General features: G+C 36.9%; 7 protein-coding genes across 14 annotated transcripts; 6 read left to right on the forward strand and 1 right to left on the reverse strand.

Annotated features, from left to right (window-relative positions):
• The first annotated feature begins 667 nt into the window (after positions 1 to 667).
• Positions 668 to 5,660, forward strand: fbxo4 (F-box protein 4). The gene is made up of 7 exons (XM_084086746.1): positions 668 to 986; positions 1,885 to 2,117; positions 2,251 to 2,474; positions 2,577 to 2,652; positions 3,308 to 3,477; positions 3,627 to 3,814; positions 3,912 to 5,660. Exons 1-7 carry the CDS (start codon positions 846 to 848, stop codon positions 3,993 to 3,995), a joined length of 1,116 nt encoding a protein of 371 aa, XP_083942872.1. The 5' UTR covers positions 668 to 845; the 3' UTR covers positions 3,996 to 5,660.
• Positions 5,661 to 11,631: 5,971 nt separating this feature from the next.
• ghra (growth hormone receptor a) lies at positions 11,632 to 45,082 on the forward strand. The gene is made up of 9 exons (XM_084138824.1): positions 11,632 to 11,936; positions 25,060 to 25,169; positions 36,620 to 36,761; positions 37,307 to 37,476; positions 37,563 to 37,741; positions 39,980 to 40,136; positions 40,262 to 40,352; positions 41,708 to 41,777; positions 42,586 to 45,082. The coding sequence occupies exons 2-9, from the start codon at positions 25,076 to 25,078 to the stop codon at positions 43,507 to 43,509; spliced, it is 1,827 nt and encodes a 608-aa protein (XP_083994950.1). The 5' UTR covers positions 11,632 to 11,936; positions 25,060 to 25,075; the 3' UTR covers positions 43,510 to 45,082.
• A 7,305-nt stretch (positions 45,083 to 52,387) lies between these two features.
• Positions 52,388 to 57,876, reverse strand: selenop (selenoprotein P). Its single transcript, XM_084087313.1, has 5 exons — positions 57,500 to 57,876; positions 56,178 to 56,405; positions 55,788 to 55,997; positions 55,577 to 55,694; positions 52,388 to 53,953 (listed from the first exon to the last, which is right to left on the reverse strand). Exons 2-5 carry the CDS (start codon positions 56,378 to 56,380, stop codon positions 53,630 to 53,632), a joined length of 855 nt encoding a protein of 284 aa, XP_083943439.1. The 5' UTR covers positions 56,381 to 56,405; positions 57,500 to 57,876; the 3' UTR covers positions 52,388 to 53,629.
• A 6,706-nt stretch (positions 57,877 to 64,582) lies between these two features.
• Positions 64,583 to 69,847, forward strand: znf131 (zinc finger protein 131). Of its 7 annotated transcripts, none has more exons than XM_084087314.1 (7): positions 64,583 to 64,700; positions 65,369 to 65,522; positions 65,645 to 65,746; positions 67,239 to 67,383; positions 67,478 to 68,166; positions 68,260 to 68,390; positions 68,981 to 69,847. In XM_084087314.1, the coding sequence occupies exons 2-7, from the start codon at positions 65,399 to 65,401 to the stop codon at positions 69,491 to 69,493; spliced, it is 1,704 nt and encodes a 567-aa protein (XP_083943440.1). In that variant the 5' UTR covers positions 64,583 to 64,700; positions 65,369 to 65,398; the 3' UTR covers positions 69,494 to 69,847. The 7 variants fall into 7 exon arrangements, with proteins under 7 accessions (XP_083943440.1, XP_083943443.1, XP_083943445.1 ...); XM_084087317.1 differs by having other exon boundaries at positions 67,481 to 68,166; XM_084087319.1 differs by having other exon boundaries at positions 64,595 to 64,700; positions 67,029 to 67,383.
• Positions 69,848 to 70,691: 844 nt separating this feature from the next.
• Positions 70,692 to 83,846, forward strand: nim1ka (NIM1 serine/threonine protein kinase a). Of its 2 annotated transcripts, XM_084086348.1 has the most exons (6): positions 70,709 to 70,805; positions 72,021 to 72,057; positions 77,559 to 78,131; positions 78,649 to 79,000; positions 81,528 to 81,796; positions 82,874 to 83,846. In XM_084086348.1, exons 4-6 carry the CDS (start codon positions 78,709 to 78,711, stop codon positions 83,627 to 83,629), a joined length of 1,317 nt encoding a protein of 438 aa, XP_083942474.1. In that variant the 5' UTR covers positions 70,709 to 70,805; positions 72,021 to 72,057; positions 77,559 to 78,131; positions 78,649 to 78,708; the 3' UTR covers positions 83,630 to 83,846. The 2 variants fall into 2 exon arrangements, with proteins under 2 accessions (XP_083942473.1, XP_083942474.1); XM_084086347.1 differs by lacking the exon at positions 72,021 to 72,057 and having other exon boundaries at positions 70,692 to 70,805.
• A 990-nt stretch (positions 83,847 to 84,836) lies between these two features.
• On the forward strand, positions 84,837 to 90,469 carry creb3l3l (cAMP responsive element binding protein 3-like 3 like). The gene is made up of 10 exons (XM_084086349.1): positions 84,837 to 84,976; positions 85,634 to 85,765; positions 86,109 to 86,439; positions 86,546 to 86,643; positions 87,049 to 87,141; positions 87,246 to 87,352; positions 87,812 to 87,880; positions 87,994 to 88,078; positions 88,251 to 88,341; positions 89,243 to 90,469. The coding sequence occupies exons 1-10, from the start codon at positions 84,851 to 84,853 to the stop codon at positions 89,629 to 89,631; spliced, it is 1,521 nt and encodes a 506-aa protein (XP_083942475.1). The 5' UTR covers positions 84,837 to 84,850; the 3' UTR covers positions 89,632 to 90,469.
• Positions 90,470 to 93,057: 2,588 nt separating this feature from the next.
• On the forward strand, positions 93,058 to 94,601 carry gadd45ga (growth arrest and DNA-damage-inducible, gamma a). The gene is made up of 4 exons (XM_084086421.1): positions 93,058 to 93,213; positions 93,314 to 93,415; positions 93,567 to 93,777; positions 93,881 to 94,601. The coding sequence occupies exons 1-4, from the start codon at positions 93,161 to 93,163 to the stop codon at positions 93,992 to 93,994; spliced, it is 480 nt and encodes a 159-aa protein (XP_083942547.1). The 5' UTR covers positions 93,058 to 93,160; the 3' UTR covers positions 93,995 to 94,601.
• Positions 94,602 to 144,179: the final 49,578 nt, after the last annotated feature.

Genomic DNA, 144,179 nt, shown 5'->3' on the forward strand with positions numbered 1-144,179 from the left:
TCCAAAGCCTTGGAGCTGCAACAGAAAAGGCCCGATCACCATTACATTTTAAGCGAGATTGAGGAACCATAAAATGCAATTGTTCATTTGAACGCAAAGACATATTAGAAGCAGACTGATTCAATCAGAACATACTCTGGTGCTAAACCATGCAATGCTTTGAAAGCATTCTGCATCGTACAGGAAGACAATGTAGCTTGATATGCACAGGAGTAATGTCCTCTTGTGATCTACAACAAAATCTGCAACATTGTGACTCTAATTGCAATCTTTGGGTAACTGGGGCACAAGATGGACAATATTTAAATAGCTTGGAGTGACACTTAAAAATAAAATGAAGGGACACTACAATAGAAAAAAAAATGAGTACTAGGAGTTACACTTAAAAATAAAATAAGTTATCAATTTAATAATTCAAACATTAAAATGGAAATAAATAAATTCATTTTAAATAGACAAATTAATAGACATTTGAATCTAAATTGTAGATAAAAAAAATCTAATTTGTTCATTTAAATTTGTTCCATTTTTATGTTTGAATTATTACATTGATAACTTATTCATTTATTTTATTTTTAAGTGTAACTCCTAGTATTTGTTTTTTTTTCTATTGTAGTGTCCTGTTTTCAAAACTACAATTCCCACAATGGACTATGTACGTGACGTTGCATACACGCCTAGAAAACATGAGAGACGTGTAACTTTGACAGTTCCGGGAAAAGCCAAAGGAATATTTCAGATTGCACAGCTGAAATTGAAATATCATGTACTAATAAATAAAGCAAATTACTCTATTAAAAAGGTTGTATAGAAATCCGTCTTAGAAATTGCTGACAAATGTCAGTATGCTAAGCCGATCTATAGTCGTACAAAGTCTTAGGAGTATTAGAGATAGGTTTTTTGATACAAGACGACAAAAAGATGAGCAAAGTGATGTTCAGGGGACAAGTGATGACGTCACGGGCCCCTCTCTGGATAATCTGTCGGTAAGGCACAATTCTTTGAATTTCATAAGTATTTATTTACCTGACGCTTTATTACAAGTAGGCTACATACTACGGCTATCTATGTTCGAAATGTAATACTAGCTTACTACGTACTGATTACTGACAGTATACACTGTATGCATGTCAATATACATTACCACATCACCTCATCACTTTGCTTATTTAATTCAACAAATGGGGTCCTGTTATCTATTTATTTTGAAGTTTACCTCAATATAAAAAAATTTGGTAGTCTGATCAAATAATGCGACGAAAAAGAGATCACAGCTGATATTACTTCTAGTTAATTTATCACACTTGAGATGGATGGTCAAGTCAAGTGCATTTTCTGAAGCATGTCTATGCATGTAGAGAATATGCATACTGTGCATAACATGCATATATATACTGCAGTAAAAGTAAGAGCAGTATTGTAGTATGTATACTGTATGTAGACTAAACTGCAGACCGGAACATGTCTCTAAATAATCAGCGTTATTATTAGTGTTATTTAAACTACCGTTCAACAGATTGGGAGAAATGAATATTTCAGCAAGATTTCCTTAATTCTTGAGCACCAAATCAGCATATTAGAATGATTTCTGAAGGGTCATGAGACACTGAGTCATGATGCTAATACAATTCTGTTTTACAATTACCAGAATAAATTACATTTTAAAATATATTCAAATAGAAATCAGTTATTTTAAATTGAAATAATATTTCACAATATAACTGTTTTTACTGTATTTTTTTAATCAAAAAAATGCAGCCTTGGTCCAGTCTTCTTTCAAAAACATTAAAAAAATCTTACCAACTCAAAACTTCTGACCGGTCAAATTCTTCAATATTCCAAAACACTTCTTCTTTTTTTTTCCTTCCTCATTTAAACACACAGGTTGACATGCAGTTTCTCATTATGACCTTCCTGTCTCCGCAAGACCTCTGCAGACTGGGAGGCACCAGTACCTACTGGCGGTCAATGGTTCGAGACCCTGTCCTGTGGAAGTACTTCCTGTTGCGTGATATGCCGCTCTGGCAGTCAGTCGACCATTTATCAGTGCCTCATGTCAAGCTCACTGGCTCAACTGTGCTGGATGACTCTCAGATGCAGTTTGATTATATGGCAGAGTAAGTGCTTAACATTGAGGCAGATTGTTGATATCAGAAATAATTCGCTCTGGGAGCAACTATAAAATTGTTAGCCTGTATTCAAAAACCTGTAATGTTTACTTATATATTCTCTTTGGCACGGCACCCACAGGTATCTACGCATCTGCCCGGCCTGTCGAAACCAGTGGCGACACCAACCCAAGGCAACGTTTGAGTCTGTGACTTCCTTCTTCCAGTCCCTTGTACCGGTTGCAGAGCCACAGTTCGCCATGTTCGGCCCGGGGCTTGAGCAGTTAGAGATTTCCCTCATGACCACGATCATGAATTCCCCTGATGTACTGCCGATAGCAGGAATACCTCAACGTCAGATTGATGGTACCCTGCAATTACTTATAGTTTATTCAAGTTGGTTATTTAACTGAATAAATGAATGTTGCGTGCTGTGGTTGCTTTTTGATGGGATTTTTTCTTTTTCAGGTATTGGATCAGGAATCAGTTTTATGGACAAAGATCAGCACAGATTCAATATTGCGACTTTATATTCGACTAACAGGTAAGGAAGAGGTTAGTTTATTCTCATTCATAAGTGTTAGAAATATACACTACTGGGGGGGTCGGTAAGATTTCATTTAAATCTTTATTTTTGAAAGAAATCTCTTATGCTCACCAAGACTGCATTTATCTGATCAATAATATAGTAAAAACAGTAATACTGTGAAATATTATTACAATATAAAATAACGGTGCTACTATTTTAATATATTTTAGAATGTAATTTATTCCTAATGGCAAAACTACAATTTTAGTAGCCAGTTTTTAGTGTCACATGACCCTTCAGAAATCATTCTAATATGCTGATTTGGTGCTCAAGAAATATTTCTTATTATTATCAATGTTGAAAACAGTTGAGCCGCTAAATATGTTTGTGCAAACATTTTTTCAGGATTCTTTAATGAATAGGAAAATCTAAAGACCAGCATTTATTTGAGATACAAATCTTTACACTATAAATGTTATACTGTCACATTTGATCTATTTAATGCATCCTTGCTGAATAAAACTTTAAATTATAGTTTATGTTGCTCATGTTTTTATTTGCAGCACGTGCATGACATTTTAAATCATTATCATTCTGATCTGATGTGTAAATGTGTCACATACATAATCCAGTTTGTATGAATGAATCCAGTCTGTGTCTGGTGATTTAGGACGGAGCGAGAAAGAGCTCGCCTGGAGCACCTCAGTCTGCGCAGTAAACTCTTTGTCTATCAGGAGGACAGCGAGTCCAACATGCCCTTAAGCCTCATCCCCATGTTTAATCAAGTTTGCCAAGCCATGAATGGATTCATCTTTGTGGCAAATGCTGAGACAGAAAGAGGTAGGAGTGTTGTGTTTGAGCACACGTTTAATTATAAAGTGTATGCTTCACTGCATTAAATTAGTTATGTTGACGAATATCAATTTTGCCTGAAGCATATGTAGTGATTTTGCAGTTTATACTGTATATCTATTGTTCATGTATTGGAGGAGCGGACAGAGGGTGGGAGGAGGAAAGTGCCCAGATCAGGGTTATGTTAGACCCTGTGATGGGTGCTGTGTCCCGCCCTATCCTGGTGCTCTCCTGTGTGTCTAGAGAGACAGCAGACAGACGCAGGATACCTTGCGTGACCGTTGCCCATCAGCTTCAGCTCAGCTCACTGCCCAACCCCTGGATGGTAAGACATCAAACAGCATCCAGAAAAGAATTTCTGACATGCGTAAGAAATGAATGTTGTGTTCTATAAGGCTTCAATATGTTTTGTGATGCTATAGGTTCAGGACACGACTGCAGAAACACTGACAGGACTGCTGGATGGCATTGATTGGCTGCTGAGGCAGTCTGGAGTCAAGCTGTAACTAACAAGATTGACATGGATGTACTATAGAGGCCTTTCAAACATATTCTGATCCAAAAGATACAACATACAAGTCACACCATTATTGGTGATTGTACTTTTGGTGGTGGCCACAGTCATACCGTGGAAGATTCATTGAACTGATCTGATGTTCATTGCACTTTTTGACAATTGACCTTTTATTGTTTTGTTCTAATGTTGTCTTTTAATTGACTTTTTTTTCAGTGAAATAAAAAAAAATGATTTGTTTTTTAAACGGGAATTAGTAGCTCGGGATTATGATTAAGCAATATTACACAAGCAAGCGTGCAATTGTACTGAATATCAACACGTCTGTGATGGGACTGATGTGGAAGCTGAATCAGAACAACAGGAAGGTTATGATTGTGATATAGATTTTATGAAACATGCAGTTCAGTAAAGAAGAAGTTAATAAGCAACTTACATTTTATACAGAATTTTGCCTGGTACTCAGGCCAAAGCAGAACCAACCGAATCATGAATCAGTGTTTTTAAAAGAATCAGTTATGTGAGCGATTCATTGACTCACTTGTCCCTGTCCCAGTGCTGTATGACTAAATATTCTGATATTTGCTTTCAGAATGCCTCTCGGCCAATCAAAATTGAGTTCTTGAACTAACTGTTGTATAAATATGGTTGTAAAACATAACAGTTTCCTCTCCTTATAAAGCTATCTTAGGTAATTAGTGCATTATAAATAATATGTAACACTGAAATAACAATGTACTTCAGTTCTCATATGTTGTTTTTACTTATTTTGTATGAATGATTTTTCTCATGAATGGTGTTTTCCCTCTTTGTCCACAAAGAGGCAGCAGCCTCAACTTTATTAAGAGATTTGTTGACAACAATGAGAACATTGACCTGGTATAACCTCATCATCCTGCTGGCCAGTTTTATTCAGGGTGGAGGTCATCCATTGGGTAGTGTTCCAGAGATATTTAGGTATTGCTTTGTCTCTGTCTTCTCTTTGTCACCGACTCCCAGCCCTGCTCTCTTCCTCTGTTTAATTAAAGTGAAAGCCAGCCAATGCTTTCGGCATTTTGCAGAGGTAATATGATAAACTGAGTAATTAAGAGACTAAGCCTAAAGTTCAGCCTTGCTAAAGGCCACACTGCCACTAAGCATGCTTAAACTGTCAAACTGAGTCACTTGAAGTAGAGAAAAATGGGACTGAGTAGGAGGATAAAGGTTGCTTTGAAGTTCCTTGAAGAAAAGAGGCAGCAGGCGTTGACTTATTATATTTCCAACGTATTTTAAAGGTTTAGTGTTTGATAGATTCGACATGTAAGTTTTAAATGACAAGTGACTCATTTCTAAGTGCATGTAAAGATTATTTTTTCTCTCTAATCTATTCCGAAAGGAAGAAAAATTATTAAAATATATTTAGTCCTTTTGTATCTCCATAGAGGAAGAACAGAACTGGTTCCCTTGAAATCTCCTCTCTTACTCATAAAATGATTAAGTGTAGCAATAATCATTGTCTTGAAAAAAGTCTGTTTTAAAATAAAATCGTAATTGCTGCAATTTGGATGCATTAAGTCTAACCTGAATGGTAGAGATGGTTGTCTGCTCTGTAATGAAATTTGACTTAATGGAGAAAGTGTTGCCCTTTCCGCATTAAAATGTTCCCTTTCATCTTTCCAGAAGCTCTTGCAAACTGTTTTCCTCAAATAGATAGATAGATAGATAGATAGATAGATAGATAGATAGATAGATAGATAGATAGATAGATAGATAGATAGATAGATAGATAACGTGAAATTTGTATGATGATCCAGTTCAACCATACTATGATAGCCTAAATAAAAAAGACTAGATCACTTTTGTGATACATTTTTTTTATTATTACTGAAGTAAGAGGCTGCATCCAAAATCGCATATTTCTGTACTAGTAAACGAAAAACAATATGTGACCATAGAAGTCCGAATTCACAGTAGCCTACTCATAATGGACACTTTACTATCCCATGAGGCCACACAGGAGAGGATTTATGAATGGCAGTGAAGAGATGCAACTGACGCTGGTAGGTCACATGATAATGACAACATAGCAAATGAAGCACATTCAGATTGCTTTCATACTACACACTCATAGGCTATAGCCTATAGAACTTACTTATTTAGCGGCCGTGAAGTAATTCAAAAAAAGTAGCCTACTCCGTATACTATTTAACCGATGGTTAAGTAGGATACATAAAGTATATAATTAAGATAAAGGGGTTTGAGTGAATAATAATAAACATTTAAGCTGATAAAACTGGCAGATCAACGTGCAACTGCATTTATCTCCGATATAGTAGGAAATTAAATTAAATGTGGAGGATTTTATGACAAGATGAATTACAGGTCAGTTTACGACGTGACAGGATGTGTGTACAACCATTAAAGACGCTATTTTGTATGTCCCAAAGGTTGTCTACTCTTCTGCTACACACTCAAAAGTATGTACTTTTTCTTCACAACGATATATTCACACCATCTAGACTGTAAAAAAATAGATTCACACTGGCAAAACGACTAAAAAACGCTGTATTCTGCTGCCGAGCCGTTAGATGGCGATGAAACACTTTAGATTGAACAGTAGCCTAATGCATGTGCATGACGTCATCGTTTTCAGAAATTTGCGTTGTTGTGGCTAACTCCAGAGAATGTCTAATATGGCAACTCTGTAAATGAACGACCAAATCGCATAATAAGTTTTACGTTTTTAGTTGAAAACGGTGTCGTGTAAACAGCGCTTTAGTGTGAAAGAGCCTTTACATTTAAAATTATTATTATTTTTTTTTACATTTATTGGTAAACTTATTTATTTGGTTATTAAAATTTACACAAGCAAGCCCAGCCCAGGTAAGAAAATGTAACACAAAAGTAACATAACCCATTACTTTTCATAAAAAGTTACTTAGTTACTTTTTTAAGGGAGTAACACAATATTGTAATGCATTATTTTTAAAAGCAATTTTCAGAATACAACTTCCTTTTGTATGTCATTTGAGGCAATTTGTCCTTATTCATGACCAGGTTACAGGCCGGGAGTGTGCTTTAAATTATTTACTTCTGCAAAAAACAGTTTGTTTCAACATTATGTCCTCATGTCTGGATCAGAAATAGACCACCTGAGTTGATTATATTCCATCCAAGTTATGCAGGAAAAATAATCAAATATGTTCAATCAAAACAAAATCTTATTTTGCAAGAAGCAAAGTAATGGCTATGAAAGCCATGTATTTAATATGTTTTGGCAATATCTGTAACATGTTTTTGGGCTTATCACAAAGTGAAATCCAGCACCACATACTGACTGGTGATGTTGACATTATATTTATGGATTGAATTCCATATAGGTCGCTTTAATGTGATTCAGCTCTGCCAAACACTTCAGCTGCATGAATATCTGTGGCATAGACCCGACTCATTTCGGAAACAGAGCTACAGAGATAAAGAGGTGGGTCATGGACAACGTGACTAGCATATCAGTTTGTATGTTAGCATGAGAGTTGTTTACTCAGCTTTTTCCTTAATGATGACACAGTGGGTCAGAAACTACATGTTGTTGTTGTTGTTTTTTTCCGATAACAATCTTTTTTTGATAATGTATAATTTATATGGACTCGTATAATCAAATAGCTATTTTTCTGTAAAAGCATATAATGCTGTTGTTTTCTGTCTGTGAAAATAATTAATCCTATTTCCTCTTTGAATGATACCTGTGAAATTTCCACCAGAGTTGTTACGGTTACCATTCCCCTCACACAAAATAACCAACAGGCTATATTTTTGTATCAAAACTTGTCCACCTTTTAGGCCTTTTTCAGTGTAGTTTTTTTGTTTGTTGGCTAATGGCTATATTTGACACATGGCTCCATGTTACCTTCCTTCCCCTCAAACACACCAATTATTCACTGCCAATTAGATTTAAATGTCTTATTTGTATTCCTCAACGTTAGCCTCCATTAGGACCATCCATGCGCAAGAAAATATGCGGAAAACATTTAATTTGCATACTATATTAAAACAATGACTGGGATGCTGATTGCTTTGTTTTTACTCTCCCACTGAGACTGTCAGTGGGTGGGAAAAATCATCTCTTTTGAGTTCATGGCCTCTTGCTGATAAACATTTGCACTAGTGCTCATTAAATTGTCCTGATTCATTGTTCAGATCTGATCAGATCTGTTATTAAGTTATTAAGTTCTCTGAGAGTTAAGTTCTCTTAATCTTCTCTGAGAACACAGAGTGTTTTGAGTTAATCAGTTTTTTTTTACGAACCGGCTGAGTGAATGATTCAATGACTCGCTCATAAAGTGCCTTGATTCGTTCCTGAACTGTTTAGAGTTTTAAAAAAAATTGGTTGAATGAATTGTGTACTGGTTAGTCGACGTGTATGAAAAATCACTCTTGAAACATATGTTCAGCCAATCACATTCAAGAAATTGATCTAGATTTCAGCATTTTAACTGTTGATTGGCCTGTCCATGCCCAAATCAAATTTCTTAGAAGAGATTTTTACATCTAAAAAAGTGCATTTGTCAGATACCTAAAAAAAAGGGTAACAGCCTGAATGTGGATAGAGGTCGCCTTGTGTCTCTATTCCTGTCCAATAATTCCTTTTCCTTTTGTTGTTATCTCAATGCCGCAGGGAACTTAAAACCAGTGCTGTGTCCAACAGGCTGCTCAACAGCCCTTCTAATCCAATTGAGGTTTAGCTAGTGACACTGAGGTAAATACACATTAGCTTGGTGTCACACAAACAAAGTGAATTACGCTTCATTTGGAGCCTGAAAAGGCCATGTTTTGTGAGAAAAGGAAGACATTTACAAGTAGGCCTATTTCTGTTTTATAACACTTTTCAAGGTCCATCTCAGGGCCATTTTCCTCCCATCTGTTCATTTTGCAACTTTTCACAACCAAAGAGCTTATGCCCCAGAAAAACAAGCTTGCAGCCATCTTTAGAATTGTGTGTTTGAACTTCTGTTTTTGCGGTAGCTCTGTATATTTCTATAGCATCGCTGTCGAAGAGTAATTAGCTGGTGAAGTGGATTTACTTAGAGTTAACGAAAGTTATCATGATGATCACTGAGATGAGCAATAAGGGCAAGGAATGTTTAAAGATTTCTATAAGAGTGAAGTTGGACACTCAGCATCTCGTCCAAGAGCTTTGTTCACATGTCACATTGGTTTAATGTGAAGTTGCTGTTGTTTTTCCACTCTCATTCACTGAGGCACTAGGGAGCTAGGAATGGGCCCCTTTCAATGGACCAAATCTGATCTAAATTCACTACAGGGCTATCACACCTCACATGTTATGGTTTCTTTTTGAAATATTGATAGAAAAACCTTGAATTTCTGATATATTTTTAAGACACCTCTAGGTATGAAAACTGATATATAGCCTCTTATTTATTAAAATCACAACCATATTATCAGACAGACAAGATACAGTTCTTAAATTGTATATAGCATTCCTTTTCATGAGATCATGCATGATGAAACAAAATTAAAGGGTTAGTTCACCCAAAAATGAAAATTCTGTCAGTAATTACTCACCCTCATGTTGTTCCAACCGCGTAAGACCTTCGTTCATCTTCGGAACACAAATTAAGATATTTTTGATGAAATCTGAGTGCTGGATCACTTGTCCATAGGCTGCTAGGTGACCGAAACTTGCTGGCCCAGAAAAGTTATTAAAGAGATCGTTAATATAGTCCAAGTGACTACAGTGGCTCAATCTTAAGTATATCAAGCGACGAAAATACTTTTTGTGCGCAAAAACAAACAAAAATAACGACTTTATTCCACTATTCATTTCCTTCTCTCTGGGCCTCTAGTTGGTTCACGTAGTGTTTTTGCGCTGCGCGTCTGTGTTACACGTCACCACGTAGGCTCACTATTGGCCGACGCTGGTCATGTGTGTGATGCGTGATGACGTATAACACAGACGCGCTGCGCAAAAACACTACGAGGCCCAGAGAGAAGGAAATGAATAGTGGAATAAAGTCGTTATTTTTGTTTGTTTGTGCGCACAAAAAGTATTCTCGTCGCTTGATATACTTAAGATTGAGCCACTGTAGTCACTTGGACTATATTAACGATCTCTTTAATAACTTTTCTGGGCCAGCAAGTTTCGGTCACCTAGCAGCCTATGGACAAGTGATCCAGCACTCAGATTTCATCAAAAATATCTTAATTTATGTTCCGAAGATGAACGAAGGTCTTACGCGGTTGGAACAACATGAGGGTGAGTAATTAGTGACAGAATTTTCATTTTTGGGTGAACTAACCCTTTAAGGTTGATGAGAAACATTACTGATGAGGTCTAATTTGATTCGAGCATGTAAGGTTTCTCAATATCTAAAAGACATGTCCGAGTGGATGTCAAGCTACACCATTAGAGATAATTCCAGTAAATAATTAAAAGGCAGGTACAAAAAATTAACTGTGACCTAATGTAAAGATGAGGTCATTTCATCTGGCAAATATTTATGGTGGTTTGGATTCTGTTCTCTCCACACAACCCCCCATCCCCCAAACTTAGAAAAGATGAATGAAAGTAAAATATTCTCAGCCCTACACAAATATTACACTATATGCTCTTTCCACTGCTCTACAATTACTGTCATTTCTCTCTTGTTGGCAGTTGTATTGTTGTCATCTAGAACAAGACATTTGTCCACACCATTGATTTGCAATTCATTAACACAGGAATAACCTACAAACCGACAAGATTTGTCACATTACTGAAATCTATATGATCAAATAGCCACTAGTAAGTATGGTCAAAGGCATCCACTGTAAAAAATTATTTTCATGATTTGCTGCTATTACAATTTTTTTTCCCTTTGTCAAACCAACTTACATAATTAATGTGGTTCAGATAGCATACTATTTTGGGTTTCTGTTGAATAAACCAATCTCCTTCTTCATTGTACTAAAACAAATATTTAAGGCAACCAGGTAGGCTAACTTGCTTTTTTTAAAAGTTAAACCAACTATATATATTTTTTTATGTGACACACTGTATGGATTCAGTGATTTTAATGTGCTTTCTTCAATAAGGTAGGCTATATGCACTTTTTGGGCCAAAAGTAACAAAGTAACAGAAATGTGTGACCAAAGTTACAGAAAAGTGTGGCCAATGAATGTGCTCTCTCTCCCAAGTTAGTGACCAAATAGAGTGGCCAGTTCTGGCTCTGAAAAAATGTCGAATTGAATGACCAAAAAAGAGCATTAGAGTCCTTTCTCCCTATTAAGTGACCAAAGAGAATGTCCTGAGTTGTCTGAAAAGCGCGCTCTCCCAAATAAGTGACCAAAAGAGGGATTCTCCTTCAAAAACGCTGAATAGAGCTGTCTCTCTCTGGCCAAAATACGTAAACAAAAAGGGTGACCAGTGCTGACTTTCACAAACGACAAAAAGAAACTTAGTTTCCGCGAGTAATCTGTTATTTGTAACTAAACTCACTCGATTCTATGCGGCGCGAGTGTTTTGGATGTTGCGCGCGCTCAGCGCGTGGGAGACCGCTATATTTCGCAGCTCGCGCCAAGACTTGAATATTTGTCGGCAGGGGGCGCGAGCCAGTGACATCGCCAGAGACCAGTTAATGTGAATCTGCAGTGGAGACTTGAAGTACTACGCAGTCAACGTGAGACCCTTCAGGATCCTCGCTGTGCCCCCCACTCCCTCTTAACATATCCCTGTCAACACTTTTCAGCGCGTTTTACCTGAATACCCTGCAACGCATTGCTCCCGAAAATATGTTCGAGTGATTTTTGAGTGTCAACTCCTCACGTTTTTGCATCGGTTTGGAGGGGGAGAATATCGGGAGACCCACAACACTCAAGTCTGTTGATCCGGATGAACGAACTGGTGAAAAAGTAACTCGCAACAGATTTTGCTCGCGGACAACTTCTCTGGGGCTGAGTGAGTTTCGCTCTCTTCTTATCAAGTGCTCTCGCATGATATGCATTTATAAATCTCGGGTTTAAGTGTTTTAGTTGGGCTACACGTTGGTTTAAAGGGGTGTGCAGAGCTCGTGGAGCACAGGGCGGTAAACAGTTTGCGAAATTGAGCTCTGTTTGCGGGCTTCGTGTGCAGTTTAAAAGTCTTTGGATAATAATGTGATTTTTTATGTGATATGCACATATTTAACATCAGACAATATGTGAATAATGTCTGATGTTGTTCTGTCTTCTAAACTTTGCTCAGCGCGAGTGGAAATAAATCCAAAATGTAGTTTACCCACGTCTCGGTATGTTTATAAGGGGCTTCAGATGGGAAAAAAGTGCGAAAAGTGATTGAAAATATTTATTACCCTGGTTAAACCTAACCCAGAGTAACAAGTTAAACAGAGTGGGACACATTTGCTGTTTATCCCTGTTATGAATTTCTGTGACAGCTGGATTTATGCATACTCGGCTGCTGTCATGCAGGTGATTTCCTCAGGTTTAAATCACTTTAGGGCACTTCAGGTGTAGTCAAGTACACTTGGGGTATTAGAATATAAAGCAGCTGGCATTTCTTCACTTTTGAAGAATGTATTGTATGGATAGTTTTGCATAATTATTATCATTATTATTATTTGTGCGTTGTTTATCTAATGTATATTGCAGTGGAGGATTTGGAGCACTTTGATAACACTAGAATATTTTCAAAAATAATTACAGCTCACATTTGTAATGCGCTCATATAGTTAGAAACGCATTTAAATATCTATAAGTTTTACTTTCACGGTATTCATATTATATTCATGTTCATATTTAAATGTGTAAAAAAAAAACAAAACAAGGCACTAAAATTAAATTGTCAAATCCATGTGGTGCCAAAGAAAAAATCCTGCATTGATAACTTGTTTGATCACTTTGAATTTCATAATGAAAATTACGCATGAAAGACTAAAAGCTCAAACAATGGTTGAGAAATCATAGAATTATTCTGAGAACCTAAAGGACTTTTTCCAGATGCCGTTGAAATGAGACCGCAAATCCAATACTCCCTGCATGAAATTACCTGTGCAATTCTACAGGTAAAAGCGCTGCAATCAAAATTTCTTCAAAGATACTTGAACAGAAAGGTCATGAGTTCCTGCTTTAAACGAGTCTGAATGCTTCATTCACGGACTTGTTTCAAGCAGCTTGTAATGAAGAGAGAGGTCGTAAGATGATAGGGCAAGAAGAGTGCAGAAGATTTGTGCATATTCCTAAAACACTTTTTTTTTTTTTATTCACCCAAAAATGAATATTCTGTCATCAATTACTCACTCTCACGTGTTGTTCATAGAAACACAACTGAAGAGATTTTTAATAAATCTAAAAGAGATTTCTGTTCCTCCATTGAAAGTATTCACCCAAAACTCTGCCGTTGCAAAACGTTCATATAGAGATTGTAAAAGAAATCCATATTTTAAACAAAGCCAGTTTTGGGTGAATAGATGAACGGTGAATAGATGTTCCAAAGATGCACAAAAGTCTTAAGGGTTTGGAACAACACGAGGATGAGTGATTGATGACAGAATGATCATTTTTGGGTGAACTAACCCTTTAAATGTATTGAAAGATTTCCCAGTTTTCATAGACCGTTTCTGGCTTGTTTAATTTTGTCAAAAAGGTAACAGGTTGCACAGGTTTCCCGCTCAAGGCATGACATGTACAGACCAGCTTGTGTTAAACTATATTTTTGTTCAGTGCTTTCCTAATGCTGAGGAAATTCAGCAGTAGATTCTCACATGCTAATTGCAAAATGCTAAATGTTATTGATCCTGAAATCTATTATTATTCATTTAAACTCATTAGGCTATACATTATCAAATTGGCACCATCCACCATTAAATTGAATTACTTGTTTCAGCTTAATGTTTGTCTGTAATTAAATGTTTTCTGTGTCGATTGTAATTGCTTTTTGTGTAGCAGGCTTGCAGGAACATTTTGTGTTGACTGAATGGACTGTGCACACAGAAACAAGCTCAAAGTGCTGGTTATCAGAAAAGTGTTAGGTTAGATAGCATTTGTACACTTTTAAGGGTGTGTTTAAGGGTGTCACACTTTGGTTTGGTTTGATTAAAATGAACTCTGGTGTGATTGCTCTGTTAGTGCGGATCATTTGAATAAGTGTGAATGCTTCCATTTGAACCCTGCACACCAAACAAGAGGACCGAGACCCATGAAAAGATGGGTCTCGGTCCGCTTTCTAACAAACTCTGGTGTGGTTCGACTGAAAAATTAACGAAACACGGACCAAAGACATGTAAATGAACCAAAAACAGGACATGATGTTGATGTCACAAGATGTGATCCTAAAAAGGAAAGAATGCTCAAGCATACCGTCATAGTCGCAATTTTGTTGCCCATTACAGTTCGGGACAGGCAGTACAGATGTCTCCTCGCAGCAGATCTTCGTTTGTCTGTGTAACGGAGGGATTTCTGCTGTTGTTTTGACTCCTTTACACATTTAATAAGCTCATCACAAGTTGTCAGCTCCATCATGTACGCACAGGGCCTAAAATTAACTTTTTGCCACACCTGCCAATGGCCGGTGACTACAGCAAAAATGTCCGGCCATAAATATTTGTTACCATCCATGAAACTGTTTTTGCAAAAACAGGCAGTATTGACACCAAAATTGACACCAGTGAAAATTCTCAATTCTATATTACAATACCACAGCTAAAACTACTAGCCTTATATACATTTAGAATATTATTAAAGACAAAAATATCAGTAAAGTCAGCAAAAAGTCAGTAATAAAATAAGAAAAAGCAAAACCACAAATAAATACAATATAACAAAGATACAAATGTAATAAACAGTGCTTTCAGGTTTTTCAGGTCTAACAGATATAGTTTTCACGTACAGAAATGTAATAAAGTAAGCAAATGTAAAATAACACTGCATAGTCTTCACTGTATAAACATCCTTATTAATTCATCCTTATTAGAGTTACAAAAGTTATTCAGTCAAGAGCATTTTTTTCTTTGTCATTTGTTTGATTAACATTAAAAACAGACAGCAACAGGAATATTAGGCTGCTGTCACTTTAAGAATGAATGCACAAATCTAATATACTGATACTGACACATTTGTTTACCACTTTCTCAACTAAGTTTACTTAAGACATAACTGATTATGTTTACTAGGATACTATTTTTTGACATACTTTTGTTGTTTGATTAACATTAAAAACAGACAACAGCAGGAATATTAGGCTGCTGTCACTTTAAGAGTGAATGCACGGATCTAATATAATGATACTGTTACACATTTGTTTAATTTCTCAACAAAGTTTACTTCTCAACTATGTTTACTAGGGTACTGTTTTTGTTATGTTTTTTGGTCCAGAAGAAAAGAACAAAGAGAACCGAACTACATGTGTGAACGCCCTAAGACACTCTTAAAATGTCTGCATGGGTGTAAAATATCAGACAATTGATGCATTTTCTCTGGTACAACTTTTGTAATTACTTTTAACTAACCTCTTCCAAAGTCATATTTTAGTGGAAGTCGACACAGTGTTCAAACAGAATAACCACAGCTGTAATTCAATACATTACCAAAGAACATGCTTATCTGTATTGTTATATTAATAAACTGCTTTGTGTGAATTATTTTTTGAAAAAAGTGTGTTTGTACTACATTTCATCAAAATAAATGCCATTTGGTATTTTGTTAAACACTATCTTTCAAAAGTTTGGGGTCGGTAAGATTTTTAAATTCTTTTTGAAATAAGTCACTTATGCTCATCAAGGGTGCAGTACAGTTGTGATATATTTAAGTAAGGAATAATTGACGATAAACCGTTGAAATTTTCTAATAATTCAACGGCCCGGAGTCAATTATTCCTTATACTACAGTTTCCACACCATTAGTTCGCTTCACGTCGTGACCGCATTACCACCTCGGGTGTGCATTATTTTTCTAATAATTCAACTGCCCGGAGTCAATTATTCCGCTTATACTACAGTTACCACACCTCGAAACATTGTTCAGATGATCTATTTCAAGACGTTTGTCAGGTTTTTGTCATTAAAACGCTCTTGTATGTAGGACTAATTTCTTACGCAGCTAATCCCATGCCTCCGTTGCTAATTCCAAAACGTCATTTTAGAGTTAGTAACGGAGGTTTGAGATATTGATAGCAGATTAATGCTGGGGACACACTTATCGACTAGCTGAAACATTGTAAGACTGACTGTTTCCATCGACTGCAGCAGATTTTAAACACCGACTGTGAACACAGACTGAACGCGCATGATCAGTCATAAGTATCAAATTACATTCATAACCGGCCTTACAGTAAGTGTGTCCCCGGCTTATGCAGTTATTAATGCAGTTATATTAGAGAGAGAGAGAGCATGTGCGTCAATATTATTATTTATTTATTTATTCAATTTGTTTTAATTATTTAATTCGTTCATTCTTTTTTTTCTATTATTGACAGTAGACTAGCCTAATAAATTAAACACAAAGCCCTTTTAACAAGTAGGCCTATCAATAATTATTTATTTGTTATATTATCTGCAATAATTATGAAAACCCGTGCAGCAGGATTATCAATTTATTTATATATTAAGTTTAAAGAAAAGTTTAAGAAAATTGCAGATCAAGCGCATGGGGCTGCATGTTTTTTTTTTTTTTTCTTGTATCCTATTTTCCATTATTACACTCAACTACGCGAAGTGATATGGAACTGTAATGCGGTCAAGACCTGCCTGGAACTACTTTAGCCGTGAGTTTCCCTGAAAATAATTGCACACCTTAGAACGTTCGTCAACCAATCAGATTTAAGCATTCAACCACCCTGTAGTATAATATTATTTAAAATAACTGTTTTTATTTTATTTTATGTAATTTATTCCTGTGATGCAAAACAGAAATCAAGTGTCCAAAATCATTCTAATATTCTGTTTTGGTACTCAAGAAATATTTCTTACTATTATCAATGTTGAAAACAGTTCTTGTGTTTAATATTTTGGTGGAAATCGTGGTACATGTTTTCAGGATACTTTGATAAATAGAAAGTTCAAGTGAAGAGCTTTATGTGAAATAGAAATCTTTTGTAATAAAAGTAATCATTTAAAAAAATCCTACTGACCTCAACCTTTTGAACGGTATTGTATAACGCAAAGACACTCATACATTTTTAAATGTAGCTTAAGTGTCAGTCTCTATGGTCCGGTTTCACAGACAGGGCTTAGACTAAGCCCAAGTCTTAGTTCAGTTAGGACATTTAAGTAGCTTTTATAAATGTGCCCTATATAAAAAAAATAAAAAACATTACTAGTGTGCATCTTAAGTCAAAACAATAGCTCTGACATATTTTAATATTTGTCGGTGCAAGTTGCTTTCAGTTAAAACAGCTCAAACATTAATTTTAACCTAGGACTAGCTTAAGCCTTGTCTGTGAAACCAGGGGTATAACAGAGTAGAGTATGAAGGGGGTCAAGCGTTACAATGCGCCCGCTTTTGGCTTTCAATGAAAAACATCTAGACAATTGAAGACCTTCACAACACAAACAGGTTTGCAAGCACTCCCTGCACAAACTTGATTGACCTCAGTTTACCATGGGTGTTGGAAGCATGATATCTCTGTCTCCTTCTTGTTTAGAGTCAGCATCGTAAAACTCAGTTCACGCCACACACACATACGCGCACACATGCTCCGTTTGGCAGAATCTAGCTCCGTCCCCCTCCAGCAGCCTGCTCTGCTGACCCAAACTTTTCCACTGCCCTTGTGAAATAGGAGCGTCAGAGACGATCGGGCCCCACCAGCCAGAACTGAATACCATCACAAAGCGAAAAGATTCTCATATTCTGTAGCTGGCAGAAGCCCACTTTAATCTCTATTTGAAAAGTCCAATGAAGTGTTAAACCCCTGTCTAACCTAGTTAAAATCCCCTTTCCACCAGCATAACCGCAGCACATGTACTTGCACATGCAAATCCATCTGTAACAGTTTACACAAGGTTTTGTGCTTGTTTCACCATAGCACATTATTTGCTTGCTTGTGCAACTGAGGTTACTTAATGTCACCTTTGAACCTTGCATCTCCTCTTTTGACTAAATCAGTCAGAATAGGAAAGGTTGAATCCTTTCTGAGATCCTCTTTCTGCTGTAGCCAAACGCTCTGTAGACTGAGACCTGTCCTACAGTATTTCACTAATAACATTTAAAGATTATGCTAGAATTAGATTACAACTGTAAATTCAGAGATGCTTATGCGATGTTGCAAGGATACATATGGACTGAATGCTAATGATCTTGCTAAAATAGGGGATAAATTGCTACTTTTAAAAGAAATGTATTACAATATTGCATTACTCAAATAGTAATTCATAATGTTACATTATCAGCTGACTGAGACGTTTGACATTAGAAATGTTATTTTGCATTCATATGTACATTTATTCATTTAGCAGACTCTTATCCAAAGCAACTTGCAAATGAGGAATACAACAAGAGATACTTAAAGAGGCAATAAACAGAAGTTCTAGTAATGCAAAGTTTCAGGCATAAATCAGAATAGTACACGCTAGAACAGGGAGGGATTAAGGAATAGTGAAAGCATAGGCGAAGATTTTTTTTTCCCCCAGCAAGATACAGTTTAGTGCTTGATGAAGAGATGAGTTTTTTTTATTATTTTATGAACAGTGACAGTGTTTATACTCCAAACTTTATTTGCTTGCAAAAATTTGGTTAACCAATGTTATTTGTGGTGAACGGGATTTATTATAAACATCTTAAGACTAGCCAACAACCGATATATATCCACATTTTTGCCATTTTTTTCAACATCAGCTGTAGCTGATAGTATCGGAAGCAGGACTTTTACATTTACACAGGACACTATAGAAGATTGTTTCCGCCACAGAATGAAACACAAACTCGCAATATTATTGACTTTTAAATTATTATTTTTTTTCGCAATTCTATGGAAGTAAAACAATGACAAATGTTTTTGAAACAAAAAAGCTTGTTGAGTTGCACTACTTAAAATATGCATTGCATTAACCGTGCTTGCATTTTAATGCATTGTATTTGTAGGGCTTGCAATATTTACGGGCTGAAATTCAACATGGTTGTAAATTTAAGCTGTGAATATTTCAATTCAAAACATTTCACACACGTTTTCATTATTAAAAATTCAATAATCCATATTCACCTTTCAGATTTCACTTCCAAAATAGGCTAATTCATTCTGTTTAAAAATACAACCTATAATATTCGACAGGCAATTTTCGGTCCCTTTTATTTCGCTTTTACCAATTCGCTTCCACAAATTCAGTGGTTCAAATTCGACAGAAAATTCAACATTTGACCTCCGGGAATGGCAGGAATATCAGTAGATTGCCGAGTGATAATCTCCATAGCTGTTAGTCGACCTCACCAGCAGGGGGTGAAAGCGGCTGTTGATAAAGAAAACTATAGAGCAATGGGTGAGAGAGTCATTCATTCATAAAAACGGATTTACAGAAATGGAGCTAGCAGTAAGTATTTGTGATGATTATCAGGGCCAGTATATGGAAAAGCTGATAAAAACACAAAAGCTGTGTTTACATTTAAGTCTTCACAGTTAGTTTTGTACATGTATGCAGCTTTCTCTACCGTGAACAAGATTATAATGTTATTCCCCGAAGCTGATGTAGGCTACTGATCAAACGTTAAATCTGAGGTAGTCACTTTATATGTGCTGCAGAATTGGGGATTCCCTCAATATGTCCAGGATTCCCCTGTGGTCAGGACACTTTAATGCTTAATGGACTACATTGATATAAAAGACCAAACTCTCAACTTATTGGGGATGTAGGCTATACTAGATATAGGAACAGGCAAGCGGAATCAGAATATGAACGTAACGCGCAAGGTTTCTGTACGTCACCAAATCGAACTTTATATTACCTTAATCACTGTCTTGTTGGCTAAAACATAGCACCATTTTGAAACATATTAGCAACTCCTAGCAACTGTTAGCTAGGCTTAAAATATTTTTTTACACAGCGGGGTTAGTTGTAGCACAGTGTTCAACTAAGCCGCCAAGTGTACAATGATAATGAAATGAAAACAGGGAGCCACACTTTCAGGTTTGAGTATTTATTTCTATATTTATTTTGTCACATTGAATTTTGTTGGACTTTTACAAACAATGTTTGAATTTAAATGTCAAAGTATGATTTTTTTCACATTTGTTTACTATGCATTGATCACTTGTTTATTTATTAAAAAGCCTGTTTTAAATGCAATAAATCCTTTAAAATGTGATTTTGAGCTCGTTTTTATTATTACTGTAATTATTAATAATTATAATTTTGCATGCAGCTGCCACACACAAATATAATTCAATAGCAATTACAATATTTGATTATTTTATTTATTTATTGCAAAACTGTGCAGCCCTTTCATATATCTCTATCCATGATATTGATCCATAATAGAAGGATGAAAGAAGAGGGATGGATGTGTGGATATCTATCTATACAGATGCACAAACAATATCAAACTATACAGATAAAATAGTACTGAATTTTGTGTGTTACACACAAGTGTTACAACTAACCCCTCTGTCTGTTACAATTACCGGTAAGCCTGCATATGGGGTAAGTTGTAACATTTGCACTTCTGTCACTTTCAGTGCAACTGTACGAAAATGGTAGGTCCTAGAAAAAAATGTAAGTGTTAATTTGTAGCAGAGATGTGTATGTTGCTTGTGTAGCATTTGAAGTGGATGACTTGCAGTCATAAAACCAACTGTAAATTGTTTATGTAGGTGCATGTTTATGTATTGTTTATGTGAAAACAAGCTTCCATAAGAAACACATTGGTGGGAATCTCCAAACAAATATGGGAAGGCAGAGTTTTTGTATTTTTATTTGCAACTAAACGAAGTACATAAATGGAAAAGTAATGTGTGCTACTTTTATTTGAAAAAGTAACTTGGATAATATGGTGTATGTATGTAGTATGATTGCGTAAAAACGCTCGTAGTAATGGATTGATATCATCAATCCATTAGTTATAGCACAGTTTGCTAAAGGTGATGTCCACGTGTTTGTTTTACATCATGCTGACAGGTTTGAGCTCATAAGAACTGGAAAAAGGTACAGGTGGTTTTAGTCTCAGTGCACATAGATTAAATCTCTGCTTGATTGTATGTTTGCTGATATAAAGTTGCTAAATAGGTGCCATTAAGAGCAATTTTACGACCGAGCACATCACCACACTCAGATTTAGTATTACTTCCTGTTTGGAGTGTACCATCATAACAAAAAGTATGACTCAGTGACTCTGGACAGTTTATTATGTAGTACAGAGATCAACAGGTTTGAAACGGTAAACTCTACATGGCAGTGCTAATTTTGGATGTTATTAATTCAGTCTTGGATTTTGGCCAAACAGGAATGATACTCTACTCTTGCTTGTTAGCCTGAGCTCTAGACTTGTTAGCTTACACTGTTAAAAAAAAGAAGAAGATTATTTTTTAAATATATAAATAAAACAGTCAGTGTTCAGAAGTTTTGTGTTTGCAAATGTGCCCAGAATTGTAAAGATGTGAAAATTGTGATTTCTGACCTTTCTTCGGCTCAAAAGGTCATCCATTTAAGCAGAAATGCAACCCAGAACCAGATCCGTTTATTAAGGTTGTAGCAGCCAATCATTAAAATTCTGACAGACGGTGAATGTTAAGGACTGGTTGAAACCCACACTGATAGCAAAAAAATCTTATATATATAAGTTTTGTCCTGAATGCTTCAAGCAGCAAATTGTGGGCTGTCATCCACTCAACCGCACATTCCGACTGATGCAAAACAGACCTGTTTATTTGCACAACCTACCGTGCAGCGCTGTCCATACATATATATATATATATATATATATATATATATATATATATACATATATATATATATATTATATAGGCCTATATATAAATATATATAATGAGGAATTTAAAAGAGAAACATTACAGTAACATTTGTTTCAAAGACATGGCCCTCAAATGACAAAAATGTAAATGTTGTCCAAGATGGATCATGTTATCAACAGCAGAGATATTTTGGAGGTTAAATGGTGAGAAGCATTGCCTAATATGCATGCAGTGCTGGAGCAATCTGTGAAGCACTCAAGAAGCGGGAAATTCCTTCAGCCAATCAGATTCAAGGGAGGTTCCACCCTCCACCCTCTCATGGCTATCCAGACAATCAGGCCCTCTGTGCAGACTGCTGTGCCCCTTTAACTCCCTCATGGGGTCGGATCCTACCGGCCCTCCCAGTAAATCCAAACACTCCACATGGCGTAAATGCGAGAGAACAGTGTTTGGATATGTCTCATAGAATTGCCCATATAATATAATATAATATAATATAATATAATATAATATAATATAATATAATATAATAGTTTGGATTCAGTAAGGTTTTTTAAAGAAACTAGTACTGTTAAATTACATTGATCAAAAGTGACAGTAAAGACCTTAATAATGTTACTAAAGATTTCTATTTCAAATAAATGCTGTTTTTTTTTTTTTGTTGTTGTTGTTTTTTAGCTTTCTATTCATCATAGAATCCTGAAAGAAATGTATCACTGTTTCCTCAAAAATACTAAACAACACAACTGTTTTTAACACGGATAATAATAATAAATATGATTTTCTTGAGCATCAAATCAGCATATTAGAATGATTTCTGAAGGATCATGTGACACTGAAGACTGGAGTAATGATGCTGAAAAATTCAGCTTTTCAATCATATGATTATTTTACATGTTATTTAAAATTGTAATGAAATTTCACAATACAGTATGGGTTAGAAACAACATGGAAAATGTATTACTTTTTTGGGCAAACTAATCCCTTAAAGTCACCATTAAATCAAAATTGACAATTCTCATTTTTTATGGAATATTGCAGTGTTTATTATAAATGATTTGTGACCCTGGATCACAAAACCAGTCACAAGTCGCACGGGTATATTTGTGGCAATAGCCAACAATACATTGTATGGGTCAAAATGATTGATTTTTCTTTTATGCCAAAAATCATTAGGATATTAAGTAAAGATCATGTTCCATGAAGATATTTAGTCAATTTTCTACCGTAAATATATAAAACATTTCTTTTTATGAGTGAATGCAGCACAATCGCGAACATAAATGGTCAACTTTAAAGGCGATTTTCTCAATGTTGCGATTTTTTTGCACCCTCGGATTCCAGATTTTCAAATAGTTGTATCTTGGCCAAATATTGTATTAACCTAACAAACCACACATCAATGGAAAGCTTCTTTATGTAGCTTCCATATTATGTATAAATCTCAATTTCAGAAAATTGACCCATGCGACTGGTTTTGTGGTCCAGGGTCACATTTATCAAATTATTTTTTATATTAATTTACTATTTTAACCTATCAATAATTAGACATAATAATAGTTAGCTAAATGTTATAGTCACATAGACCAGCTAATAAGCATTGGACCAGCTGTCAATCTGGGTGTGTAGTTCTTTTTACACCTTTGACTGTATGATAGCAGCGTTCCTGTGAGGAATGGGGCCTCATTACTACCTGACTGAGAAGGGCCATGTCTCTGAGTAGAATAGAGAGGATCAAGTGTTTCTGAGGCGAGTTTGTTGAGTCTGTATGCACCAGACATGTGACCAAAGCACATATACATAATTTTGTATAATATTTGGCTTTAATATATCTTAAGCCTTTTCAATGAGTTTAACTAGCTTTTATTTTACTCAGCTTTGTGAATGAGAATACAAAATACAGAAGTATTTTACAATACAAGTATCAAAATAAAAAGAGACCGGGTTCTGAAACCTGCATGTTGTTATTCTAGCATTGTTAGATGATGAGATGGGGTGAAGCTACAGGTCAAATGCAACAAAGCCAGTTATTTGCTGACTGTGTATTTTTCCACATTTGGAAATTTTAGCCTGGTGCTGTTTTCAACAATCCACTGCCAAGTGCATAATAAAAATAGCTCTGAAGCCAAGTTTTAGGCCAGAACTCATCATTAATCAGATCGGATTCAGAAACATCAGGACGCGGCAAGTCTAAACAACATTTGTTGGCCAATTGTATTTATTAATTGTCTACTTGATTTTATTTAATATAATTCATTTGACACATTTAAACCACATCAGTGTTTTCTCTATTTTTATCTGTTTACATAATGTTTAGTTGGACTTTTAAGATCAGAATCATCAGTCTCAAAGGGCCACTGACCTCTCTATGATTTTTTGTGGTGACCAAACAAATATAGTGTACTTATTTTTAGCCTAACTCTTGGGCTAACTGGATACAACCTGTTCCCCCTATATGCTTGTGACAGTAATTTCTCTCTATGTCACAATATCATCACCATTTCAGACAAACCTTTATCTCTTTTATGGAATGATATTGTAATAAGTGCCAAACGTGGTGAGGGCAAAGGAACATTGATAGAATCAACAAGGTACAAATCATGAAGCGCCCCCACATACATAAATCCCAAAATGAATGATGGCAACTTGTCAACAGTATTTCTGTCACACATCTAGCACTAATATAAGTCGAAGCTGGTTTAAATTCTTTATGTTTCATTCCATATGAGACTGTTTCACCAGGACCTTTAGCGGCGATAGCATGAACGTTTGACTTTTTGAAAGGTTTTCTGTCGCCCTAGCATAATTTTATAATGGAAATTCTAGTTTAACACAGCAAATGTGGAGTATTAGCTTGTGAAAACATCCCCCGCACAGCCTGCATGCTTAAAAGACCCCATGTAACCCACAGATAATGACAAACCCACGTATGGCTGGAAGTGCTGAGTGTTGCAGAGGTTGCGTCTGGTTGTTAATTGTCTGGTTTCCTCATATAGGGTTTCACACAGACCTGCTAAGTATTAATGGCGGTAACAGCTAGTGCGCTTTGGCATGAAGGAGTAGGGAAATGAATTGGAGATGCTGAGGAGATGGCCCCGGGGCTCTCTAGGGGTTTCAGCTAAGCATTTGTCAGAGGGGTGTCATCCGGGAGCACCACTAATAATGATTTTTCTTTTCTTCTTTTACCGCACAGGGAGACAGCAGAAGCTATGGCTTACTCTCTCTCTCTCAGTCTGCTGTACCTGGGCTTGCTGTGTGGAAACGGACTGGTGTCCGCACGAGGATCCGAGCTGTTCGCTCCAGGTACTTCACAACCACGTCAAAAACGTGTTATTTATTTCACTTTAACACAGTAGTCTGATTTGCAATCAAGTTGGTCAGTCTATACAAAGTAGAATGATTCAGTCTACACTATTTTTTAAATATTAGCTTATGTAAATATGCATCAGATGAATGTCTTTGGCTGCTTTTTCAGCTGTGCTTACTGCAGCATTTGCAAAATTGCTTCATGGATTGTTAATTTGCGTTATTTGTTTATTTTATTTATTTTTTGCTTTATTTTGTTGTAAATTAAAAATGTAAGAAATCATTAAATAAAAGTATACAATTAACAGCAAATAATTAAATTAATAATAATAATTAATAAATAAATAATACATTTAATATCATAATTTTATATATATATATATATATATATATATATATATATATATATATATATATATATATATATATATATATATTGTAATAGGGCTTTCATCAGTCAAAGGATTACAGTCCCCATGAAATCAAATTCAAATTATTTTGGCTTTTAGTATGAATATTTTAGCCTTAAGGTTATCTATGAGCTAGTGTGCGCCAAAACAATGACAACATTCTCATTTGGAAGATATAAGCATTCAAAACTTAGACTCTCACTTCCGCAAATATGGATCAACATTTTTGATGACATCACTCTGCACTTCAGATTTTCTGTCCAATAAAATGCTCTCTAGAATCTGAAGCATCCCGCCCCTGCACTATACATAGACGTTGAAGCTGTGGCTGAAATCGGTCAATTGTTCACACTATTACTATTTTTTTACATGGTGAGTGGCACATAGTGCACTATATAGGGGATAGGAAACGATTGGAAACTAGAACACTAGAAACAGCACTGACGAGTGGAAGAGATAACACCGGTGCCATGCATGCACTAACATAAATTTCAAAACCACACATCTACACAAACTACACTTTTCAAACTATACATCCTCAGCTGATTATGATCACTGTTTTGCTTTAGCAACAGTTTCATATTAAATCTAAAGGGGGAATCTATTAGACCCTGGCTGTCATAAGCTGTCAAATGCGGCTTTGCCGAGCTCAACGGCTGTGGCCGAGCTGTGATAGAAGTGAAACGCTATTGGCTATTTTAAAAGGGGGGAGGAGCTGCTCGATATGTCCCGCCCTGCCTTCATGTTTCAGTGGAAATTACGTCACCACATTGAAAAGCGCTGCACATTTCAAGGCACTTCAGTGGGCCTTTAAACTGTAGATGTCTGTGCCAAGTCATTAGAGGAAAACCATTGGGCTTGTGTCAAGATTATTCACCTTTGAGCACACAGAACATTTTACTTTGGTCTAGTCAAACAATCCTTCAATAAATAGGTTTTGTTTGAAAGTAAACACATTGACTGTGGTCATCCAAAGTCCAGGGACAGGATACAGTGGAGCTTATGGGATGATGAACCAATTGGGATGTCAACACTGCACATAGCTTATCATTGAGACAGTGATATGTTATGGTGAATAACATTTGTGTAATAGGCTTTCACAAATGCAGTGAATGACTTGGGTTAATGACCCAGTCACTGCACACAAGTTGGAGCACAGACTTTAGCACTTGGATTAAAGTTTGTTTTTCTTGGTTTTCTGTTTGAAAATATTCTCTTTTAATGTTTATTACGTTATTATTTAACTACTATGGACAAAAATATTGCCTCATCACCTGAGCTTTGGAGCACATTAAAAAGTGTGATGGGGAGTCCAAGTATCGTTCCTTCATTTTTATAACATTTTAAACTAATGAAAGGGTTATTAATGCATTAGCAAGATGTTTTAGCAAAGATGTGCTAGAAATAATTATGACATAGAAGATTTTATTTTCATCTTGACTATGTGCAAATAATCATTTTTTTATTTATTATGTCATGTTGCCTTCTGAAGTCTGGCCTGTCTACTGGTCTCACGACAAAAACAAAAAAACTAAACTTGCTTTCTGTGACTTTGAATTCACAAGGTTTTTAGAAAAAACTAAGCATAAAGGTCCATTCCTAAACCTAATCCTCAGTGGGGGATAAGCAGATTGTATGATTGTATAATATTTCCATAAGAGTGTGTTGTCTAAGCTGATAACTGGAGTTTTTAACACCTTATGAGTTTACTACACATCCTACAGCATTGCACGTTCAGTCAAATGTTTTAGTTATGCTTCTGTTGTCCAGGGTATTTTTCACAAGCAAGTCTGTTCAATGGGTGGTGCCATTGAGTATCTGGGTGTTGATCGTTCAAATGACACAACATTTAAAATATATTTTTGGAACAAATATCTAAAAACCTATTGAATGGACTGCACATCTGCCCACTTCCATGCTGTCTGCCCTGACTAAGGTCTCTTCAGAGGTTTTCTGAGGACAGGCTGCGGTTTGATTGAGAACAGCGGTAATCGTCACGAGTTATGGCTTCGGACAGGGGCCATATTTGTGGACTTTTTTGTGAGGGAGTTCTGGCAAGCATGACTCTTGAGCTTCGGTTGAAAATTCAAAGATGTGAACATGTCTTATGGAGGAGAGAGTGAATTGGCAGCACCCACTGCTGTCAAAGTCATCCGTGTATGCTGATGTGTCTCCAATAAATCAGATGTGCGTGGATCTGCTCTGCACCAAGCGGAGGGGAGTTCATGATAGTACTACTTTCTATATACTGAAATTATATGTACTGCTAATTTCAACTAATAACAACATGCAGATTTGTTGTGCTTGAAATACTAGATGATTGTTGGTAGATTTGATATCCCCAATGAGGGCCGTACCCACCATTGTCCCCGAGGTCTGGACCTCAGTAATTTTTGGTGCTGTAAGGATAATGCACATCGCCATGATAACCGACTGCTAAAACCGCTTGTCAATGTCAAAGTGTTTGAAAAGACCAATCAAATCAAAGTAGGCGGGCTTTATGTTCACAGAAGTTGTGAGTGTGAATTCCAGCACGACGCTTCACACTTCAGTTAACGGTCATAAAGTGCGATAAGATGTAAGTAGCTAAACTAAACAGCTGTTTTACAATAGAAGTTTTAAATGACCAACAGAAATAATCAGTTTGCAAAGACTGTATCAATCAAAGCTCAGCTTTGGGAATGGAAGATATACAGGTCAAGATAAGGAGACTGAGAGAAGAAAGAGAGAAGATGATGGAGATGAGAGAGAAAGAGCAGGTATTGCATACTGTGCCCAGGATGAGATTAACATTATTACAGTGTATTCCTGTTTAACACAGATATATGTTCTTTGCTAATTACAGTGGAAACCTTTAAGCTCAATTTAACAACATTAAAAATATATTGCCATAAAATAATTGTATAATAAAGAGCTTTTTGATGGACAGAGGCCACTGGACAAATTTGGCCAGGATGCCGGGGTTACACCCCTACTCCTTCGAATGGGATTTTTTGTGACCACAGAGAGTCAGGACCTCGGTTTAACGTCTCATCCAAAGGACGGTGCTCTTTTGACAGTATAGTGTCCCCATCACTGTACTGGGGCGTTAGGACCCACACAGACCACAGGGTGAGCACCCTGTCGGCCTCACTAACACCTCTTACATTGATATCTTGGTGTTCATTAAAAATATCTTTATTCATTCTGCATCACGCATCTCGTCTTTATTGGATTTGCTACACAGCCACCCATAAAATTCTGCTATGGCTGCAAATTTGTTTTTTCTTACTTTTATTGCCTTATTGTTAAGTTTAAAGCAGTATGCATTTCTTTCCTATGAATGGTTGTTACCCATTGATGATGCAAACAATACAACACAATAATAAATAAATCACTTTAACATGTACCTCACCATTTATGTTGAAAAACCAATGACCCCATTAGATTTCACAATAAGTGCATGATGATTTACTGCAGTCCCAAGAAACTTGGGTCTTAGCACAAACCAGATGTATAACCATTGTGTCCTTGACCAAGACCAGGTTGTTTTAAGGGGATTGTCCTCTAAATAAATAAATAATTAAACTACCAGAAGTGCCGAAGACTTCAGAGCAATGTGTGCATACACAGGAAACATTCAGAAGCACGAGTAGAATCTTGGAAGTCAATCTATTTTTCCTCCACTAACAATATGTTCACTAAGGAAGCAAGCCAGTCTACCACTGGAGCAGTGTTTTCTGTTGAGCATGCAGTTTTGCGTTTAAAGGCCTAGTGATTATGTTGCCGTGTTGATTCCTTAATTCTCCCTGCGCCGTGCTGTCTGCCATAACCCTCTCACGACACAGGGTCCGCTGTGAGCGCTGAGCAACATGAAAGTCTACTGCTGTGACTCAGGGAGTTTCAGATGCAGGCGGAGCCCTTTTTGGACTGTGGTTTATTTACGCTAGGCAGCGGGGTGAAGTCAGGGAGAGAGCTGGGTTTGCTCGCTTTGAAACATGAGGAGAAAGAAGAACAGCAGAGGATAGCAAAGTTTGCCATTACATAAGGCAGTAGTTGGCTCTTTCTGTGCAGAAAAACCCAGATGGACAGCAGGACCACAGGGCCGTTCACATAAAACATTTTCCACAAGGAGCGTGTGGCCATAAACCAATTCCTCTTCATCTGAAGGCATATTTAAACCTTCTGTGGTAAACTCGCCTGCACATTCAGCATATTGGTTTGCAGAATTATGAGAGAAAAATGTTAAATGTTTGGTTGATAGATTAGATTTTGAGGGACCGATTTTAACAAGAGCTTTAATGAGAGAATCTCCGGTCAAAGTATCTGACAGTGTGACGCTGTACTTTATTTATTCATTTGTTAAAGTGGCAAAAATCCCAATAAAGAAATGATTTGGTAGATTAACTCAAGTAATGTCCTCATTATTACAGTATTAGGGAGGATTACGGTCATTATCGCAGATCCACTTGACATAAATCTGCTGTAATTCAGCTTGCAGGTCTGGATTTGTGTTCACTGATCATCAAAGAGAGGGTCTGCTAATGATGGGCTTACACAGGGCAATTGAAGGCTGCTGTTTGTTTACGTAGCTTTGCACTACATTTGGAATAACGATCATTTGCATGTAAGCAAATGGCGAAATAAACACCATTATCGGACATTGACTCCTTTTCCTGTGGTGGATTTCATCCCCTAAATCCTCCATTATATTCTATATAATGTGGTTTCTACTAGTATTTTCCACTATACATCTAGGCACTGGAGGTTAAGTGAACACTTGCAACGTATTGAGTTTCTCATCCCCCTTTCTGTACTGTGTGTGTGTGTGTGTGTGTGTGTTTGCAGTTATTTTTAACACCAGTTTACATTCTGTTGGAAGTGTCTGCTGCCTTCGACCTTTTTGTTCATCCTCAAGAATGTTTAAATGTGACCACACAACAATAGCTAAATAAATTAACAATTCGATAAATCTATCTATCTATCTATCTATCTATCTATCTATCTATCTATCTATCTATCTATCTATCTATCTATCTATCTATCTAATATTGCTATATATATAATACTGCTTTATCAGAAGTGTGTCTCTAACATAAGATCGTCTCTCTCTCTCTCTCTCTCTCTCTCTCTCTCTCTCTCTCTCTCTCTCTCTCTCTCTCTCTCTCCCTCTCCCTCTCCCTCTCCCTCTCCCTCTCCCTCTCCCTCTCCCTCTCCCTCTCCCTCTCCCTCTCCCTCTCCCTCTCCCTCTCCCTCTCCCTCTCCCTCTCCCTCTCCCTCTCCCTCTCCCTCTCCCTCTCTCTCTCTCTCTCTCTCTCTTTTCTCCACCACCCCTGTCCGTCCTCCTTGCCCCCATTCAGCATAATGTTTTTTTAAAGGACAAAGAGCAGCAGGTGGTGCTCGTGCTGGACTGTCAGTGAGTATTTTTATGTTCTGGTCTGTTAGACCGATGGTAGTCTGACCCAGCCGCTGACACATATTCTTATGCTGAACACAGTGCTGGAAACACCTACTGCACATTTGGCTCGTGAACACAAAAGTGTTTTCAGAATGTCTGACTGTCCCTCTACCTTTTTTCTTGTGTATAGGTGCAATTTGAGGGGTTCCACAGCCAAAATCACTCATATTTGAGGGTATAAACTAATATCTGATTCTCCTTTAAAATTATTCATATATATTTGCCAGAACAAAACAAACTTGAAATATGTGTAAGCTTGTAGTATTACAATCTGTTATAAACAGAAAATTATAGTATTAGGATTTTATTTCTTTTCACCACAGATGAGCTTGATGAATGGATTCTTAAGTACTGTAGGCTGTGTATAACGGTTTATTATGATTTACCTGGGGGAAAAAAACACTGTCTGTGTCTGTAGCTCTTGAGCACTGAAATGGTCAACCCAGATAACCCTTAAGGAATAGATCTTTCTGAGAGACTTTCTTCCCGTGGGACTTCAATCAGGCATAATTTGGAAAGCACTTCCTTTGCATGGTTTCTGAGGAAAAGTCTGGCCCCATCGGATTGTACAGACAGGGAAATCATGACTCCCTTTAACATTTTACAAGACATAAGTACGGACACAAACCCTTTTTTATTCCATTTTCTACATGTGGGGTGGCTTATCATTTTGCATTTTTAATGCTAGCAAATTTGTATAAAGGTTATTTACTTGCTGCTGTACTTCTTGCTCTCTTGAAATTCAATTGATTTATTTTAATTGTGTTCATTTTAAATATTGAGCCACTTCAGATGTGGTTATGCCGTGGGTCACAGGCTTTTCAAATATGTGCTCATTAGTCAGTGTGTGTGTGTGTGTGTGACTGGTAATTAGTTTGAGGGGCAGAGAGAATGAAAATTATGTAATCACTGCTGTCATATTTTGTGCTCATTACTTGGCTTGTTTATTGACCAAGTTGACCCCTTCGTTGCTTAGGTCAGAAAAAGTCAAAAACATATTTTTTAAGTGTTTCTGGTAACAACAGCAAAATGAAAACATTGGCTTGTTTTTACTTCAACTCAAAAATGTAAATTGAATACCTAAAGCAAAAAAAGTTAAGCTTTTAACCTAATTGTGTTTGAAATGATGAGCAATCTGTGTAGCTCTTACCCATTAACAGCCCATTGACGTAATAAATTATACAATCACAACCATTTCATTTAAATTAATCTATTCTAATTCTAATTATGTTGTAAAGCATATTGGTCAGAATGCTTCCAGAAACAATTATGTCGAACAAATAAAAAACAACAAGCTTTCCGTGGATGGTACATGGTAATGAAGCTCATTATGGTTCTGATCTTCTTGTGATAAACATAATGTTCGGTTTTGCCATAATAAAGACTTGGAATCCCTGTCTGTTAACACATTCATATGCTAATGAAACATGTTCTCATGCTGTTTTTCTCACAGAGGCTGGGTTTTTTATTTACCTACTTTGTGATATTTCTACATTGCTTGAGGTGTCCAAGTGACCTCCTCACACTAAACATACACGTAAAAATAACAAACAGCATTTTTAGCGCCTTTGAAGGGCACTCTGGGCAGAGGATGCTACTTGAAGTATCACATATTTTTTACAACGTTACCTGGATTTAAATTCATCACCATACATCCAAGGACTTTCAAGGAAATATTCCTTACATGTTTTCAATTTTTAGTCGCTTCCTCGTATCCATGCGAACTGGAATCATTTTGATAACATTTTTTATTACCAAGCAATGCTTAATTTTGTTCAGTCTGTGGTGTGAAAAGGTCATATTAGCAATTCAAGAAAAACACATAAGCAAAACATGGTCAGGTCAAAGTGTCTGAATCATTTTTGGTCCCAGATTTTTATACATTTTACTGGTAGTCCACTGTATGAAGAAATTGTGGTTATAATATGTCACAGTTTACTTTATTTTGCTATCCTCACTTACATAAATTAACTATCGTGTACTGCACCCACTAGTAAGAAAATATCAAAAATTATATCTGGTGTTTGACTGTATGTGTATATATATATATATATATATATATATATATATATATATATATATATATATATATATATATATATATATATATATATGCAAAATATGTAAATATATATATATATATATATGCAAAATATGTAAATATATATATATGTATGTATGTGTGTATATATATATATATATATATATATATATATGCAAATATGCATATAAATATAAAATATATTCACACATATATTACAAAAAATATAAACTTTTATATTAGATGTGATTAATTGCGTTTAATAGATTTGACACCACTTATGTTTATATATATATATAAATATTTGAAATATATATAAATATTTTATATAAATATTTATATTTGTTGCGCAAGTCCCCCTTTCTGTAGTGTGTGTGTGTGTGTGTGTGTGTGTGTGTGTGTGTGTGTGTGTGTATAAAATGTATATTATATGTTTGTTTATCATCTTATGTTGTAATTTGTGAATTATATAAACGTTTTCTCTATGGTTCTAAGTTTGAAATGTTCATAAAAACACAATCATAAGAAATGGGATTAAAATTGTCCTTCAATCTATAAGGAATTTGTATTTAAGGCAAGACAATCACAGTATAGAAATTCATTAGAATGTTTTTATATAACTAGCCGTTTCTCTAATAAAAGATAAACAATTGAAGGTAAGACATGTTATGAATGTACCATTCGGATTCAGATTAAAGGACAACAAATGTATAGCTTTGTGAAGTACAGTTTGTTAGTACTCACTTCAGGTGCTGTGTCCTTCAGTGTCAGTATAGACACAGTGATGCTCACTGTCAAATGGTTTTCACATGGGTACTGAATGACGCACAGCTGTAACCGCAAACACACAGAAGCTCACAAGACGTTATGTAAGTGCTGTGATAAGTACTCCTGTGTAACAGACGCATGCTATTTTCTTCTGTTGATTAGATTCGCTGAAGTATGCACTTTCTTCTGATTCTGCTATTAAACTGTCGTCTTTGCAGCAAATGGGTTGGAAAAGATGGAGCATCTGCTCAGCAGCTCATAACCCTGAGCCAATCAAGACATTGGCTGGACAGCCAGTGATAAAGGTGCTTTTTCAAGTGATTGCAATCCATCAAGACAGTTTAATTGGCAAATGTGGCCAATTTATTCAGAAGTTTGCAGTTCGCCGAAGTGGAAAACATTTGTCCTGGCTTTCGGTCTGAACCGGTATCCTAGTTACCGATGGTCTCTCTTTGCGGGGAGCTGAGTAAACATCATGTTTTTCATTTGTGGGAAATCTTCACCCACACAAGCTGTAGCTTTATTTACGTTTCCAAGCAGTAGGTGGGTGCATAAGCGACATGTTCATTTATTATTCATAAGTAACATAAAAAGAGCGTGAAAAAAATTGAACACACAAATCGCACAAATTATTTCTTGTCTTTCAAAATCAGTATCAAAGTTCTAACTGGAACAAAAAACGAATTTTATGTAATTTTTATTTAGTTGCTACATTTCATACTGGAACAAGTATTGCATTTCATCAATGATTTGTAATGTCTCTTGTGTAGGACTTATTGGTCAGTCCAAAATATTCACGCCCGCACAACCACATACACAGATTAGTATTCCACAACACTGCCAACACATCAGAATGATAGATGAGTTCTTTTTGCGCAAGTACTTTGGCTCAAAAGCTCTGACTTAGAGATCACGGTCCCAACAGCATATACTCAAATACGGCATAACTCACTGTTTGTATAATTGTCAGAAAAGAGATTGTGGTGAAACGTCCCAGAAAGAGGTTGCGTGCTCTGCTTATTATGAATATGATGGGAGATTGTATTGTAGCAAAGCAAAAGAAAATATAGCCAAAGCACATTTGAAAATTTTTCCTCTTGTACCACATCTGATTTGTCAATTAAAAAGTCTCCCACACTGACATCTAACACAGTTGAAACTGTTCCCAAATCTAAATATTTGGCCTTTTTACAGCTGCTTTTGCAATGTTTTTTAGAGAGCAAATTGTGTGTGCTCTGAGACCACTGGGCTGATTTTTGCCCCCTTTGCAGCACCAAACCAAATATTGACCAGGAACAATTTAGTAGTGATAATGTCCCTATCTGTTCTGTCCCCATCTTTTCCGCAGTGGCCCACAAATCATCTGTTCATCTCAGACCTAATATCTTCCATTGAGCAGGCTTTTTTATTGCACATGCCGGAATTTTGAGGGGGAGGGAGCAGCAATAACAGAGTTTTGGGAGTCAGAAAGGGGGAGAGGGGGAGTTATAGATACTGAGAAGATCCAGACTAAAGCTTTAGTCTTTATTAATGATTATTTATAGCGAGACACTGACACTGTGTTTCATGTTCAACTTGTTAAAGCCGCTTGATTTTAAGCAATTTATTGTATAAAGTGCTATGTAAATAAACATGACGTGACTACTAGAGTGCCGAATTGAAGAGCTTGTGCAAACATATCCGCGTTGCTATTATCAGATTATTATCTTTTCTTATGCTTTATTACAAATGCTTTCTGTTTTCTAATTTTTGTTGTGTGTTTATTTTGTTATTGAGAGGAAAGCGCACAGGACATTTATACATATTCATCTAAATGTCACTCTCAGCAGTGTGGGCGACGTCAGATGTTTATGTTTGATAACAGTATATCGCTGCTCACGTATTTCAAACTTCGTTTTAAGTGAAGAACGAAAAAGAACTTCGCTATGAGTATATCGGGGCCTTAACGGTACAAATATATTGTGCATCCGTTTTTTTGTCCGTTTTGGACAATGTGATTTGAAAAAATAATAGCCAAGTTGTAGTATTCATATTTAGCGTAATAAAGTAGTTTTCAAATATCTCTGTTTTTACTGTAAAATCACAAGAATGTGTTTTTCTTATTTTAGTAATTCAGCAAACCCTCACAAGCAAGGTTTGGGTTTACATTATGTGTGGATGTGGATGTGTGTTCGTGAACTCACTTCAGCCACTGAAAATCCCTTCCCCACACGATCAGTCCTAACCGGCGTCGCTGTGAGGGCTGTTTTGCCGTGCTCAGCAGCTGTGGGGTGGAGGGAAATATATCTTGTTGTCAATAGAAGAGGGCTGGACGAAGGAGAATGGGAAAAATGGTTGTGCTGGGGATCCTCAGTAGAAACGTTTCTTCAGAGTAAATTAGATATTTAACGGCCCTCTCCATTCCCAAAGCCACTATTCATTTAAGCTAGATTTACTCTTACAGGTGCAATTTAGAAATGGATCAAATAAAAACACGGTGTCATAGAAAATCTTGATACCTAGCGGATTTGGTGCCACATGCTAGCTCTGCTGATTTATACTGCAGTTAGAGGGCGAAATAGAGGGCGAAAAATCAATTGCATCCTCCAAGTCTTATTTATGGCTGCGCAAAAGCAGAGGATGGAGAGGACGGCTGGTGAACTTGGCACCAGAGGAGCTCAACTGCAGAGGACAGAGTTCACAATGTGCCAAAACATAACATGCATACAGTACATATATAATAAAAAGAAAATATTAAGATTTAATAAAATAATAATTTATACCTTCGTTTTATCTTCCCTTTCTGCTTCAGATCCCAACGGAGGACCTCATTTTACGGGCTGCCGCTCCAGAGAGCAGGAGACCTTTCGTTGCTGGTGGAGCGCTGGGACCTTCCAGAACCTCACCGAGCCTGGAGCACTCAGGGTCTTCTACCAGACAATGTCCATGAAAGGGTAACTGAAACCAAAAGTGAACGTGACATTAATATAATATAATTTATATATATATATATATATATATATATATATATATATATATATATATATATATATATATATATATATATATATAAAATATTGTGTATGTATGTATATATATCATATATAATATTCAATATTGTCATGCTTAAATTGTGTGTTATTTGGCAGAATGTTTTTATGACTATAAGCTAAAGTGAATATTTTAAGTGCTGTGGCTTCTCACCAAGTTTTTCACCGTTTTAAGTCAACTTTTCAGTACTTTTTTTACTTTACTTGCGGTTTTAACAAATGAATGATTAAAAGTGCAAGTAAAATATGTTTTAATTAATGAGTTTATAAAAGCTGCATGCATAATAATTATAAAATAATCATCAAACACTGTTTTCATGATGTCATTTGTAAGTATTTCAAGTCAACTACCATACATTTACTGATAGATCCATGCAGTGCAATTTACAATTTATGTCTAATATTCGTATACATCTAATGTTATGTTTTCATTATTATTTGATATTTAGTGCCTTCTCTAGTGAGTGGCAGGAGTGTCCAGACTACACACGTACTGTGGAAAACGAATGCTACTTCAACAAGACCTTCACACACATCTGGACCTCGTACTGCGTCCGTCTGCGCTCGGTTCCTCTGAACATAACCTATGATGAGGCCTGCTTTTCAGTGGAGAACATTGGTAAGTTAATATCTGTGAAAGTGCTTCATTAAGGTTTTGACGCATCTATGTTGGAGGCCTGACTTAAATGTTTTGTGACTTCCTAGTTCATCCTGACCCACCAATTGGGCTGAACTGGACTCTACTGAACGTGAGTCGCTCAGGGTTGCACTTTGACATCCTTGTGCGCTGGGCTCCCCCTCCGTCAGCAGATGTGCAGATGGGCTGGATGAGTCTGGAGTACCAGGTTCAGTACCGGGTCAGGAACACCTCCCAATGGGAGAAGGTATGTCTCTAGCACCAGAAACATTAAATATTGCAGTTTGCAATGATTTTTTTTTTTACAAGGAATTATTGAAGTAAGAACATTGTGTGTGGGAGAGACTCGTTTTATTCTCAGCCATACATGCGACTTATAGTCACATACGTCATTTATTTTCAGCCTATACCCGGATGCTGAAATTGCCATGCATTCAATATATATTAAAAGCGATTTATGAAAAAAAGCTTTAAAAAAATTAACATTTTCTTGGCTTCAAAAGTTTGGGGTAAATAAAAATAATAATATTCTTATTCAGAGAGGCTGCATTAAATTGATCAAAAGTGACAGTAAATTATGATGTTTATAATGTTACAAAATATTTCTATTTCAAATAAATGCTGTCCTCTTGAACTTTATTCATCAAATAATCCTAAAAATCATGGTTTCCACAACAATATAGCAGCAAAAACAAGAATCATTACTAATAATTGAGTACAAATAATAAATGATAATAATTTTGCACTAAATCAGCATATTAGAATGATTGATAAAGGATCATGTGACACTGAAGACTGGAGTAATGATGCTGAAAATTCAGCTTTGCCATCACAGGTATAAATGATATTTTAATATATATTCAAATAGAAAATAGTTATTTTATATTGTAATCATTTTTCACAATATTACAGTTTTTACTTTATTTTTGATCAAATAAATTCAGTTTTGGTGAGCATACAAGACTTATTTCAAAACCATTAATAATTATTCCAAACTTTTGACTGGTAATGTATAATTATATTTATACTAGTGCTGTCAAATCAATTCATTGTGATTAATCACATGTAACATAAAGTTTTTATAATATATGTGTGCATGAATGTATGTGTGTGTGTGTGTGTGTGTGTGTGTGTGTGTGTGTGTGTGTGTGTGCGTGTGTGTGTGTAAATCATGACTCCCTTTAACATTTTACAAGACATATGTATGGACACAAACCCTTTTTTTATTACTATTTCTACATGTGGGGTGGCTTATCATTTTGCATTTAATGCTAGCAAATTCGCATAAAGGTTTATTTACTTGCTGCTGTACTTCTTGCTCTCTTGAAATTTAATTGATTTATTTTAAATATTGAACAACTTCAGATGTTGTTATGCCGTGGGTCACAAATATGTGCTCATTAGTCTGTGTGTGTGTGTGTGTGTGTGTATACACACACATGCACAAACAGTACATATTTATATGTATTTATACTACTATGTAGTATCTTAATTAAAATGATTGTTATGGCATGCATAATTGTACAAATGCTGTTTAAATAATATATTTTTCATATTAATATATTAAAATTAACCTTTAACATTTCACATCTGCCAGTCAGAATCAAGCATTCAGCAGTGCTGTGGCATGAAATAATATAATCCTAGAGAATCCATTTAGCAAAGTAAGGCAGAGTTCATCAGACCATCACAGAACATTCTGCTCCAACTGTTTTGATCTTCCTCTCTCTTGGTGGACTCTCAGCCATTGCGGTGGAGAAAAATGGTTGTACCATCCTATTTATTGTATTCTAAGAAATACAATTTTGTGTTGGAGACGCAACATAAGCCAGTATTCGTCTACTCTTTCTAAAAGGGTCACCACTGGTCCAGAGCAGTCCTGTGTGCTCTGTAATTCAGGCGCGAGTAGGGAGATCTTTGTGTCTGGCAGGATCTTTAAGAACCTCTCTTTCGGTTTACACTCCTTGACAGCCACGTTCCCCCGGCCTACCCGATGGTCCTGCCCAGACTGAGCAGAAGCACGAAAAACCACATTCGGCCACATGTTAAATCGCTGCCGTATGCTGCCAGGCCTGAATGCATCAGAGGGGAATAATTCACTGTTATATTTATGTAGGTCACACATACAAGTACTTTAGATTTTAGTTTCCCCAAGGGTGTTTCACAGTTATAAATTTTAGGAGTATTTTTAGTGAGGTTCTTGACTGTTATTCTCTTTGTGGGTTAAAATACGGTGCTAAAATGGCATTTTACAAATCTTGGCTTGGAGAAAACATGGCTGGATAGATAGATAGATGGATGGATGGATGGATGGATGGATGGATGGACGGACGGACGGACGGACAGATATTAAATTGACAGACTTGGAGAAAACATTATTCTCACATATCCGTGTCACATATCTAATTGCTCACAAATGGCAGTTTTTTTTTTTTTACTCAATCCCTTGATTTCTTATTTACTTTTTCATCCTCTTTTATTGCAGCTGGACACACAGCACAGTGGCACACAGCAGTCCATCTACGGTCTACTCACTGACAAAGAGTATGAAGTCCGTGTGCGCTGCAAGATGTCAGCCTTTAAAAACTATGGCGAATTCAGCAACAGCATCATTGTCCATGTGGCACAGATACCAAGCAAAGGTTAGTCAACATCAAGAGCTTAACTTGTTTTTTGCAGAAAGTGAATCCAGCTGTGCAGCCGAACCATCATGAATCATTTAAGCAAAATGCTTCAGGGTAAGGAAAGACCATTTTTCTTTACGCAGAATCAACATTCCCGAAGATGTTGGTGTTGATTTTTGGAGTGATTGGAGTGGTGATTCTTCTTGTCCTCCTCATCTTCTCCCAGCAGCAGAGGTGAGAGATTTTGTTTATAACACCTATATTCTTTGTGTATTTCACAAAGAAATATATAGTCATATAGTCATATTGGTCATATTTCATCCCCAAATCAAAATATATATTTTTTAAATTAAAAATTATATTCAACACAATACAAAGGAAGCCTTTTTTTAAAGGGGGGGTGAAATGCTATTTCATGCATACTGAGTTTTTTACACTGTTAAAGAGTTGGATTCCCATGCTAAACATGGACAAAGTTTCAAAAATTAAATTGTACGTTTGAAGGAGTATTTCTGTGCCAAAAATTGTCCTTCCGGTTTGTCACAAGTTTCGGAACGTTTTTTTCGAGTATGGGTCTGTGTGACGTCAGCTGGGGCGTAATTTCCTTATATGGGTCCTAAGGGCACTTCTCCCGGAAAGGCGCGGGCGCGCGCGCACATCCGTAGACCAGAGAGAGAAGAGAGCCAAAGCAGTTCGCCCATCTCGGCTTTAGGGAAGTCAATGTCACCAAAGAAGTGGGTTTTTGGTTGCCAGGGCAAGACAACCCTGCACAGATTCCCAAAGAACCCAGCGTTAAGGGACCAGTGGATGGAGTTTGTTTTTTCAGAGCATCAACAGAGTTGTGTAAGACTGTTTGTTCCCTGCATTTCGACGATTATTGTTTTATAAACAAAGCCCAGATCGACGGATTTGCAGATCGTCTAATGCTTAAGGATCGAGCAGTCACAATGATAAAGGTTCGCGGTCGTGCGTTGGAACCGGGCGGTGAGTAAAACTGCTTCAAATGTCTGAGTGTTGTTAGCTCGGCGCGTCAGCACAGCTTTAGCTTCGCCCACACGGCACGCCTCCAGCCGCTCGTTTTTTTCCGGAAAGACTCGGTACAGCCTATCTTTCTTTTATAAATATAATAAAACTAAAGACTTTTTGAAGGTTTGAAGGATGCAATACTACTCTATAGGTACTCAAGATTAACATGAGGTTGACTGAAAATTAGTGTTTCACCCCCCCTTTAAACCATTTAGATTTAAAAAGTAAAAATCTGCATAAATAAAATTCAATACAACAAATAGCACTGTGATATACAATTTTTTTTGTTTGTGCAAATGTACTTTAAATGTATTATTTCATATTCTAATATATTTTTATATAATAGTAATAATAATATTAATTCATTATTGTTTTAAATAAAATACATATATATATTATTTGTTTTTCATCAGATTTTTTAGCATTTATTTTGGGGTGAAATATGACCCGAATGTAATTTCTTTCATGTTAAGCTGTAAACAGGGAGTTGCTTTGACTGTACACAATTACAAATTCATAAAATGGTTTGCATTTACAACATTTTGCTAATTTTTTTCCCACAGGTTGATGGTAATCTTTTTACCACCTATTCCTGCACCTAAAATTAAAGGCATCGACCCAGAGCTGCTAAAGGTAATTTTGCATAAAACATAAGACTTCGCATTTCAGTCTTCATGTATGTTCATCATTTTGTTAATCTTTTTCATACCAATTATATTTGTTTTGTTTAATTATAACCATGTGTAATACAGTATGGATAGAATGGAAAATGTAATGCCTGGTGCTTTTCTGTTTATAAATATGATAGGAAGAAAAATTTTAGTTCACCCAAAAATGACAATTCTGTCATAATTTAATCACCCTCAAGTTGTTCCAAATCTGTATGAATTTCTTTATTCTGCTGAACACAAAAGAAGATATTCTTAGTAAATTTTTGTAAATGGCAAAGGCATTAGGCTAAGCCTTGCATGTTGCACATTCTAAAATGCATTACAGCAATTATCATCAAAACAATGAGAGGTGAATACATAAACGCAAAGTCTTTCATTAGAATTGTTCAAATTGCGGCATTGTAAAATTTTGCCTGTTTACGAATCTGGCATGAGTTGCAAATGGCAGGAATCGCTGCAGAGGGAGATTGTTTTGAAAAGGTCATAATTGTTGACATGTTGTGGCCATTCTCCAGTAATTTTCTCCTTCCAGAAAGCACTGGGACTTAGTTTAACAACCCTCATACTCCATTTTTAGAGTCCATTGTAAGCAGTAAACAATTACACCCCAGAACAAACACACGAATGCCCACATGGAAATGCTGTTTTTGATGCATCCAATAATACAAATGATTTTGAAAATGAGTGTATTTGTTTTATTTAATTGTTTGCATACAGGACTGTTGTAGGTCCTGTTTAATAACACTATATATTCTCTCCTTCACAAACAGAATGGAAAGCTGGACCAGCTCAATTCTTTGCTGAGCAGTCAAGATATGTACAAGCCGGACTTCTATCATGAAGACCCATGGGTGGAGTTCATCCAGCTGGACCTTGACGACTCTGCAGAGAAGAACGATGGCTCTGATACGCAACACCTGCTGGGCCTGTCTCGCTCGGGCTCTTCTCACGTCCTTAATTTCAAAAGCGACGACGATTCGGGTCGTGCTAGCTGCTACGACCCAGAAATCCCAGATCCTGAGGACATGGCTTCCCTTCTGCCTGGCCATTCTGGACGGGGAGAGCAGCACCCGCTGGTTTCGAGAAGCAGCTCGTCTATCCCTGACCTCGGTGTGCAGCAGACATCAGAAGTAGTGGAGACGCCTGTTCAAACACAACCTGCTGTGCCCAGCTGGGTTAACATGGACTTTTATGCCCAAGTGAGTGATTTCACACCAGCGGGAGGAGTGGTGCTCTCACCTGGACAGCTCAACAGCTCTCCAGAGAAAAAGAAAGAGGAAGAAAACGAGAAGAAGATGCAATTCCAGCTGCTTTCCGACGGAGCCTACACCTCAGAGAACACGGCTAGGCAGCTTCCCGCCGACGTGCCGCCCAGCCCTGGTCCTGAGCAGGGGTACCAATCATTCCCAACCCTGGCTGTTGAGGGGAACCTCTGGAATGGAGAGTACCTGGTGTCCGCCAGCGATTCCCAAACACCGTACCTGCTTCCCGAAGCTCCTCCAGTCCCCATACTGCCACCAGTGTCAGACTATACTGTAGTGCAGGAAGTGGACGCCCAGCACAGCCTCCTCCTGAATCCTCCTCCCTCGCAGCCCACAGCCTGTTCGCACAGCCCAAACAAACACCTCCCTGCGATGCCAACCATGCCTATGGGGTACCTCACCCCAGACCTTCTGGGAAACCTGACTCCATGAAGAGACCAAGAAGCGCAAAGTCGATGGTCTTGTTGTACAATCTCACTGTTGGAAACCAAAGTTGCAAGAACAACACAGGACGGATATAGCATTTTGTTTGGGAATTCTGCACATGGATTTACTCTGCTGTACGCTACAAAATGGACTACGCTGAAAACGTTTCTTCTCTTTTCTGCTGTTGCAGTTGTGCTACGCTAGCTCGCCGAGAGAGTTATAATGCGTTATCGATTTACAATCAGAAACGTCAGCTGGTTACATGCAAAATCACTACAGAAATGTGCTCGCTTGCTGTGTCAGAGAACCATTTTGAAAATGTGTTTATATTATTACAAAGTTACAGGTGTAGTGGCATTGGGATGAAAAATATCTGATGAGATCAATTCAAACATATCTTTATACAAAATTGTTTACACACAGATAAAAGACGCATCACTTTACCGCAATTCATCAACCCACATTTGCTCGTAAATGGAATATTAAATATATTTCATTGCATCATATCACAGTACCAGAAACATTTCGTTTTGTGGACGAACGAGACTCATTTTTTTTTTTTTGTATCTTTTTAGGAGAAAAATGAATGGGAGCCATTTTGTGCGCTGCATCCATCCTGCACATTTTATCCTTTGCCATAGCCAGATAGATAAACTTAGAAAACGCTAAGAAATGGGGTTGTGTATTTTAGCATCACTATATATGACTGTAACATTTGCGATCATTGCTAGAAAATGTCGAGACAAGTGATTGTAATGATATTAGCCCACAGAACAAGCTGTTACCTTGTCTTGTTCAAAGAGCGAGAAATGAACTTGTCTTTGTTTTGTATTAATGTATCCAGGGGAATAGTCCAAAATTAAGCGTTTGTAGTCTTTGCTGTGCAATGCAAACCGAATGGCAGGTTTTCTTATATTTTACCTTTGTACATGTAGCAGTTTTATATTGACGGAGACACTATAAATGTATGCATTTACAATGGGAGTTAACAGCTGGGAAAGAAGTGCCAATTTTTGGACTTGTTGTATTACACAAAGACTGGCCATCAAATGAAGCTAAATCGTTCTTGCCAGGATAATTTACTCAATGACGGGACAAAGCTGCTTTTAACTAGAGCTATTTTATGAAATAATGCATTATAATATAAGAAATAATAACTGGAGATTTTTTATTTGCGATCATAGACTGTTAAGAGTTCTCAAGCCACATGTCGAAAACCTAGTCGGTGGATTTCTCACAGATGTAATTGTATGCTGTTGAAAAGTTTGTACAGAAAAAGTGTTGCTTGTGAAGTTGTATAGATGAGCTTATTTTGAGCGCTTTGTCACTCTTACCTGTTCTCTGTTTTTAGAGAAACACAGTGGAGGTATATGATGGTGAAGAAGGAGCTTAATTGGTCCTGGGTTTGCCTATGATGCTTGAATACTGGGTCCTAACTTGTTTTAGGTGTCTGTTGTAGTTGCAGTGCCTTCCAAAAGCGTTTGACTTTCTCCAGAGGTATTCAGACAGTCTCACAAACCGTTTCTTTTGTTTTCTTTTACATAATGAATTGCTCTTAATACTTCATATTGCATATGCCAACAAAAACGAAAGAAATAGATGACCCGAAAATGATAATTCTGTCTATATTTAAGCAGTTTTAATGCAGATTTTAGTCTCATCATTTGCAAAGACAGTAGTGACCGAAAACCCCTAAAAAAGTAAGGCCCATAAAAGTGGCCGGTATGACTATGCGCAATATTCCAAGTCACCTGATGTCATTTGATATCTTTGCGTGAAGAACAGACCATATTTGAAGCCATTATTCACTAATACTTTAGTTCTATTCAGACTGGGTCATGAAGTCAGTGAGTTTATCCATTAATGAATTAATTGAAAAGAACAAACTCAAAAGAACAATTCAATCACATTTCCGGTTCGCTGATCCAGCAGTTGAAAGATTTCCATTGAATAGCGGCTTCAGGGAATATAGGGCGGCAGGACACCTATGGATCATTTTTGGGTTTTATTTTCAGAGCTGGTCACTATGAAGTGTCATAGTATAGAAAAAAGCCACGAGGAAGATTCTTCACAGTTCTGTTTTAATGTTCTACAGTAAAAAAATAACAGCATACAGGTTAAGAACGGCGTTACTGTGAACATAAAAATGGCAGAATGTTAATTTTGGGTGAGCTGACCTTCATAAATGACTCTATTTACAGACATCACATAACACAACTGATCTACCCTGTTGATGTTCTGCCAGGTCTGTACAGATGCCATGAACAGAACCTGCTTGTTTACGACAGACTTTTTGGTCAGTTTTTTCTCCTTAGTATGTGAAAGGTCTAAAATCTGCTGTTATTTTCAACCTACACGTAGGTTAACGTGTCCTTAAAGGTGGGGTATGTGATTCTCTTTTTTGTCCATTTTTTTGTTGTCCAAAATCACTTGAAATCCTATTCCTAACCCACTTACAGCCACTGAGTTAGAAGCACTGAAATGAAAATTAAGCAATTTAATAATCTGTGGAATGGGCAGGACTCGAAAAACTCCAGCCAATCATTTCCAAGACCACCTAGAATCATTGGACAGTAAGTTCGTCAATCAAACGGTCGTACCATACCCCCCTCCCCCCATCCCCCTCCCTCCACATGAATGGGTGGAGTCAGGGCCAGCGTTGGAGGGAAGAAGGTAGGACCATTTGAGTTGTGTATTTTCAAAATCTGCCGGCCGTTTTGCAAATCCCATACCCTACCTTTAAGTTGCTGACAGTCCACACGCAAATTATGGAGTTATTTTATCGTCTCAGACCCACAGTTTTTGTTTACTGAGAAAGATTTTAAATTGCTTTTGGAGGGCAATGTATGTGTTTTCATAATAACAGCTCAGGCTAATCAAATCTATTGTTGATTTAATAATTTATTTTGTACAACTCAAGTGTTCTATTGTTCCGCAGTAGAATGAACTCCCGTAATTATGATGCTGAGCCTTTGTTATTGTGCAAACACACAGGTACGCCTGAGACAAATGGAGCCAAAAACTGTTGAACAATGAGCCAGAAGGGAGGACTTGATGCTGAAGCTCATATCAGAGATATATGTAGTGTAGATATTGGTGTAGTGAAAAAAACAAATTGTATGGTACAGGAGAAAGTATTGTTTTTTTTATATTGAACTTGCGTTTGGGGAAAAAACAGTTCAGATATTTACTTTTATATTATGACATGCAGAAATTTACTCGCACATAATAGATATTTTAATAGTAACCCAGCCCACACTTTATGTGCCTCCATACACATAGAGCGGGACATAAGCTAAATCCGTAATAGTAAAGCATAGATAAGGGGTAATGATTTCACTTGTGAAGTCCAGCACATGTTTATTATTTTACATATATATGTATATATATTTTTTACATATATATGTATATATATATATATATATATATATATATATGATTAATAATGGGTCTATACATAATGTAGTCAATTTTTACACTGTGCTAAGCAACGTGCCATTCTTTTATATGTAAAGATATTGCCTTATTGAGAAATATCAAGTATTATACACCTCTGCTGCTGCCATTGCTGTGAAACCAGCATGTTCATGTTTTATTGGAAATGTCTTAAGCTCTCATGATATGTGGTGTACGATATGCATTTTAGCTTTTGCTGCTCCTCTCTCTTTCCTCCTCATGTAGCATTTTCTCATGAATCTCTGTCTTTTGGGTAAATTCTTAAAATGCATAGGTCTGTCTGAACACGCAAGCTGACAAATGCACATGATATATAGACATGCTATAGTACATTTTATCTTCTGTAGGCCTATGTTTAGTCCTGTATGTGGCTGTATATTTTTGGAGCAGTTTTATGCCAATTTTTCTTCAAATGATGTGTTTGCCTCATGGATGCACGCCGCTGAGCATTATTAGAGACGTTATAAAGAACTCGATTCAGGTTTATTATTGAAACATTTGTACGGTTTGCTTTTGGAATTGGTTGAATTCGTCATACCTCAAATGAACGTAATTTGCAGCAGTTGCTTTTGTTCTGTTTTCTTCAATTTAATAAAGATAGCTTCAAACAATTTGATTATCTGTGGCTGTATGCTGTTGGTTGTTTCGTGTTTTATTTAATGACATGGACCGTTAATTTAATCTCGGTGTGCTGTACTGGATGAATGTGTGTACTGTGCGTTTGAGTGTTACTGTGAAAATATACATTTCAGCTATACAAGCATATTTTTCCTCAAGGTGTGAGCAGACAGGTAAAAATGAACTGAAATAGCACATAAGATTGATTGTGAACAACAAACGGAAAACCCTCCAGCATGTTAACAGAATTTAAAAAATTTTTACCAAGCAAAATAAGGAAAAAGTGTTATACTTGCATTATGGGCAGCCAAGAGTCTGCATTTATATAGAAATAAACCTTTAAAAGTGAGTTCTAGTAAACATATTGTCCATATTATATATACACTGTACCGGTCAAAACTTTGGAAACATTAAGGTTTTCTCTAAAGTAGTCTCTTAATCTCACAAAGGCTTAATCTATTTGATCAAAAATACAGTAAAAACAGTCATATGTGAAATATTAAAACAATTTAAATGAGTTCTAGCTGTAAAATTTACTGTAAATTTAAATTAACTGTAAATGTTCCTGTAGCTCCTACATGGGTTCGATTCCCAGGGAAAGCAAGACCTGATAAGAATGTAAATGTGTTCCTTGAAATGCAATGTAAGTCGCTTTGGATAAAAGCGTCTGCCAAATATGTAAATGTAACTGGTTTTTGTTGTAAAATATTTAAAAATGTAATTTATTACTGTGATGCAAAGCTGAATTTACATCAGCCATTACTCCAGTCTTCAGTGTCACATTATCCTTCAGAAATTATTCTAATATGTTGATTTGTTGCTAAAAAAAACATTTCTTATGAGATGTTAAAACAGTTGTGCTGCTTAATATTTTTGAGGACACTGATTTTTTTTTTTTTTTCAGGATTCTTTGATGAATAGAAAGTTCAAAACAACAGCATTTATTATAAATATAACTTTTTTGTAATATTTATTATTTTCACTAATGTCTTTACTGTCATTTTTAAACAAATTAAAGGTGCATTGCGCAACATTTCATGTTAAAAATACCCGTTTTTCTAACCCATACATGCTTAAACAATTGCCTGATGGGCTGAATGAGCCCTTCTCTGATCACTGCGATTGCCTCTATAATCCTGTACAGTAAAATAAATAAGAGGGATTCGGGACGGAATTTGAGACTGGGCGTGACGTCATGCGCGTTCACGCTCACATGGCTATGTCTGGCAGGTTTGTGTATTCGCCGCCATTCTCCGTATCAGCGAAGACAACTCGAGCGACAAAACTTTAGTCAACTTTCGACAAAAGTAGAAGATGGATTCAAAGAGACCGGCTTGTAGTTCATTCCAAACCCCAACGCAAACTCCACGTAAGACAAAGAAAAGAAAACTTTTTTCTAGTGCCACAGGCGTCGGAATAAGACGAGAGTCAACATCGGGAAGGCTTTCAACAAATGGAGAGATCTCCGGTCTGCACACACTAGGAAGCGCCCGCGCCCTCAGATCACTTGGACGTGGCTGTGTACAAAAGGTAAAAACGATATAAATACTGTTCGTTGGAATCTCCGGTCTGCTCTAGGGCTCAAACGGGATCCTCAGTTGGCTTTTTTCTTGATAAAACGGTAAGATATAGCCCAGTCTCTAATGTCGGATACGGCAAATCTATGACAACAAATGATGTAATAATCTAGGAATATTACCTTGAGACATTTGAGTGTACTTTGTTGACCAACTGTGTATGGTATGATTATTATTTTGAGCTTTTACAAAGTAATAACAAAGTAATAATATAATATTGTTCATGAACGTGTTTCCATAATAATACAATCATAAGTGGATACAGTAAACACATAAAACAGTTCAACATGGAGATAACGTAGATGGAAACAAAAACCGAAGTTTTCTACTACCCCCGTTTTCCCCTCACACATAAGTGTGTAATTTACTCAAATGTCTTTCCTTTCACATATTTAAAATGACTTGCAGATTTATAACTTTATTACCTCTGAAGACATTATGACTGTAAACAAAAGATTTGTGCGGCTGATGCTCCTTTGGTTATGAACAGCTCGTGCTCATGCGTGTGTGTGGTCCATGAGGGTGCACACCTCTGGTTGCAGTTTCGCTTGTCGCCAGAGGGGGCATAGTTCTGCAAAAACTCAGAGACTTGCGCATTGCACCTTTAATGTGCCTTTGCTAAATAAAAGTATTAATTTCTTCTTCTTTTTTTTCTTACTTACCCCAAACTTTTGAATGACAGTGTACTATGATTTCCAAAAACAAAAATTAAGCAGCTAAACTGTTTTCAACATTGATAATAATAATAAATGATCTCCAGCGTCTCCAGTGTTCTTTGTTCCAGCCATCCGTCTCAACCACGATTAGTCTCCATACCTGTAAGAAGAACCATTCCACTCATCGCCTGCACACCGCTGTTCAAATGTTTGGGGTCAGCACAACTGTTTTCAACAAAGCTAAGAAATGTTTCTTGAGCACCAAATCAGCGTATTATATCAGAATCATGTGACACTGAAGACTGGAGTAATGATGCTGAAAATTCAGCTTTGCCATCACAGGAATAAATTGCGTTTTGAAATCTATTAAAATTGAAAACCGTTATTTTTCAAATGTAACTTTTGCTGAGTCTTTCAAAAACAGTAGAAAATCGTACCGATCCCAAACTTTTGAACTGTACTGCATAAACAAAAAAATTATAAAAATTCTTGTTCCTATTTCTCGGAAGTATTCAATTTCCAGGTATTTCTTGAATAACCTCTCCCAACAATAAGAATGATAAATACTTCACTATTACTGTGATCCAGGCATGATGTTTATGAAATGAATAAATGAATCATCTCCTTCAGGCATAGGTAAAATCCAGTTTATAACTCAACAGGAAGCTGTCTTCACTCTCATTTCATATGAGTAGTGATGGAAAACGAAAAACAAACCGTAACCTACAGCTCAAGGGGTCCATTAGAATGAGGTTGGTGTGATGTTTATGACTGACTAGCTTAACTACATTATGAGAGCCATGCTGTGGAGAAGGCCTAATGCATTATAAAGGCCACGGTCAACACACCGAAGCCTTAATGTACTGGGAAAGAAGGAAAGAGCAGGCGTCCAGCAAGTACCAGATAGAAGCTCTCCGGTCTCTGCTAAGTGGATACAGAAGCAACGGGACCTCGGCTGATGGGGAAAGCAAATCAGGCAATTTGGCGAGCGGCGCGTACTTGGCAACACTGCGTGAGGCTGATTGAATCTGTGTAGCCCACTCTCACAGTCCGCCTCTCAGGACATTGTAAGTAATTGCCCATGAGTCTCTGCTCCCCAGCACTGGATCTTCAGGACAATTAGGCCTATCAAAGCCACCCACCCTGATCATTTATCACCTCGACACTTGCTTGTTGACCTTTTGCGTTGCAGGTTTGAGATGTGCTTAAAGGAGTTGGCATTTACATGGCCTCGCGAGGGCTGTTGAAACGAGGAAATGTGGATTTTTGATCTTCTGCTACAAATGTTTCGGGGTCAAATGATTGTCCACACAACCCAGACCACCCTCGTTGATTTGAAAACAATGAAATGGATAGGTTGGGTTACTATTCTAAATGAATTGAGGCCATCTATTTAGTGCAAATTTGCTATTTAGCCTACTATAGCAAATAAAACAAAGCTAGTTAGCTGAGGATCCATGAATTTATTTGCTAAGTGATGATGAAAACCTCACTGATAAATATAACAACAGAAGGCATTATACATTTGGATATGCTGCTTTAGATTTATATGTGGGATCCTGCATAGAAACCCATAGTCTGCAACCGAGAGTCTTATATTTTGTCTTGCTATTAATACTGCAAGTTGTTCTTGCAGAAAATCTCTCCTTCATTTTCTCTTTACCTGTTTTCTGCCAGGAGACAGTAAATCACGCACATGGACAGAGACTTCGGTGTGTCTAGAAGGAAACACTGCAGACAGCTCATGAGTCCAGGTCTGGGAAAAAAATGTTGGAGAGGCTCTCAAAGGGAGAGCAACGTCTCCGAAAGATTATTCAAAGCGCGCGCGCCATCTGTAGGTGAATTTCAGAATGACACATTTTATACACGGACTAACAGACTAACTTTGAATTTCAACAGGTTTTGATGTTATATTTTCATATATTTTCGATAGTTTATTTAAATTAATGAATACTTTTAATGAAATAAATTAAATAAAATATTTATTTAAATGATAAAACACTAATAATTGTATATTAAATATCAATTACATTTATAATAACATGTATTTATAGGTTAGAAATCATATACAGATTTCATAAAATGTTAAAATAAATGTAAAATAATTAAATAAATATACATTTAAATGATAAAACAAATAATTCTATATTATAAATTATAACAGTAGCCTATTTATAAGTCATTAATGAAATAAATGTATTAATCATTTAAATTATATATATATATATATATATATATATATATATATATATATATATATATATACTTTATAAAATATCAAATGTTGATTTAAATATTGATTATATAAAAATATTTAAATAATTTTGATAACAATATTACAATATAACAATTAATTTAATAATTCACTGTATAATGTAAATTGATTTCATAATATTGATTTATAACTAATCATACAATTAAAACGAATAAAATAAATTATTTTAATTAAAAAATATATAAATTAATTTATCAAGGTTATCATTCAAAATTTTGAATTTTAAATTTCTGTTAAGACGTTTTGAGGCAGAGTGACTAAACTATATAGCTAAGTAAAAAAATCAAAGTACATTGACCAAGTTAGTGGATAAACAAACACTTTTTTTTCTCTTTTTTTTAAACTTTATTTGAGTTTATCTGAGTAACATGTTTTTTCTCTTACATTTCACTTGCTTTTCACATTCATATGTCATTGGCACCATCACAAACACACAATTTTCATACAATTTCTCGGGTCTTCCAGGTGATACTAGATTTTCCAGAAAACCTTCATTAAGTATGTAAAATGTTTCAAACAGCCCTTCCCAAGATAACAATGACCAAACCTTTTTCCAGTTACTCCCTCCCAAACTCCTCTCTAATAAATGTGTAGTAAAAGTTACGTTTTGTAAATTTCCCTATGATCCATTACCCTTTTTGTAATGCAGAGCATATACATTTTACGACCCGCCTACAACATTTGTGTTAGTAACTAAAATAAAACGGATATAGATCATAAAGTGGTCCATTACCTTTAAATGAAGTATCTCAACAGTGTTTAAAACTCTCATTATCAGAATCTCTCCGCCTACTTTACCACCTCTATCTCCACACAGCTAAACTAAAACATCTTTTTGAATACCAGAATAATGACAAAATAGATTTTAATACCCCAGATTTTCATAGCTTTGATTGGGTATAGCAAAGGTTACAGGATGTTATGTGATCTTTGCCCTCTGCTCTGTATGGCCTAACATCGGACAGGCACCACTAGAGCATAGTTTCCGCACCTGCCTTCATAAATGCCACATAAAGCATATAGAGGTGAAAAGACATAACATGATGAACCTGACACACTCTCAGAAGAAAACAGACACTGGACCCATTAAAGTCAGATGGTTTTGTTTGTTATATAACAGATTTAACCAGAAAAATATCCAAAACTAGGTTATTTAGATTGTATTGTTTAGATTGAATCGTTCAGAATGGGATGCAAAGGTCCAGTGCTGCCACACGCTGAGGTGTAAATACTAGTTGGTAGATAAAACGAGAGCGCTGACCAGCAGTGCCGGGCTCACTGATGTTTCCGTGAAGCTATAACGGCCCTGTTTACTTCTCTTGTCATACTCAACTAGCGTCCCCTGCTGGTCAGGCTCAGGTTGATTGCGACTGCTCTCATTCAGTGGGGTGGGCGGGACGTCACTGTCAGGTCTCCCTGATGTTGTTGTCCTCTGCCTTCAGGCCCTGTCAGTGTCAGGAGGCTGGAAGAGTCTCCTCACAGTGTCAGAGGCCTGCCACGCGCCCACTGCCCTCCCCACCAAAGAGCTGTCGTCAGTGTCAGCATCAGCTGGCCACAGGAGAATCTGCCCCCTGCTGTCAGCTGAACTGGACTTTTCACCTAGCGTGCTTGGCTCAAGGTCGTTTCATCACTGGTTGTTTAACGGCTACCTGACCAAAGTCAATCTGGGCCAGGATCTGCTGACCCACATCAACCTGTTGTTGGCCGTGGTGGTGATGGTGAGGATGGTGATGGTGGGAGCCACCATGCCTTTCCGCACTACCGTCGTGATGACCGTGTTCATGATGATCGTGATGGTGAGGCCGTTCTTCCTCTGCTGGTGTATTCACATCTGTGGATTTCTTGCACTCTTCAAGTTGCAGTGAACTCTAATGACCAGAGGAAAAGGGCATATTGAAAATACTGCTTTTTTTTTTTTTCTCAGCTTTGCCAAGAGCTATTTTGGGTTCCCCAAAGATCCCTTTAGCGAACAATTCTTTAAAGAACCATTTTTCTTAGTGTGATTTTTAATAATCTGAAGAACCTTTTCCACTATGAAGAATTTTTATTTTATTTTTGCAATGGAAAGGTTCCATAGATATTAAAGGTTCTTCATGGAGATGCCATGTAAAGAACCTTGTTTAATGCTTTTATTCATGCTTCTATGAAATTGTATCACTTCCATGAAATTTGCATTTATGTATAAAAAATTTAAATAAGAAACAAACAAACGTTTAAACAAACGTTATTTTTAAAATGATGTTTTTAGTGGTTATTGTGGTAGATTTTTAATAGATCAAATAGTAAACTGTATATTAAACGAACCATGTTTCTAACATCTAACCGTATTTCTCTTTTTAGGCCTAACATGATAACACTTTGAAACACAATGTACTAAAACGTTCTGTCCTGTGTTTTTGAATGCTGTATGTTGTGTTGCCATACCCCTTTGACTTTGGTTGTGTGAGTGTAAAAATAACACATTTGGGAATTGAAACTAGACAGATGACTAAGTTTGAACCTTGTGATTAACAATGACTTAATCATTAAAACAAAGTTTGCTTTACCTGGTAACAGAAGGGTTTGTCTATGAAAACCAATCAAATTGTGGGGAAATTATGTAATGCAGTATGACATTTTTGCCATACCTCCTTATTCTATAAAAACTGTTGTACTCGTGTTAGCTGGTGGGATTCTCAATGGAATTTGTCTGAGATCCTCCGGCCTTGCTTCTTCTTCGGGGAGATTCTCTGAGAACTGATCGAGAGATCCTCCGGCCGTGATTAAAGCATTTAAAGGACATTTGCTAAGGTCTGTTTGTCGATTATTCCTGCGCAGGAAGTAAGCTAGTTACGGGAACAGGTATTAGTACCCAGCCGACGTCGATGTGTAGACGTGCTAGAGTATAAATATTATAGGCCCAGCCATGGGCGTCGGAAGAAAAAAAAAAGTGGGTGGGTCCTCCCCCAGAAAAATGTTACTGGAGTAAATACCATTTCATGTATTCTGGTGCCTTTTAATTAAAACAAGTAAACTAAACTCCACTTCACGTCAGGCGGTTCTTTGCCTCCACGTCGTGCATTAAATGCACAGCTATCCGTGGATTATCCCGCTAATACCATCATTTGCCAGCAATGACAACTTAAAGCTGTTATTGATGTTTGCGACGCAGTATTTGACTGAAGGGTACAACGGGCGGTTACTTTCGTCAGTTGCGGCTCGTTGAGAAATATAATGTAGCGATTCAGCGGAAATGGAGTTTAGGGAATTCCTCAAGTGGAATGGATTTGACTGACGGCGAACAGACAAATGCGAAATAGAGAAATTTGAAATAGAGACGGTAAAAGTAAGTGGGTCCAATATCATTGGTCTTAAAAAGTGGGTGGGTCTTGTCCCACCCATATACAATGGTTCCGACGCCCGTGGGCCCAGCCCAGGTAGGCTTAGGTCAGATGAGATAGGACTTAGTTAGGTTTAGGGAAAAATCTATGACATTATCAAATGGGGGTTACCTCTATGTTGCACTCTCCACAAATACCATCACAATAGGTTTTTCTTATAGCCTCCTCCACATGTGGGTGGCTCAGGATGGTGTATGGAAGAGACAGATGGTAAGTGAGTCGTCCACACCTGGTAGAAAAGGGTATTTAGTGGCATATTGATAAAGTAATATGGTAATCATGTTCATTGGGTGAATTAAGCTTTATAAGTTGTGAGCTAAACCTGTCATAGACCAAAATGTCATCCTTCTCAGCATTCACGGCCTGCCAGACATCCGGCTGGCTGAGGTCTTGGGCGTAAAGGGTGATATTTAACAGTCTTTCTTCGAGCAAGTGGTGCAGTTTTTGGGACCGTTCATCTCGGTTGTTTACCACCATGTAGGTTATATTTACATAACCTTGGTTCTCCAGCTTCAGGAGCAAGTCATTAAGCCTTGAAGAACATTCAACAAGTTGGATTAGATAAATACACCTTGTGTAAACAGTACAGAGAAAACACTATCAAGAATGTGACATGGTTTTGAAAAACAAGGTTTCATCAAACTTGTTCTTTTTCAAACATTGCTATTTAAAAATGTTAGTATAATCACTGCAATAAAAAGTCTGGACTCACTTTGATGCTTGCTCCAAGCAGAACAGTCAGCTGGCCTGTAGGTAAGCCACCACGTTCACGTGTCCATGAGCGTTCTTCATGGGCTCCACCTCCCCAACCTTCCACACAGGAGGAAGTTTACAGCGGGCTCCATCCGTCTCGCTCTCTGCACTGCAGCCCGCCAGGAGGCAGAGAGCTAGGGTAAGGCTGAGCGCCTTCCACATGACTCCAAACAACAAGCCCACTGACCTACACACAAAGATCAACGGTTTATGCCTCACATTCATAAAAAAGAAACAAAAGAAAAATAGTTTTTCTTAAAAGTATAGCAGACATTTCAACTGTAAAATGCAGATACAATTCAAACCTTACAATCAGCAAGAAAAATTTAAGATGCATATTTTATTCTTATATTGTATATTATTATTTTATTGTTATATTTCATTCATTTTTATATTAAAATGTCATATAATAATACTTACATATAATAGACGATAACACATTAGTATATATTTGTATACTTTTATATTTTATTTATTATATTAAAATGTTACATCAATATAAAACAAATATACTGATATATAATATACTGATAAAATACTGATATTTAACTTGGCCTCTTTTGGTCCACACATAATACAATTTCTGCCCACTCAGCAATTCCATATCTGATCGTATCGCTCTTATATTAGCCACAAGATTCATGTACCTGTAATTATGGAACTATTATGGATAGTTCACCCAAATTTTTTTTAATTCTGTCATCATTTAGGCTGCTCACCCTCAAGTTGTTCAAAATCTGTATAAATTTATTTTTTTCTGCTGAACACTAAAGAAGATATTTTGAAGAATATGGGTAACCAAACAGTTGATGTTGACCCATTTTTCATACAATGGAAGTCAATGGGGTCCATCTAATGTCTGGTTACCCATATTCTTCAAAATATCTTCTTCAGTGTTCAGCAGAAAAAAATTAATTTATACAGATTTGGAACAACTTGAGGGTGAGTAAATGATGACAGCATTTTCATTTGAACTACCCCAGATTTTTCTGATTAAAGTCAATGAACGCGAGTTTGGTGCAAAGTCCATAGTCTATCCAGATGCTAAGGACATTGCAAATTAATAACATGTAGTTGTCAGAGTTAAACTAATGTGCACGAACTGGCGCACAAATAATGCATTAATATATAACTAGCCTATTAAAACCTCAAGCATCTATTTTTTAAGCATATCTGAATAGTTTAAAAAAATGCATAAGTAATGCAAATATGTTGTTTTACAAAAGAACTAAAAAGAGCAAAAAGAATAAGATATCTCATAACTGAGGAGTGTACACTTACTTATTTTACTTGAGAGACTTCAGCAGCGATGCTTTCTGAGCTGATTCTAGACAAAAACAACCCGCTCCCAAACAGCCTCTCCTATTTATACTCCTCTTGTTTTTCCTGACTAAAAGCAGGGCAAAGGTCCCTCTGTCTCTGTTTCAAAAACTTTAATAGCTCACGTATTCACCCAGGGTTTACACGCATCAGCAAGAATATATATAACCTCCATAATGTGTTTGAAAGAACTTTAAGTTGAAAAAAAGTCTAAGTGCGTTAGATATTTTGTTATGTCACTGCAATTTTTATGTCACTGCAAAAACTTCATGTCTCTGTTGTTAAAAGAAGAAGAAAAAAACACAAAGTTAACTTTTGTTTTTGCTAAAAATGTCCAGAGAGGAAACAGTTAAAGAACTGCATTCCAGACTTCTGTTTCCCCTAAAACAGAAAGAGGGGGCTGGGTGCAACACTGAAAAGAAAATACAACCAACTGAGTATCAGAGGACTGTGGACAGCGTGATTTTTAAAGCATTCATTTGGAGAGAATCAATGATCAATGTGGATTTATTTGCATGGTTCTCTTAACATCCAGTAATTTTTGTTTGTGCAGCAGTGCACAGCTGGGTTAGTGTCAGCACTTTTCCTGCTGAGATGAAACTTTGAAACTTCCTGTCTCTTTGCTGATCTTTGATAAACATGCAGCATAAATTATGTAAGACAGGAGAAACAATGATAAAACACATTTACTTGGAAAAACTTACACATTCAAAATCGTTTTCAAACATTCGAAGAAAGTCTCATGGTTGATGTTGTCTGTGATCCTTGTGTCTGGACCGGTTTATAATCAATTTCATTTAGTTAATTTTCATTATCAGGTCTCATGATTTGGAGGACAGTTTGACCGTGATGCACTTTAGATGCAGTTAACACAGATTTACTGATTACTGACAGTTAATAGTTAACTTGAAGAAAGTATTATGAAATAATTTAATAAGATGAACTGATTCTCAGACAACAATATAAGTCAATTCTTAATAAAGAATAAACCAAATCAATGGATAGTGCGACAACTGAACATTAAATATAAGGCATCTTCAGAAATTGTCTGATCTATGAAGAGATCATTATGCTCAATGAAGACAGGAGCCAACGTTGAAGTTCAATTAGTTGACAGAGAGTTTACTGAAGACAAAGTTCTCCCCACTTCCAAAGGCCATAGAAAATGAGTAAGAGGATCCAGCCTCAAACTTACTTAAGATACAGAAACAATACTTATAGTCAAATGGACAATCAGTTGATTTCATTTCTACAGGTTTTGATAGGTCAAGATAACTTTAGCAACATCCGAACATGGTATTCTGTTCTTTAAGCAAATTAAGTTATTCCAAGACATTATCTTTTGACAATCTATGTCCTATATATGTAAAAAAAAAAACTTTGGTAAGGGTCACAGGGAAGTCATATCTTTGTTTGGTTCATATTTGAAAGTGGAAATGAAGCCATCAGTCAAGTTAACATTATTTAGTAAATGGATTTCCACTCTAATCATAAATTATATAACAAGCATGATAAACCATTTAAAAGAGAAAAAAACTATGTTTTGTTAAAACGTTTGTAGTGAAGGGGGTGGATTGGAATCCACTGCTGCTTCAATGTATGTAATGAGTGATTATAAGGTATTAATCATTATTTTTCCTTCTAAATATCACATGAGTTGAATGACTTCTATAAGCTTGTGAGATTTTACTTTGTTATAGAAGTTACCAGTGTGATCACTGAAATGTTTTCATGTATTCTCTAATGTCTGTATTTGATATGAATGCAGTAACAGTGCTTGCTCATTTAGCCCGGCTTCCAAAAATGAAAAATGTAAAGATGTTTTGTTTGAGAAAGGTCTTCAACATGTGTCAATAAATACATCTGTTTTTCTAGGGTACTCTGACAACTATGGTCACAGGGGTCAATGAAGTGTATAGTTTAAGGGACCATCTCTTTGTTAAAACCTTACTTTCCAGTTAGACTAAAGTGTAGTTCTCCTTGAGAGAAATAACGCATTATCTTGATGTTTTGAAACGACTCTACTGTTTATAGTTAGAGCCTGGCCAAATCCAACCTTGGAAAAGCTGTGTGTCAGTGTGTGTGTTAGTCTTCTTGGTTGCAGGTTAAGGAACCACTGGCATTATTGGAGATTGACTGAGTTGTTGTTCTGGACATCCTGGCGCCCAGCAACCCAAATCTGCGACCAGGAAGGTCACGGCGTGCCTAACTTCAGGGTCCAAGTGTCAGCTGCATAATCGATGGAGATATGCTTCAGTCTATCGGAATATGTGTGGAAAATTATGTTAATCTATTTCTTAGCCAATCAGAAACTGCAACTTGAAGCAAGGACGTAGCTTAGACCTTGGTGAAGGGTATAACTGCTGTGATCTTTGTAACTGTAAGCGGGGCGGCCTACAAACTCCTGTGTGAGTCTTGAAGCTGACTTCTGCTGATGAAAGTGCAAACAATCTTCAGTAAAACTTTTCTTCAATTTATTATAATTCTGACTCCGGGTCTTCTTTCAAACATCTGGTCCTTGTGTCCTAAACTGTTACCCCCTAACAGTAGCAAGGGTGCTGCCATATTGCAGTACAACCTGTGCTAGAACCTTTTTCTTTTCTTTTAAATGTTTTTTGTTGAAATCAGTTTGCTAAATAATGTTACATTGAATTCATTTCCATAGATATGAATTAAGATTATGCTGTATTTAATTTTACCGTTTTTTTAACTCTAAATCGAGCACTTTTAGAAAATTACAGTCCGGTCTCCCTTCTTCCAGTTATTACAAAAACACTTGTGTTTAACCAAGTCTCTGCCTTTCTCACAGAACAACCTCCTGGACAACAACCAGTCTGGTTTCAAAAGCAGCCACTCAACTGAGACTGCCCTGCTCTCAGTTATTGAAGCTCTGAGACTGGCAAGAGCAGCTTCCAAATCCTCAGTACTCATCCTGCTGGATCTGTCTGCTGCTTTTGACATAGTTAACCACCAATCCTCCTGTCAACCCTCATGACGAAGGGCATCTCAGGAACCGCACTCCAAAGTCTTACCTCTCAGCTAGGTCCTTCAGGGTGTCGTGGAGGGGTGAGGTGTCTAAGTTGCAACATCTAGCTACGGGGGTACCTCAGGGCTCAGTGCTTGGACCACTTCTCTTCTCCATCTCTATGTCATCATTAAGATCTGTCATTCAGAAACATGTTTTTTTCCAATCACTGCTACACTGAAGACATACAACTCATTCCAGCCAGATGATCTGACAGTAGCTGCTCACATCTCAGCCTGCCTGACAGACATTTCTTGCTGGATGAAGGACCACCAACTTCAGCTCAACCTTGCGAAGACAGAACTGCTTGTGGCCTCAGCCAGCCCAACACTTCATCACAACTTCTCCATTCAGCTAGGTTCGTCAACCATAACTCCATCCAGGACAGACAGGATCCTTGGAGTTGATATTGATGATCAGTTAAACTTCACAGATCACATTGCTAGAACTGATCGGTCCTGCAGATTTGCCTTATACAACATTAAGAGGATCAGGCCCTTCCTATCGAAGCATGCTACACAACTCCTCCAACTCCAGACTGGACTAGTGTAATGCTCTCTTGGCAGGCCTTCCAGCATGCACTGCCAAACCTCTGCATCTGATCCAGAATGCTGCAGCGAGAGTGGTCTTTAACAAGCTGAAGAGAGCGCACGTCACACCTCTCCTCAAACTTGCTTTGGTTGCCAATTGAAGCTCGCATCAAATTCAAGGCACTGATGTTTACCTATGCAGAACAACCACTGGCTCTGCACCCCATACCTAAACTCACTACTTTAGACGTATGTGCACTCCAGAAGCTTGAGTTTTGCAAGTGAACAGCGCCTTGTGGTGCATCATTGAGACCCCACGAGGTGAGATCTTGCATGGAGCCCCAGTCCGAGGGAGATTGACAGTCATGTTTAGCTTCTTCCATTTTCTAATGATTGCTCCAACAGTGGACCTTTTTTCACCAAGCTGCTTGGCAATTTCCCCGTAGCCCTTTCCAGCCTTGTGGAGGTGTACAATTTTGTCTCTAGTGTCTTTGGACAGCTCTTTGGTCTTGGCCATGTTAGTAGTTGGATTCTTACTGATTCTTCTTCTTCTTCTTTTTGGGTTTTTAAGGCAGCTGGCATCCTTTGAGTTGCATTACTGCCACCTTTCGGTTTTATTTACCCTTTGTTCTCATTCATACTAAATCCTCCTATCTAATCCAGTCATCCTCAGAAAACCAAATATCACTTTCCTACCCTCCACACTGTCTCTATACTCCAATAAACTTTTTACTGTATTATCTACCCATCTTATTTTTTTTTATTGTGTTACCATTTCTTGTCTTTCCTGAATAAATTTCCTGCATGTTATAAGAATATGTTCTACTGTTTCAGCCTCCTGACATTGTTCACACATTCCTGTAGGATGATTTCCTGTTATAAAAAGTGTGCCATTAAGATTGCTATGCCCAATTCTCAGCCTGCTCATTATCACCTGCTCTTTCCTCTTTGTTCCCCTACTTCTTGATATACCTACTTTGCTTTGGATTTCGTGTAAATGTCTCCCTTTTGTTGCATTATCCCAGCTCTGTTGCCATTGTTGATTTATACTTCTCCACACTATGCCTTTCCCCTCTGATTTTGATCATTTAATGTTGACTTCAACATCTCCTTTTTTAACTGCTTCTTTTGCCACCTTATCCGCCTTCTCATTTCCCTGAATTCCCACATGTGCAGGTACCCACAGATATATTACATTTTTCCCCTGCCTAACTATTCTTGAGTTCGCAAATAACACTTCATACAGCAGATCTTGATGACTTCTAGTTGTACCCGTCTTTATACTTATAAGAGCTGCTACAGAGTCACTACATATTAAGATCTCCTTCTCATTAATATGTTCTGTCCATTCCAACGCCATCAATATGGCAAACAGTTCAACTGCAAACACACTCAGACAATCAGATGTTCTTTTACTAATCTCCACCTGATACCTAGGAACAACAACTGCAGATCCTGTTGCCTCTGTTTGCATGTCCTTTGACCCATCTGTGAAAATCTGAATACCTTCCTTATACTTACATTCTCCATAACTATAATATACACTAGTTAAATCAGCATTCTTATTATTGCGTTTAATTTCAAGTATTTCCAAATCTACACATGGTATTTCTAATTCCCAAACAGGTCTAATAGGCCACACCACATTTATGCCAAACTCTTTATCATATACTCCTGTATCTTTTGCCATTTGATCCCCTGTCCACCCAAAACCTGTTTTTTGTGATGTCTCCTTCTCCCAGCATGTCTGAAGCACCCTTTTTGTTGGATGGTTATCTCCATGTCCTCTTAAATTGACCCAATAATTAGCCCCCAGCTGCTTCCTCCTCAACCACAATGGCATTTCACCTGCTTCAACTTGGAGAGCACATACTGGGGAGGTTTTAACCGCTCCTATACACACTCTTAAAGCCCGAGCTTGTATAACATCCAAGTCTGCTAACACAGATTTGGCTGCAGAACCATACAATACTTCCGTAGTCTAACCTTGATCTTATTAAGGCTATATACATTTCATCGATGTAACCTCCGCTCCCCACCCCAATCCTGCAATACACCTCATGACATTTATAACTTTTTTACACTAATCTACTACATATCTAATATGCTCCCTCCATGTTAATCTCACATCAAAATACACTCCCAAAAAACGAAATTTTTCAACTCTTTCTAAATTATTTCCGTACAATTTCAAATTCCATTCCCTACCTTTCTTTCTTGTAAAGAACATAACTTTTGTTTTTTCCACTGAAAACTTAAATCCCCATTTTGTTCCCCACTTTTCAACTTGATTAATACCATCTTGCATTTTCTTGACTACATATCCCACATTTCTCCCTCTTTTCCATAATGCTCCATCATCTGCAAACAGTGATCTCCCCATATCAGTTGGAATGTTTACAAATATTCTTACTGATTGTATGGGGTGGACAGGTGTCTTTATGCAGCTAACGACCTCAAACAGGTGCATCTAATTTAGGATAATAAATGGAGTGGAGGTGGACATTTTAAAGGCAGACTAACAGGTCTTTGAGGGTCAGAATTCTAGCTGATAGACAGGTGTTCAAATACTTATTTGCAGCTGTATCATACAAATAAATAGTTAAAAAATCATATATTGTGATTTCTGGGGGGTTTTTTTTAGATTATGTCTCTCACAGTGGACATGCACCTACGATGACAATTTCAGACCCCTCCATGATTTCCAAGTGGGAGAACTTGCAAAATAGCAGGGTGTTCAAATACTTATTTTCCTCACTGTATATGAAGAGTTCAGATGCAAAAGCCTCTAAGTGCCATCTGAAATTTTATTCTAGAATGATACACTTTATCAAGCTTGTATATTTAAGTTCAGTTATTTCACTTAAATGGCTAAGTGAAATTACTGAACTTAAATAGCCTATACGAGCTCGATAAAAATGATCATTCTAGAAGAAAATTTCAGATGGCACAGAGGCTTTTGCATCTGAACTCTTCATATATATATATATATAGGCTAAATCAAGATAGCCTACATTTACTTGAGATGCAAATGTAAACTAAAGTCTTGAAAAATTGAACAAAACGAAATTAGTTTGCTTAAAACAGGAACAAACATCAATGAGTTATGAAAACGTCCCTTTGAATTAAGTAGCCTAGATTTTTCTGAGATATTTCTAAACAATTTTCAGATATTTGTTCTTGTTTTAATAAACTCTCTTCATTTTGATCAGTTTCACAGAAAGAAAAATTATTTACTGTAAAAGTTAAAAAAAAAAAAAAAAAAATATTCTGTGTAGTATGTGCATGTTATGCGTGTTGAATGTTGAATGTTGCTCCTGGTACAGTCTGTGAAAACAAATTAAGAATGGACAATAAAGAACGAATATGAATCTTATTTACCTTTTCCATACTTGAATATAACGGGTCGTAGTTGGGCACCGTTGCTTTGGTAACCGCCACCTATCAGCCTCGCGCGATAAAACTCATCCGCAAAGGCTTATGGGAACTCGAGGCCAGAGTAGAACGACCGCCCTTTTTCGACGAGCGGAGGAAAAACAGCACATTGATCGCTTCAGGCCTCCAACACGTATAAACAACCGCAATAAGCATCAGAGCGTCACCCGGGGTAAGTTCTCCGGAGCGTTAGACGCCCGGCGTCACTCATTATTTAGCCGAAAGGGAATTTTTCTGATTAAAATAGCATTTTAATGCGCGATTTGATGACGTAACGACAATGGTCCAGAAAACAAATGGCGAATGCGTTAGCAGCCACAGGCCCAGCGTGCGAGGAACATGAAGCTGACCTGCACACAGTGCTTCTTTTGCCGTTTGTATATTTCTGTTGGATCTCTAATACGGTTGGGCTGTTGAAGTACGTGGCTTTTACAGCAGTAAAACCGCTGGTTGTAAAGCTGCCAGTCTTGCGTAGTGAAGCTCCCTGTAGAAATGCGCGCTTATTCGGCTTGCTGCTTAGATATGCCCGCTAATCTATGGATCTGTTGGCATAGGGGCCATTACAAAGTATGTGCCTAATTTATCTAAACGCATGATCTGTGTTGAATGAAACAATTATGTTAAAGATTGCAGATAAATAGCCTTGCACTAAAAATGCTTTGCCATTTAACAGTTTAATCTTGTAGCCAAAATTATTTTTATTGTATCTGCTTTTTTTTTTACCAAGAGGCCACATGTATCTTAATTTATTATTATTATTATTATTATTATTATTATAACATAAATACTATACATCAATAATTTTCTTATTCCATCATGTTTTTTCCCCCTTCTTCATAGTACTTGCATGCGCAGGGCAAGGGCTGAACCATGTCAGTTGATGGAGATGTTGACTATGGGCATGAGTTTCCAGCCCATTATAAAGTGATGCTTGACAAACTGAATGAGCAGCGTCAGCTGGATCAGTTCACAGACATCACTCTCATTGTGGATGGTAAGGTTTCCAGTCTCTGTTTCTCTTAACCCAATGCCTTTCTTAATTATGCTGAATGTTATACAGTCAAATTAAAAGTTGCACATATTCGGTGGTGCTGATGATTTCTGGTTATTTAACAGGACATCAGTTTAGGGCCCACAAAGCTGTTTTGGCTGCATGCAGTCAGTTTTTCCACAAATTCTTCCAGGACTTCACTCAAGAGCCTCTAGTGGAGATTGAAGGTACCTAACAATACATACAATTGTATGTAACCAAAAATGGTTATATATTATTGCCATATTGAAGAGTATAGTATTACCTTTTTCCTATTGCCTATTTTTCCTGGATAATGGCAGTTTTAATTAGCAAAGCGGTCTAAACTGGAAGTGCCTTTCTGCAACACAGTATAGCTTTCTGCTTGTTGGCAGAATTATTTTAATTGAAGACAGATATACTTCAGTAGAGGTCTTCTTGGGTCCTAAGAGCTGCCTCGAATCAATGCTTACCCAATTTAGGAATTACCCATAAATAGGAACTGGCTGGTTTTTGCTCCAAACACATGGTTTTTAAGTTTCATTTTGATAATTTCCCAAAATGTTATTTGTTGACAAATAAGAAACACCATGGGAGGTGTAGTTTTAAATGTATGCCTATCTTCCTACCTTATTTGTTGATGAAATTAATTTTCTTCATAACGTTTACATTAGCTACAGTACATTTTAATGTTTTAGGAAATTTATATTTTTGGTAATCTTAATAAATGAACATGCCAATAGCTGCTATCCAGGAGGGTTTGGTAATTTACGCACAGAAGCACAAAATCGGTCCCAGTGTTGGGAGTTTTTTTGTAAATAATTTTTCTAAATTGATGGGACAAGATTGTTCATACCTGTTGCTGAATAGGCCATTCTAGGATGACACAAATTTTTTAATTTTAAGAGAATATTCCCTAACATGATATTTTGTCAAAATCCTTTATTCTTGAAGCATGTTCTTTTAGATTGTGCTGGTTTTAATACTTTGAGAAACTTTTTTGGAAGTTTATTTATTTTATTTTTATTATCCATACAAATATATGGAGATATATATATAAATATAAATATATATATATAAATTTATTTATGTATATATATAATTTATTTATGTATATATATTTATATATTTATTTTAGAGTTTTAGCAAAAATAGATTTTAATAGAACTTTTAAAAATATATATATATAAATGTGTGTGTGTGTATATATATATAATTTATTTATTTATTTTAGAGTTTTAGCAAAAATAGATTTTAAAAACCGATATAGTTTACTACAGATTTTTTCTTGCCATGAAAATAGCCACAGAAGCTGGGATGTTGGCATGGTGTTAAAAAATAAACAAATGAATACATAGAAGCACAGATTGACTGAGAAGAAAGGGGATATTAACATTAAACGCCCAAAACAAATAATGGAAAGTTGGCATATTTTAAAAGATTTTCAGATATTCTTTGGACCATTGTGTAAAAGCACATTTGTTTTACCAGAAACCAGAGGCTACTAATATCAGACCTGAATCCGCTCGGGTTGGACCTCATGTTTTTGGTTCCAACAAGTGGACCAGTTGACAAAACACACATTTCTGCCGTCGCACGTTACGTACCCCCGGCCCCGATAGTGAAAATCAAAAAATTACTCCAGAATGTTATATGCTCAAATAATAAACATTACTTCAATATTTTTGTTGCAATGAACAGGTGTTGGCAACGTTGCCTTCCGCCACCTAATGGAGTTCACTTATACGGCTACATTAGCTGTGGATGGTGAGGAAGAAGTCAGTGATGTCTGGAGAGCAGCAGAGTACCTTCAAATGCAGGAGGCAATTAAAGCCTTGAACAACAGGTTACTCACCTATTCTACTTCTCAAAAAAAGTTCTTCTGCTTGATTTGATCTTGTAGTTGATTATTAAACTATTAGTTTTCTTCTCCCACCTAGAAGGAATGGTACCACCTCATTAAACCCCTCCCAGGCCTTGGCTGGAAAGAGCAAGGCTAAGAAGAGGAAGATCGCAGAGACCTTCAATGTGATCACTGAGACTCTTCCTTCAGTGGAGACTGAATCTGTTGAAATCGAGGTGGAGGTTGATGAGGAACATATCGAGGTGGAGGAAAGTGGTCTGGTGGAGGTAGTGGATGCTGCCAGGAGTTCCACCGAACCGTCTTCGGATGACTCCGCGTTGGCTTTGCTGGCTGATATCACTAGCAAGTACCAACAGGAAGAGCAGACACTCCATGTGATGAAAAAGGAGGATGAGACAGTAGTCGTTCCGGAAGAGACTGTGATTGCCTCCAAGACGCTGGAGAATATTGAAGTGGTGGAGGTCCAGATCTCTCAGCTGGACAACCTTTTCCGTTGTGACAAATGTGACCGCTGCTTCAAACTCTACTATCACCTCAAACAGCACATGAAGACTCACACCGCTACCCCGGATAGGGGCTTTGTCTGCAGGCACTGCGGCAAAGTATATGCACGGGAAGGAGCCCTTAAACAGCACCTGAATAATTCTCATTTTGATGCAGAGGAACAGTCCCGACGGCAGAAAAAGAAAGTGCATGTTTGCGAGTACTGTGAAAAGCAGTTCGATCATTTTGGACATTTCAAAGAGCATTTAAGGAAGCACACAGGTGTGTGAGTGAGCTATTATGAGGTTAAATGTATCTTAATAAATGTATTCATTTAATATCTAATCAGTTTTTCACTTATCCATATATGTGTAGGTGAGAAACCCTTTGAGTGTCCAGAATGCCATGAGCGTTTTGCCAGGAATAGTACGCTGAAGTGCCACATGTCAGCGTGTCAAAATGGCTCTGGAGCCAAAAAAGGGCGAAAGAAGCTCTATGAATGCCAGGTTGGTTTTTACCAATAACATATTGCCCAAACATGTATTTTAATATACCAAACTTTCTGAAAATTGCAATTTATGATTTAAACTCCGGGTTTGCTGTCCTTGTACTGTAAAATGTGTAATATTACACTATAACATATAAGAAAATATAATTGTTGAGAGTACAACTGTAAAATCACAAGGCTAATATTTATGGTTGTCTTAACATCTTCAGTTTTGAATGTCAAAGCATCATTTTGATAGAAAAACGCAGGTTATTAAATCTTATCTATTGTTGACAACTGATTTATAAGCGCTTATTACAAATTTGGGGAGGTAGTTGGTGCGTGTTGCCTTCCCAAATGCACATTATAAGTGACCAGAACTCACAGAACATGGCGAGATCAGTTTGTGTAGACTGTAGAGCATCATTTATTGTGATCTGAGCCTCTATCAGACACTAAAAGCACCAGAGCAAGAGCTGTTAGCGTGCAAGAGCTGTTCAGTGCTTCACTCAGAAACGCGATGTATGCATTTTATATAATGGATGCATTATTTTCATGCAGCCCTATTCACTTATATTTCTATTCACTCATCTTTTTTTCGCACCTCAGGTCTGTAGCAGTGTTTTCAATAGTTGGGAGCAGTTCAAGGACCATTTGGTGACCCACACGGGTGAGAAACCCAATCATTGCACCCTCTGCGATCAGTGGTTCACACAACAAAGAGACCTCCATACTCATCTGCAAGAACACCACGACTTACAGGAAAAGGTTATCGTCACAGAGGAAGTCATGATTTCAGACCCAACCACGGTCTTGACTATGGCAGAGGTTGTGGAGGGAGAGGAGGGGGTTATACTGGAGGGTGGCATACGGGTGGAGCATGTTACTGTGGAGCCAGTGGATGTTGTTGCTGTTGAGGAGACTCTAGTGGCGGAGGAAGAGACGCCTCAGACGGAAGGTGGGGTGGAAGAGACAGTGGTTTTACAAGTAGACAGCGAGAGATTGAAAGAGCAAGCGATGGACATCCAAATAGCACAGGTGACTGTTGCAGTACCAGCAGACTGTGACGTTAAACAAGAGGCAGAGGACTGTTCGAAAGAAGAAAAGATTGAAAATGTATGAAAGGTTGCTGTGCATGGACACTTTCAGAATGAAATGGGGAGATTAACCAGGCCTTTTCTCCTTTCCCACCCCTTAAATTATACAGTAATGCTCATTCTAGTGTCATCCAACAAAGCTGGATCACCTGCTTAATTTCTTTCAGCTATGCGTATCAATTCTCTGAAAGCAGTGTCTCTATAAATCTGATCACAGGTTGAGTCATGTTTTTAATGTATGTTGTGGATAAGAATAGTAAGAGATGTAATTGATTTCGAGAATAATGCACGTCGCCAAGACGTTGTTTTTTGTTTTTGGATGTATGTTTATAGTGTGTAAGAAGCTTATTTTCATAAAATAAAAAAAGTGCAAAATGTGTTCCCAAATAATCCAGAGAAACATAAATGCAGTCCTGGCTTGTTTCAATTTAAAAAAAAAAAAAAAAATTATGCTGAATTACAGTGATCATGCAGATGCTGGAGGAGAGAGAAATCTGAATGTCTTCAACCTTGTGAAATGTTTGTCACAGATTGAAACCCTGAGCCTATTTTAAGTAGCTGCATTATTAATTGGGACATGAAGCAACTCTTTACTGCTGAAGCAGACATGCGTTAAAGGTCTTTTCAAACGGAGGTGCGTTGACCGCCAGGTAACCTCAAGATTAGTGGCTTTCAACCAGGGGGGGTCAAGGAAGATGCAAATAAGAAGAAAATAAAATATGGTTATTACAAAATATAGTTTTAGTAAATATGTTTAATGCATCAAATTTTTATATTATTTTTTATATTCTTACAGAAGCCAACATGGAAGCATTTTGTTTTATCTCAAAACTTGTTTTTCTCACATAGTTTAAATTGTTATTCATAAATAAATAATAAAATATATAGCTGTCTTTATATTCTGAAAGGGGATGGTTATATTTACTTGCAAGTGGGATGAAACCGTTTGAATACCACTGGTTTATACGATCACCGTCAGTAATATTCAATTGATACTTTATTAAAGTTGATTAGGATAGTGCCACATTACACTAAAAGGTAAGTGACTGTTTTTGTTGTTGTTTTTTAGAAAACTATAGCCGTCCATTTTTACATATTGTATATTTTTAACCAATTTCAAATGACCCACATTTTTTGGTCTGTCTAAGAAATGTACTAATAGCCTATTGGTTTAAGACACCCCTTAATCCCGCCCTAAAATGCGATTGGGTAACGAAGCTGTCCGTCACTTGGCCTCCCTGTTGCTGTGATGGTGCCTGGAGTCCTCACGCATCACATTCAGGCCAATGACACGCACCGAGATAAGACACTGAATGATCTCGCAACGCCTAAGAAAGGTAAGGATATTTACCCTAATCCATTCTCACTATATGAGAGATTAGTACATTCATAAAAGCATGATCAGTTAATGTATGCTTACAAATTGTTTACAAGGCTTCTAGATATCAATTGTGTAGCTATCAATCGACAAATCTTGGTGTTGATGTACCTGGTGTGTTACTACCCAGCAGCAGTTGTAGCCTGTAAACTACAATTCATATTTGGCGAACATCATCTCATTTAAAAAAATAAAAATATATATGTATATATATGTATGTATGTATGTATGTGTGTGTGTGTATATATATATATATATATAGGTCATATTTTATGATCATATTGCAGTTCATGAAGTGTCATGAAAGTGTCTTATCCTTGAAGAGCAATTTTGTTGCCCGTAATATTGTTTTATATTTAATTAATTTAAATAATGTCATATTAAATTTACTATTTTTATTATTATTAGTGTAAAAAATGTCATAATATTTTACAATTCTACCATTTACAAAGCTTGACAAACTGGTTTAAAATCTTCTAATCAAATGCCATGTGATTAACATGATTTTAGTCTTGCTTTAGGGAATTTGTGGGGGTCTACAGAGGGTCTCAGGTGTAAATAATAAAACCACATTAGTGTTTGAACAGTACAGGTGTGTGAATCAGGCCTGAATGAACAAAGCTGATCCCATATAGCTATTGAATAGAAGTATTAATTTACTGAGAATATTGTAATTTATGATATCGAATGATCCTTTCTAGTTTCTCACGGATTGATGTCAACTTTTGTTCAGGCCCCTTTGATGACTCCTTAGTTGGATGACATGAAACATGGTTTTAGGTCTGAGATTAAAGCCGCTTTGATGCGTTGAGAATACATTAACAGGGCACAATGCAACGGAAACAGCCTTGTGGTTTCGTCGCATAATCTGCATGTTTTTCCCTCAAAGGTCTAAACATCAATTGAACTTCTTAATTATGTTCCTTATTTAAGGACTCATTAAAATGGGACATATTCAGATATGTATCAAAATCTGTTTACATGTTCTGAAGCATGTGTGATGCTTGTGGTTTTATGCATTTTAATGCAGTTGGAAGAATTAATAGCATTATTTAGAAAGAGACGTAACCAGTTCATTTCGTTGTGTATTGCAGTGCCTCCTCAAAATATGTACTTGGAAGTCAACCCTCTGGTTACCAAAATTCTTTAAAATATCTTCTTTTGTGTTCAACAGAAGAAAGAAACTCATACATGTTTGGAACAACATGAGGGTGAGTAAATGATGACAGAATTTTCATTTTTGTGTGAACTATCCCTTTAAATGCCTTCTCTTCTCGTGTGATATGACATACAGTGCTTGGCTTTGGGTTTGATATCAGGTCCAAAATAGGTTTTAAGTGTTTTATTCCTCAATAAATGATTTGCCATTCAGTAGTTGTAGCTACGTGATGGAAATTCCAGATTGGCACCTCTGGCCCCCTATTGTCCCTGATCTTTTCACTACTGAGCTCTTTTTCCCCTCTCTGGCCATGTGTCTCAATCAAAACACACACAGGGGGGCTTTGTGTAGCAGTGCCTATGAGTGTGTACACGAAAGCTGCTAATGAAATCGCATACTGATTAGGTACTACATTTGATTTGGAACTTACAAGGATGTTCCTTGTAGTATGTACTACGTTTGCTATATCATTGCTATATTGTCAGTGTCATGTGACTTTCGGTGTCAGTTGCGTCGCTTTACTGCCATTCCCAAATCCTCCCTCATGGCTTTGTGGGATAGTAACGTATCAAAAGGATGTGCACTTCAGAATCGAGTTTTTGAATTAAAAAAAATCAAAGACTTTTGCCTACTATTTAATGAATACTATGAATTTGGTATATTCGGATGCAGTGAGGAAAGTGAATGAGCAATTGAGTAAGAATGTTACTTTCTGTAGAATGAGTCTCTGCATTTTGAGCGAAAGATTTTACTAGCTGAGCCCTGTTCATGCAACAAGGCTCAGGGGCCACTGATATCCCATTTGGGGAGTGTTTATCTTGTGTGTAGATCAGGGCCGTATTGGTAGAAATGGCCCCTGTGGACAATGCTTCACGCGTAATCAGTGTAAAGGGAGTCACACAGTTGATGTAAGTACCACATTCTAAATCCTGCCTGTGAGACTCATGCTAATGGTGTCGTGTACCAGAGAGGAGCTAAATGATGAGCTTTTTGCAGTTTTTGACGAATTGATATTGAATTTGGGTTTTAGAAATTAGACAAAAAAAGTTTCAATAGAAAATATACACTTTGAAAGGGAAATTTCATCTAAAAAATAAATAAAAATTCTGTTATCATTTACTCACGCTTATGTTGTTTCAAATGTGTGACATGAAATTAATAATTAATTAAATTATATACATTTAAAAAAAAATATTTATTTAGGGGTAAAGCAGGTTGATGTTGGATCCGACGGCAAATCTGAGAGCTTTTCTGTCTCTCCATTGACAGCTACGCAACTGCCACTTTGACGCTTCAAAAAGATCATAAAGAGATCCTAAAACGAATCCATATGAATTGAGTGGTTTAGTCCAAATTTTCTGAAGAGACACAAGATCAGATTTTATATGATGAACAGATTGAATTTAGGCTTTTATTTACAAATAAACATTCATCAGCTCACACATCAGTAGTGGTAAATGGAAGCTCAAGCATGTTTGCTTGATGTGTGAGAACCAATGAGGTTCATTCTCATGTTACGCAGCACGTTTGAGCTTCAGCAAGAACCAATGAGGTTCATTCTCATGTTATGCAGCACGTTTGAGCTTCAGCAAGAACCAATGAGGTTCATTCTCATGTTACGCAGCACGTTTGAGCTTCAGCAAGAACCAATGAGGTTCATTCTCATGTTACGCAGCACGTTTGAGCTTCAGCAAGAACCAATGAGGTTCATTCTCATGTTATGCAGCACGTTTGAGCTTCAGCAAGAACCAATGAGGTTCATTCTCATGTTATGCAGCACGTTTGAGCTTCAGCAAGAACCAATGAGGTTCATTCTCATGTTATGCAGCACGTTTGAGCTTCAGCAAGAACCAATGAGGTTCATTCTCATGTTACGCAGCACGTTTGAGCTTCAGCAAGAACCAATGAGGTTCATTCTCATGTTACGCAGCACGTTTGAGCTTCAGCAAGAACCAATGAGGTTCATTTTCATGTTACGCAGCACGTTTGAGCTTCAGCAAGAACCAATGAGGTTCATTCTCATGTTACGCAGCACGTTTGAGCTTCAGCAAGAACCAATGAGGTTCATTCTCATGTTATGCAGCACGTTTGAGCTTCAGCAAGAACCAATGAGGTTCATTCTCATGTTACGCAGCACGCTTGAGCTTCAGCAAGAACCAATGAGGTTCATTCTCGTGTTACGCAGCACGCTTGAGCTTCAGCAAGAACCAATGAGGTTCATTCTCATGTTATGCAGCACGTTTGAGCTTCAGCAAGAACCAATGAGGTTTATTCTCATGTTATGCAGCACGCTTGAGCTTCAGCAAGAACCAATGAGGTTCATTCTCGTGTTACGCAGCACGTTTGAGCTTCAGCAAGAACCAATGAGGTTCATTCTCATGTTACGCAGCACGTTTGAGCTTCAGCAAGAACCAATGAGGTTCATTCTCATGTTATGCAGCACGCTTGAGCTTCTGTAAGAGGTTTGTTCTCGTGCGTCAAGCAGGTTCGGTTGAGCTTCTGTTTATATTCGCTAGTCAAGGTTTAAACGTGAATAAAAGCCTAAATTAAATCTGTTCCATTATGTAAAATCATCGAGTCTCTTCTGAAAATTTGGACTAAACCACTCAATTCATATGGATTAGTTTTACGATCAATTTATAAACTTTATGAAGCGTCAAAGTGGTAGTTGTGTAGCTGTCAATGGAGGGACAGAAAGCTCTCAGATTTCATCAAAAAGATCTTCATTTGTGTTCCAAAGATGGACGAAAGTCTTACGGGTTTGGAACGACATGAGGGTTAGTAATTAATGACAGAGTTTGAATTTTTATGTAAACTAACCCTTTAAAGGCACAGCAGCAAAAAATAAATAAATAAATAAAAAAGCTGGTTTAATTCTAGGGGTCAGATAGAGGGTGGAAAATGGGGAGAGAGAGAGAGAGAGAGAGAGAGAGAGAGAGAGAGAGAGAGAGAGAGAGGAGATCATAATGCAGACACATGCACATCCATTCACTTGAATGGATCGTTTTAGTATTCCTGCTTGGTTTACACTTTAAAAGAGAATTTTGTCAGCGGTTGAATCTTTGCAGCCCCTTCAGCAATCAGCAGCAGCAGCACACACACGTACAGCACACACACGTACAGCACGGCGTTTGAAGCCTGAGGATTTGAGTATTCATGAGAAACATCACTTTGATTTTGTGTGCTATGCCGTGGTAAATAGATTGTGTGAAGTAGGGCAATCAGAATGATAGAAAATATAAGGAAGGTCAAATATCTACATCAGATAGATGTAGATTTTCAGCCCTATGTTGATCTGTACATCCTACCATCCCACTGTTTATGATTATCATCAGTTTATCAATCAGTACACTAAAGGTACACTGATGACATTTTTATTCATATACTTTCAAAGATTAAAGGCATTTACACTGTTACAATTTTTTTTTTTAAATAAATGCTGTTCTTATGAGCTTACTATTCATCAAAGAATCCAGAAAAAGTCACAGTTTACTCAAAAAATATTAAGCAATGTTTTCAAAATTGATTATAAGAAGAAATGTTTCTTGAGCTCCAAAAAAGGATCATGTGACACTGAAGACTGGAGTGGTGCAGCTTTGCCATCACAGTAATAAATTACATTAAAAAAAAAAAAAAATGTGTGTATATATATATATATATATATATATATATATATTGTATTAATATTTCACAATATTACTGTTTTTATTGTATTTTTATCAAATAAATGCATGCTGTTTTTTCAAAAACAGTAAAAAAAAAAAAAATTACTGACCCAAAACTTTCAAAAAGCAGTGTATTTCTCACTCAGGATTGTTGAAATCAACAAAATGTTGTTGTGCGAATGAACCTGCAGTCTTATGCTTTGAATGCTCAGTGCTGACGCCAGTGGATTTAATGAAGAAAAAGACCTCTCATAAAGACCTGCTGGTTGCGTATAAGACTGTTTGGGTTCTCATTCGATTGTCAAATCACTGATCATTTATGGTAGTAACACAAACAAGTTAGAGAGATATACAATACACAGGTAAATATACATGACTGCAACACCTGATCAGCTTCAAAGCACTTTCTACAGATCTGGTTGGTTTGGATATAATCCTAAAATGCTGATGCTCAGGGAGTTAGAACAAAAGAATACAACTGCGTCAAAGAACCCTGTTGAAAACCAAGCTCAGCAGCTTCACCGCTCGTCTCCACCTGCAAAGAACACATCGTCACACTTAAAGGTGTATGTGCAGGTGCAATGCTCAATAGTCCTTTGAGGAGAAACTGCCTCAATTTAACACACCTGGTGTCCTTTGATCAAAGAGCATGTGCAAAGAAAAAAACTGTCCATAAAAGTATTATTAACTATATTTGTACACTTTCTGAAAATAGATAGATATGGTAACTCCATCATCTATCTATGAAAATAATGTTCAATCGCATATCAACATTATGAATGATTCAATACTTAAATTACCATTCAAAAGTTTGGGGTCAGTTACATAGGTGCCCACCGTCTATTTTAAAACATTTCAAACTATAATGTATTACTGTAATTACAAAGTGGACTTTTCAGCATCGTTACTCCAGTCTTCAGTGTCACATGATCCTTCAGAAATTATTCTAATATGCTGATTTGCTGCTCAACAAACATTTCTTATTATAATCAATTTTGAACAGTTGTTTGTGGGAACTGATCAATTTTTCAGGATCCTTTGATGAATATAAAGTTCAAAAGAACAGCATTTATTTGAAATGTATATATTTTGTAATATTATAAATGACTTTACTATCATTTTTGATCAATTTAATGCATCCTTGCTAAATTAAAAGTTAATTTATTTAAAAAAAATTAACAGTGGTGTTTACTTTTGTAATTGTTTTACTGTCAATAGATTAAGCTTAATCTGAATTGATATTCCGTTATTGCTTCATACATCATGATATTTGTGGCGTAATGTGTGTGTAGGGCTTTTTTATGTGTGCTGTTAGTGCTCAGTGGCTCTAGGGCACTCTGTGTACTTCTATTATGCTCTTTAGGGACTTTGTTAAAGAAACTACATCAGCAAACTCACCCTAATTACATCCTGAAACACACACAAACACACACTGATCTCAGGCACTTTTGTAGTAACACATTTAATTTATTTCAAATTTAGTTAGAAATACATGTTTCTTTTTATTTTCTTAATTTTAAATAATTTAATTGTAAAAATTTGTTTTCATTATTTAATCATGTAAAAGCTTTAAAAAAAAAAAACTCCACACAGGTTTAGACAAACTAAATTGAAAGAAAAAAACCCATAAACTAAGGATTTAGTTTACGGAAAGGTGAGCTAAGGACAGGGTAAAGGCAGTGTCATGGTCTTAATGTATTCTCTCTCTCTCTCTCTCTCTCTCTCTCTCTCTCTCTTTCTCTCTTTCTCTCTCTCTCTCTCTCTCTCTCTCTCTCTCTCTCGCTCTCTCTCTCTCTGTCTCTCTCTCTCTCTCTCTCTATATATATATATATATATATATATATATATATATATATATATATATATATATATATTCCTCTCTTCCCAGGTAAACAGGAATTCTTTAGTTTAGTCCCTACAGTTTACATTGGATGTTTAAGGACCACTAAAAAAGGCACGGATTAGGATCTCTGTACACGCTAATCCCAGAAAGAAGACTGTAGAGTGAGTCAGAAGCTCAGAAAAACACACACCGACATGAACAAAACAGAGGGAGTGGCTGTTTTCCATGTGGTTTCCCCATTTCTGAATGACCAACCAGCCAAAGATGTTAAATGAGAAGAAGCGCCATACAAGAAACCAGGACTGCCGAGGGCAGCGTGGAGCCTTGTTATAGCAGCCAGGCAACAATCACAGCCCTCATCGTTCTCAACGCTGATCCCCAGTCTATTTTTATCGCTGAGGCAACTCACCAATTAAATCGGGCATATCTGATGAGGTTCAGGGAGACGCAGGACTGAGGGGAAGGAACAGCATTGTGCACCTGGCCGCTTGGGTGAAGCAGACGACCCTAAACATCTACTCCTTTATACTTGGATATGTGTACAACCTTGAGCTGAGATGTGGCAATAATGAGCTAATTTTTGGAAATTGACACAGACATTCAGGACAACATGTGAAGGTGAGAAAGGACTATTCATGAATGTGCGATGATGCTTTGCAATGAAATAATCCTTAAATTGTTCATTTATTTTATTAAAATGTATTTATATACATATATTATTAGTTTATGTACATTTTTATATTTATTCATTATTTATTATACTTGTATATTTACTATTGCTGTACATATGCTATACATATGTTTTTACATTGCTTTAACTCATCAAAAAAAAAAAAAATGTTTAAACAATTTTCAACAAAAATTTTCAACTAAAATATACAGTTTAATGTAATTTAAGTTGGGATGACTTAAACATCCAAGTTGATTGTACTTACAAAATTTAAGTTTTAAAAATTAAAAGTTTAAGTAATAAAATTAAACTTTTTTTATAGTGTACAATAATATTTAAAGTATTTAAATAGTAGTTATATAATACATTATATCATGTTATTTGCTCTATCATAAGCTCCTTGAGTTTATATGTAGAGGTCAAGCAAATTGATCTCCCTCCTTGTGTATCATTTTATACCTTCAGGTGGTGCTTTAGTTCCAGGTCTCCTGCCATGAGCTAAGCCCCCCAGTGGCCTGTGGCAGGATGACTGCCGTCTATCCGTCTGGGGGGGGCTCCGTCGGGGTCTCAGTTGTGGGTCCCCAGCGTTATGCACGATGGAGCCGACAAGACAGCTCCGACATCTGCACGGACGACGAGGGGACCCAGCCGCGCCGCCTCACCCCGCTGGAGAAGCTCAATCTGGACATGTGCCAAGATGAGAAGATGGTGCGAGAGCTCACCGTGGGTCGCCGCATCGGCTTCTACAAGATACGCGGCGAGATCGGCTGCGGAAACTTTTCTCACGTCAAGCTGGGCATCCACGCTCTAACGAAAGGTAAGCAATTGTATGTAATGGTACATATGCTTTGAAGTTTTCCCGCAAGCTACAGTAGGTGGTTGAGATATCGCGATGTTCATCTTAGAGCAGCCCACTGACACCAAAGTTTCATGTAAAGTGCCTGGAAATGCATACTTAGAGCCCTGTTTTTTAGTTGCATTGACCTCTATAAAGGTATTCCCAGTAAATTATAGAAGGCTGAAACTGATCCCAGTCTGGGGCAAATGCAGACATGCAAAGACTCAATGCTAAGAATATTTTCTACAGATAACCAAATTACAATAGAACAGAGACAAATGAATTAATCCGTGCTTTTCAGGTTTTTCAGGTAGGTCTAACAGAAGTTTTCAGGCACAGAAATAAAAATTTAGTTAACATTTTACATTTACTTAAAGACATGAACGACTGTGTTTACTAGGATATTCACCAAGACGGGCATTTGTCCGTTCAAGCACGAAAGAGAACTCTCTCTGTGTGTGCGCACAGAAAAATTCTCACACTGTGCTCGAGTATCGAAATATTTTATTTTTTGCGTCTGTTTGTGCTTGAATCCTTAAGTTGGCAAGGCTTAAAACACGTGCTACTGATAAAAGTTTTGTGATCATTCAGTACTCTGTCTGTTAGTCCTTATTGCCGAGCCCTGACAGTTGTGTTTAAACGAGAATGCACGCGTTGGCGCCGGTAATGCATAGACAAGACATTGCGTGAAGATGTGGAGAGTGTCAAAATAGAGGTATCGATTTTTTACACGTTGCATCGATACATCGTATCGTTAGTCATTTGATCGATGTATCGATCCATATTAATGACCCCTAATGTTTGTATACAATTTTGTATATTTAGACTCATTTTTAAGTACTAAATATTTTTTAATACAATTAATATTAGAATAATTCATATCGTTGTTGCAACATCACTAAACATGTTGAGAATTGTGAAATTGTGAAAAGTCAAATATTCACTTTTTTTCAATGGTTTAGGGTTGGTAAAATGTTTAAATGTTTTTGAAAGAAGTATCTTCTGCTCAGCAAGGTTGCATTTATTTGAAATACAGTAAAAACAGTAATATTGGGAAATATTTTCTAATAAATTTTTTTTTTTTACATGTTTTTCTGTGATGGCAAAGCTGAATTTTCATCAGCCATTACTCAAGTTCAAAAGAACAGCATTTGTTTTGTGAAATAGTAAGTTTTTGTAACAATGTAAACGTTTTTACTTTCACTTTTCTTCAATTGAATCCATCTTTGCTAAAATTTTTTTATTAAATTAAAGAAATTAATAATAATAAAAAATCTTACTGACTGACCCCAAACTTTTTATCAGCAGCGTATACAGAAAATTATTAGGCTGATGATGAATTAGATATCAGGGTTTTTTATATTTTGAATATTAAAATTTAAAAAAAAATGTAAGTATTAAATATTTTTATATTATAATTAATAATCGTTATTTTCTATTTACTTTTTTGAATGGTGCAACATCACTAAACATGTTGAAAGTTGTGAAAAATTATATATATACTGTATATTACAACTCAAATATTTAGAATATTGCTACATTTGATCCAAAACAGGTAATCAAGTCAAGTCACCTTTTTTTATATAGAGCTTTATACAATACAGATTGTTTCAAATCAGTGATAACAGATAATTCAATGATCCAAACAGAGTTCATTTTGGCTGTAAAGCAGCCTATAAAAAGAGAATTGTGTCATTGTTCAGCTAAAGTCAGTTCAGTGTTGATTCAGTTCCGTTGTAAAAATCATCAATTATTAAATTATTAAGTTAAATTATTATTATTAAATTATTAAAGCAGTTCCGCAGAAAAACAGTGATGCCATCGTCCAGCTCAGTTCAGTTCACATCCAATAGTGTCAGTTCAGTCAAATCAATAATATTGTTGAATATTAAGTGTCCCCAACTAATGTAGTGATATATTAATACAATGTATACATTCAAATAATATTTTCCTGCCAAACTTGTTGCTGTGATACAGTGCTGTTATATGTAGTTTTAACCCATATAACCCAGTAAGTGTGCTTTATGTGTCCTTGACAGTCAGGGTTACATTGATAATGTGGGAAGCATGCCCTCGGTCAAAGTCAAGCTGAGACAAGTTGTCTGGTTCAGACACAGATGGATCGGTTTGAGGTGTCACATTTCTGTCGAGACCTTTAGAATTGCTGTAGGCCTCATCAAAGATTGGTGTGTGTAAGGGATAGGAGGTCGTGGTGTGCCGTTTCAAAGCGATGTGAATTACATGCACAGTGTATTTGTTGTGTTGTTGCAGCAGATCTTGAAGAAAGGGTGTAGAATGACATTCCATATCGCATGGCACACCATATCTGATATCAAAACTGCTCAAAGGTCTTTCCTTTATTACAGTGGACCTTTACTGCTGTTTTGACTAAGCAGTTCATATATACAAATTGCATTAGAATGCATTAAGTATCAAAGATGAAAGAATATGAATGTTTTCTGAATGAGAAGCTCCTGTAGCTGAAACTTTATGTTGTCATTCACAGACAAAGTAGCCATCAAGATCTTGGACAAGACCAAGCTCGATCAAAAGACCCAAAGACTGCTCTCCCGGGAGATATCAAGCATGGAAAAGCTGCACCATCCAAATATCATCCGTCTGTACGAGGTGGTGGAGACTCTGACCCGCCTGCACCTGGTCATGGAGTACGCGAGCGGAGGAGAGCTCTACACAAAGATCAGCACAGAGGGAAAGCTCTCCGACATCGACAGCAAGATTGTCTTCTCTCAAGTTCTCTCAGCCGTGAAGCATATGGTGAGACGTACATGAAGCATGGAATAGAATTCAAGGAGGCAATTCATGAGAATTGTGGGCTGAAAGTTTAAATGCAAGCTTCGTGTTTTCTCTCTTTTTCCTGGCCTTTCAAATTTGGCAGATTTAAGCATTTTCATGCTAGTTAACGTTTTCATGTTCACTATACGATAAATACAATACAATAAAAATGCAATTCATACATAAAATGACCTGAATACACCTCTTCTATGATAAACATGAATGTAAATTTTGCATGGTATCACGATCAGAGCTCTTTCACTAAAAGGATCCTCAAACATTAGCAAAACAATGTGTAAATAGGGTCACACACTGAGAGAATCGCAGCGCAGTGCCACGTCTTTAAAATTTGAACACATTGTTTTCTATGATTATATGCATACCAGCAGCACCACTCGCCATCTATCGAGATGTCTAAGGCATGGTGTTTCCCGTCTGGTTTGCTAGGAGACAATTAAGAGGCCACTTTTTCTAATCCGTTCTCATAAATGCCGCATGTCCAAGACTTTTGGGCAAAAAGCGTCCTTATGTCTTTATTGCTACGTGCAGGTAAACTCAAGGCAATTATAAGAGAAGTCACAGAGAATTTTGTCTTTATTTCTTTTTTATTTTATTTGAATGGTTCAGTGATCACAAACAGTGATTGACTGTCATAAAGCTGATAGCAATACAATAGTTCAGAATCAGATTTAATAATAAATAGGCTATTTTTAAATCTAAGCTGTGACATTGATAATCTGGTTTATTTCTGATCATTTTGTTTTGGCTAGTAGAAGCTCTGAATGGCCGATAACTTAAAAAAGTTCATTTTAAACCCTGTATATAGATTGCTACATTTGATCCAAAACAATTAGAAATTAAATATTCCAACATAAAATGTATTCTATGATAAACATGTTTTTAATCTCTAAATTTAAATGCAATTGATATTTTTGGGAGGCATAAAATAAAAACATATATATATATATATCTATCCAGTTAAATTAATGTATCAACATTGTTATTCAAAATATCTATGTATTTAGTTGTTAATAGTAATTTCTCTTTGTCATTTTGCAGCATGACAATAACATCATTCACAGAGACCTGAAAGCAGAGAATGTTTTTTACACCTGTAGCACATGTGTTAAAGTGGGAGACTTTGGCTTCAGCACCGTCAGCCGTCGCGACGAGACCCTCAACACCTTCTGCGGTTCTCCCCCTTATGCCGCCCCTGAGCTCTTCAGAGACGAACACTACATAGGTGTTTGCGTGGACATCTGGGCCCTGGGGGTCATGCTCTTCTTCATGGTGACCGGCTCCATGCCCTTCCGTGCCGAAACGGTGGCCAAGCTGAAGCGCTGCATCCTCGATGGGTCGTACACAGTGCCTACCTGGGTTCCGGAAGCTTGTCAGAAACTGATCCGGGGCATCCTGCAATCCCAGCCGTCTGACCGCTACAGTGTAGAACAGATGATGGGCTGTGAGTGGCTGCTGCCGGTGGAGTTTCCCAAGGCCATGGAGCCCTTTAAAATGGACCCGCTCCATCTGGCAGAGTCGAAGCTAGGGGAGCTTGAAGAGCATGAGATAGAGGTGAAAAACGCCCTGGAGGCTCTTGGCATCACCGCAGACCACATTCGTAACAACCAGGGCAAAGACTGCAGGAGCTCCATCACTGGAGTCTATCGAATCCTCTTACACCGCTCACATAAACGACAAGCAGTGGACAGCATGCCAGTAGTTACTCATGTAGTGAACGGAACGGATGTTAAAAAGGAGCGTCTGAAGACATACAGGAGCCTGAGGCATACGTCCAAACTCTGCATCATTCTGTGATGCTCAGAAAGCTTATATAGAAATGAGGGACAGATATAGTTCAGCTAGTTATATTTGATATACCTCTTTTGTTATCTTTTTTCATTGAAAAGGAGATCAGTGAATGTCTCTAATGAAGTAGTCTACACGAATGAATGGAAAGTGTGAGTGAAGCGAGACTTTTGTCTTAATGTCATGGATGTCATGTCATAAATGTAATAAAGTGCTTTAGACTGCATTGTTTTGAGCATTCTCTTTGCAAATATATTTCAGATAAACAATATTTTACCACAAATGTTGGAAAATTAAAGATAAAATAAGAATCGACTGAAAAATCAATATCATATATGATTTAAAATAAAGAAAATACAGAAATGATAGTGAAAACTAAATATTTGTGTGTGTGCATTCATGCACCTACACAATTATCTTTGAGAGGACCAGTTTGAGTTTTAGACCATCGGATTAAGGACAAAGAGAGTAAAGTGAGGACATTTTGGCTGGTCCTCGCTTTCTGAGACTTGTTTAAGGGTCAAGAGTTGGTTAGGGATAAGGTTATAATTAGGTTAAGGCTAGCTTTAAGGTAAATTCCTTAAGGGTTTGGGTTATGCACTTAGTTGTGATGGGTTTTGCAAATGAATGTCCTCATAAAGACAGATGTACAAGAATAGGTGTGTGTCTTTTTGTGTGTGTGGTCCAGGTATTCTCCTATGTTGAGGGGACCAAATGTCCTTGCAAGGATAGTAAAACCTTGAATTTTATTTAAAGATTTTGGTTCCCATGGCATGAGGAAAACATCTTATAAATAATACCAAATTATTGTTATTATTCTTATGAAAATTAAAAAATGCTGAATGTTTCCTGTAATTGTTAGGTATAGGGGATGAAATGCAAATTTTGTACAGTATAAAAATCATTGATTGAGAGTCCTCAAAAAATACAAAACGTGTGCATACAAAAAAAAAAAATTCACGATTTATAAATATTCAATATACACATGATATGCATAGGCTAGAATGTAGGCCTACTCTTGTTTGCACATTTAAGTTTCTAATTAACGTTTGTGTTTATAATCAACGTTTTTAGGATTTCTCGATTTAAACTTACAATAACATTAACACATTTTAAAGTTTTGCAAAAGTACAGACTCATAAGCGGCTTATTTGAGGCATGATTGATTACACTACAACTCCCAGAAAGCCTTTCGCAGAAGACGTGCACGTACTGATGCACCCTTACGTGATGACGCAATTTTTGCCTCGTTGGAGGGTGATTTCATCAGGAACTGCATTTCAAGACAAAGAGAGAAGGCACTTCCTATTTGTTGTATATGTCAACGTATCTTGTATTGGTACAAGATCAACAGAGGTAAGAATTTATTTCACAGCTTTATTAGATAGAAATGTGAGCAAAATCACATTTCCTCACAATTCAGTTATTGTAAAGCTGTCAAATGTCAGACCTGTCAGATGCTTTACCAGCTAATTTTTTACGTGATGTATTCCATGTATCATAACATTTATTACAATAAGCATTCTATTGTGCTATTATATTATATTCCGTTTTATTATTAGTATTATTGTTAACAATACATTTGTAAATTCTGCTTCACATAATTGCAATGTGTTGAACATATAGGAAATCGGATCATATAACCAAATCAGATTAAAATCATACCTGTATCGTCGTGGCACTTGTAACAGTTATTGTTACTAGTGAATAATTAAACGAGCTGTCATCGTGTTATAGTAATTCCCTGTCATTTTAATTGGGTTTAAAACTATTTATCAGAAATTATCACACACAACCGTTTTATGTTTGCGATTGTGACTTTTAGCATGCGCTGGACTATGAGCGGTGTGAAGTTGTTAGTAGTCATTTGTGTTGTTCTGTTTAAGACGGAATTATACAGTCACATGATGAGAGTGGGCGGGGCCTGAACTTGATCGAGCTGTCAGTGCGCAGCGTCACTGCGGTTCTACCCTGTTTTATATGCTCTCATTTGATGTCTACTTCCTCTTTTAGATGTCAGTAAGCGAAGATATGGAGAACACAGACCTGCTTGGTCTAATCTTCCCAGATGAAGACCCAGGAGCCGGTGATCTGTTCCTCACAGAGGGGAATGACTTCCTGGATGATTTGCTTTTAGGGCATAATGTACGTAACCTTCATGTGTAGTGATATAATTTTCATGGTTTTCTCATGTAGATGCTATAACTGATGCAATCATAGAGCTAGTCTATGATATGACACTGATAAAAAGAGAATTGTATATATATATATAGTGCTGTCAAATCTGTATATATATAAAATTCTCTTTTTATCAGTTTCATATCATAGACTAGCTCTATGATTGCTTCTTTCTTTGCATTAATCGATTTGACAGCACTAATATACTGTATATCAAATCGAGATATATATATATATTATAATAATAGTAATAATAATAATACAATACTTATTGTATTTGGTAATTTGATTAATGCTTTTATTGTTGCAGATGCTGGATGGAATGGATACAGAGGACTTTCTCAGCAGTCTTCTGGGTGAGGAAGAGGATGGTCTGTCTGTCAACTGCTTGTCTCAGTCTCCTCATGGCAGTGACAGCGGCATCTCTGAGGATACCACCCCCCAAAGTCCACATGATGGCAGTGAGACAGACACCGTCCCCAGTCCAGGCCTCGAACCCCTGCTTTATTCCGAGTGTGTGATGGAGAGCTACGAGGCCCAGGTGGTGCAGACAGACCACTGTTACACACTCCCACAGGACACAGACGCCCTGCTCAGTGTCCGCTCGGAGAATCCTGAGTCCGATGTCTTCATAGATGTTGGTACGGTACTGTTGTGGTGGGCTGTGGTGTGAAGGCGTACATGAAATATTCTTGTTTTGTTTATATGTTCAAAAGGCTTATTTAAGTGCCCCTTTCTTCCTGTCAGATGAGTTTGATGTCAGTATGGACGATGACCTCTCCCCTGTGCCACCCTGCTCACTTACGATTGAAGACTCCACACAGAATAGCAAACCAGACAACCAGGTACATTTAAAAAAAACAAAAAAATAGACAAATGCTGTGTCCAAATCTGAAATATGTGTATCCGATTGGAATCTGATCTAAATTATCGGTATCAAAATTCAACACGTCTCTCTTATATTGTCATTTTTTGCTTGACCGGCAACAACATAACCTTGTTTCTGTAGCGACGTTCAGCATGTTTCCTATAACAACGTCTGACCTGTTTACGTTTTACGTGGCGTGAGAAAGTCGCATAAAATCCTATTAGAGCGGTCAGACTGAAATGGATTTCCAGAAATGCAATTTGAATAGGATTTCAAACCACAGTTTGTAGCTGAAAACGGATTTGTAAAAATCACATTTTATATGATTTTTTGCTAAATGTGATCAGATTACGAGGCTATAATGTGCATATTCTGCCTCCAGTTCCAATTCAAGGAGATTGTTTTGACCGATGAAGAGAGGAGACTTCTGGCAAAAGAAGGTGCAAGTATTCCAAGTCAGATGCCTCTTACAAAGGTAAGAGAAATGGATTCTGATTTATGATGGTTTCATATTAAAGTTTTGAAACGCAAAATTAAATATAATATGATAGTGTCAGTTAAAAGGCTGTGTTTCTTTAGGCCGAGGAACGGACCCTGAAGAGGGTGAGGAGAAAGATCCGGAACAAGCAGTCTGCTCAGGAGAGTCGCAAAAAGAAGAAGGTTTATGTTGATGGCCTAGAAAACAGGTTCGTGTGGAGAGACAGACACCATGACACTTATAATGTCTCTCAAAATAGAGGCAGCACTTAACACCTAACTATAAAGGTATTGCATAATATAATGTATATTGAATGTTTGTAATTGCTATAGTTCAGTTAATCATGATCTATAATTAATTCCATTAATAAGGTTTCAGGAATGAATGATATATATTGTGCATTGAAAGCATTTGATTATTACAATTATTACTTATGCTCACCAAGGCTGCATTTATTTGATAAAAAATGCATAAAAAACTGTAATATTGTGAAATATTATTACAATTTTAAATAGCTGATTTCCATTTGAATATATTTTAAAATATAACTTATTCATGTGATGGCAGAGTATAAATAGAGTTCAAAAGAACAAATATTCAAATATTTGAATAAATGAATTTGTGTTGTTTATTAAGGAATTGAAATAAATGTTTTGTGTGTCCATAGGGTGGCGATCTGCACTGCTCACAACCAGGAATTACAAAAGAAAGTTCAGATGCTGCAGAAACAAAACATGTAAGTGTACATCATGTGTCAGCACAACATTATTTTCTATTTAATTCATCTTAGTATTGGTTGTAATAATACCTAAATGCTATTAACTAGAATTGTTGTTTTTGTATCTTTAGGTCCCTTATTGAACAGCTAAGAAAACTGCAAGCTATGGTGAAAATGTCCACAATGAAAACCACCACGACTAGCACTTGTATCATGGTGAGTTTTCACCACTGTGGCAATTTAATTTCTCAGTAGGGTTGAATTGGTCTTAAATGAAATATGATGTATGAGTTTAAACTTTTATCAGCATGTAATCGGAACATTCTGTCTTGCATGAATACAATAGCAGTGTGATGCGTTTCTTGACCTTCTCTGTTTTTTTTTCTAGGTGTTCCTGCTTTCTTTTTGTCTGATCATTTTCCCCTCAGTCAATCCTTTTGGCAGCAGCAATCAGAAAGATCTCTATACATCATCTACAGGTGAGCACAACGTTTGTCATTGTTCCTGTAGGGTAGTGAGGAATGTTGTCCTGCTTGTTGTTCTGCTATGTTTTGTTCTACTTATACAATAATGCTATTTCAGTAATCATTGGTGCACCAGTGAAATTCCACAATTCTCAGTACCAATTTTAACATTACAGTAATAAAACATTTATTTAAAGTCGACATGAAACAGAAGTTGCGATTCTTCCATATTGTGCCGTATATCTAAGTGAAACGGCTTCTCAAACAAGAAAAAATGTAGGGCGGGACTTGATTTTGTCCATCGAGAGTTGATTGGATGGCTGCGATTTGCTATTGCTGTGATGTCATGTGAGTGACAGGTTGTCCCGCCCTCGCGCCAGTAAACACATCATCAGAGAAGAGATGTTGCAAGAGGGAGGGGAAGTTATTTTGATTTAAGATTACGAAGGCACATTAATAAAAATAAAAAAAAGATGTGTAAGAATAAATAATTTACAAGAAATACTGCAATATTCCATAAAAGTAAGAGTGATCAATTTTGATTTCATGGTGACTTTAAACATTTATTTAAAAAAAAAAAAGTTAAATAGTTAATATAAATATAAATATTAACAAATTACATTCAAATTAATAGCGTATACCTACAAAAATAAACATTGATTCAAGTTTTTAAAAATCAATATTCTAGTAATTCTAAATAATAAAATAAAATTAATATGCAAATTAATTAAACAGCTTCATGTTTCTTAGATATCTGGGAGCAAAATCAAGTTCTAAAATAAAATCTAAATCAAAAGCTATTTACATTATAATATCATAAAAAGTGCAGAAAGAGATTGGTGTTATGATTGTTTTTATTTTAGCATCAATTTTGTAACTAAGTCATTTAAGAATGTGGTTTTCCACTGCTTTCTAGGGATGTCCCGAGCCCTGCGGTCTTATCCAGCTATCATGAAAGAGGACATTATATCCAACTCCGCTAAAGAAGTGCCGGAGCAGGATGTCCTCCTAGTGGCCACCATAGAGAATAAGCAGGTGCTGCTGTCCGGCGGTCAGAACCACACACCTGACTACCAGCGGGTCGAGCAGTCTGACTCCGAGTCTGGTGTCAACAGCAACTCATCCGGTGACTTCCCCGCTGCTCCCCAGTCAGATCTCAAAGCAGACGGAGCTCTCTCAGAGTCTCACAGGAACTCCGCAGCGTCTCCGGTGATCTACGACGGGCAGAGCAAAACCAAGGAGAGCTGGATGGAGCAGAAACCCACGTCAGTTATAATACAACAGCACCGATCCGATGAAATGTAGGAAAGCATCTAAAACAAACCTTGCTTTGTTTTAGGTAAAAGATTCAGTATGGCCATTTCTCTTAATTGTAGCATCACAGTCTGACCATTTTACCTTTATTTTTTATTTTTTATATGGATCTATTGTCATGCTATAATAGCACTTTTTATGAAACCCAGCCATTGTTGATTTTCTTCTGCACAAATGATGGTTCTATTTTAATGGAAATGTGAATGAGTTACATTGTATTGAACTCTGCATTGCATCCTCATTGAGTTTAAGTACATTTAGGAAATGTATTAATTTGTCTATTACTTGAGACATTTTAGGTGTTTGGGCATCTAGTAAAATATTATTTCCCTTTTTTAATAAGGGAGCCACATGCTTAAAGAGATTCCACCACTGAAATATCAGTCATAGTGACATGGGAGTGTATTTAGAAAAGGGAAAAGCTAATTATTTTGTAAAGGTTGTTTTCTGCTTGTGCATTATTTGTGGCTTAGAAACCCTTCCGTTAAACTGCTGTAAATTTAGCTTTAAATGTACCTTTTAGAGGGGGTATAGTGTTGCACATATATCAACACAATAATAAAAGGGTTTATGTCTATATATGTATATATATACATATAAAACAAATGTCATGATCTGCTGTGTCAGTGAAGCATTTTTATGTCATTTTGATGTAGATATTTTGTTTCGTCTCTTAAAAGACTTATTTTATTGCAGTCTTTTTTGTTGATTTCTTTCAGTCTTTGGTCATATGATGCACTGATGTGTCTACAAACTTGGAATGTTGATAAACTCTTCATATCTGTCTTGATCATGTAATTATCTATTAAAAGGATCAGTTTACTATAAATACATGCATTTTTTGTCATTCATCACAATGAAAACTGATACTAAGAAATGACAACTAATGAACGGCCAAGAATTGTACATAATTATAGATATGACGCATATGAATAGATCAGGGTCAGATTTATGCATGGCACGTGTTTGCTTATCTTCAATTACGAGGACAATTTTTAATTTTTTTATTTCACTCTAATAGTAAAACACTGTTAGACAATTACTATCTAAATTAACCAAATTTTAAACATCGTGCAGAAACCTCGTATGTCCATTTTTTTTTCATAAATCATTACTATTGGTCACTGTGTGTTTTGCAACGAAACGTATTAAAAAGAGCTTGTGACTGAACCTCGTATCTCTATTGGATCCTCAAACTGTCAGTCAAACTTAATAACTCCACCAGCCTCTATCACGACTGAAGTGCTCTTCACGCAGTTTGGACCGTTTCTGCTTGTTTGCAATGCAAAAAAGGGTAAATAAAGAACGTGTTCTTTGAATAAGTGCAGCGTTTTCTTTACTCAAGAAACATTAAGGATAATGTTTTATGTATTTGAGGAGCGGAGAAGAGTGTCTTGGTCTAGCATTTGCCAATACCGTCTTAAATAGCCTGTGCGAAACACTTCATCTTCTACAACATGAGATTTTGGCCAAATGACAGAAAAAAATTAGTGCCCACAAAGCTACAATAAACCAAATAACCTGTAAATTGGCAAAAACGTAATGCGATGCATTTACTGCCTCAAAAAATGATTTTGTCTACGTCACAATATTTACATTTATGCATTTAGCATTTATGAGGTAAATCCGGCCCTGCATATGATGCAACTAATTTCAAAACACTATAGGATTCTTAGAAAGTGATCTATAAAAGTCTTACATTGAAACTAGGTCAATCTTCTGTGCATGTCAAAGCATGTTACAACCAGACATGTCCTCTTTTGGCTGCTAGAAGAAAATGCAAATCAACCCAAATTGACCTAGAAACCAATTATCCTGTCTGATATGCACTAACCAAAACTGAGATGCAAATCTGTACCTTGGCTATATAATTTTTGGATACCCTCTCTCCAGCACACACACACGCACACAAAGTCATAACTTTAAAAGGCTCTCATAAATTACAATATTGTTTACAAATATCCTCAATATCGCTCAAATATCCATGAGCAAGATTAAATTAGAAGAGTTTAAAGGAAATGTAAATATTTGGAACGCTGATAAATCGGTGATGTAACTTCCTTGTTGTTCCTGCAGGTGGCGCCAGAACATCTCGCATCACTGTGCTATCATTAGTTCTGCGCCTGTGGCTTAGAAGAGGAGTAAATCTATTGCTATTATTCCACGTTCGACCATCAGCTGTACAGTTTTACAGTTTTACCGTAGTATCATGTATCATACCCTGCAGGTTTAATTTCAGATGCATGAATTCGTGGAGTGTTGACATGAGCAAATACTCATCCCTGAGCTGATGAGAAAATGTGTATCTTGCATCTGTATAGCGCATGACTCACTTGTGAAAGGTCGTGGTTATATGCACAACCGCTAGATGCCGCCTTACACACTTTGCATGGTTCAAATATGCACGAAAATACCACTCATAATAGCCCAAAAATCTCAATACTATAATGAAATATATTAGTAATCCCAGCGTTTGGTGCATTCGAGAAAAGTCTTTAAAAGTAGCAAACAGACCTATGCTCTTCCCTGTTGCAGTTTAAAAATGGTCTTCAACTAGTCTACAATCTCACAAGTGCCTAAAACCTCTCTAAAACCTGTCTGAGACTATAAGACCAGCAATCCAGCGTACTGCATACAGAATTACAAAGAGCTTATAATAGTCTACATCGGTTTAAAAAAGTCTTGGTTTTGTAGTCTGAAATGTGCAGCTATGTTGTTTCGAGATTTTGCTGAATGATTGATCAATTGATTAATGTATAAGAGCTAAACAGTTTAAGGATGGATTGATAGCTATTTATAATTATGTATGCATTGAACTGACTCACTTACAAAAAGTAGGAACAAAAGTTTTGGCTATTGATCTCACTTGGACACACTTTTTGCAGGGTGTAACAAAGCCGGGGGCAGGTGGGACATGGGGCTATTATTCCTGCTTCAGGTCCGGCTAAGCAGTCACGTGACAAGGACACGTAAGGATGACTCCTTTACAAATGCAAAAGAGTGGCGTGTGCCTCGATCACTCACCAGTCAGTCTTTGTGTGTGTGTGTGTGGGTGGGGGGGTGTGGGGTGGTGTGGGGGGACTTATGATTAAGGAGTAATACAATGATAAAACAAAAATAAATGTAAAAACAAATGTGCGTGAGGGATTCGAGTTTCGCCACAACAATTCTGCTATAGCCTATCTGAGATGGAGGATTAAAGAATAAAAAAAAATAACTTAACAACTTGCACCTAAGCAGTAAGAAAGAGTACGAGCCGTGCTCGCTTTGTGTTGTTGATGGAGTGATATTTGAACACCCACGTGGGTTGTTTACAGGCAAAGCACTTGCATCAGAGCGATTTACATGCACCCGTGCCGCCAGCCAATCAGAAACGGGTATGAGCGGAATGTCCGCCCACTGCCGAGAAACTCCGCTGATCCGGTATAAAAACACAGCCAGCGCTTGACACGGCATCACAAACTCACAGCTCACAGAAGAGAAAAAACACGCGAAACGCGACTTTACGTGGATTTAAACAATGACTTTTGAAGAATTTAGTGGACAAGATAACACAGCTACTACTGGCGATAGGTGAGTGTCTTGTTCAGTTGATGTTGTTATCGTTATTTGCGTTGTATCAATCAAATGCTGAGTAAAGTAAATGGACTAACAAGCCGGTTGTGTTCTCCAGAATGCAGAGTGCAGGAACAGCACTAGAGGAGCTCCTGGTCTCCGCTAAAAAGCAGGACTGTCTTACCGTTGGGGTATACGAGTCTGCACAAGTCATGAATGTGTAAGTATCTGTTCTTGTTTTAATTAGGTCCATAATATATAGAATACCAAACCTTATGGGTTTTTCAATTGCCTAGTCTTCCCTATGCATAGATGCAAGCAGAACATGTTGAACCATACCTAATCAATATTTCTCCTTTGTGCAACCTCAGTGACCCAGACAGTGTGGCTTTCTGTGTCCTGGCTACGGATGAGGAGTACGAATGTGACATCGCCTTGCAGATCCACTTCACTCTCATTCAAGCCTTCTGCTTTGACAACGACATCAACATTGTTCGTGTGAATGACATTGAACGTCTTGCTGACATCGTGGGCAGCGATCAGGACGAGGAACCTAAGGACGCACACTGCATACTTGTAACGGTGAGTAGATCACCTCCTTTCCATTGCATATACACCTACAACTTGCCAACACCTTACATTTGCATGTGATATTAATATTGTTTCTTTTTTCTCTCTTCTAAAGAGCCCCAATTCTGACTCATGGAAAGATTCTGCTCTTGAGAAACTGGGTTTGTTCTGTGAGGAGAGCCGCAATGTCTACGAATGGGTGCCTACTATTACTCTGCCGGAACGCTGATGGGAGATGCCTTCGGCATGTTCACGTGTATGAAACAAGTTGAATACATCCATCCTGAAGGGTACACCGGTGCAAAGCTAAAAAGCTTCGAGATGTAGTCTGGATTACCCACACAACGGGAAGCTAAGTGGACTGACCCAGCGACGTTTGGCCGTCCTGGAAAAGCTGAAGTTCAGATTTTTTTTTGGGACGAGCATGGAAAAGTCAAGGCTCCTGTGCCACTCAAGTCTATTGTGGTGGAATCATGGAGACAATAGAAGAGAAAAGGACAGGTGGACTGTGAGAGCCCGTTTATAAGATTGTCGGAGGTGAAGAGACCATGGAATTGGTGTGATGTGGATTTTAAAGAGGAACTAAGTTTAAGTGATATTTTGAAGAATTTGAAGAATGGGCACTTGGGATTTTATCTGAAAAATATTACATGGACACTAGTGTAACTTGTCTTTTGTGATTTCCTGGGGTGGGGGAACGGATTTTCCTGCAGTATTTGGTGGTATTATGAAGTTGTGCTTTATTTTGTCAAATATACACAATGCAATGTCAAATTGTGGAGACGAAGCCACCTATTTTTGCAATAAATCTTTTAATAAATACCTTTAAAATGCAATTATGGTATGTTTCTTTTCAAAGCTGTTGGCTTGCAGCAATGTGTTTTATTTTCACCCAGTTACATCATAGGGGGGATTTCAGGGCAGTTCAGTCTACATGAGGGAAAGAGAGGTTGTGATTGCACTAGAGGAACTGGCATCTCTCCAAGCGCTGCCTGACCTTTCACCACCCATGCACCAGCTGCTTTCTTTAAACCGCTTGCTCAACTGAAGGGCCCCCTTTGAAATGGGGGACTGACTTCTGTCATGTGTAGGTTTTGCACCATCCATTTGGAGCAGAGGCAGGGTAGATCTGTTAGATGACTAATTGAACTGAAACACCAAACAACAGTAGAAATTCAAATATTTTTACAGTTAAGGTTTTAAAATGAAGACGGTGTCAGTATTTTAAAATGGAAACAAAGGATTTGAAATCTAATATGCTGTTTTTGCATTAAATATATATAAAAAATGAAATAAATTAAAAAATAATTTGCAAAAATCTTATTACATTAGTACCAAAAAGTTAATGGAAATCCTATTTCTTTGCTGACTCTCCTTACTAACTGAATTTTTGTACATATGGTTTGTGGTTTATTAGAGAAAGGGTGCCAGACTACCAGTAAGGCAAGTACTCATTTGCGGTCTTTTTGATCTCTAGATACGCTGTCCAGTCAGCTTCTCAGCTTGCAGACTCAGAAAGAAGTTACATCACTGGAAATTTTCTGGAAAGAGCTGCATGTGTTTAACAGCAAATACTTGCACCAGGTGTTGTGTAATGGCAAATGCCCAAAACTTAAAAGGGCATTTCAGGTAGTGGCTGAAAAGTCTTTGTGCACTTGAAAGTCAGCTGACAAGAAAGCTAAGCACACCTGCTTTTGAAAACAAAACAAAAAAACATCAGACAGCCGCTTCGCAAAAAAAATAAAAAAATGTTACACTCCCTCTTTGCAGTTAACTTACATTAATTCAGCTAATGCATTGAAATCAAGAAACTGGGTCAATTACAATGGAGGTACCATGGAGATCCCCTTAAGGTCATTCTAGTAACAAACACCCACAGACATTTTCTTTGAAAGGAGTATTCATACATGACAAACAACTTTAGATATCTCAGTTGTGACCAATGAGAATATTAAATATCAGTTGGCATTCACTCTCAGTTCACTGTACATATGAACCAGAGAGCAATTAAAAACCAATTAGACAGGCAGACAGTTCACTCCACACGCAGAACACAAGGACTAGACAAACAGACACAATGGCTTGCAGACAACCATTTCAAGAAAAATGTCTATATCTGTTTCAAAGACGCAGTTAATGCTTTTTCTCAACAGCTTTTAGTGGGGAAGGGATGGTGTATCTACACTTCATTTACACATTTCACACTTTTTTAAAATAAACTTTGTAATATATCTGCCCTCCACTGTTTGGTCTTTTCCCCCCCCCTACAGTGGGATTGCATTCACTGAATGACTTAAGCAACACACACGTCACCTGCTCAGGGAAGAGTGCGCTTCATGTGACTAGCGACGGTCCCCTCACACGCTCTCAATACGAATCACATTTCTCGTCATATTTCCGCCCGAAGCTTAGTGTTTTTCTCAGAGGCCAAGAGGCCTTCTGTGAAAACCACATACTGAAGTTCAACACAGTGCTTTTCAGGAAACGTGAGCAAAAAGGTCACCAAACTTCCCCGTGCACAAAGTGCGTTTCAAAGTTTCAGCATTATACTACTCACCACTTTATAAACTGCACTGACTTGTTACTCCCCTCCGATTAAAACATTATGTGTCTTTTCATTTGTGTTCACAGGTGCACAAGGCTTTAAAACACCAAGAAAAAAACACATTACCATGAAAACCACTTTGCAGCTGGCTTGATGTCTGCAATGCACACATGTGCCCCTCCTTTGTAAGCCCTGCAGCTAGAGACTCAACACAGACAGTAGTACTGGCATCTGTTAGCACTAACGCTCGCTCTGATCACCAGCCATAGACAGTGTTCTCTGAGTCTAATGAGCATGTGAGATGTGCAGATATGAGAGTCGATTATGCTTTTTCTGCAAGTGCTGTTTTAAACTAATTGGACTATAGATGCTCTTCAGTGTTATATTTCACACATATGGTCATGTTGGTAGACTAAAGGTGCAGTCACATTAGCGAAATTGTGTTGGCAAATAAGGTCAGTTGTCTATTGTCAATAGTGTAGATGTTGCCCTATTGTTAGTTTGATTGCTATTGTTCTCCTCATTTGTAAGTTGCTTTAGATAAAAGCATCTGCTAAATGATTTAATGTAAATACGTCCAGATATAAAGTTGACAGTGAAGTTTAGAAGTTTTTTAAAGTTCACGCAAAAATTTAAATGAAAAATTCATTTTGTGGACAAAAACAGATGAAACATTGAAAAAATATCTCCTTTTGTTACAAGAACGTTTTTTGCTAAACTATCTCTTTAAAGTTTGTAATATTGAAGCATGAAGCAAATCGTGCATGCTTAAACAGTATCATGGAAGAAATAAACATACTCAATGCATTTTTTCATTCCAAAGAAGTCTGTGATCTCCTGGATTATGATTGGCTGCTCTTTATGTAACGCGTTCTGATCTGAGAGTACATGAACTAACAGGCCCAGAATAGCATTGCAGCACCTGGGTACAGACACTACATTCAGGCCAGAACTGTGTGGCATGAGTGCGGTGCAGTGCCAGGATATTCATGGATCACATGCTGCTCAGATTGTTCTGCATTCCTTCCCATTGATCTACTATTAAGGCAGTACTGCAGGATGGAAGACAACATCAGCATTCCTGACGTTTTTAGGTTATCTTTTGTAGTCATGTGCCTGTACAATGCTGTCATTGTGGGAAAAGCATGGTGACAAAAATGGCAATGTTTAAATATGATGCCTAACTATGTCAGTATAAGCATGTATGTGAGTTATTTCAGAATGCAGAGCGGACATTCATGAAATATCAGTATCAAATGCAGAACTGTACAGACATGATTTGTCCGTACAGACGTGAAATGCAATAGGTATGTTGCGATATCGGCACTATGTGCCTCTCCACATGCCTGAGATATCTGAAAGTCTGTGCCAGATGCCACTGCAGGTAGCAGATTGCCAAATGTGAGCTACATATGGAGTTTAAATAAAAGAACTCTCACAAAGATTTCATACAGAAATGCAAGAAATGTTTGCAGAATAATTCAGAGGCCAATAAAGAGAAGTATGAGGTGAAATTCTTGAGGTGTTACTAAAAAATGTTGACTGGTATCTGACTGGCACAATGTTTTTGTAAAGGTCCAGTCACATTAGTGACAATTGGGTGAAATGTCACGGGCCAATAAAAATCTAATGTCCATTGTAAATAATGTAGCACAGCTCATACAGAAGTCACTTAAGCAGCTTTCTGTCTGTCAATGTGCCAAATTCACGTGACCAACTTGAACAAGCAAAATCTGCATAGGGAAATTTTTCACCCTCATGCGAAAACTCCAGAATGAGCAGTTGTTTTTTAAATATATATAAAAAAAAAAATTCTAGTATTATTTTTTTTAATTCGTGCCTTCATAATCTTTAAGCAAACTAATCTTTAACCAAAATAACTTCCCCTCCCTCTTGCAGCGTTCACCGACGCGATGGACAAAATCAAGTCCTGCCCTTCATTTTCTTTCTTGTTCGAGAAGCCGTTTCACTTATGTAGCCTGTAGGCTATACGTTAAATTATATCGCCTGCAACATTTCTTGAACAACGGTAAGTGTGACTGCACCTTAAGAAGAATATTTGCATTGCAAGATGGTTGATAAATTATAGCAATAGCTTCGTTCTTACTATTGTTTGGATTTTGAGATCATCTCAGTATGAAATGACAATAGAGAGTAAGAGGCAGTTCACACAGTAGGCCTACGTGCTTTTTATTTTATTTTATTTTTTTAATGCGAGACAGCACTGAATGAAAAATTATCCAGGGTTTTGAGACACGTTTTTAAAAGAATATTTGACATGGCGTTATAAAAATGCTGTGCGCATGCGTGAGACGTTAGTTTAGCGCCTCGCGTGAAATGCAAAAACAATGTTGTGATTGAAAGTGGCTTTTATGGCTGCGCTGGTTTTTCAGCGTCGTCAGTTTTATCCACCATGTAAAGTCTGAAGAAGATCAACTTTTAAAAACATATCTCAACACCCTGCGAGAGAAAGTGTCAACATTTAGGCCAGGAGTTTTAAGCAGCTGTGTAATCCAAAGCAGTCTGAATTACTCAGATCATAGTACACTAAAAAAGAAGGAACCCTCCGGAGAACCTCTAGACATTAAAATTGACAGTTCTTTGAGGAACTTAAAAGTTGGGTCGCATAAGCTCCAGTAAAAAACTGTCAATGTATAGGCCTATCCATCCAGCATGACTGAAGCATTGTATTTATTGTCATTGATTGTTCTGTACTTAGACAAATGTAAGCACATGCCCAGTCTGTCTCTGGAACACACCAAGCCGACGGTCGGCCGTCGGGCAGTTTTTGTGCGTCGGCCGACTAAGTTTTCTCAGTGTGTTCCGCACCGTCGGCAGAAATTGGTCCTCGTCTGCTTTTTTTCGCAACGGTGCGGAACCGTGGCGAATATTTCAATATTAACACGAGCGGAGTGGAATAAATAAAGTGTTTAGCAGGATTAGTATTCAAAATGGTAGGCATGCACTGCTTTGTTTACGGTTTGTGTATCTGCAGCCTGCCGCGTCGGTTTCCCTATTTGAATGACGAATATAGACGAATATATCTGCAGAAATAGACAGTTGTCTCATTTACACGCAGGCGCAGAACGCGCATTCTAGCGAACAGTCGGCAGTTAGTTCTCTCGGTGTGTTCAAGTGCAGCTTTTTACCCCGACGTGACAACACAGTCGGCTTTCATCAGTGCTAGTTCGTCGGCTTAAGGGGAATGTTTAAAGTTATCAATATTACAGTCTAACTGATTTCTAGTCTGCTTGATTCAGCTAAACAGATTAAAGGGCCTCTCCAATTCACTAGGGATAGTTCCCTAATCCAAAAGGATATGGTAGAACTGTCTCAGTGCAAGAAGCCCTAGAGTTTAACAGGATTACACAGGGGTATCAAAGAGTCTAGAAGCCTCACTGACTCCAGAGATCTTTATGATGGTCTAAGCTCCATAAATGCACCTGCTTGTCATCAAAGACATTTGCTACATAACAAAGAGACAATAGAAAGACAAACACAGAGAAACATTTAACAGCTTGGCCATTACACTGATCAACCAAATGACGTAATCAATAGATCAAAACGAACAGACGACTGACAGTTGAGTTAGATTCTCTTGAGTTTATTCTGTACCTTTTGCACACAGGCAGGTGTACAAAGCAAACAAATGAGCTAAAAACAGATTTTAGAGAAAATAAAAAGGGAAACCGACATTTTGAAGCTGCTCAGTGTGGGATGGAAAAAAGTTTTGTTTTCCTAACAGATGGATCTGAAAGGTCAGGGTCACCAACTGATGCCCTTGACATGTCCAAACAAGCAGTAGTAAACAGTGAGACACTCAAAGCATCTCTCTCTCTCTCTCTCTCTCTCTCTCTCTCTCTCTCTCTCTCTCTCTCTCTCTCTCTCTCTCTATTAACATTTTGCCATGACCATTTTGATGAGCAATTCCCAGCTTGATAATAATAATAATAATTAAAAAAATAATATTTGCCAAAATATCCTGTACAAGTTTAAAGATAACACACAAAAATAATGCTATGCACACAACTTATAGGCTACAAATGATTAGTGATTTAGCATTTTACCATAGCCATTGTGATTAGCTGTACCCAACTGATCCAAATAGTATTATAGAAAAATAAAAACAATAATAAATAAATAAAATAAAAAACTTGCTAATAATATTTGTTTAAATTTAAAATCAAATAAATAAATAAATATTGCACCATCAAGTGCACAGGATGAAATATTCACGCGATTTACAACTTTAATATGCACTTGCAGCCAGATGCTTTTTTTCCAGTATGATTGAATCATAATGTATCTGATGCAACACCCTGCCTTCAGTAGTACAGGTTATATTTCACCCGATCTCATCATTCCTGCTTCCTCAAAGAACGCTGTAACCCTAGCAACAAGGATTCTCCCTATTACTCTCCTCTTCCCTTTACACAAGAATCTCTTTCCACCAAATAGCAAAACACAGCCCACTGTTGTTGTGCGGAGCCATGCTACAGGAAAACAAAACTAAGCTTGCCTTGTTTTGATGATGTTGCTTAATCTGTGTGGATGTGAACGAGTAGAGGGAGGGGCTGTTAGCGCAGTGCTTGTGGAGTTTTGACCAATCGGGAGCCTGCATCCATTGCCTTGCTGGCCTAGGGGTTGTTGCTGGTGGTAACAGAGCTCTGATTGGCTGTTGGAGGATTGCTCAACTGTGTCAAAGAGAAGGAGTTTTGAACAGAGTTATTATTGTTGTGATCAAAGAGGTGTTTTTATTAAGCTTGTTTTTTTATTTGGCTCAAAAAGGGTGAGCGGAGTTTATAACCCCCTGTGATGATGTTATTTGTGTTTATCATCTACATTTTGCATCCCAGTGACCTGGTCTACAGTACGTCCCACATCAGATGAATCGCCTTTGATATCCTGGATAAACAGGGTCGTGTGCTACAGGTCAAACTGCAATATTGATTTTGGATATCTTTCTCATTCTCAGTCTTCAAAGGTGTCTCTAATATTCTCACTTTAAAAATATTTAACTTAGATTAATGCGTAACTGATTGTGTCTTTAGGGTGCAAAAACGTACAAATGACAACAGTCCTGTCAGGGTTCAAAATAGTTTCTCTGGCTGCCAAAGTTCAAGGGCGTTCAATGCATAGACTTGTTTTCTCTGAGATGATGCACACTGAAGATGCTTGAATGGGGGGTGTCTTTGTCCTGAGATACACTGTTGCTTTGGAGACAGGCTAAGCTGTTAGCCAATCAGAGACTGACTGTAGAACTGTTGCAACTTTTATTGTACCCCTCCGAGTCTGAGAACAGATCCTGCAGTACTGTAGTAAACATATTTATCTGTGTTCTAAAAAAAAAAAAAAAGTAAAATTCAGAGATAAGTAGATGAAATTATACAGTGAACTGTACAGTTTACTAGTCAATAAGCCAATAAGGAAGGGTAATCTTTACTTCTTGTTTAGCCTATGTAGATTATATATATAACAAGTTTAATATATATACAGTATATATGTGTGTGTGTGTGTGTACATATATAAACAGTTTAACTCTTTTTAGCATAGTATTTGAATTCTTATTGTAAAATAATATATAAAACATTATTCTATTTAGCCTATATAGAATACATATTTATTTATTTAATGTATATATAATCAATATATTTTATTGATATATAAATATATATTAATTTATTTATAAATATAACATATTAGTATATAATTAATATAATATATTAGTATATTGTATACAAAAGTAAATATATAAAGTTTTGCAAATTATAAATTTCTAATTGGTATAGGGTTTTTTTTTCTTCCGGCATCTGCTATATTAGTTTCAGTTTTACAGACTTTACAAACAGGCATTATGAAAGACTTACAGGAAAAGTGCCATGTGACTCACAGTCTAGAGTCCACAAGTGGGAAATCATTTTAGAACTTTCCTTACACTTACACTTAGATAATGTACTTGACACTGAATAAACTACAGGCTGTCATAAAAACAACAACAACAACAAAGCTGCAAAAAATATATAATATTCCTTCAGTATCTGTCAAGATTACAAAACAGAGTTGTAAACACCCTACAGCTGCTCTGCATTGCATGATGTCGCGCAGGTGCTAACATGTGTGTGTGAAACGGGGATGTGTGGCCGCACACGCTGCTTGTGTAAACAGCGACGAGATGGCTAAAAGCACCAGGCTTTCAGACACACAGGATGCAGCTGGTAAAACTTGTGCAACACCGTGCAACTTAATGCAACAGATAGAGACAAAAGAGAATGAATGCAGACAGAATGCAACAAAAAAAAAAGTTTAAGAGGAAGTGGAAAGGTGAACTAACTGCACTGTGGTAATAAGATAGCCATGGTTGCCGGGTAGAACTGAAACGGTTTCATCAGCAGCACACACACAGCTTGTAGTGGGGGGATATGCTCTTGAAGCAGAGATGGGTGGGTCAGGCTTCCCCTGGTCCTTCCTCCAAACCTAATGGAAGGAGCACAAAGGCTTTGCCTGTGCCTGAGGGTCTGCAGTGGGCTGTAATGTCTTCCAAATTAAAGAGCCTCTAGTGCCTCTGTGATGGAGGGGTGGGCTGAGAGGAATCTGTAGACCACAGTCTCTCATTTTGTGCAGAGGCTCTATCTGCTGGAACTGAACAAAAACAAGAGCCAGTTTTGTCACTATTATCTCTCTTCATTATTCACACTATTTGAAACGTTAGGAATTTTTTTAACTGCCTTCCCACAACATATTCTTGTATGATGCATAACTATAGCAGGTCCATACAGTATTCAGTGATATGGACCCATTATTTTTTTTTTTATTCTGATAATGTTTATATATATATATATATATATATATATATATATATATATATATTAATATATATTTGATTTTATATGCAGCCATAATGCACCCATATCTTCTGTTCTGCACAACTCTATTCATCTCAGGCTTAAAGGACCCTCCCTTTGCACTCATTCACCTTCATCCCTTCCCTCCCTCCCTCCCTCCCTTCATGACATTTGGGGGTCCCCGGGAGAAGCAGATGGGAATGCGGTTCCACTAACGTTAGTCTGAAGCCCGAGGGAGAGAATCCCCATTCAGACCCACACAGACAGTCTCCACTGAACAAGGGCTCTTAAAAAAAAAAAAAACATAGCTTTTTGTTCTCCAGGAGGCACATCCAAAGCAGAATATATCTCTATATCGCTACCCACTTACATCTCACCTGTTTTCACGCTAAACACACACACACTTGAAAGCTGTTTTGGCTGTTAGGTGCATGAATGACATCAAGACATGCACAATGGCTGTTTTTACACTGATTTACACTGCAAAAAAATGACTTTTAATGAGTATTTAATTTAATTGTTTTCTAGTATAAATTTTTTAAAACCTAAAAACTGATGCACTTGAGAGCAGCCCTGCATAAGATGTTAAGACATTAACTAAGATTCTGACTTTTCAAACTTATCTTGAATATAAGTCTATTTTGTCCTACTGGAGTATTTTTTTGCTTTTTTTAAGTTATTCTGCCAATGCAGTAATACAAAATACACTCGTGTTGAAGATACATTGTCAGACAACAAGGAACTGCTAATATCTTGCAGTGTTGCTTCTCGAAAACATTGATCTTGTTTCATGTATTTCTTATTTATACTGGAAAATAAGATTTATTTCTTTATTCTTTATTCACAGTGTAGACATCTAACTGAGGACAAACCGTACACTTCTTTTGTTTTAATATAAAGCTAATTATAATAGCTATGGACTAACCCAAACCCAAACATTTTCAGTGCCCCAAAAACAGTTTTCCCCCCCAGATTTTAGTTAATTTTAAGACAATTTTGTACCCAAACTATAGTTTAGACACTTTAGTGTTGATACTTGTTTCACCTTGCAGATAATGTCCATCCAGTCAGACATCTTTAAATACTTTTATCTCACTTGACAGCCGAGACATGTCAAGTCTTTCTTTCTTTCTTTCTTTCTTTCTTTCTTTCTTTCTTTCTTTCTTTCTTTCTTTCTTTCTTTCTTTCTTTCTTTCTTTTCTTTTTTTGTGATTGCCGTTATAATAGCCAGCTGGAGGCACTATCTCAGTGTTTTATGAAAACACTTGCACATAGTTGTCATGTAAAATACAATAGCCACATTGCCCATCATTGTAGTGAATAGCAAGTTGATCTTGTGCAGAAGGGACAACTAGTGTCATACAATAGCATCATTACATGGATAAAGTGGTCCAATTCGCCAACCATACGCCCCACTGTACTCTTTAACCCAGCAGCAGTGTCTATCAGTGGCCTGCTTAATGGATGCATTTGAAGGTGTCATGTATCGCTGTATTGTGTGTTGCAAACTGTTGCTGAAAAAGTGGACATTAAAGAGAATTTGGTTCCAGTGAGGAGCCTCTTGAACCTCCAGCTCTATTGTTTCAAATGAGTGGCAGATTGATGAAACTGACAGCTGTGCTCTCTCTCTTTCTCGGATTCCCTCCTCCTTTCTCCTTTTCCTCGACAGCTGCCCTTGCCTCAGGCCTCGGTGGCTTTGGCTCGGAAAGATTACAGAGATGTTAGCACGTGTGCAGTGGCTCCAGAGACAATGTATAGAACCCCCCTTACACACACAGTCTTTCTCTCCCTGCCTTGTTAGGCCTAAATGTAACATTTATTTCAATTGCATATAAAATATCCATTATTTTGAACTGCACAGTTTTAACATAAATGAACTAATAAATTTAATGTTATGCACATTTGCCAGTCATACATAAATGAAATGGGTAAGATTCCGGTCATCTTCGGCTCTACCAGTCACAGGTTTACGTAGCCTATTTATCATCAATAAATCCAATTAGTTTCAGTCGCATACATTTAACCAATTAAATATTGCCTGTTGCAAGTTCATACTTTTTTAACTAAATTGTTTTCACAATGAACAGATTTATGATGGATCTAAGCAATTTGAATAAATGCATTTTGAAAATATTATTATTTAATTGAAATCAAATAATGATGCAAAAGGGATGCACGATATATCAACTACCATATCGGTATATTTTTGATATATGATCTTTGATGATTGATTATATGATCATTTTTAATGTTATCGTTATCGGCCTGATAAGAAATTTGGCCGACATACATTAAAGCCAATAAATAATGGATTATTTCCTTCAGCTGAGACACTTCAGATGCACACTTTACGCCATTTTGAATTGCTTGAAATATGATTGCAATCACTTAAAAGAAAAAGGAAAATACAGTTTAGCACAACATGCACAGCACAAGTCTGTCATATAAAATTATAATGAGAACATTATAATTGTGTGCTTGGGACATGGCTTTTAATGTCGAGACTTGTTTTTGTAATCAGGCTTTCAAAATGTATTTAAAAATTTGGATTTAGATTTATCGGCCAATATTTCGATATAAAGAATTATCGGTTATCGGTTATCGGTTATCGGTATCGGCCAAAATTTGAACATTGGTCAACCCCAGCATATAGTTAATAATAAATGATGGCATGATTTTTGTTGAGTGCTGAAATCTTACCCTTTTCATTTATGTATGACTGACAAATATGCAGCACCACATTAAGTTTATTAGTTTGTTTATGTTAAAACTGCATAATTCAAATGGATATAAATTTTATATGTAATTCAAATACACAAGTCTTAAAGTTTTTTTTTTTTTTTTGGAGCGCACCAGAACAACAAAGACAGGCAGCCAGGCTCATCCAGAGCAATGCTCCAGCAGAGATACATAACGGGAAGGACAAAAGGAGCAAAACCAGCAGCAGTCAGGGACAGAGAGGGACGGGCTGATGCTGTACGTGTGCTGAAAGCTCTGGTGTGTGGCACAGTGGCAGCTGCTGCTCCTGCACAGGAAATCTGACTCTGCTTTCTTTCACTAACACATGGCTGGCTGGAGGAACAGGAGTGGATACAGTGGTTTGGGAGGGGGAGAGAAGTGTGCGTGGGTCTGCGCCGAGAAGAAAGGGCACGCTTTGGCCAAATAGCTGCTTTGCAAATGAATAGAATGAGTTGGAGCACAGAATGAGACACTTTCACCCCTCAAAGAGAGAGAGGGGGGGGGGGGGGGGGGGGGGGGGGGGCAGTCATGTTACATCCATCTCTATTGACACAACACAAAAGAGGCTCAGTTGAGGGGTCTACATCTGACATATTGATGTGACTTATACAGTTACCATAACAGGGCAAATACAAATCAGTCCTAATCCACATATAATGTCAGCTGGTCATTATTGCAATATAATGATAAAAACATTTAAATATTAAAAATTTTGAAAAATTATATATATATAGTATTAGTATTGCCGGAGAGTCATGGAATAAATGCCATTATCAAAGGGCCATTTACTCCTGCTAAATGAATAAATATAAATATAAACTTAGTGGCATTATGTATAAACCCTGCATAGTTTGTTGGGATTAGTAAACTGTACTGTCAAATGACAATCTACTTGGCTTAATTTGATCTGACTATTAAAACTAAATTTGCAATAACGGCCACATGCAGTGCTTGACTCTGTGCGCTCAGTCGCTTTCTGCTTTGTGTAGTAATTAGAGAGTTTACATTGTCAGACTGCGCAGTGATTAAATTACAATCACACCCTCTGTGGGGGCGTGTGCTGGGGCAGATGGTTTTGCATGACCCAGAATGATGGGGCCGTTGTGTGAGCTTCTGGGTCAGCCGTCATCTCAACAAAAGATTCATTTGGATGAAAACGAACACTCATCAGTCTTGCAAAATGTTGCCTATTATACTCTCTTTTGTTACAAAGTGTGTCCGTTTTCACTGGGCGCCTTTATGAGCTGAAGGCCAAATATGGCCAAGTGTGATTCAACAATTAAGGATAGTGTCTGACACAAATTTTGATTGTGCTGGTTTTGTGCAATTTTATTAGTTGTTTTGTTAATGGGTTCTTATGCCAATAACTGTATCTTAATTTTCAGACCTTTTCGTTGCTCTGAATCGGTACCATGTCCTTTTGCTCTGAGGACATAATGTTGGTGTAAGTCCAGTCATGATGAGATCACTGCCTAACCCACAGTGACACAATCTGTCAGTCTGCCACATTTACAATTAATGACTCACTGCCACAGTTAAACGCTCCAGTAATTATAATGACAGTTGATTGTGGACTCCTGAAAAGCTTTCTTATATTAAGTCAGGACAAGAAGGGGGAGAGGTGCATTTTAATGTTTGAATGTCATTTTTAATGTTCATTTTTAATGGCATTACGGTTTTAATTTCTTCAGCGCAATTACAATGCAATTTTGAGGCTAGGATGAGGCAAAGTGATGATGCTTCTAGTAGACAGCTTTATTATGCAGATCTCTGGCATACTTGATTTTGATCGGTCAATAGTGGCATTCTGTGGCCAAATAGTCATAAATAAATACAAATATATTATATGGCCACTAATAATTGACATTTTTTAATAATGAATAATAAATTGTGTTTTTTTAAATAATATAATTATTCAAATAATTGTCATTACCATTGTCGGGGAAAATTATTTTTAAAAGTAATGTGTTACAATATTGCATTACTGGTTACTTTTTCATGGAAAGTAATGCGTCATGTTACTTTTGCCATCGAATGCACACTTCAGAATCTCGCCAGAAGTAATAGGTCATCCAGGGACTTTTCGCCTACTGCTTTTTTAGTTTTTTAGTCATTTCTGCTTATTGGAATGAATGAATTAGAAAATCAAAGTCAGCAGCAAAGACTTTGGTTAATAAAGTGAGATTAAATACATAAAGTATATTTGTGTTATTTCACATATTTAATTTTTGCGTATTATTCATTGTTTGCATTTCACTAGTTTTATTAATTTTGAGGAATACTGATGGTGATTTTGTGCATGATTACTCCTTACTCCCGATTTCTCTCAATATGTGGACAGGAGAAATGTCAGGAAAACAAAGTAACTTGCATTACTTGCATTATGATATTTTGTTGTAAATTTAAAAGTTATGCAGTACTTTACTACTTGAAAAAAGTAATCTGATTACATTACTCACGATACTTGTAATGTGTTAGTTCCAACACTGGTCTCAAAACTAGTGTGGCTACACAGGCATATACTTAAAGTATACTAGTATACTTGAAGTTGTTCCAATTTAGCACTCAAAAGTACACTAAATACACTTAAAGTTACCGTATGCTTTACTACAATTTAATTACAACTAAAATATACTTAGTACAAAATTAGCTGTTCCAAAATAGCACACTTCATGTTAACTAATCATTAACACACTTGAAGTATACTGAATTAGTCTGGCTGCAAGTATACTTTGCATATTTTTTTTTTCACCAGGGTAATAATATGTCATTACTAATAATTGTATAATTGTGCCAGGAAATTTATTTTCTCCAATCAAGTCAAAAAAAATGTGTCCGTTAATTTATATATTTGGCAAGGAGCCATATAATTAGTGCATAGTCAGCTGTTCATTATCACAAAATAATGACTCTGTGACTGTACACTATTCAAATATATTTTTAAATTTATCTCAGTATGCCCACAAACCCTATGAACCCTATGACTCAAACCTGATAAGCGAATAGGTCAAAATGTTGACATAAGCTCATTTCAATTAAGGGGAACTGTCTCAAGTTCCTCAAGAAGTATATCAAAGCACGAATTAGAGAATTTAAGCTTATAGGAAATATTCATGCGTTTGATGTTACAGTTAATCCAGAGTTTGAAGCTCCCCTCAAGTAACATAAGTGGTAATTTCCTTCTTGCTCTTCAGAGAAACCCTGTTTAGTTTTACACTCAGCACCTGCATGGGGCTGTACAGACCTCAAGCACACTGCGGTTACTCGCTGTGAGAGGGACTTCACTGCCAAATTTCGCCAGAAACAGTCATGCGTTCGCTATACACCTGTGGAAACACCTCTGAACGGAAAACGCTGAGATCTTCAGAAAAAAATCTGCACGTTCCAGCAGTGACAAACAGGGGCTGTTTGGTGATATGAAAACTATCACTGATGAAAACTATCACTGGGAATTTTCTGCTATCAAATCAGAGATAAGCAGGTCTAGATTCTGCTCATCAGTGAGTGTAAATGATTACATCATCTTATGTGTCTCTCTTTATACCAGAGCTGAATGTGGCTAAAGGTCCTCAGGTGACCTTAAGATCATCAAGATGGGATGGGATACAGATAGAAATACTAAAGGACCACTATGTTCCTTAATCAGGATTGTTCATTTAATCAATTTGCAATTTAGCCAGAAACAATTATTTACATTATTAGATGCTTCTCACAAAAGTGACTTAAATGCAAGAATAAATGCAAAACAATTAGTCAAATGCGCACAAAAGCATTATTCTTTTATTGGAATAAGTTTATTAAAATAATAATAGTCTCAAGTCTCAAGTCTCATTTATTTATATAGCCCTTTCTACTACGCCGTAGACCAAAGGACTGTACATCTAAAAACAAGAAAAACATACAAAAAAATCGAAATATGCAATGACAGAGTCAAGGATTAAAAGAAACAGAATACAAATACGTTTTCACACGAATTTTAAAAACATCAACTGACGGTGCAGATCTAATATCAGGGGGAAGAGCATTCCACAGTCTAGGGCCAACGACTGAAAAAGCTCGATCCCCTTTCGTTTTAAGACGAGTTCTTGGAACAAAAAGCAGTAAACAATTAAAGGACCTTTGAGATCTACCAGAGTTCATAAGCACCAAATCCTTGATATATTCCGGGGCCAACTCGTGAACAGCTTTATAAACATATAACAAGACCTTATACTGTATCCGATATTTCACAGGGAGCCAATGAAGCCTTTTCAAAACAGGTGTAATATGCTCCCTTTTCTTAATACCAGTAAGGAGCCTCGCTGCAGCGTTTTGAACCAGCTGCAATTTTGAAATAAGAGATTGACTAATTCCTACATATAGAGCATTACAGTAATCCAAGCGTGTGGAGATGAATGCGTGAATCACTGTTTCCAGATCAGGAACAGTCAAAAAAGATTTCATTTTCGCAATAGTCCTTAACTGATAAAAACAATTTTTTACCACATTTTTAACCTGATGGTCAAACATAAGAGCAGAGTCAAAAATTACACCTAAATTTCTTATTTTAGGCTGAACGTATGTTTCCCATATACCTAGAAGATCGGTTATACCACTGTCATCCTTCTTCATCCCAAACACCATGACTTCAGACTTGCTGGCATTTAACTGCAAGCAGTTTTGCTGTAACCAACTAGTAACCTCCTTTAAACAAGCAACCAGGGATAAATTAGGGCTTGATCCTCCAGCTCCAATCGGTAAGTAAATCTGAATGTCATCGGCATATAGGTGATAAAATATACCATATTTCTTAAAAATTTGGCCTAGAGGCAGCAAAAACAGGGAAAAGAGAATAGGTCCCAGAATTGAACCCTGAGGTACTCCACAATCCAGAGAAACTGACCTGGAGGAAAAATCCCCAACCCTGACAGAAATTGAACGCCCCCTTAAATATGAGGAAAACCATTTTAAAACCGTCCCTCTCAGCCCTACAACGTGTTCCAAACGATTAATAAGAATATCGTGATCAATTAAATCAAAAGCTGCACTAAGATCCAACATGATTAGAGCCCCAGTATTGCCTGAGTCTGCAATAAGTAATAGATCATTAGAGACTCGCAGTAAAGCTGATTCAGTACTGTGTCCAGCCCGAAAACCAGACTGAAAGACATCTAACACCTCGTTTCTATCCAAAAAAGAACTTAACTGAGATAAGACTACCTTTTCCAAAACTTTAGAGATACAAGGCAGCTTTGAAATGGGCCGATAATTATTAAAATCCAACGGGTCAAGAGTATGCTTTTTAAGAAGGGGCTGAATAACCGCCTGCTTAAAACTTAAAGGAAAAATGCCTGTATGAAGACTGCAATTGACAATAGCAGTAATACAAGGCCCTGTGTAATCGAATGTCGCAGCCAACAAATCAAAAGGCAAGACATCCCAACTAGCAGCTGGGCGTTTCAACTTACCAATAATAAGACTAATATCCTTAATTGAAACCAAATCAAATTTATCAAACGTGCTGACATTTTTTAAAATGTCTCCTGTCAAGCCATTCCAGTCATGAAAACCTGATCTAATTGTGTTAACTTTGTCTAGAAAGACATTTAAAAACTTCTCACAACACTCAGTGGATGGTGGTATTGAGACAGTTTTTGAGTTTAGAAACCTATTAATAGATTGAAACAAAATTTTAGGTGATTTTGAATGCTGTGATATAATTTTGGAAAAAAAGGCTGATTTAGCATCCTTTACAGCCTTCTGATATCCTATACGTAAATCACGTAAAATCTGTTGAGAGATCATACGTTTATCCTTTTTCCAAGCCCGTTCTGCTCGCCTACACTGCTGTCTAAGAGCCCGAGTTTGTTCATTTAACCACGGCTGATGATTAACCTTACTATGCTTGATCTTATATGGAGCAACAGAGTCTAAAACTCCAGAACACACAGAATTAAAAGCACTAAGTAACTCATCTGGATCTGCCGTAGTAGCTACAGACTCAGTCCATGATACATCAGAAAGAGTAATAAAAATATCACCAAACGCCTGAGGTGTAGACTGAGTGATTGTACGGGAGCGTAAATAAGAAGGCTGATGCTCCACCTTCACAATTTGTACATTTACATTAAAAGTAACAGGCAAATGATCTGAAATACAGGCATCATTTACAACAACATCACAGATAGACAGACCTAAAGAAAAAACAAGGTCCAAAGTATGTCCTTTTTCATGTGTGGGACCAAATACATGTTGTATAAAATTAAATGAGTCCATCAGATCAGAAAACTCCTTCTCCAAAGGCTTCCCAGGGCAGCAAATATGAATGTTAAAATCCCCAACAATTAAAATATGATCAGACAACAATAAAATAGTGGATAAGAACTCAGAAAATTCCTGAATAAAAACTTGGCTATACTTTGGAGGTCGATAAACAACTACTCCCAAAACAGACTTATAAAACTCAAGTCTTAATAACTGAACCTCAAAGCTCGAGTAACATGCGGTCGATAAACGGTGACATTTATACTGCTGCTTACAAACAGTAGCTAAACCCCCACCACGACCCATCAGTCTCGGGGTATTAATTAACATATAGTCAGGTGGACAAATTTCCTCGCAAGGACTACACTCATCCCGATTTATCCATGTCTCTGTAATAAATAGGAAGTCCAAGACATTATGCAATATAAAATCATTTAAGATGAATGTCTTGTTTGAAATCGAGCGCGCATTTACAAGAGACATCTGTAAAGACTGTACCGTGGGGTTAAAATAATAATAGTAATAATGTTTTATATTCTTATATTTGTATTATTATTATACATTAACATTATTAATATAATAACAATGTATGATGAATATTTTATTGCAATAAATGTATGTAATAGTAAATAATTATAATAATAATATTTAATTAAGGATATTAATATTATCATTAATATTATCGCAATAACTTTACGCTGGAGACAAGGTCACTCACCTGAATGACGTAGACCAGCATGACTTTCCATGCTGGTGGACCAGCATAGCTGTGCTTTTTACCAACAAAAAGGTCAACTGGTAGTCTATTTGCTGAAACTGGTGGAGCAAGAAGGTCTTGCTGGTTAAACTATAAAAGCCGGGTTAGGTCACCAGCATTAAAGCAGAAAATGGTGTTATTGTACTGGTGCTGTTCTGTTCAATCAAGCATGCATGTGCACATGCAACAGCACTGCTCATTCTACATCAGGACAGTTTGTCCTCTAGCAGCTGTCGGAGACGGAGATAAGTACAGATGGACTGTGACCTGTCACAAAAACACGAAGGTGTTTCATTGACCTCTATGCGCAGCAACCTGCTGTTTACCTGTGACACATGCTGCAGATTTTTATCAGTGTTCCATGACAGATGCATTAAGCTGGAGACAAAGGGCACACTTCTGACATCCCAAACAAAGACAAATTGTTGAACTGAGTGACTGTTGATTGTCTGCTGTTTGCACTCATAACAGCAAACAGCGCTCTGTGATTGATTGATATCAGAACGAGTATCTACCTGCCTGTCGTATCTGATGAAGTCTGGAAGGCTACCGCTTTCATAGCGCAGTGAAAACACAATGGTGCTGTGTGTGCATATACACTGAAGAACATGCAGTGGCTGCGTTAAAAATGTTCTGTCCCACCCAATTTGTGTTTGAGATGGCTATCAGAACACACATTTGAAAAGAACTGTCTATAATAAATAACAGAAAAAAAAAAAGAAAGAAAAAAAAATATATATATATATATAAAGAAGGGTTATTTAAGAGTTTTTAAAGTCCAATTATTTTATCTCCATTTGACAATTTTTTTAACTATTTATTTGTATGATACAGCTGCAAATAAATATTTGAACACCTGAGAAAATCAATGTTAATATTTGGTACATTAGCCTTTGTTTGCAATTACAGAGGTCAAACGTTTCCTGTAGTTTTTCACCAGGTTTGCACACACTGCAGGAGGGATTTTGGCCCACTCCTCCACACAGATCTTCTCTAGATCAGTCAGGTTTCTGGGCTGTCGCTGAGAAACACGGAGTTTGAGCTCCCTCCAAAGATTCTCTATTGGGTTTAGGTCTGGAGACTGGCTAGGCCACACCAGAACCTTGATATGCTTCTTACAGAGCCACTCCTTGGTTATCCTGGCTGTGTGCTTCGGGTCATTGTCATGTTGGAAGACCCAGCCTCGACCCATCTTCAATGCTCTAACTGAGGGAAGGAGGTTGTTCCCCAAAATCTCGCAATACATGGCCCCGGTCATCCTCTCCTTAATACAGTTGCCCTGTCCCATGTGCAGAAAAACACCCCCAAAGCATGATGCTACCACCCCCATGCTTCACAGTAGGGATGGTGTTCTTGGGATGGTACTCATCATTCTTCTTCCTCCAAACACGTTTAGTGGAATTATGACCAAAAAGTTCTATTTTGGTCTCATCTGACCACATGACTTTCTCCCATGACTCCTCTGGATCATCCAAATGGTCATTGGCAAACTTAAGACGGGCCTTGACATGTGCTGGTTTAAGCAGGGGAACCTTCCGTGCCATGCATGATTTCAAACCATGACGTCTTAGTGTATTACCAACAGTAACCTTGGAAACGGTGGTCCCAGCTCTTTTCAGGTCATTGACCAGCTCCTCCCGTGTAGTTCTGGGCTGATTTCTCACCTTTCTTAGGATCATTGAGACCCCACGAGGTGAGATCTTGCATGGAGCCCCAGTCCAAGGGAGATTGACAGTCATGTTTAGCTTCTTCCATTTTCTAATGATTGCTCCAACAGTGGACCTTTTTTCACCAAGCTGCTTGGCAATTTCCCCGTAGCCCTTTCCAGCCTTGTGGAGGTGTACAATTTTGTCTCTAGTGTCGTTGGACAGCTCTTTGGTCTTGGCCATGTTAGTAGTTGGATTCTTACTGATTGTATGGGGTGGACAGGTGTCTTTATGCAGCTAACGACCTCAAACCGGTGCATCTAATTTAGGATAATAAATGGAGTGGAGGTGGACATTTTAAAGGCAGACTAACAGGTCTTTGAGGGTCAGAATTCTAGCTGATAGACAGGTGTTCAAATACTTATTTGCAGCTGTATCATACAAATAAATAGTTAAAAAATCATATATTGTGATTTCTGGATTTTTTTTTTTAGATTATGTCTCTCACAGTGGACATGCACCTACGATGACAATTTCAGACCCCTCCATGATTTCCAAGTGGGAGAACTTGCAAAATAGCAGGGTGTTCAAATACTTATTTTCCTCACTGTATATATATATATATATATATATATATATATATATATATATATATATATATAATTTTTATTTATTTTCTATTGTAGATTTGTTTAAAAATTCTGAAATATAAATACATAAGTGTGACGTGGAGATAATAGTAAACGTAAATATGCATCCTAATTTTTATTTATTTATTTATGTTTAGTGTTGTTTAGTACAATTAACTGGTTCAATTCATTTTTGTTTTTTTTTTGTTTTCAGATTTTTCTAAATCTGACAGCACATTATATATATATATATATATATATACACACACACACATATTTGCACTTTTATATATTTTCAAAAAATGTATTTGTACAATTTAGCAACCAACACTTTAACTTTATAAACCTTTCATTATTGTAAATATTACATCTGATATTAATGGTGCTAGCATTGTCAGAAGATAAAATAAAAAAATAAGTAAAAAATGGTAGAAGAAAGGATTTTCTATTAATTAACTTACAAATTTGTCATACTGTACAGCATCAGAAGGTATGGCACATGAGTCATATGTCTAAATTTTTTTTAGCTAGACAGTCTGAAAGAATTGATATCGGCTAAATATCTACATTTGTGGTCCACGTAAGATAAAAGTCCTACGGGTTAACAAAAAAGATAGTAAAGTAAATGATGACAATTTCATAGGTTGAAATGTCCCTTTAAGAGGGACAATTTTGGTAATCCAAACATTAGAGGAATCAATGACCAGTGAGCCCGTGTAACCTGTTCTGTTTATTTGTCTTTCATCCTTGTTCCTTGGCAGCAACCTGTGAATAATGTTTCAAACAATATCTACTTTTCTCAGACAGTTATCAGTCCATCCAGAGACACTTATCTCTTCTTCTCGCCAGCATGAACCCTCGGATTGTGTCATACCTGAATATTTAGCTCTAAGAGTGCAGGTCGAATTTCTTTCCACATCTACCAGCTCACAAGTGCACGTGAAAGACAGTGAGACCCCGGTGTGGCATAATCTCTCAGTGGGCTGATAACACACGCACCTCTCCGCTCAGTGTTTGGACTGCTCGGCATGGCACGAGGTGAATTCAGAGAGAGGTGTGAGGCACAGCGAGGCAGGGACAGAGAAACTTTGCCCCTGTGTGTGAACAGTGAGGTGCAGGTGAGGGTTAATGAGCGATCGGCGCTTGACGGGAAGTGCTGCCTCTTTCTGCACAGCGCTCGGGTATCACAGCAGTGCTAGGAAAGTCCAGCGCTCTGAACGGGAGCTGACTCACCATGCTGTCATGGCATTACACAAAGAGAGAGTGAGCGAGATAAAGGGAGGGAGAGAAAAGAGAAAGAAAGAAAGGAAGATGGTGGGTAGAAACATAAAAAGAGCAGAAACTAAGCATGAATGAGGCAACTATTAGTCTGTCTTTCTAGTGTTTGTCCACAGCGTTGCATGTCTATACATCAGTCCTTTATTTTCTGGCAAAACCGTTGTTAGACATCACTCTTTGAAGTCTTTGGAGAAGAAAAGACAACTTAAGATCCACCGAAATCTCTTTGATCTCACTTTTGAAGAACTTTTCTTTGTGATGAGATGATTGAGGTGCTTGAATCACTGATCCAATGTAATTATTGTCAATGGTAAAGCTTTGTTTAAAAGCTCTTGTGGCTGTAAGAGGGACGTTTCAATCAGTAGCGTGTACGAGTGTCAGTTTCAAATGCAACAAGCCTCTTTTTGATATCAGTGGCTGTAGAATATGACTCAGTTTGCAGGTTATTAATACGGTCTTGACTCATATGAAGATCACAAACATACACAAAAGACTATTATATGATATTATATATTTTGTGTGTAGCCTAAGGATATACAAAATTGGTCACCGTAAATTGGTTTGCTGATACTTTACTATATAGTACTAAATATTTAGTATTATCCGTAAAATAAATAATTGATTAAATACTGTATTTGAGTACAACTAGAAAAAAAGTTTGAATAATCTTAGAATTTACATTCTTTTTCCAGGAAATGTGTATACTTTTATGATAAAATGTTGTAGCAGTTATGGCAGGTCAAGCTCGCATCAGCTGACTCTCAGCTCATCCACGTCTACCTATAGGAATACGACGCCTATCACTGTATACATATATAAGCTCCTTCAGTATTATCAACAGCTATCGCGTTTCTCAGGAGCTAATACCCTCCTGCATCCCCAACTCCTCCTCTCATCCAGTCAGGATTTGGCCTTCTGAGTGCCCTTTGAATCAGAATAAATTCTCGAATTATGTTGTACTTAAATTTTGAATTAATGATATCTGCTATTCATGTTGGTTCTGTTTACCCTAAGAGTGGTTATTGCTGCTTTCCCTGCTCTTATCCATGCTAGACTGCATGGATGCGCAGGGAGTTCTTGCCCAGAATAGAACCACACCGCCAATCCTAACTGTACGCTAATTGTCAATCATATTTGACAATAGTGGTCCTGACAGAAATGCTCTTTTTATAAGTAAAAGGTATGAAGTTAAAACAATTTGTTATATAAACCTCATTTATATATTATATTCTTCATCATTTAATCATATACAGTTAGGAACTATAAAACAGTCACCAAAATTCCATTGCATAAAGCCTTAAAATCGTCACTGTATTTACAAGACCAGTCAAAAGTTTTGACATACCTCATTTTTCACAAGAATAATATTAACGTAATTAAAAATCTGCTATTTACATGGCGGAATTTGCAAGCGGAAAGACTGAACACGTCTCCAGAGCGCAAACGAATCTGCTCGTGCGCGAGATTAAAGCGCACAAGCAGACAATTTACGGGACAAGCCGGATTCCACCCCATCTTTATGTACACAATATTAATAATTTACATTGTAATCCTTTTATTTGTAATATTTGGCATGTTTGTGTGCTGCTGCGTGTCCCTATGTGTTTAATAAGCAGAGTGTACGTGCGTTGTGGACCCGCCTATAGGCACACATTACTAACATGCTCTTTAAATAACAAAAACAATATTGCGCCATTGACTTTAAACCAGGTTTTTGTTGGTCAATGGCGCAGTCTATTTCAGTTGCTTCAAAATAGCAACGTGCCAACAATGCACCTGAACACACCTCGTTTTCAGACCAGCACGCCCATTGGCGCACATGCATTTGCTATTTAAACAACATGGCGCAGGACGTGAAAATGATAACTGCGTCGGGCTGAAACTAGCAAAAAACATGCATTGCGCCAGGTGTATGATAGGACCCTTAATGATTAAAATCTGTCCTTTCTCTGCAGACATGCCGTGGCATGTTATCTGACTACTGACCCACTGTTAGCGTCAGTGCTTCTGTCCATCCTCAGCCAGCTTGATGTGATTAGACATATGTTAACCATCCCAGAGGACTGTTTGTGTGGCTGATGACCGTTTTTTACAGTCTGCCCTTGCCCGTATCTTTGGCTTTAAGAGCCCTGGCAGCTGCCTCGTGTGCATGAAATTTGAAATGGACAGGTAGCGCCACATGTTTGGGTCTGGAGACAGCTCTCCTGTTACCAGCTGCACGCGACAGCTGCTGTAAAAGTGCTCCAGTTTCATGTGGGTTTATCACAGTTTATGATGAACGTGCTGGACTCCACACTTGGCCCCTGTTCTGGATATTTACGAAAGACAATTAAAATGCCAACCACCAAGGCTGCAGGACAGAACAGCGACTGTTGAGCATAAAAGTTTGGGTTTATGTAAAAAAAACAAAAAAAAACAAACATCTACAGTACAGTAAACAGTAAACAAACACAAAGAGTCTTTTACTCTTTGAAAAGAGTCAGACTTGACTAGGGTTTGTTGCAGGTAAAGATAGACATCTTATCAAATGCTTAAATATCTTATAGGGATGTTTTGGAGGAATTTATATACAGTGGTTTATTCATGCACACTAAACAATACAAGTGGTTGAGTCAGAGGACCAGATAATGAATAAAGCACAGTTGTTACATACTGTACAGCCAAACAATGGACTCCATACATAAACCAAGATCTAGCCGATTTGGTATATTGCTTATATCTACAATACTTCCACCTAACGGACAATGCTTTTTCTAAATGATTAACATCTTTGTTGATCCTGGAACAACATTCCAATCAACCAAACAGATCTGAGGGAAAAGTTTACAGTTTACGTCATTTTTAGCCATACAACCAGGGCTAGGTGCTTCTACATCATTGTTATTTCCCTCTGCTTTTAGGGATGATTTATGGGTAGGGTTAAGTTTAGCGGTAGGGATATGGTTAGAATTACATTTTTGGACAGGAATGTTGTTCTGGGATCAACAAAAATTAGTTGGTCCCGGAACATATCGTCAAACTTGACAAAATCACGGTGACTAAAATTTATTACAATATTATTTAAATTATTTTCTATTAAAAAAAATATTTTTAAACAATTTATTCCAGTGATGGCAAAGCTGATTTTTTAGTATTTTTAGACAATTACTCCAGTCTTCAGTGTCACATGATCCTTCAGAAATCATTCTAATATGCATATTCTAATTTGCTATTTTATTTCAAATAGAAATCTTTTGGAACATAATGAATGTCTTTACTGTCACTTTTGATCCATTAAATGTGCCGTTGCTGTGTAAAAGTATTAATTTAGTTTTTTATTTCTGACCCCAAAGCTTTGACTGGTAGTGTAGGAATGAAATAAATGAAAAACAATGAATACAGGTAAAGTGAGACATTTGTCATTGGCTTTTAAAAAAACTAAAAATTGATCCCAAATGGTTTAGCCCCTCAATATCATTTTATAGCAAAATATCTCCACTACACAATATGAACAACAATGAAAGTAATAAAACAAAGTGTCCTATTGTATTCGATTATAATGGTGCACTAAACCTATTTTTGGGGCTTTTCAAGTCTGTTTACTTTCCACCCCCTCAGTGTCTTTTATGTCATGACCTCTGTGCTCTCCCCACCTGACCTGACGGCCATCTGAAGTCATGTTGTATAAGCAGAGTTACAAAAGTGGTGCTGGCAGCAGTTCCTGAACGGGTCCTCTGCCACTTCGCTGAGCCGGAAATATGATCCAGCACATGTTGTTTACACTTGAGAAAGTTGAAGGAGAATGATGGTAAAGGAAGAAGCAATTAATGATGCCTAATAATACATCCTCTATATCCAGCTCAGTCTTTAACGCAGGAGAATGAGTATATACTTCAGTATACGCTAGAGTAGAACAATGTTTTAAATAAGCTCCTGTTACTAGTTTTATACTTATTACTTATTATTTTTACATCATGGGCTTGCAGAAGTATCCATAGCTTCCACACAATACTTCCTTTAAAAAAAAAAAAGATGTTTTATTCAAGTGTGCTATTGGTATACTTCTTTTAAACTAAAAATAAGAAAGTATTCTATCAGTCTATTTTTTATGTACTTCTCAGAAATATACTTAAAATTACACTTAAGTACACTTTTGATACTTAAAAAGTATAATTTAGTATTCTTAGTATAGGTTACTTGTAGTTTCTAAGTTATAGGCTTGTAGTTGTGTTTACTCTTTTGATTAAGTAGCATATTATATAATTTTTTCACATACTTTTACATACTGTCTTATAAACTTACATTATTTGAAAATATTGATTTATAAAGAAAACCGATATGTTCCTAAGTATGTTCATTTTTGTGTTGTCCACTGGTAGTTTACATAGGAATTTACTTCAAATCTACTTAAAGTACGGTTAAGGTATATTTCAAGTATAAAAATGAATACATAAATAGGAACATAGTATACTTAAACTGCAAAAATAATATATGTTAGTAAACTACAAGTATGATGTTATGTTCACTTTAAGAAAAAACTACAGTGCTACTTGCAGTATAAAACTACAAAACTAGTAGTTAACTGAGAGTATACTTCAAAGTGTACATTCATAAACTAAAAAATGTGCTACAAGTATTTAACTAGTAAACTAATGCCTCGTTTCTACCGAGCAGCACAGGACAGTACAGTACAGTTCAGTACGATTCGGGACGGTAAACTATGATCCGGCTTGCGTTTCCACTGCCAACAGTAGGCTACCCTTACTTGAAAGGTGTGGTGTATGCCAGAAAGTAGCTATCGACGTCATTCTCGCACGAAAAAGAAAGCGACACAGTAAACAACAATGGAGGACATACATCGGATCTTGTTCTTGCTTCTCAGCATGTGACTGTTTGTCACAAGAAACGGTATTGTGTTTCAACTGTAGCCCGCTCAAATGACTTTCTGTAGTGAGTCTAGCTCCACCCTTTAGTAACGTTACCTGACTACTGTGCTAGGTACCCCAACGGAAGGGTCCCAAAAAAGTGGTGCGGTATGTTCGGAATTAGAGTACCATTCACAACTTCTGACAATGGAAACGGCAAAAACTGCGTACCATACTGAACTGTACTCTACCGTACCACTCGGTGGAAATGAAGCATATCAGTAAATAAGTTCAGTTGTAGGATAGTTGCAGTACAAACGAAAAGCAGTTGTAAACTAGGTGTGTACTCAAAGTGTAGCCTACTACTGTTACACTTAAAGTATACTTAAAAAGTATACTTTTATACACTAAAAAGTGGGCCAATTTTGTCCCATTAGTATTGACATAGTAAACTTATGAGTATACTAATATACTGACAGAAGTACTTACAGCATAAATACACTTAAATATACTTGAACTTTACTTATGTATAACGAATCAAATGAACTTGAAATATTCTTATTTTTTGTAAGTGTTTTCCTTCCTATATTTGACAGCTGAGTGCCTTAGTCATGATGAATAACAAGATGTATCTCAATTATCAACTAGAGTAATCATTCCCACACAAATATCTCAATACCTCTACTAACAGTCTGCATCAATTACCTCACACCATTAATTATGATTTTTTTTAAAAGCTCCATTTGTAGACCGAACAATGATTTTTGAGAGTTTGATGCACCATGGTTGAATCATGCATCAAGCTATTTATTTATATCTGCTCATAAAGCTCCTTGGCCTTGCTCTGGTTATGGTTAAGTTAGAGAAGTTTTAGCAAGATTGGAAAGCAAACTATTTCAAGATATCAATAAATATATTACCTTGGTAATGGGACCTCATTATTCTTTTGAACCTGTTGATGAGAAAAAGAAAGATGACAGCAAGGAACAACGCAGTCATTATTTTAGGAAGGAAAATGAGTTTTCATAATGTAAATGTCCAATTTACTTCTCAAATTATGATTTAATGTTCTATCAGCGAGCACTTTGAACAGAAAAACATCACAGTGGCTTCATCATTACGAGGGTGGTAGATTATATTGCATCTACTTTTAGACTCACAGTTACATGGAGTTCAAAAAGATTCAGCTCAACAATAGAGAACATGTTTAAAGATTTCACAAAATTGTACTCTATAATCCCGGAGGAAGACGCATTGACTTTGCCTGCTTCCAATTCAGCATGTTAAACATAAGTGGAATTTGAACAGAGTGAACATAATAAGTATCTGACATTCAGTCTTTGGATTAAAAATGTCTTTATCAGTACTTATATCTTTTAATTCAGTACAATATATCTAATCAAATAGAGACTCTAAAGGGACATGTTAACCAGTGTTGAACAGTGTGCATGTACAGTCTCACATTTTTTTCTGCAAATATCACTTGAGAGGAAAATGTTTTCCAGTTCGGAAATTTTGTCATTCACATGCGCAGGTTTCATCTCGCTCACATAGAAATTTATCATGCACGGGTGGAAATTTTCTCGTGAATACGCAAAAGTTTCAGAGTTTCTTCTGCAAATATCTCTTGAGGACATCTGTATTATGATTCTAAAATAAGGTCAATTTAAGTTAAAGAAGCAACGTTGCATAATACATCTTGAATTTAATTTATTTTCCCTGCCTTTTTCCCTTCTTTTAATGTAACAAAATGTAGTTATTATACTTAATATACTTAGAATATGAAATCTTCCTAATTCTTTATATTTGGAAGCCAATAACCGATATATTGGCCGATAAATCTAAATCCAAATTTTTATATAAATTTGGAGTGCCTGATTACAAAAACAAAAGTCTCACCATGTTCCAAGCACACAATTATAATGTTCTCATTATAATTTTATGTAGCCTATATGACAGGCTTGCTTTTGCATTTAACTGTATTTTCCTTTCTGAAGTGATTTCAATCACATTTCAAACAATTCACATCTGAAGTGTCTCAGCTGTCCATCCATTTTCCATTATTTACCAGTTTTAATCAGCCAAATTTTCTTAATATAATTAAAATTGTAGATATATTGGCCGATACTGATATGGTTGCCGATATATTGTGCATCCCTAACTTTAAATAAGACAATTTGTCAACGAGGTAAAAAAAAAACAACCTCAAAATAAGTCGACACATGTATATACATCACCATCTTGTTATACAAATGTTCAGATATTTTTTACTAGAAAACAAGACAAAAGTCTGATTAAGAAAATTATTTTCTGCAGTGTGTACAGTGTATGTATGAGTGAGAGCAAGAAAGCATAATCAAACACTCATTTGTCAGGGAGGAAAGAATCTGCTACAGGGCCATGAAACAAATATTTCTCTGTTTCAGCCTCATGCCTCATTCATTGAGAAGCCCAAATAGCGTCTTCGCTGTTTGTGCTGCAGGCTCTCTTGACGTAAAAAAGTCAGTATTTATGAAGCAGAGTGGGCAATGTGTGGACCTTTTCATCTCCACTGGGAATTCTTCTGTAGACGCATTCAGGGGGTGCAATTTCTGTTATGTGTGGAGATGAGAGGCATTTCGGATAACCTTGTTCTCATGTGCGCAAAAAGAGCCAACAGTGACGGAGATGTGCCCACACACAGATACACACTCATGTAAAGGGAACCCTTTAGCTGTGTGACTACCTTGCTTGGATAATGCTATTGACTTTTGTTTGCAATAACACGATGACTTGTTTTTTGCGTTCTATTTTCCTGATGTCACTACTACCACTTATCACCTCGAAGGGAAACATACGCTCATGTTTGTTTTCTTACCATTGTGAAGACTTTCCATTAACCCTTATTGTTTTATAGTTTTTTTTCAACTGCTTACACACATTTTCAAAACTGTGCCTCTTTTTTTTTTTTTACAACTTTACACACAAATCCAAGAATTACACACACAAAATGCAAAATGCCTCACATCTCTTGCAAAATGAAGCACTGCATTCAAAATATCACAAACACATCTCAAAAGCAAACATTTGTTTTACGTTGCAAGCACCTTTGCCATAATATTATATTTTTGGATGTATCATGCAGTCATTCAAAACCTAAAGCTCCTCTGTCATGAGCTTCTATGTACATTTCTGTATAAGATTGAAAGCAATTGGCAGAGAGCAATTGAAACCAAACTATTTAATTTGTTACTGTAAGCGTTTGTGGTTGTGAATACAGTATTACACAGTCTGAAAAACCTATAACTTGACCTTTGGCATATTTATAGGCCTATTCTAAAGCCATGATTGGTTGGTGTTAAGTAAAGCAATGAGTGGTTGCACATGTGAGGAGTTAGTGTGAGGCACTGATGAATTAGGCCCGTTTACACATACATGGTTATTTTGAAAAACGGAGACATTTCCCTTCGGTTGTGCCCCTCGTTTACACGCAAACGGAGAATTCGCCTCTGAAAACAATTCTTTCTAAAAACTCCGGCCAGAGTGGAGATTTTGGAAAACATGTAAACTGAGAAAAACTGAGTTTTAGGCAGTCGACGTCACAGTATGCGACAGAACTTGTGTCAAAGGTGCGACCTATATTTTCAGGATTCTGATTGGCTAACATGGGCTTGAGCTTCTCGTTACACTGCCACCTACAGGTTTGGCATGCTCTTGACGGCATATCCACGGGTTTGTGTAAACGAACACTTTTCTGAAAACGGAGAGGGTGAAATGTCCATTTATGAAAATAACCGGCCACATGTAAACATAGCCTTAGTGTGGCATTTTGATAGGTTGGTGTTTGAAAAAGAAAATCAAGATACTTCCTGTTAGATTTTTTTGTGTTACATAGATAATTGTATGTTGTGGTTTGCAAAAAGTGTTTTATGAAATTGAAAACTGAGTCGAAGGCCAAGAATTGGTGTATGGTTTTGCAGATTTGGTGTGTGGTTATGGTGTGGTTATGGTGTTACACGTGAGGAATTATTGTGGCATTTTGATAGGTTGTGTTTGAAAAAGGAAATCAAGATACTTAGATTTAGATACATTTTTGTGTGTTACATAGAATTGTTTGACAAGTAAGGATTGTGTGTAAGCAGCTGAAAAAAACTGTAATACTGAACTAATGATATTTCTAGCTATAATCCAAAATGAAATCCTTTTTAATTTTTATGAAGCCATTACACTGTAAAAACTGTACACATGATTTGTAATCACAACGTTTTATCTTTTGTCAAATCAATTTATAATGTGGTTCAGATAACATAATATTTTGAGTTTCTATTTATTAAACCAACCTCCTTCATCATTGTCTTAACTCAATTATTTAATTTCAATGCGCTCAAAATTAAGGCAACCAGAACTTACTTTAAGTCATGTTTATAATTTAACAAATATACAATTAATGGTCTTTTAGCAGTCTAGGATTTTTTGCTTAATTTTACAATAAAAATATCTTGGTACTGTCACGGTGGGTTGCAGGAAGGCAGACGAAGAAGACATTCATTTCAAATACAAAGTTTTAATTACAATCTAGAAGACAGGCAAACAGGTTGATCCACACACACTTAACATAATGGTGATCAGACAGAGAATGAATGTGAGGGACCAACTTATATAGCAAACACAAATGAAGATAATAAATCAAACACAGCTGAACCAAATGAACTCATAATGATGGTGACCATGGTAACAAAGGAGTGGCGGGAAAACTGAACAAAGGAAAACATGTGATTAATGAAAACAAACTGTGACAGGTACAGTGTCTGGGTCACACACTTTATATCTGATGTAAAATCTGCACAGAGATGCAAGTGCACAACATATATAGTGCATTTATACTTTAATCTCACAAATAGATACTGTGATGACACTCAAACACAAAAGAGAAAGACCTCAGGATGTTTTTCCCGAGCCTCCATTAGCGTCCTCAAGGATTCAATGAGGATTATTTGCATGGAGCATCCCCATTATGTTGTTGCCAAGGAGAATCTGTCATAATCCTGAGCTATCCTCCTATAGTGACAGCCATCCATAAAGCTGGCGATCACAAGCTGCCACAAATTAAATAACATAAGTAGGACTTGCCTGTTTTGATTCTCTCTCTCTTTCTGACCGGGTTGCCTCCTGCCCCATCCAGGTGGATGATAGTAGCGTCCAGCTGTGGAGATTAACACATAACCACTGCATCAACAGCTACTAATCTGTCATCTGGATTATGAGTTACAATCTAGAAAGGTTAACAAACACAAAACACAAAGAAAAGACAAAAGCTTTCTCCCCCTCCCCCTTCTATCGAACCCAGTAAAATCAGGAGACAATAAACATGCCCTGAAATGAATCAAATCTCATAATGCCACAGGGTGTATATATTTAATAAACAATATATTCTTACCAGACATTTATGCAAACATTGTAAGAATGACATTACATAATACTGATGCTACTGTCATTTTACAAGAAAAAATGACTTTTTTGATAGAGTACATAAAGGGATTTAACCAATTTTCTAGATAAAAGATTCACAAAAATGTGTGTTAGCAAGTGGCAAACCATGTGAAATGATTTTGTGTTTGGCTTTGTCCTGTGTTTGGAGCCCTATGGACTGTTGATTTAGCAACTGATTGTGTGTTTCTGACATCGCCTTTGTTGGTGAATGAAAACATGAATTATTGATTTATAACTTAATATGTAATTAAATAGATGATGTGTGTTAAATGTGAAAGATCTAGACCCTCAGGGAAACAGTGTTTGGTCTCCTGTGATGTTTTATTGCTCTAATTAGACGCAGATCAGGGTTGTTGTAACATCAGAAAATGAAGACTGAAGGAGCACAAAGTAAACACAGTGATCTTATAAAACTTAAATGAATTAAAAAAAAAAAATCCAATTTTTTTTTGTTTTATTATCATTGATAGCAACATACTGATTTTGTACTGTTTTAGAAAGAAGTCTCTAATGCTCACATAGGCTGCATTTATTTGATCAAAAATTAAGTAAAATACTATAATATTATCACAATTTAAAATAGCTCTTTTCTATTTTAATATATTACTCCAATATTTCTGACCCCAAACTTTTGAATGTTTGTAGTACAAGATTGTAGTATAAATGTATATATGGTTCCATCAGATGGCCCTAGGCTATTGGGCCATCCTTATTGTTGAGTCCTGGACTAGTTCAAATCAATGTCACACACACTAAAAGCCTCAATCCTCAAGACTGAAAGTTCAAGATAAAGAACAATGGAGCTCTGTTCATGTTGTGGCACAGGCTGCTCAGAATATGTTTTTCAGCCTGTGGACAAAACAAGAGAGCAGTAAATCTCCTGACGTAAACAAATGACGATGCCTGTACGTAAAAATCTTCAGTTTACATGATGGATGTGCTGATTAATATTACAAATTACACCATGCAATAATGAAAATAAATGAATACTAATATGTAGAAAATTTTCTAAAAGAAAATGCATTAAATCTGAACAGCTGTGGTGGGAAAAAAAGTTGATTCATTGTAGATTTTTGTCTTTGATCCAGTTTTGAAAATTAGATTTTATAACCCATACGGCCAACGTTAATAGTTGTGGTAGCGGAGAGACTGGTAAAGCCCACAGGGTATTCCCCTGGCCCGGTCAGTTCCAGCCTCAGTGCTGCTCAGTTAGGAGGCATGAGAGGAATGCTTTCCGATCCCTGAGCTGGGGGCCGGAGGCCCTCCTAAATTCCAACACGGAGCTGTCAGAATGCTGAACATCACTGATCGAACAAATAAAGCATGCTGCTTATTAATTCTGTCTGCTGTGTCATATAAATATCATCACTTTGAACTAGTTCTGGAATACCATACCTGGTTTTCATTAGCTAGATTTTAAGATTTACTATTGACTGTTAGGAACTGTTAACACAGGGCTTTTATCCCTCTCCCCTCACCTACTCCATGTATTAACAAGGGTGTTGGCCCAACACAAAGCTTGCATCTGTCCAAGGGTTTTGCATATCAGGTGTACTCGAACACAACACAAGTTAACAAATGAAACAGAGGTTTTGAAATTGCAGTTAATCCTTTTCAATGAAAACAACTGTGAGGGGATTAACAGCTTACACCAAATCAAAAAAGCAGATAAAGCTATTTGCTAATCTTGACATTGAATACTAAACTTCCTCCAAAAACATCACTGCAACATCAGTGCCTCTACTTAGTCTTTCTGTTACTGCACACTCTGAGAAGAAAAGGTTCTATACTGAAGCTTAAAGGGTTCTGTCAGGCGCTTCATATCTAGAACCTTTTAGGGGATCCCATCATTTTATGGATTTAGTTCTATATTCTAAGAGTGATGTGCAAAACAAATGCATAAAAAGTGGGCATGTGTCATATTTACTGTATTTAAGTGTCCAGAGCTGAAAACTGTTTTACTTCACTCCTGTTTGTACAAATGTACAGTCTCTTTGTAAAGAAAAGCAGTGCCTTCTTTACACACTCAATGGGAAGAGTGATTACAGAACACACATGAACACATACACTAGGATAAATAGAGGGAGCAGCTGTGCTTTCATCTGTTCTATAGGCCTAGATAAGGTGATCATGATGTTTTAAACAGAAGGCTACTCTGGTGGTCTCTGGGACACACTGACCTACATTCAGACTGCATCCAAATACTAAGGTACTTATTTTGAATAAGTAATTACTTCACGACCACTAAAAAAGTATGTTCTATATAGTATGAATGTGTTTAATCTGGACGTATTACATTATCATGTGACCTACCAAATCACCCCCCTAAACCTCACTCCCATCCGGGTCACTGCGCCAAATGTAACCGGTTCTACTGACCCGCTCCGAGTAGGACTCAAACCGCTGTCTCCGCTGTGAGAGGCGGACACTCTAACAAGAAGGCTAAAGACAGCAGCCTCTAGTGTCAATCACTAGTGTGCCTCTTGAGATCAGGGGAGTGAGGTTTACACACACAGCTCTTACTGGCCTACGACAGTTACACACACCTCATGTTTTTGGTTAATTAAGTGCAACATCTGGGTATCTAAAAAAGTGTACTTTTTCTTATTGGAATTTTTTGTGCGAACACACTACTCAAACTATTTATACTACATAACGGCACTGAATAGTGCATACGGATGCGAATTGGGACGCACCTTAAGTTAGATATAAGTTAAGTTAAGTTGAAATTTTAATTTGAGCACATAATATGCCACAGTTATAATAAGTATTTTAAAAACAAAACAATCTGAGCTATGCTTTCTTATTTGATAAAGCCAGACAATTCAAACAATAATGACAAATATAACAAAATGCAAAGCAATGGTTGTGTTTTCAGTTTCACTGTGGATTGCTAAAGCAGGTGTGCAGTTTGTTAAAGAGCTTTGTTCTTTACACTGTACTCTCTCTCTTTCTATTTCTCTCATTCTGGTGCCACAGCTGTCTGGCTACCCTCACCGTCTCACACCCTGCTATTTCCAGGCAGTGTCTCTTCTGTATGGTGTATCTCTGTTGTCTGCTGTGTGTTTGCTGTGTAAGCAGTGTTCAGAGGCCTGAGGCCATTCAGCAGCATATGGGAGACAGAGTGGGAGGAGATGTGAAAGGGCAGATGTGAGGGAGGAGAGAGTTTAATGCATTTAGCTGGGCGGACTGAACTCAGACAGCGTGTATCACCTGGTCTGTTTGAAGTGGTTGACGCATAGACCAAAGAACAATATTTCTTTAAAGTTTCGACAAGCCACAGAAGACAGAGAGGACACCGGCAAAGAAACTTAATGAACCGACAAGGGAGGGGAGCGACTGATATCACTTCCTTCTTTATGTGATAGACAGACTGTCTTAGTTTTTATTTACAGCCTACTACAGGACTTTTCTATGTTAAAAAAGACTCAATGACAGACTGTTTCTCTTTCCTTGCTGGCGTTTTTTGAGACTAGCAGACTAGCTTAGAGATGTACGACACCCTTCCTGCAACACCTTTACATGGTTATGGGGTTAATTAAGGAGCCCTAACATTCATTTGTTGTCATTTAGTGTACATTAGAGCTGCAAATCCAGGAAGCTTTGACAGTCCCACCTAGACAAAGATAGAAAAGGATTGTGCAAATGTGTTAATGGCTCTAAATTGGCTTGTAACAAGAACTCCACCTTTTGCAAATGTTAGTTCATGAGTAACTCCTGTAATGTGTTTTAAACTCAGGTTGGTTGGATATAAATATAATGGGTGGGTCAATTGCAGATTCATGGAACTTAATTTTTCAAAATTAAGCAATTAAAGTGGAAAAATCTATGCATGCCAGAACTGCAAGCAGATAGAATCTAATTTCCTATGAATTGCCTTTTTCATATCGGTTCGGACAAGTTGTTTTGCAGGTTATTTGCATGCAAATATCAATAATAATGTGATGTCAATTGAAGAGGGGTTTGATGCCCAAAAAAGTGCATGAATAAAGAGGATAGGGAAAAATATATGTGATCCATTTTTGTGTTTGCTGAGGATTTCAACAGCTACGCAGCTCTCTGCACACTCACAGTGACGAAGGGGAATTTGTCACGTAAGCTGAATTATCCAAAGCAGGCCAAATGTAGGTGACTGAGTATTTATACCCAGAGGATATTTTAGCCAGCTCTGCTTTATTTTTAGACGAAGCCATCTGAGCAACGATCACATGCCGTTGACACAGTCACACATATTGTTCAGAAACACAACCATTTTGTTGCAAATCCATATGACGTCGATGTTGCCTTAAAAGGGAAGTTTCCAGATTTAGAGTTCAATCTGCTCAACAATGTTGGGTGTGAATTGAATTTGAATGCTTGATGAATAATGCTGAAAATGTTCCGTTGTGGAACATTGCTCTTGCACTGTATTATTGTGCAAAGTTTTCTTCTGAAGCATTGTTGTTTCTCGTTTAATGTAATCAGTGGGGTCTTAAATTGAGATGATCCAAAGGGCATCTTGTGCTTCAACACCCCGTTCTCATGAGAACACATGACTATTTTATGTTTTGGCAAATTCTTGACTATTTGATGTGTACAAAAAACGTATGATTTTTAGGAAAAATTAAGCAAATCGTTCGAGATCATACAAATTTGCCACCAATTTGCCAAAACGCTAAATATTTATGTATTGCCATGAGTAATAAGTTTTACACTAAACTAATAAAGTGTAGGTCTTTAAGCAGGTAACTTTTGCACATTGTGCAGTGTTGGAAATAGGTGAAAGTTTATAGTAAGTGGATTAGGAAAGTCCATGGATGTGTTTCACCATATGAAACTCTCTCTCTCTCTCTCTCTCTCTCTCTCTCTGAACACATAGATGGGATTAAACTGTGCTTTAGAGTTATTGGAAGGAGCTGAACATGGACTTGCACATCATGTTCCCCTTTTTAAGAGCTCATGTTCAGAAGAGCTTGTGTTGCAACTTACTGTGTTGGATAATCATTTGCTCATTGACTTTTTTCTGCTCTTTTTGTCAATTAGATTTGAAAGTCAGAAATCACAAAGGCCATATCACAGACAGTTCGACCATCCTTCCTTTAGTCTTGCAGCACAGCAATCACAACAGATGAGTATAAAGATCAATTCATATCAGGACAGATTTGTTTCAAAATACTCTCACGTAATGAAGTATTCCCTTCGCAAACACGTACAGACAGCATGCATGAAAAGCCAATCCATGTCACTAGGCCACAGTTACCAAGATTTTGCAAAGAAGACAGATTTGTAAATTAGTTCATTTCCTGTGTATCCTTACGTTGCAAAGCTGCAGAGCTTACATGCCCTTTGCAACATTGATTCATTAGATATAATTGCATATTTAATTGTGCATGCTCATTTCCACCATTTTTACTTTTAAATGATCTGCATCACCATTCAAAGTAAAAAAAAAAGAATATTTTTTATTCCGCAGGGATGTATAAAATTATGCATAAAAACTACACCGGCATTTTCCAAAAGTTGCTTATTCACACTGAAATGTCTGAAAATGCTTTAATTAGCTTTGTGCGCATGCATAAAACATAATAAAAGCTCACAAGATGATACCAAGAGAGCAGACATAATAAAGTTCTCACGCTGGCAACAGTTCTGGCAACATTGTTTTATTATAGCAAAATATATCCCACCAGTCAGTGTTGCATCCAGGTTGCACTAATAAACGTGAGGTCTAAAAAGGAATTGTCAGCATGTTTGCAGCAGGAAAGCAATTGGGAGTAAAATTTCTGTCATCTTTGCAGGAATGCAATATGAAGATTCTACAAATGAACATTTCTCTTTAGCAAAACTATGATATAATATATAGCAGTGGACGTTATTGAGTGCACTCATTCAATCCTACATTGCACCGCAGTAACGAGTGTACAGCAGATGTACGTTCAACGGCTGTCCGAATTCGCTCACTCGTTTTAATTCACTCCTTCAAGTGAACTGTATTAGTGGACTAACGTAGGAATAGTAAATGAGGGTTTAGGGGGCGATTTCGCATTCACCCACAGTCTCAGTGTGGACGGAAGGCCAAAACGGACAGAAAAATGTAAGTTTTCAAACAATAACGTATTATTGTGGACAAGACCTCAGTATAAGATCTGTCTTTATGCTTTAACTGATCTAAAAATGAATAATTTTTCACACTGTTCATTATAATTGATTTGAATGATTCCTAGATGCACATTAAAAAAAAAAAAAAAAGTACTTTATTTTTAATTTTATATCAGATATTCAGTTATAGGCCATAATCGTCTTATTGGAATTGGAAATGCAGAATTTTATTATCCGTTACACAAACATAAATTCTATGATTTATTTCTGCTAAATGTCTGTAAACTGTTCCAACTACACACACTAGAGCTCAAAACAGCACAAAAAATACCTGGAAGTAACCATGGGCACCTGGATTTTACAATTTAGGTTACGGATTGTTTTGTTGATACTGAGGCTGTACACAGCATGAAAAAGTGACGTACCCACATTCATCAGAGGATGTTCCCATTTTTGTTGTGTCCCTTGAGAAGACAAAAGAACAGATAGAAAAGATAGAATAGGTTGTGTAAGTGGGTCATACATAGCCGTTGTGATGTATAACCTGGTACCAATGACCTCTTTCAACATTATGCTGTGTAAGAAGTGTCCCAATTTTAGGAACACTAGAGTGTGCTTGTCACATGTTGAGAAGACTAGGTTATGAAGACCAGAGACTAGATACAGAAAGAATGAATGGTGAAGGTGAACAAAGAGATGAAATAGGAAATGTCTTTCATGTTCACATCCACATCTTTGAATTCACATTCACAATTTGTTTTAAGGCGACAGTTAAATGTGCAGACAGATTTTCAGGGTTTACACCTTTTTTCTTTTGCTCTTTTTTAGTATAAAAAGAACACGTAGCACCTTTAGTAGCATTGTATTTTTTTGGTGACCTACAGATCTCCGCACATGTAATGCTGGGAAAAACTATGGCGCCATAAAAAAACAAGATATTGTGACCACATATTAAAGGGTTAGTTCACCAAAAATAACAAAATCGATCATTAATTACTCACCCGCATGTTGTTCCAAACCCAAACGACTTGTTTTAATCTTCTGAACTCAAATAAAGATATTTTTAATGAAATCTGAGAGATTTCTGTCCCTCTATTGAAAGTCTGTTTGCCCCAAAAGAAGTAGAGGTCGTAAAATAAATCCATGAATCATCGGTTTAAACCAAGTCTTCTGAAGAGACATGATTTATATGATGAACAGATTTAATTTAGGGTTTTATTCACATATAAGCATTAATCAGCAAACTGTTTTAAGCAAGCAAATATGGTAAATGGAAGCTCAACTGTACTTGCATGATGTGCAAAAATTAACCACATTGATTGAACTTGTTTGAGCTTCCATTTACCACATTGTGCTCTAAGTGTGTTAGTCAATGCAATAGTAACCCTTTAAGAAGTGTTTTGACCTTTTTAATAATTCTCTCATTTTAGTTATCTTGGCCACAATACATAGCTACCCTATCTATAGGAAATGAAAGGTCAAATTGATTGCATTGTGGAATATGCTGGACTATTCCAGTCAGGCTACGTCTACATTAATCCGTATACTTTTGAAAACTGTGTTTTCATTTCAAAAACGCTCCCCGGCGTCTACACTATAGCATTTTCAAGTGTTTTCCAAAAGTTGCTTATTCACACTGAAATGTCTGAAAATGCTTTAATTACCTTAGTGCGCATGCATAAAACATAATAAAAGCTCACAAGATGATACCAGAACAGACATAATAAAGTTCTCACGCTATTCTCACGCTATAATTTTATTATAGCAAAATAGCCTATATCCCGCCACTCAGTGTTGCGTCCAGGTTGCACTAAAACACGTGAGGTCTAAAAAGCAATTGTCAGCATGTTTGCAGCAGGAAAGCAATTGCGAGTAAAATTTCTGTCATCTTTGCAGGAATGCAATATGAAGATTCTACAAATGAACTTTTCTCTTTAGCAAAACTATGATATAATATATAGCAGTGGATGTTATTGAGTGCACTCATTCAATCCTACATTGCACCGCAGTAACGAGTGTACAGCAGATGTACGTTCAACAGCTGTCCGAATTCGCTCACTCGTTTTAATTCACTCCTTCAAGTGAACTGTATTAGTGGACTAACGTAGGAATAGTAAATGAGGGTTTAGGGGGCGATTTTGGATTCAACCACAGTCTCAGTGTGGACGGAAGGCCAAAACGGACCGAAAAACATAAGTTTTCAAACAATTATTGTATTATTACGTTAATAATAATACGTTAATAAACGTATTATTGTGGACAGGACCTCAGTATAAGCTCTGTCATATGCTGTATATTTTGGAAAATGTAGTATAGGTCATCCGGGTAGCAACAGTGAAATTACTTGGATCTTTTCATTTTGGTGAAAAACCTGAGAAGTATTAGACTAAAAGTCTAGATTAAACAGTTGAGATCAAATTTGGGACTTTCTTTTCTACAGAGATTACCTCAAAAAGATGATTCTTACTAGATAACACTAAAGTTATCTGAAAAATGTCACTAAAAACAAATGACTGAAATAAGTGAGATTACCTAGATAAATCTTTTTTTGTACACAGTTGCATAAAATGTTAAAAATAGTCAATACTTTATTTTTGATAGGCATACAAATAATTTTATGATAAAATTAGCAAAAATGGTTGATTTTATCTTCTGAAATGAATCTGCCTCTTTTCACAAACTGAGCAGAACAAATAAAAAGAGCTGAGCTACTGAGGAGAAGCTTGGCCTATTTTAGCATGCCAGTTTGTATAGAAATACTTTACATTGAAGTGTTTCTCTGACGATACTGGATAAAATAACATTTCCACGACCTTGCTTAACATACTCAAAGAAGATGCCAAAGCAAGAATCCTTGTTTTCAAAGTATGCTCTTGCAGTTGCTAGGCATCTATTGAACTGAGCTGAAGGTTTGGCTGGGATCTGAGATAACAGGTGTAGGCCTCATCTCTGCTAGTCACTGCCTTATTGAAGCAACTGCCTGGACCACAGAAACACACTCCTACTGCCCGTCAAGAAGATGAAATCAAACGTCTACTATTTCAAAGGATTAAAGTGCTCAAAAGGCACACTTACTCACACAAAGGGGACTATGGGGAATTCTGGGGCATTATTTTAAAGATGACTCTTTAATGAGCACAGCTGTCTCTGTCTACTCCTGATAAACCAGTGGAAGACATTTGTGAGGGGCATTATGTCCTCGTCACAGCTGTGCAGCTGCAGCGTGGAGCACGATAGGCATTCCAGGAATGGTTGGAATATTTAGTGGTTTTATTCTGGAGCCTTGAGTCAATCTCAGTGACTTCGTCATTGGCTCAAAGACTTAGAAAGAAAACATTTGTTATAATTCATCACTGTGTGAGCTGCAGAATATGAAGTCATGCAAGCTTGTACTGCAGCTTTAAGACTGGCATGTGATGAAATCCTTTCAAACACCTTTAAATATTAGATGTTGTGTTTCATTTTAAAGGCCATTGTACAGTATAATTATTTGGGCTATGCCTAGTAAGATTAATGAAGATTAATGTAGTACATTATCTGTTAGTCAAAAAATTCTCTTTGTACCTTAACCAATATTTTCCAATTTTTTAAGTATATTTTGCCAGGTAAACCACTTTTTTTTATTTGAAATCATGAACACAACCTGAACTAACCTTGCCTTGTCATAAAAAGGGAAAATTATCTAACATTTTAATAGACTTTGACACATGGGATCTATCCGTTATATAGTTTCCTGATTTGTCCTGTTTTTGCATGTTGGTTGGACCAATGGTCCATGGAATTTGGCGGATGAATGTTTTTCAAATACTAATAAGCAGTGGAGCAGTTTAAAAAAATTTTTTTTTATAAGAAATAATAATAAAAAATACATATTTCAAACTTAATAATGTTTTCATTTCAAGAATTTAAAGCTTTTTTTTCTTCATATAAGGACAGTTTGATCAACCTAATATTTTTTTACTTTATGCACCCCAAAAATGCACAAACAGAATTCAGAATTCATATGTGGATTCTAATCTGAATTGCATTTTAGTGTATTTATTATAAATTATGTATTTTTGAATAAATGAATGGATAGCAAAAAAATAAGCGTAACTGTCCACTTTAAACATAATCACTTAGTATCACTGGGATGCCCCATTTCTAAAAATACACTGAATAAAAGTAAACTGTATTTTGGTCCCGTCATGTGTTCAGTAGCATTCTGGAATGGACCAGTGAAGGCCGATGAGGATTATGGGAGTTTCCTACCACTCTGATCACTACCTTTCCACATGCAGGTTATACACAGGTTTAGTGTAACGAGATAAGGGGCTATTTTTAGTACCCTTATATCTGTTTAAAGGACAGACTGAACTATTTTTAGTAAATCTTTGGCATGTGATTTCTATTTTTAGCTCGTTTAGTTTCCAAATGTAGGAACATTCCAGCCCGAAATGTTTGTTCATGTCCTAAGTGTACACACCAGGGTGTTTATTTTAGCATCAAAGCGAGAAACACCCATATGGTCAGTGTTCATAAGCTGCCCTGAGGGAAAGCGTCTTTTAGGAGCAGCTTGCCTGTTTTTCTGCACATTTCCTGTGTTGAAGGACGTATTTTTGTACCATCTTCATTTGTTTTTCTGGTGCAATCAATATATCCATCTGAATTGCAAAATAAAGCTGTGATAATACATATGCCAGCAACTAAAGATTTGGTATTTCACAAAGATTCCCATTCTCTGTGAGTTTTGCAGCTCTAGCTGTATTTTGCAGGTCTAAGAGGAAGCTCTGCATGATCTATTGAACACGGCTCAGCTCTGCTGCTGGAGGTGGTGCTGTGGTTTGGATGAGTTTGAAGGGGAAGCACGCCATACTAATTTCAGCCACAGCTGAAGCTGTGTCATATCACACTGTTGATGCTGACATACACAAAGTCAGCTGAACTACTTTCAATATATGAGCAATATCCACAAACCTCACAAACCCTGATATAAATCAAGATGGAGCACTGTATGTGAATAACTCAGTGCTAAGCAATAAAGTACCAAACGCTGTAGATAAGAATTAGATGACATTTTGATGAGCTGTGCAGGTTGTGCATGGTTTGAGGTCAGTTTGAGGACGGGGAAGCGTAACAGTGAAGGATCTGGGCTGCTAATACAAAAGTTGCAGGTTAATTTAATCCCACATAGCACTTAACCTCAAATTACTCCGGGAGGCTGTCCATGCTATCAGTGTCAATCACTTGGGATAAAAGCACATGCTAATGCTAACTTCTAAATGTTGACAGTTTTAATTTATAGGAAACCGTTGCTAATTTAGCAAATGGACACTTAAACAACTAAAAGTTAGATGTTTTATTGCTAAAACTAATACATTTCATAATGTTCACTATTAGCAGGGATACATGCCCCTATGAAACGGGGTTGGGGGTGAAACTGGAAGAGGATTGAGTGGCCTTGTTGTCAAACTACAAGGACCTTATGGCTCAGAGAGGCTCCTACTTAGTAAAAAGGAAGGCCTTTCCACTTATTAACAAAGATTTAATTTCATTAAGTGCAGCAGATGCCTAGATGGCAGTGTGATCAACAAACTCCCTTGATAAGTTCTGCTGTGACCAACAGATGTCTGTGCTCGCAGCACTGCAAATAGGTCACAGTATGTCCCGATTCCTTTGGGTCATCAAAGGGCTTTTTTGCCTGCACACACTTCTCACTTTTATTTATTTACAATATTCTTTTCAACAACAAATTATTTGTAGTGTGTATTCTGTTTTTAACACTTCTTGAAAAGAACCCTGCTTGAATCTACATAAAATAAAGCTTGTAGAACAGCTTGTAGCAAAACTAAAAAAAATGACACGTTTTTTAAATTGAATGCAACAGGGATGTTTCCACAGAAGCTTCTTTAGTTACACTTAAGGTCACAAGTCTATAAATGTCAGCTACAAATTTGTTTTCTTTATTCAGACCACAAGTCTGTGCGGTCTAACCAAAACCTTTACATATCAGTGAATCATCAGCCATGACATGTAAGTATATATGTGTGATTTTAATGGTTAATGTTTGCCACCCGCACCACCACCCACGGTCATGTACAGTATGAGAGTCGAGTATACAGCATGCACACTCTTTTTTTTGTGCTATGGGAAAACTAAGTGGTGGAAGTATCATTGCAAAGTGCATTACAGAGCACCTATTTTTGTCAAATGCTCAAGCTGCTGTATTCTTCAGATACTATTGTGCATCAATAATAGTGCATAGAACCCTCTGACATTTAAAAAAGCTAAAAAAGATCAGTTGGCGGCACCTGGGAGACATGTACTTTCGGGACTTCATAATGACTCATCAGAGTAAGATGTCTTAGCAGTAAGAGAAGCACAAGGCCTGATCGTATTACCTTGTTCAAAGAGTAATGGCAGTGCAGCAATTGTAAAGACTGATCAAGAGATGAGTATAAAGATTTCAAGTTTTGTGATTCAGTTTTGCAGAAATACCGCTCTTTGGCCCATTCTTTCTTTTATGCATATTACTACATATAGTATGTTATGTACAATGTTAGTGTGGAATTTCATGTTGAAAAAGTACAAAACATTTATTTCATCAATCCCAAACATACTTCCTAATTTCAAAAATCTAGTTATGACATTTTGATTCAAAATTACAAGGTCACATTTAAAAAAAAAAAATGCATTGATGAATCATTCATAACACATTTAAAAAATAAAAAGGAAACTTTGAAGAAGTCATGAATTAAGAAATCAACTTTTCCTTGATCTTTTGGCATATAAGAGATCATCATACTATAAGAATATCCTGTAAGTTTCAGAACGGATAACTCCCTTGTTAGTCCAAAAACAGCTTTTATTGAAAGACTGCCTCTGCAGAAGAAAATCCATATCACTGGACTAAAAATAACATTACATTCCAAAGGATTCTAATGCTAGGAATGTGGTAATTTATTTTCAACAGTGTGAATGTCTCAGTTGAGCATTATTTATTTGTATTCAGTACTTTTCACTGTGGATTCTTTGGTAAATCAGTCGCAATTTCGGCGCAGGCTTTGCAAACAGACTTTTACTATATATACTCGACAGTAATGCCACAACATGTAAGTAACTGTGTTAATTCTGTGTTAATAACACTTAAGTAACTGTGTTAATTCTAATGCCTGATCTGTGAACAGTGATTTCTAATATGTAATTCATGTACAGTCAGATGTTCTTTGTCTATGTGTCAGAAAATCAAACCAGTGACTAAACGGTCAACTACACATTGTTTCTCTTAGTAGGATGAAAATAATCTGTTATTTAAACTGTGATTAAATTATATATAGAAACTAAAGTGATTAAAAAATGCTCCCTTTACAGTCGCTTGAGCTGTCAATCAAACAGCGCAAGTTTATTGGTTACTTGATTTCTGGACTCTCGCTAAAACTCCTGTTATAATCAACAAATCTCTTATTTACATTGTGTTTGCACTGTTGGTTATGATGAAAGCATTCATATGTGTGCAGAAATCGTGTTGCAATGATGAGATCACTGCATTCATGCGCTCAATACAATGCCTCATACAATGCTCATCACTGCAACCTTTCATGCCACGATCTATAAATACTATAGATCTCAATATAATGCAATTGATCTAAATATAATGCTATAATCAACCCTTTTCACAATTAGTTAACCTATAATAGTAAAAACGTGCTAAAGGTTTTCGAGAGAGTTCCACGTAATATTTAGCTATTTCCATATGCAAAGATATTAGCAAATCACAGAAGTGGGCGTTTACAGTGAAGGCTCACAGCAGACATGCCCCTTAAAACAGAGCGTTCAAATCAGAGGGATAAAATCAGGATAGGAAAAATGCCTTTTATTTTTTAATTATGACCATTTTTGATGCAAAAATCATACTAGCATTATAAGTGCACCGCAGGAAACATTATAAAACAATAAAACAATACAGTTCATGACCACTTTAAATCTGGACATAAAACCCTTGTTTTTATCGCAATAGTTGATTGATAAATACACTCCTAAATATAAAGGTTCCAAAGGTTCGCAGAGATGCCATAGAAGAACCATTTTTGATTCCCCAAAGAACCTTTCAGTTCTTAAAAGAACCATATTTTTATTCATATGAATAACATTTTAATAATCTAAAGAGCTTTTTTTGTGCAATGGAATAAAGGTTAAGAACATACATTTTTCAATAGTGTAGTAGGCATTATTTACCGTTATCCAGGACACATCAGGATGGATTAGTGTTTACATCAATCATTTTAATGAGTTTTTGGTAAACACAAATATGGTTTGAGTGATCTGAGGGATCACAAAACACACTTGTGTATGTCTAGATATAGTGCTGTCCACTAGGGGCATTAGACACAGTAATTGTTCCACAGAGAACATGTGAAATAATCAGTTATTTGTTGCACATTTAACTAATGTGCTTTCATCTACTTAGTGACCTGTGCTAGTGAGTAACACAATGGACTTCTTCAAGAAGACGCTGACCTGCCCTAAGAGCTGACAGATCAGTGGTCGAAGTCAGTGGAGGGTTAATGAGTAGGTTGAGGTTAAGTTTAGGGTTGATCTAAGGATTTGGTCAATCTGCCCCTTGAACACCTCATGCCATGAAGAGCTAATGCATCTATTAACCTTTAGCCCTAGGATTATGTGACCTGACCTTGTAGATGTCTAAAAAAGTCTGAAGACACATTTAGAAAGAAAAAAGCAATTTTTTTGTAATGATCACAGAATGAGATAACATAATAATGTTTTAGAAATACATTTTAATTTCATTGTAAAGAAGAACATGTATGCTAACTGTATGTTAATGAGAGGTGTGAGTGTGTGTATGTTGAGGAAGGGGTCTTTTCTGTGTCAGGGTTCCCCTTACCATCATGGTTTCCTGTGTGTGCTGAATTCAAGCAGCTTTCTATACCACATAGTATGTTTTCCAGGAAAATACAAACCTGTTAAATTCTCGTTTCTCACTGTGATCAGAAATGGCCCTGAGATGAGAAATGAATCCACTATGGCCTGGGAAACCATGCAGCGATCAATATCTATTAGGGAATGGAAAAGTACAGACATTATCATCCCATTTGCCTGTAACTGTAAACGGCTGTAGGACATGTTTTGGAATCACAATACAAGAGCGGGTTTAATGCAGTCATTATCACTTGTTAGATATTTTCTAATTTGCTGAATGCACATAAATGCATTCACATGATCCGGTCTAATGATCTTAGCAGCATGAATACAGGAACAGTCATAAAAATATCATGAAAGAGGCTTGAAATGCTGCAAAATCTATTTACTGTATATCACTGTTCAAATTTATATTCCAAGCTGAATGGGAACAAGAAACAAAAAGCTGACACTTTTTCATAAAATCAACCAAAGTAGACAATAATTATGATCATTAAAAAATATGTTTTACTCTCAGAACACAATGCCTTTATGTGCTTCTCAGAAACTAAGTATGTTCTTTTTATTTTTACTTATATACTTATATTTGGGCAGCTGCACAACAGGAAGGACATGATGTGCTTTTACATTCTGCTTTCATTTTATATGTGTTTTGTTGGTGGGTTACGGTTGTTTTGATGTACAAAACTGGACAGTTATGGTCAAAATGACATTATGCTTCCCTTAGGACATTGCCACCATTATATGTGGTAAATATAAGGGATTACTGTTGTTAATATAATGATGTTTACCACTGATCATGAGATTTCTTTATGGACAATACAATGCACTCTTCCAGCTCCATAGTGACAAAACCCAACACCGGCACAGATGAACTCATTCTCAAATTACCATGTGCAGTTTTTTATGGAGAGCAAAGTCGCACTGCACTCCTTTTGTCCCTTTCATGGTGACTCATCAGACAGTCAGCACACTATTCGGATGTTTTAAAAGAACAATGATATTGTTGCAACATGCAGTTGTCATATGCAACGCATTTTGTTTGAATGCATTACTGTGGTTGTAATGATAAAGTTTATGCTCTTCTAAACAGAATTCAGTAAACATAGGACAGCGTGGTTGTTGACTCTGAGTCATCCTTGCTCCTACACAGGATGGAGGGTGGGGAAAGTACCCATCTTAGGGGATTCAAATGTCTATAACCTGTTGACCAAGCAGGGATCTAGCTGACATCTTTTGATTTACTCATGCAGAACTAAATCTATATAAAGCAGGGGTGTTCAAACCTTTTTAGGCCATTGATGGATATAGACACAGAATAAAGTCCCCAGTCGCATACTGTGTCAAATTTAGTGTTGCAATTTAAGCCTATAATGTGTATAGTTCTATATTAATGTAATGTTTAGAGAATGTATGAAGCCTCCATTGCAAAGCCATTTAAATCATCATAATTCATGTCCTGAGTCATTTTACTTATTTTACTTACAAAATAGAAAATATAGCACCTGTATCATTCATAGGTGCATCGAATAAAAGTTCAATATAAACTTTATATTTTATATATTAGCCAACACCCGAGGAAGGTTGACTGACTGAAAAATTGAAAAATATGAAAAATAAAATCTCATAAAGATGCAAGTTTGAGGGGATTTATACATTTTTTTTCTCTACTTAATTCAATAAAACATTTTTTGCTATTTATTTTTGTTTAGTCACAAACAGTACTTTCAGAACCCCTGTTGGAGGCAAATGGCACAAAGTATTAAATGCTATAGCATGAGAGACTCCCGTGCTAAAGGAAACATATTTGCATGTATATTTAGAAGCATATTTAAACTATTCTACTGGTATATTTGTGCATTACTGGCCCACATCAGCCCAGCCTCCCACAAGCTGTCCCGGAGGAGCTGCTTTACAGCAACATTTTCAACAATTTATGTAAGCTGTCTCTGCTACAGAGAGAAGGAAATTATTGACTTAGACATTAAGAGGAAGCGTGTGAATTGCTGGAAAGGATATCTGCTTCATGAAATGACACTATGCATAAATGTGTCATTTAATGGTAGTTGTGCAGCTTATTACACTTTCCAGAATACAAGAGATTTATATTGATTTCAAATGGTTCTCAAAAACATTTCTGTCATGACAACTCACGGAGAGATTGGCATGGTAATGGATGTGGCAAATGGCAATGTTCTTCTAGATCTTCTAGAATGTTCGGAATAGATCTGCGCTGGTGCTGCCACTGCTGCAAAGCAAGTACAGAAACTTGTTACTGCCAATACATTCACATTGAATGTGAATGCTGCTGTGTGAGCATGTAAGACATGCTGCTGCTGCTGCTGCTTCTGCAAATATAACATACAGTCTTTTCAGGGTTTCTGAAAGCGTGCTGCAGACTGATAACAGCAAACAATGCCAAGTATTT

This window comes from Abramis brama (assembly GCF_963993115.1).
Source record: "Abramis brama genome assembly, chromosome: 16".
NCBI lineage: Eukaryota > Metazoa > Chordata > Actinopteri > Cypriniformes > Leuciscidae > Abramis > Abramis brama.

Bases quoted from the DNA above. Each gene is read 5' to 3' on its own strand.
- fbxo4 (XM_084086746.1), top strand. From the start codon at position 846: ATGCTAAGCCGATCTATAGTCGTACAAAGTCTTAGGAGTATTAGAGAT. The intron at 2,475-2,576 runs GTACCCTGCAAT...TTTCTTTTTCAG, and splicing joins ACCTCAACGTCAGATTGATG to GTATTGGATCAGGAATCAGT. The intron at 3,815-3,911 runs GTAAGACATCAA...GTGATGCTATAG, and splicing joins CACTGCCCAACCCCTGGATG to GTTCAGGACACGACTGCAGA.
- znf131 (XM_084087314.1), top strand. From the start codon at position 65,399: ATGTCAGTTGATGGAGATGTTGACTATGGGCATGAGTTTCCAGCCCAT. The intron at 65,523-65,644 runs GTAAGGTTTCCA...GTTATTTAACAG, and splicing joins CATCACTCTCATTGTGGATG to GACATCAGTTTAGGGCCCAC. The intron at 68,391-68,980 runs GTTGGTTTTTAC...TTCGCACCTCAG, and splicing joins AGAAGCTCTATGAATGCCAG to GTCTGTAGCAGTGTTTTCAA.
- ghra (XM_084138824.1), top strand. From the start codon at position 25,076: ATGGCTTACTCTCTCTCTCTCAGTCTGCTGTACCTGGGCTTGCTGTGT. The intron at 36,762-37,306 runs GTAACTGAAACC...TTTGATATTTAG, and splicing joins CAGACAATGTCCATGAAAGG to TGCCTTCTCTAGTGAGTGGC. The intron at 40,137-40,261 runs GTTAGTCAACAT...TTCTTTACGCAG, and splicing joins GGCACAGATACCAAGCAAAG to AATCAACATTCCCGAAGATG.
- nim1ka (XM_084086347.1), top strand. From the start codon at position 78,709: ATGACTGCCGTCTATCCGTCTGGGGGGGGCTCCGTCGGGGTCTCAGTT. The intron at 79,001-81,527 runs GTAAGCAATTGT...TGTCATTCACAG, and splicing joins CATCCACGCTCTAACGAAAG to ACAAAGTAGCCATCAAGATC. The intron at 81,797-82,873 runs GTGAGACGTACA...GTCATTTTGCAG, and splicing joins TCTCAGCCGTGAAGCATATG to CATGACAATAACATCATTCA.
- creb3l3l (XM_084086349.1), top strand. From the start codon at position 84,851: ATGACGCAATTTTTGCCTCGTTGGAGGGTGATTTCATCAGGAACTGCA. The intron at 85,766-86,108 runs GTACGTAACCTT...TTATTGTTGCAG, and splicing joins ATTTGCTTTTAGGGCATAAT to ATGCTGGATGGAATGGATAC. The intron at 87,353-87,811 runs GTTCGTGTGGAG...GTGTGTCCATAG, and splicing joins GTTGATGGCCTAGAAAACAG to GGTGGCGATCTGCACTGCTC.
- gadd45ga (XM_084086421.1), top strand. From the start codon at position 93,161: ATGACTTTTGAAGAATTTAGTGGACAAGATAACACAGCTACTACTGGC. The intron at 93,214-93,313 runs GTGAGTGTCTTG...TGTGTTCTCCAG, and splicing joins ACAGCTACTACTGGCGATAG to AATGCAGAGTGCAGGAACAG. The intron at 93,778-93,880 runs GTGAGTAGATCA...TCTCTTCTAAAG, and splicing joins CACACTGCATACTTGTAACG to AGCCCCAATTCTGACTCATG.